The sequence below is a fragment of the Malus sylvestris genome, chromosome 10 (assembly GCF_916048215.2).
Source record: "Malus sylvestris chromosome 10, drMalSylv7.2, whole genome shotgun sequence".
NCBI classification, from domain to species: Eukaryota; Viridiplantae; Streptophyta; class Magnoliopsida; order Rosales; family Rosaceae; genus Malus; species Malus sylvestris.
Window position 1 is genome coordinate 25,340,942 of NC_062269.1, and position 139,371 is coordinate 25,480,312.

The 139,371-nt window shown below is 38.3% G+C and overlaps 17 protein-coding genes and 1 pseudogene across 32 annotated transcripts; 11 read left to right on the forward strand and 7 right to left on the reverse strand.

Annotated features, from left to right (window-relative positions):
* Positions 1-1,510: 1,510 nt before the first annotated feature.
* LOC126585439 (AT-hook motif nuclear-localized protein 25-like) lies at positions 1,511-2,732 on the forward strand. Its single transcript, XM_050249880.1, has one exon. It carries the CDS (start codon positions 1,901-1,903, stop codon positions 2,597-2,599), a length of 699 nt encoding a protein of 232 aa, XP_050105837.1. The 5' UTR covers positions 1,511-1,900; the 3' UTR covers positions 2,600-2,732.
* Positions 2,733-4,251: 1,519 nt separating this feature from the next.
* On the forward strand, positions 4,252-9,482 carry LOC126585441 (cellulose synthase-like protein D4). Its single transcript, XM_050249881.1, has 6 exons — positions 4,252-4,952; positions 5,238-5,624; positions 5,864-6,668; positions 7,085-7,492; positions 7,693-8,060; positions 8,194-9,482. The coding sequence occupies exons 1-6, from the start codon at positions 4,489-4,491 to the stop codon at positions 9,128-9,130; spliced, it is 3,369 nt and encodes a 1,122-aa protein (XP_050105838.1). The 5' UTR covers positions 4,252-4,488; the 3' UTR covers positions 9,131-9,482.
* A 94-nt stretch (positions 9,483-9,576) lies between these two features.
* On the reverse strand, positions 9,577-15,109 carry LOC126585442 (AT-rich interactive domain-containing protein 3-like). Of its 2 annotated transcripts, none has more exons than XM_050249883.1 (13): positions 14,946-15,109; positions 12,935-14,692; positions 12,809-12,848; positions 12,264-12,316; positions 11,967-12,012; positions 11,779-11,859; positions 11,567-11,692; positions 11,410-11,461; positions 11,251-11,326; positions 11,082-11,145; positions 10,938-10,988; positions 10,643-10,735; positions 9,577-10,026 (listed from the first exon to the last, which is right to left on the reverse strand). In XM_050249883.1, the coding sequence occupies exons 1-13, from the start codon at positions 15,071-15,073 to the stop codon at positions 9,922-9,924; spliced, it is 2,673 nt and encodes an 890-aa protein (XP_050105840.1). In that variant the 5' UTR covers positions 15,074-15,109; the 3' UTR covers positions 9,577-9,921. The 2 variants fall into 2 exon arrangements, with proteins under 2 accessions (XP_050105840.1, XP_050105839.1); XM_050249882.1 differs by having other exon boundaries at positions 11,251-11,335.
* Positions 15,110-24,208: 9,099 nt separating this feature from the next.
* LOC126585443 (protein FAR1-RELATED SEQUENCE 5-like) lies at positions 24,209-28,861 on the forward strand. 7 transcript variants are annotated; one of them, XR_007610504.1, is made up of 6 exons: positions 24,209-24,575; positions 24,765-27,048; positions 27,262-27,443; positions 27,906-27,989; positions 28,127-28,238; positions 28,415-28,861. XR_007610504.1 is itself a non-coding variant. In XM_050249884.1 (4 exons), the coding sequence occupies exons 2-3, from the start codon at positions 24,844-24,846 to the stop codon at positions 27,439-27,441; spliced, it is 2,385 nt and encodes a 794-aa protein (XP_050105841.1). In that variant the 5' UTR covers positions 24,209-24,575; positions 24,765-24,843; the 3' UTR covers positions 27,442-27,443; positions 27,906-28,398. The 7 variants fall into 7 exon arrangements, 1 of the variants encoding a protein (XP_050105841.1); XR_007610505.1 differs by having other exon boundaries at positions 28,139-28,238; XR_007610506.1 differs by having other exon boundaries at positions 28,146-28,238.
* Positions 28,862-29,618: 757 nt separating this feature from the next.
* On the forward strand, positions 29,619-32,891 carry LOC126585444 (protein FAR1-RELATED SEQUENCE 9-like). Its single transcript, XM_050249886.1, has 3 exons — positions 29,619-29,792; positions 30,544-32,051; positions 32,562-32,891. The coding sequence occupies exons 2-3, from the start codon at positions 30,561-30,563 to the stop codon at positions 32,727-32,729; spliced, it is 1,659 nt and encodes a 552-aa protein (XP_050105843.1). The 5' UTR covers positions 29,619-29,792; positions 30,544-30,560; the 3' UTR covers positions 32,730-32,891.
* Positions 32,892-33,792: 901 nt separating this feature from the next.
* LOC126585445 (UPF0481 protein At3g47200-like) lies at positions 33,793-35,392 on the forward strand. Its single transcript, XM_050249887.1, has one exon. It carries the CDS (start codon positions 33,796-33,798, stop codon positions 35,209-35,211), a length of 1,416 nt encoding a protein of 471 aa, XP_050105844.1. The 5' UTR covers positions 33,793-33,795; the 3' UTR covers positions 35,212-35,392.
* Positions 35,393-46,314: 10,922 nt separating this feature from the next.
* Positions 46,315-47,366, forward strand: LOC126585448 (uncharacterized). The gene has a single exon (XM_050249890.1). It carries the CDS (start codon positions 46,457-46,459, stop codon positions 47,180-47,182), a length of 726 nt encoding a protein of 241 aa, XP_050105847.1. The 5' UTR covers positions 46,315-46,456; the 3' UTR covers positions 47,183-47,366.
* On the forward strand, positions 47,210-49,246 carry LOC126584361 (probable L-type lectin-domain containing receptor kinase S.5). The gene is made up of 2 exons (XM_050248766.1): positions 47,210-47,335; positions 47,861-49,246. The coding sequence occupies exons 1-2, from the start codon at positions 47,210-47,212 to the stop codon at positions 48,584-48,586; spliced, it is 852 nt and encodes a 283-aa protein (XP_050104723.1). The 3' UTR covers positions 48,587-49,246.
* Positions 49,247-50,183: 937 nt separating this feature from the next.
* On the reverse strand, positions 50,184-52,079 carry LOC126585446 (transcription termination factor MTERF6, chloroplastic/mitochondrial). Its single transcript, XM_050249888.1, has 2 exons — positions 51,921-52,079; positions 50,184-51,372 (listed from the first exon to the last, which is right to left on the reverse strand). The coding sequence occupies exon 2, from the start codon at positions 51,363-51,365 to the stop codon at positions 50,376-50,378; it is 990 nt and encodes a 329-aa protein (XP_050105845.1). The 5' UTR covers positions 51,366-51,372; positions 51,921-52,079; the 3' UTR covers positions 50,184-50,375.
* A 56-nt stretch (positions 52,080-52,135) lies between these two features.
* Positions 52,136-53,412, forward strand: LOC126585447 (pentatricopeptide repeat-containing protein At4g38150-like). Its single transcript, XM_050249889.1, has one exon. The coding sequence runs from the start codon at positions 52,281-52,283 to the stop codon at positions 53,220-53,222; it is 942 nt and encodes a 313-aa protein (XP_050105846.1). The 5' UTR covers positions 52,136-52,280; the 3' UTR covers positions 53,223-53,412.
* A 5,617-nt stretch (positions 53,413-59,029) lies between these two features.
* LOC126585452 (RING-H2 finger protein ATL18-like) lies at positions 59,030-59,846 on the forward strand. The gene is made up of 2 exons (XM_050249900.1): positions 59,030-59,544; positions 59,765-59,846. The coding sequence occupies exons 1-2, from the start codon at positions 59,125-59,127 to the stop codon at positions 59,774-59,776; spliced, it is 432 nt and encodes a 143-aa protein (XP_050105857.1). The 5' UTR covers positions 59,030-59,124; the 3' UTR covers positions 59,777-59,846.
* Positions 59,847-61,775: 1,929 nt separating this feature from the next.
* On the forward strand, positions 61,776-63,597 carry LOC126585451 (AP-1 complex subunit sigma-1-like). The gene is made up of 7 exons (XM_050249899.1): positions 61,776-61,927; positions 62,314-62,400; positions 62,544-62,635; positions 62,743-62,851; positions 62,933-62,968; positions 63,202-63,288; positions 63,370-63,597. The coding sequence occupies exons 1-7, from the start codon at positions 61,925-61,927 to the stop codon at positions 63,439-63,441; spliced, it is 486 nt and encodes a 161-aa protein (XP_050105856.1). The 5' UTR covers positions 61,776-61,924; the 3' UTR covers positions 63,442-63,597.
* A 120-nt stretch (positions 63,598-63,717) lies between these two features.
* Positions 63,718-74,763, reverse strand: LOC126585449 (phototropin-2-like). 8 transcript variants are annotated; one of them, XM_050249893.1, is made up of 24 exons: positions 74,588-74,758; positions 73,717-74,288; positions 72,552-72,734; positions 72,305-72,396; positions 71,958-72,222; positions 71,552-71,768; positions 70,826-70,896; positions 70,471-70,550; positions 70,201-70,250; positions 69,994-70,098; positions 69,435-69,494; positions 69,067-69,156; positions 68,539-68,615; positions 68,262-68,346; positions 67,910-67,990; positions 67,110-67,213; positions 66,311-66,360; positions 65,545-65,651; positions 65,321-65,443; positions 64,905-64,956; positions 64,556-64,668; positions 64,260-64,400; positions 64,034-64,143; positions 63,718-63,966 (listed from the first exon to the last, which is right to left on the reverse strand). In XM_050249893.1, exons 1-23 carry the CDS (start codon positions 74,636-74,638, stop codon positions 64,114-64,116), a joined length of 2,799 nt encoding a protein of 932 aa, XP_050105850.1. In that variant the 5' UTR covers positions 74,639-74,758; the 3' UTR covers positions 63,718-63,966; positions 64,034-64,113. The 8 variants fall into 8 exon arrangements, with proteins under 8 accessions (XP_050105850.1, XP_050105849.1, XP_050105848.1 ...); XM_050249892.1 differs by having other exon boundaries at positions 63,718-63,961; positions 64,035-64,143; positions 71,934-72,222; XM_050249891.1 differs by having other exon boundaries at positions 71,934-72,222.
* An 11,134-nt stretch (positions 74,764-85,897) lies between these two features.
* LOC126584362 (uncharacterized) lies at positions 85,898-92,902 on the reverse strand (annotated as a pseudogene).
* A 5,687-nt stretch (positions 92,903-98,589) lies between these two features.
* On the reverse strand, positions 98,590-102,840 carry LOC126585453 (tetraketide alpha-pyrone reductase 1-like). Its single transcript, XM_050249901.1, has 7 exons — positions 102,674-102,840; positions 100,834-100,987; positions 100,430-100,602; positions 99,891-100,085; positions 99,414-99,576; positions 99,109-99,292; positions 98,590-98,882 (listed from the first exon to the last, which is right to left on the reverse strand). Exons 2-7 carry the CDS (start codon positions 100,958-100,960, stop codon positions 98,741-98,743), a joined length of 984 nt encoding a protein of 327 aa, XP_050105858.1. The 5' UTR covers positions 100,961-100,987; positions 102,674-102,840; the 3' UTR covers positions 98,590-98,740.
* A 3,831-nt stretch (positions 102,841-106,671) lies between these two features.
* Positions 106,672-108,631, reverse strand: LOC126585455 (tetraketide alpha-pyrone reductase 1-like). The gene is made up of 6 exons (XM_050249902.1): positions 108,489-108,631; positions 108,224-108,393; positions 107,817-108,011; positions 107,366-107,528; positions 107,089-107,281; positions 106,672-106,956 (listed from the first exon to the last, which is right to left on the reverse strand). The coding sequence occupies exons 1-6, from the start codon at positions 108,613-108,615 to the stop codon at positions 106,815-106,817; spliced, it is 990 nt and encodes a 329-aa protein (XP_050105859.1). The 5' UTR covers positions 108,616-108,631; the 3' UTR covers positions 106,672-106,814.
* Positions 108,632-119,220: 10,589 nt separating this feature from the next.
* LOC126585457 (histone deacetylase 19-like) lies at positions 119,221-123,171 on the forward strand. Its single transcript, XM_050249905.1, has 7 exons — positions 119,221-119,991; positions 120,201-120,641; positions 120,939-121,169; positions 121,810-121,880; positions 121,962-122,019; positions 122,682-122,753; positions 122,852-123,171. Exons 1-7 carry the CDS (start codon positions 119,464-119,466, stop codon positions 122,936-122,938), a joined length of 1,488 nt encoding a protein of 495 aa, XP_050105862.1. The 5' UTR covers positions 119,221-119,463; the 3' UTR covers positions 122,939-123,171.
* Positions 123,172-123,565: 394 nt separating this feature from the next.
* LOC126585456 (chloride channel protein CLC-e) lies at positions 123,566-128,142 on the reverse strand. Of its 2 annotated transcripts, none has more exons than XM_050249904.1 (7): positions 127,703-128,142; positions 126,753-127,209; positions 126,465-126,668; positions 125,637-126,103; positions 124,550-125,104; positions 124,225-124,433; positions 123,566-124,033 (listed from the first exon to the last, which is right to left on the reverse strand). In XM_050249904.1, the coding sequence occupies exons 1-7, from the start codon at positions 128,090-128,092 to the stop codon at positions 124,000-124,002; spliced, it is 2,316 nt and encodes a 771-aa protein (XP_050105861.1). In that variant the 5' UTR covers positions 128,093-128,142; the 3' UTR covers positions 123,566-123,999. The 2 variants fall into 2 exon arrangements, with proteins under 2 accessions (XP_050105861.1, XP_050105860.1); XM_050249903.1 differs by having other exon boundaries at positions 127,658-128,142.
* Positions 128,143-139,371: the final 11,229 nt, after the last annotated feature.

A 139,371-nucleotide genomic window follows, 5' to 3' on the forward strand; every position in this document is an offset into this window, starting at 1 on the left:
CTACATGCTTGACAATAATCAGCACATCACTTATGCAAATACATCTTAATCTTATAACCAATTTAAGCTTTCAAGGATCCAATTAAATATATACACCAACCAAAGTACAATATCATAGGCCATCATGAAGAATATCGAATTCAATGAGACAAACCGTTTTACTTTGGTAGATGACTCTATTGTGCTTGCTAAGTGGAGGGGACCTTCTTCAGTTTTCCAATTTAAGGTCAAAACAAATATAACATGCTCACAAGAATTTAAAAAACAACATCAGCGGCACGTGTGATTGGTAGACTTTCAACGTTTATCCAAATATCAATTACTGATTAAGCTGTTTGCTTTCAGTCTCTAAAATCAACTTTTCTTAATAGGTTTTAATCATATAACCAGCGGTTCTGATACCAATTGTTAGCCTTATAAGGTTATACAATTAAAACACAAACGAAGGAGTGACTGACCTGAATCCAATGGTAGTTATCGAAGATGCAGCAGCCATGCAAGCAAGACGTGATCGATAAAACTCCAATTTTTATGTTTGTCGTGACAAATAGAAAACACCAACTCTTCTGTAAACTCCTAGCTTTATGACAATACTCTATGGGAAGCCTTAGTTGTCGTGTCTAGGATTAGAAGGGACCGGTGTTTATATACTAGCCAAAAAGTCTTAGATTCCGTCCATAAAGGAAAACTAAAACTCTCCTTTCTTGGCTCTCAAGTAAAATATCATAATCATATATTATTAAGGATTCCATCAATCCTATTTCCAATATAAGACACCTTATATAGAATTAATATCTTTAAGAGATTAAATCACAATTAACATTATTCTCCAATATTACATTCCTATTACATGTAGTAGACCACTTAAGGTTGATTTATATTGGATAAATCCAACATGAATTCCAACTTTGGAGGATGAGTTCATTCCCCATTATGAATAATGCATTTTCACCATGCAAATTTCATGTTCAGAACTATTCAATTTCTTCACATGTGAAGATCATCCTTACAAAAAAATATTTCAATCGGAGGTCACTTAGTCTTTCAAATGTATAGAACAAATCGACGGTGCAGGTACTATATTATATATACATGGTGAACGGTCTATCTATTTGATGCGTTTAAATGTTCGTCTATTTATTTGATGTGGTTAAATAATTAAACGATCTCAAATTCGAATAATTTTTTGTTGAAGTGATCTTAAAAATAAAAACTAATAAATTAAACGATTTCAATCGTTAATTTTATTGAGTAAAAAATACGGTATTCGCAAATAAAAAAAATATGGTCATCCCATATAAGTGATGTGCAAGTATTAACCATCTTTTATTCAACTCATCTCTCTAGTTTTCATAGGGTGTTTCGAAGCAAGTTCGCCTATTGGAAAGGCGGCTTCTCAGTCAGACATTCAAACTCTTAGAAGTTGAGAAAAGAAAAAGCAAACATCATGACACCATATTATAATGGCATGTTGGTGTATCAACAATAATTTATAATATTAAAAAGTTCCCTGTATATGCTAGTTGCTCCATATGACCGCACTTTTCTACTCTTCATTTGGACGTATCTGGAAAAATTGCATCTCCCCTTTTGCATCTGTTCCTTCCTCTCTAGATATATGTTTGATGTTCTTGACCGGACATCTTTAATTTCCCTTCTTTATTTTCTTTCAAAAATCTAAGATGGTGATAAAAGTAAGGCAACTACTTTTGCAGTTTCATGATCTAGGGTTTGGCTTCAAAGGCTTTGATTTTTCGTTTTCGTGAGCCTAAAAGAATTCAGTGCTAGCTAGCTTGGTTTCTTAGCTTGCGTCACATTTTTGAAAGAAAAAAAAAATCAGTTTTTGAGTATTCATAGCTAGCTTCTTCTTCAGTGGATTAATTAGGTTTGGAAAAAATTAATGTCAGGCGTCGATGCTGATCCTGATGCACCCACCAACACAAGTCCAGGTGCGCCATCCTCCGCCGCTCGCCGGCCTCGAGGCCGTCCTCCCGGCGCAAAGAACAAGCCCAAGCCGCCCCTCATAATCGCACAAGACACCCCAAATGCGCTCACATCTCATGTTCTTGAAGTTTCCTCCGGTTCAGACGTTGTCGAATCGGTGATGACCTACGCCACCCGCCGTGGCCGAGGCGTTTGCGTGCTGAGTGGAAGCGGTGCAGTGACTAATGTCAACCTGCGCCAGCCAGCCGTAGCAGTACTACCTTTAGGAAGCAGTAGTACTGTGCTGACGATGCACGGTCGTTTTGAAATCCTGTCTCTCACCGGTACGTGCCTGCCTCCACCGGCCCCATCTGGAACCAGTGGCTTGGCGCTATATCTGGCTGGTGGACAAGGACAGGTTGTTGGAGGGAGTGTTGTGGGACCCTTGAGGGCTTCAGGGCCTGTGACGTTGATTGTGGTTTCTTTTGCCAATGCAGTGTATGATAGGTTGCCGCTGGAGGAGGAGGAGAAGGAGGCTCCACTACCGCCATTGCAAGCGACCGCTTCGCAATCTTCGGGAGTGACGGGCAGCGGTAGCGGTGGGGATGGGTACAATTTGGGGATGATGAGAACATTTCCTGGTGATGTATGTGGTTGGAATAGTGGGACTAGTTAGAACTTATGCTTCAGAAGGACTGGAATATGCATGGATTGTTCTTTAAAGAGTTCATCTAATCTGTAAGTCCGTGTTCAGACATTGTAAAATCCATCCAGCTGAAATTGTTTAATAAATTTTCGGATCTTCTTTATTTTCCTAATTGTGTGATCGATTTATGGAAGCTTTGTTACATAATGCATATATAATGTGTCAATTGAACTACTTTTTCTCTCTAAAATCTAAGTAAGAATAACAGTTCCATCTGATTAATTTTTAGAAAAAGTTGCAACATTGGTCCTTGAAGTTCAATCCTATTGACTCTCGATGCTATTGTTGTTCATGAACTTGTTAGAACATGGAACAAATGATTTCTCTAGGTTTTGTTAGAACTTCTGTCTCTTATATATTTGTCTTTAAACTTTTTTATTTTGTATGAAAATTTCTAAGGGTGTTATGTAAAAGGATTTTGCTCCAAAGTCTAAAAATAACTAATGGTTCAATTTCTTTAGTTTTTAACACTCATTGTTGTCGGTTTGATGTGCTTATTTAGTCATTTCCTCTTCTAAAAGTTTTGGATAATTTTGAAAGTATCTTGAATTAATGTCTCGGACAAGGTGGAACATTGAGACTTGAAATATTTCATGCATTGGTCTATTTTGTTTGACCTTTCAATCAACTAGCTAATTCAGTCAAGCTAGCTAGCTATAGAAGCAACTTAATTACTGAGTCTGAAACTATCAGGATAACAAATTACCGTTTTCAATATTATATATCAATGAAACAGATAGTGTAAGCGTCACAAATTAATCATGTGACTCTATATTATATTGTAAAATTAAAAAATCAGGTGGCACACTTGATAAATTTAGAACACTCCCACATTGGTTAGTGCCTCATATTATTTAAATCTCTCTTATAAAAAGGCAATAATTTATGCAAAATTCTTTTCTCTTTTTGTACATCCACGTTTATTTGTTTTTTTCTTTCATTCGATCAAAAGGTTAAAAATAAACACAAGTGTGCTTTTATCATAAAACTAATTAGCAACATACGGAGTAGCTGAACTACTTATAATTAAGCATATATAGAATCTCTTCTTTCTCCAATGTGAAATTCACTCTCAACATTCACATCATAAAATAAACCAGTTACTTAACAATTATATATTTTTACTGCTTCACACAAGATTCTCATTCTCTGGTTTTACCAATCAGCGAAGCACCTTTTGTTAGTTATTTGTACAATTTATTGTTGGCGAATTGGTGCAAGACACACATGCCTAAATCAAGCATTATTGTATGTATATATCAGTGTATAAATATTCATATATTAAGAGAATTTTCTTTGTTAATTAGAGGTCTGAAATGTTAATGGTAACTAAATAAACATATCACCAGTAACTTCTAACGTGTAGGTAGTTCTTACAATATGATAATGCGTGCTATACATACGAATACAAGTGAAATATTGGTAACACGACGTGATGACGTTCAAACTAAACATGAACGGAGGTTATATAACTATCATGTAAGACCTCAGCTGCTAGCTCCCTCCTTTTCCCTCCACAAACACACTCCTCAAAACTCGTAACGCAATTCTCTAAAAACGGCATATCAGCATAGACTCGGTCCCTCTCTCTCTCAAACCATCTGTTCCTCCTAAGTTGTTGGAGGAAAAAACAGCCCCCCTCCTCTTCTTCCTCTAGCAATAATAATGTCTCCTTCCATTTCTTTGGGCACACTTCTGCCTTTCCCAATTCAATGGAGCCACATTACATTACTATTTTCCTGAGAAACCATTTTGTTATTCTACATTGTATACAACGTTGATTGAAATCATACATAGGGATCGAAGAATTTGGTAATCGAAAAAGAAAAAGAAGTAGAGAGATTAGTATTAGATAGACAATGGCAGCGTCCCTGAATAGAGAGCCATCGAAAAAGGCGATAAAAAGCCCTGGAGGTTCTGGTAGCTCTCAAGGCAAAGCTAATTCGAGTGGCCAAACTGTGAAGTTTGCGCGAAGAACTTCAAGTGGACGGTACGTGAGTCTGTCTAGAGAAGACCTTGATATGTCCGGAGAATTATCCGGGGACTATATGGACTACACAGTACAGATTCCTCCCACCCCAGATAACCAGCCCATGGACTCATCCGGGGCTGTGAAGGCAGAGGAGCAATATGTTTCTAACTCTTTATTTACCGGAGGGTTCAATAGTACGACGCGTGCGCATCTCATGGATAAGGTGATTGATTCGGAGGTGACTCATCCTCAGATGGCTGGAGCCAAAGGCTCTGCATGTATGATGCCTGCTTGTGATGGTAAGGTGATGAAGGATGAGAGAGGAGTTGATATAACCCCCTGTGATTGCAGGTATGAGCTACGATACTCTAATTAATTACTAGTTTGATTACTAACCTAATAAGATCTTAAGTTCTTCGGGTACTAAAGCGAAGCTCAGAAATCCAAAACAAATCATTTCAACTAGTACTTTTGGATAGGATTTCCCCTATTATTACAATCAAGGGAGCAGAAAACGTGAGTGCAGAAATCAGTTCCCTTTTGGACGAGGGCTAGTTTTCTCATTGTGTAATTTTAACGAGTCTTAAACTTCTATGTTTTTTTTTTTTTTTATTGTGTTCGAATTTTGTTTTGTAGGTTCAAAATCTGTAGAGATTGCTATTTGGATGCACAGAAGAACACTGGCCTTTGTCCGGGTTGCAAGGAGCAATACAGAGTAGGAGACGAATTTGGTGATCCATCGGGTTACAACAATGGAACGCTGCAATTGCCTGGTGCCGACGGAAAAAGGGATAACATGTCTGCGATGAAGAGGAACCAAACCGGAGAACTTGATCACAATAGGTGGTTGTTTGAGAACAAGGGGACTTATGGTGATGGCAACGCTTTCGATCCCCAAGATGACGGGTATGGTGATGGCGGTGGTGATGGCTTCGGAGGGGGCTTGCTGGATGCGGATGACAAGCCTTGGAAACCCCTCGGCAAGATATTGCCAATTGCTACTGCCATTATCACCCCCTACAGGTCAGTATATAAATTCTCTCTCAGTACTTACTTTGTACATGCTGCATTTGTTCACGCAATCAAAAAGTGTTATGAATTAATCAAACTTTCGCAACAGAACAAACTTCGCGAAAGTAAAAAAAACATTAGAACATTGTTAGATGAAGTGATTATGTGTTCATATTGTATGATGATGCACTATAATTAAGATGACTTGACGAACAATTAATATATATTTTATGTTGATCTTCGTCTTGTAGGATACTGATCTTCGTTCGGTTAATCGTGCTAAGTTTGTTCCTGCATTGGAGAGTAGTCAATCCAAACAATGATGCAAGATGGCTGTGGCTCATGTCGATTATCTGCGAAATATGGTTCGCCTTCTCTTGGATTCTTGATCAGACTCCTAAATTTTTCCCCATTAATCGTCAGACCTATCTTGAAGTCCTCCACGACAAGTTTGACAGGCCATCACCATCCAATCCAACGGGCCGGTCTGACCTCCCTGGCACTGACTTCTTTGTATCTACTGCTGATCCTGACAAAGAGCCACCTCTCACCACTGCCAACACCATCCTTTCAATCCTAGCCATTGATTACCCAGTCGAAAAGCTAGCATGCTACGTCTCTGATGATGGAGGTGCCCTCCTCACCTTTGAGGCAATGGCGGAAGCTGCTAGTTTCGCAGACTTGTGGGTTCCCTTCTGCCGGAAACACAACATTGAGCCGAGGAATCCTGACAGTTACTTCGCGTTGAAAGTTGACCCGACAAAGAACAAGAGTAGGCTGGACTTTGTGAAGGATAGGAGGAAGATCAAGAGGGAGTTTGATGAGTTCAAGGTGAGGATCAACGGTCTTCCGGTTTCGATCAGGAGGCGGTCTGATGCTTTCCATGCCAGGGAGGAAATGCAGCAGTTGAAGCATATGAGGGAGAATGGAATTGACCCTTTGGAGCAAGTCAAAGTCCCCAAGGCTACCTGGATGGCTGATGGCACACATTGGCCTGGTGCTTGGTCTGTTCCTTCCAGCGACCATGCCAAAGGTGACCATTCAGGAATTCTTCAGGTAACATTAGCTCATCTCGTAGTTGAATAAAACCACGTTTACCAATTACCTCTTAAATTCTCTATCATATAGCGCACAAGCGCTAACCATTCAGTAAGTTTATACAACTCTAACCATTTGTTTGGGCGCACTCCTCTATTTGATCATGGCTTGAACAGTTCATTTTGTACTTCGTTCAAAAAAATTCAACCTAATCGAAAATTGTTTTCAATGAGAGTCAATTATTTGTTAGGATAATCTCATTGATGGCCTATGATCGGTTCAGCTCATGGGAATGTTGAGGAATGGACTCAAACGAATAGTTAGCATCATATTAACCTACTAACTTGTTAGCGCTTTAGTGTGTTGATAAGCGTGCGGCCAGTAAATATGGCAGAAACAATGTTACTTGAACCTTGATGCTGCATTGTGCATAGGTGATGCTGAAGCCTCCTAGTCCTGACCCCCTAATGGGAAGTGCCGATGATGACAAGCTCATAGATTTCACAGATGTGGATATACGCCTCCCAATGTTTGTCTACATGTCGCGAGAAAAGCGGCCTGGCTATGATCACAACAAGAAGGCCGGCGCCATGAATGCGCTGGTGAGAGCATCCGCCATCTTGTCAAACGGCCCTTTCATTCTCAACCTTGACTGTGATCACTACATCTACAACTGCAAAGCTGTCCGTGAAGGGATGTGCTTCATGATGGACAAAGGCGGTGAAAACATCTGCTACATTCAGTTTCCTCAGAGATTCGAAGGCATTGATCCCTCCGATCGCTATGCCAATCACAACACCGTGTTTTTCGATGGCAATATGCGTGCACTTGATGGTTTGCAGGTACCTTAATCTATTCGAAAAAATTTCCACGGTACGAACTCGTGTGACATACGAACATTTTTTAAAGGTTTGCTTCGCGGATATGGAAATTGTGAACAGTTAAAGATTTGCGCGTATGTCATACAAGTTCGTAACTTGGAGATTAAGTTACACGCATAATATATACATGCAACCAGTATGCATGAATCATGGGTTTGCAGGGTCCGATGTATGTGGGAACCGGGACCATGTTCCGGCGTTTTGCCTTGTACGGTTTTGATCCACCAAATCCTGACAAGTTGCCGGTGAAGAAGGATGATGACGCACAAGGAGAGCCTTTGACACAGTCGAATACGCAACCTTTGACAGCCAGTGACTTCGACCCAGATCTTGACACCAATCTACTTCCCAAGCGTTTTGGAAATTCAACAATGCTGGCGGAATCCATACCCGTCGCTGAGTACCAAGGTCGCCCTGTAGCTGATCATCCTTCAGTGAAATTCGGACGGCCTCCTGGCGCTCTCAGAGTTCCTCGTGATCCGCTCAATGCCACTACTGTTGCTGAAGCTGTCTCTGCCATTTCTTGCTGGTACGTGTATAAATATATAATTAGCTGACAACATGATGTGACAGTTGATGTATCAGTTCAAATATGATCGATCAAATAATTTAATCTAAGTACTAGCTCTGTACATTTTCATCAAATTAACATTGTGACACAGGTACGAGGACAAGACCGAATGGGGAGACCGTGTGGGGTGGATTTACGGGTCAGTGACAGAAGATGTGGTGACTGGGTACAGAATGCACAATCGCGGATGGCGCTCGGTGTACTGCGTTACCAAGCGTGACGCATTTCGCGGTTCAGCTCCCATTAATCTTACTGATCGACTCCACCAAGTGCTCCGTTGGGCAACTGGCTCAGTCGAGATTTTTTTCTCCCGGAACAACGCCTTCCTTGCCTCAATGCGCCTCAAGTTACTACAACGTCTTGCCTACATCAATGTCGGCATCTACCCTTTCACCTCAATCTTTCTCATCGTGTACTGCTTCCTCCCTGCGCTTTCGCTCTTCAGTGGACAGTTCATTGTGGCGAATCTCAACATCACATTTTTGGTCTACTTGCTAACCATTACTATATGCCTCATAGCTTTGGCTATCCTGGAGGTGAAGTGGTCGGGGATCGCGTTGGAAGAGTGGTGGCGAAATGAGCAGTTTTGGCTGATTTCCGGAACCAGCGCTCACTTGGCTGCTGTGGTGCAAGGCCTTCTAAAGGTGATTGCAGGGATTGAAATTTCCTTTACCTTGACGGCCAAGTCAGTTGGAGAGGACAATGAAGATATATATGCTGACCTCTACCTTGTGAAATGGACTTCCCTCATGATCCCTCCAATTGTGATTGCAATGGTGAACATAATCGCAATCGCAGTCGCATTTTCGAGGGAGGTTTATGCTCTGAATCCTCAGTGGGCGAGGTTTATTGGCGGTGCCTTCTTCAGCTTTTGGGTTTTGGCTCACTTGTATCCTTTTGCCAAGGGTTTGATGGGAAGAAGAAGGAAGACCCCTACCATTGTGTTTGTTTGGTCAGGTCTCATTGCAATTACACTTTCCTTGCTCTGGGTCGCCATTAACCCGCCCGCCGTTGTTGTCGTTGGTTAACCCCGCTACAGGAGGCGGGATCCAATTTCCGTGAGCGCTCGAACGACATAGCCCATGGTATTGGATTATAGAGTTTTAGGGTCAAACTAATAGAATTACAGGTACCTTTCGTCCTCCGCCGTTCGAGGGAGAAGGTTGTTTTGTTCTGTGATTGTACTGGATGGAGTTTGCATATCTTTCATTGAAGGAGTTATGCTGAAATCTGTAAACTGAACATATTTTTTCTCTGTAAACATTCGCTGTCTGATCAATCAATCTGCGTCGTTCTGGTGTACAAGGCATGTAATGTACGGACACGGGGGATATATGTAAGCGAAAGACGAGTATAATTTTCATGTCTATTCATACCTCACTCGTCGTTTGAATTATCATGCAACGAGTGAGATCATAGCATATCTCACGCTACGAGTGAGCTACGAGTGAGATATGCTAATAGAAATCAAACATCGTTTCATTCCTTTATGCATAAAATCAGAAGGTGATTCACTTGTAAGCTCTAGGTTTACAACAGAAATTGAAAAGTCTCGATCAAAACTTAATAACAGGAGACCCAAATCGTTTGCATTTGAAAAATAATGATCAAGAGTACCGCATATTTACACGAGTCTCGTCATTTTAACTAAAACTGCTGACAACAGTTCTTATTCGTTGGTCGATTGGATGCGTCCAACTGCATAGGCTTGAGCTCCAACTGTAAGTATGAACAAACCAATAATACTCAGTATTCTATCTTCTGATGACTAACCGAAGATCTCTGTACGTCGGGGACAGAAAGGAAATTCATCCCTGGTTTAAAAATCTGACTGTTCAAATGGAACGCGCACAAACAACTGGCCATTCAAGGTCACTACCGCAGATGTCTGATGTGGATCGATTCTCGAAGGTAGGCTGACAACCTACGAAGAAAACCACTTTAATTATCCTGCAGGTATACTTTGATAAAGTGCCACACTGCATAACAAAAGTTTGATTTGGACATGAAGGTGTGTGTGAATTTAACACTACCAGAAATCAACCTGATGCTTACGCTTAGGTATGGGACGCGGAGAACCTCTAGGGGGTTGCCTCCCAAGTCCCGAAACAAAATGAAAAATAACAGCACTTTTTAAGGATCTTTTTTCCCTCCCTATCTAATAACTATCGTCAATCATAACCCAAAACATATTGGAGCACTATCAAGTTATCAACTGAACAGAAACAAAATGATATAACTGCAAGGGTAAATTATGCAAGAGTTCAGATGGGTTATCCTATTCTATATGCCAATTCATCAATAATTAACATGAATTGTTAAGGTCCGTAAAATATGACCGTACAACTGGCTAAGTGGCTTAAACATACTGCAAAAACTGCAAAGAACCACACATGCAGGTAATATAGGGCGTCATATTGTAACTAGGTTTGGATTGGAGTGGACAAATCTTAAAATTCAACATATGTTGAATTTTATGATTTATCCACTCCAATCAACCCCTAGTTACCAAACGATCTCAAAGTGCAAGTTATGCCAACCTTCTTAAAGGGTGCGACACCCCAAGGATTATCCAGTTGTGCTGGTTGGCCGGATATAATCAAGCGTCCGGCTGGGTCAGATTGAACATGCACCTGAATGATGAATCACAATCATTGTTAACGACAAAAACACAGAGAGAATATAACAAGCAGAATCAGGATATAATTTCTTGGAAACAATAAAAGCAGCATGCCTATTTGAAACCCATGGACAAGAACTCCCGACCTTAACTACAAAAACAAAGATGACAAGCTTATAAACAACAATGATCACAAAACTAATTCATGAACTGACCTCCTCGCGCAGTAGCCCAGGAACTAAGGCATATACCTCAAAGCAGTCATTCTGTGTACAGTAAAGTTTCGGTTCTAATTAGAAATAATCCATATAATAAGTAGAAATATGTTTTATCCTAACAGTGAGATGAGAGGAACTTACAAATCTTTTCACATTAATCTTCACCCAATCTGCTGGAGGTCCAATATCAAATACCATTGTATCCCTTTTATAAACAAGGGGAAAACAAAAATGTTGAGCTGGAATAATAGTAAAGGCACTTTTTACTATTATGGGATGAAATCAATAGGGGACCGAGAGATATTAGTACCGTGGTTTTATAGCTTTCATGTCAGCAACTGGGACAGCAGAATCCATATGAGATGGCTTTTTCCGCTTTAGTAAACCTGAGTTAACTAACAATTTTTAAGATAGAGAAGATCACTATGGCAGCAAAAGTGTCAAAATTTAAACTCATCAGTCATCATACCAGAACTTTTAAGTTGCTTGTCACTTTTTGGCATGGTACTCAAGTGCTTATCCTAATACATGAACAAAAGAAATATCTCATAAGGGATGGAGCGAAAATGGCAAAAAGAAAAGGAGAAGAAAAACAAATAAATATAGAGCTTAAAAGTTCTCCAGACCTTATTAGTTGCATCTCCAACCTCACCATTATTACCATGATGGCGGTGAGAATGCCAACCCTGCATGGCACGAGCTGCAGCATCCCTCAGTGCCCTGCCTGATCCTAAAGTATGGCCACCATCAGCCTGTGTTCAAACCCAAGAGGATCATTTAACCAAGAAACAAAAGAACAAAAAAGAAAAAGAACCAAAATTTATTTAAGTCTAATTACCCGATTCTCAACTCTAGTAGGCTCTGCAGGAAGAGGAATTTCACCACCATGAAGTCTGTCCCTTTCAAATTCAAGTAATGCCTGTATAAAATGGTAATTAGGGGATCCAAAACCCAGAGGTAAACAGACCAAAAACAAAGACGACAATAATAAAATAAAAACTCAAAACATTATAAGTAGAGAATAACCTTCTCATAAAAATTTCGGAAAGTCCAAGAAACAGTAGTACACGTTCTGTGCACCATGAAAAAACCATCCATTAGAATGTAAGTTTATAAAAGAATGACAAACTCAAAACAAAGGGAAATTCTGTTTGGTGAGAGGGTGGAGGGGGTGATGTGTTTTGTAATTGTATACATAATAGTAACTTTCGGTATCTGCCACAAAATAAGTTGCCTTCCTCTTCTATTTTATTTTCTGGGCCTGGGATATCATTTAGATAGCTTAAAGAGAGGTATCAAGTAAAGAAAAACAATATTGCGTACTTTGGGGGATTGAATGATTCTCCGACCTGCCGCCACAATTTGCATGTAGTAACCTACATGTTCCCACGGAAACACTAAGCAGAGTAAACCAAATAGGGGAACCATGCAAGAAAAGTAATGTATATCATATCAAAGTTCAAATTATCAGGATGTAGTAGTAAAGTACAATCAGTCCACCATAAGATAATCATTATGCAAGTGCATCAGCCATCTTGCTTGCTTTCTTTTTCTTTCTTTTTCATAAGTTTTCATATTTGCATATAGAAACATATAATGCAGTTGTTCACTTTAGGTAACTAAGTGTATACAAATACAAGAGAGGTCCGGTGAAGTAGGTATGCCACCAAATTTATTAATATAGTACCCCCGGCATAGGAATTTGTGATAATCCATATATTTTTGGAAATGTGTCTTATGCTATTTGATTCAGGATTCTTTCTCAATTGGGCACATCACTACCTAATCTACAAATCCTTATCAAAAACCAAGGCCTGTAAAATAACAAATGATATTCAGGATTCAGAGATAAACAAACCCACACAAACCTTGTCATAGCCACCAAGTTTGATCACAGCTCTCCATAACCTGATTTTAAGAAGAAACAACAAAGTTAACATCGAGCCAAAACGTTTTCAAACTAATTACTCTATGCAAACTCAACAGAGATTTACTTGAGCAAATTTAATTCCTCTTTGTAAAACTTTGGGGCTTTGAATTCCAAATTCTTCTCTTTATATAAACTCTCAACCTCCTTCATGAATGACGTTTGCTCCTCCTCAGTCCCCGACTCACCACCCTCATCAGCACCTGGATCCAAGAGGAAGGTTTTCTTTGGTTCTAAGCTCTTCATCCCAACCTTACGTCCAACATAAAACTTGGGTTTCTGCAGTTGCTCGTTTATGTCGGTGTGAAAAGAAAACTTTGTTTTGGTGCTCACCCCACCATTCAGTACCTCTACTTTCTCACCATCATCATCAGATTCAGTCTCCATTTCGACTTCATCATCAAGATGCATATCAGGCTCCACCTTACTAACAACATTATCAGTTTCAGCACTGATATGGGGTTCATTGGAGGGGCTGGCCTTGATGTTCAACCCACCTATCAGTGTCTTCATAGCAACCCCACTATCATGAGGCATTGTATCAGTTTCCATCTTACAAACAGAATTATCAGCTTCGGCACTGATGTGCAGTTCACTGGAGGGGTTGGCCTTGCTGCTCACCTTATTTGTCAGTTTATCAGTTGCAAGCTCACCATCACAAGGCATATCATGCTTCACCTTACGAGCTGCATTATCAGCTTCAGCACTGATATTTGGTTCACCAGAGGGGTTGGCTTCAATGCTCACCCCATCCATCAGTTTCTCCGTTGTAGCCCCATTATCATGAGACATATCGAGCTCCACCATTCCAACGACATTTTCATATTCAACACTACTGTCTAGTTCACTGGAGGATTTCGCCTTGTTGTTCGCCCGATCTATTAGTATTTCCGTTGCAAGCTCACTATCATGAGGCATACCAGGCTCCACCTTACGAGCAGCATTATCATCTTCAGCACTAATATATGGTTCACCAGATGGGTAGACCTCGCTGGTCACCCCATCTTTCAGTTTCTCCGGTTCAACCTCACTATCACGAGTATCAAGCTCCACCTTACGAACAATAATACCAGTTTCAGCACTGCTATCTGGCTCATTGGAGGATTTGGCCTCGTTGGTCGCCCCATCTGTCAGTTTCTCCACTGCAACCTCACCATTATGAGGCATATCAAGCTCCATCTCACAAGCAACATCATCAGTTTTAGCACCAATATCTGGTTCATTGGAAGGGTTGGCCTCGCCGCTCACCCCATCCTTCAGTGCCTTTTCTTCTCCAACACCATCATCTTCCTTTTCAATCTCCATAGGGTCCACAGTGTGATGGGATCCACCATCACCAACAAGACTCTCAGCCTCGGCACGGGCACCCAATTCAATAGACGGGTCAACTTTGCTGCCCAAATCATCCTTCAGGGCCTTCCCTTTCTCACCACCACTCTCCTCACTTACAATCTTCACAGAAACCTCACTCCCACCATGCACACCAGAATCCACATAACTCACAACCTTATCAGTTTCAGTACCAGAACCCGGCTCACTGGACATCTCATCGGCAACATTAGCATCTTCAGGAATTTCGGGGACAGCGGAAACTGGATCAACTGCACCCCGGATTTCCTCACCAGGCAATTCAACTCCATTTTCGTCAAGGCTCTTCTGGGTCTCCATTTCTACACCATCTAATGTGTTGGTGTTTGGTTCTTCTCCCCCTTCAAGCTGTTCACGAACATGGGTATCTGCCACCCCTTTGAATTCCTCATCCTCCACAATTTTCCCCTCCTCTTTCTCTACATCCGCCATTTTTTCCCTCCGTCTTCCTTTCCTTCTTCAAACATTCAAATAAAAACACAAAACATAACAATAAAAATCCGAACTTTAACAAAATCCAACCTAATAAATACTCGGAAACAAAGGAAAGCACGGATTTTGAAGACATGAAAACAAACAGAAACTGGGAATGTTTTGAAAAACAACAAAAACGAGAAGCATATGCATATATTTAGTGGTTTAACCTCTGCTTGTATCAAAACAAGGAAGGAGAAAAACAACAACTTGAAACGACGTGGAGAGAGGCTTACCCAGCTACCGTTTTGGGGCACGGAGGAGATGGTGAAGTGGCGGTGGGTGAGGGAGTTGTGCTTTCTGCCTCTGCTGGTCTGCTATTGATCTGTTGCTTCCGCTGCTCTCTTTGCAATGGTTTTTCCATTTTTACGACTATTTTTAGTATCCTCTCTTCGAGATGAGTAATTCTTTGCCTACGATAAGCTTTCACTATTTCACTTCTCACTCGCTCTAAAATTAGAGATTGGCTAAAATATTTATTCCTATTTAATATAATTTATGTGAATATTTAAATTAACTATAAAAAATGGAATTTGTCAATTAGAAAAGGGTAACGATAATTTGAACTTTTATCAAAAATTAAATTATTAGTAATGTAATTTTACAAAAAAATATTTTTTTTTATTTTCCAAACTTCTCTCTTTTCCATATATCTTTTCTTTTTATAATTATAATTTTAACATCTTTGTATAATTATTATATCTCCTCTCTCCATAAGTATTATATCCCCGTACACATGGTGCATGGGTTTCAAATATATGAGTCAATTAAATAAAGGTAATTTGTTTTGAATAATGTAGTTATTTCAGCACGTGGAGCTTTACTTCAGTAGCAGAAAGTAATAATGTATATGCACTTTGATGTGGATTTGATCCTATCAAACTTTATCCCGTAATAACTAACAATTTAATCTATTATCGCTTGACAAAAGAAAATTAATGTATTACTTAATTTTTAGTCCTTGATATGGTGTGGGTGTATTACTTAATTTTAATCCTTGATATGGTGTGGGGTGGGTACTTTAGGTTAGGTGATTGTGTGTTGGTTGAATTTTTCTATGCATTTAAGAGTCTTTAAGTTTGATAAGATTTTTTATAATGAATTTTATGGTAGATTCTATTATGTGATTGGGATGTACAAATTTTTTATAAACTTGAGTGATGTGATGAGATATAGATAGAGACATACAAATATATATTCATAGGTTATGATTGTCCTCAAATTTTGCCAATTTCTAAAAATGGGGCAAAAGTGACGAGGACGTATTTGTATCTTTCTTATAACATGAGTCACGTGATGAGAGAGAGATAAAGATAGAAAATATACTCATAGATTGTGATTGTGCCTCAAATTTTGCCACCTTTAACAAGTGGGTAAAGTGATGGTGATGTATTTATATCTTTTTTATAGTGTGAATCACGTAATGAAAGAGATAGAGACAAGAGAATATATTCATAAGCCATGATTGCAACTTAAACTTTGCCACATTCGAAGAGTGGGCAAAAGTGATGAGGATGTATCCATATATTTCTTATAACGTGAGTTGCGTGATGAAAAAGACAGAAACAAGAGAATATATTTATAGGTCGTGATTAGAATGAAATAGATTGGGTTCGACATAATAGATCAAAACCTTAATCTATTGTTCTTGCCATTTGTTTTCTTTATAATCTGCCTAAATTCGGAGAAATTTTTAGTTGTGACGGGAATATGGATAGCACACCAAGTGTTTTTATGCAAGTGGTGGAAAATTTTAATTTTTAAGTTATTAACATTTTAACACACATAATCCACCATTTATATAAGGACACGTGGTGTACCATCTCATATGACGGTCACACTGAAACATCTCTCCTAAATTAGAATATGTCATATTACTTTTTTGACACATGTCGTTTTGTTTTCAGTTATCACAATTCAATACCAAGTTGTTTGTTTTTTATTCCTTTTATTTTTGAACCTTTTGTTTGTGAGTAAAATAAGAAATATAAAGGCCTGTTTGGTATTTTATTTGAAATTTTTTATCATTTTTCAAAACATTTTTTAAAAATATTTCTTAAAAACGATTTTCTTTAAAACTCAAAAACTTGATTGGTTGGCAATTTAAAATTTTTAAATCTCACGACTTAAACTAGACAAAGAGATCTAAAAAGCGGGGGTTGCAGGAGAGGGAGAAATAGAAGAGAGGATGAAAGAAATTAAGAGATGATTGAAGAAAAGATGAAGAAGAGTGAGAGAAAGAACTGAGAGAATTAAGAGACAAAGGAGACTAAAAAGGTTAAAAAAATAAAAATAAAAATAAAAGATGAGAGAGAAAGAAGAAAAGAGGGATAGATTTGGAGTGAGAGGGGATGCGGAAGAGAAAAGAAATGAATAAGTTTAAGTTTAAAAACTCTAAAAACTCATTTTTTATGTTTTTAGAGAATAAACTATATTTGAGTTAGTCTTGAGTTCAGTTTTTTAAAATAGTTCTACCAAACAAGTTTTTAAGGCGTAAAACTTGAAAATTGTTTTTGAGTTTAAAAAGTTGAATTCAAGTAGAGTATCAGCCTGTTTGGTATTGTACTTGAATCTAAATTTTTAAACTCAAAAACAATTTTCAAGTTTTAGGCCTTAAAAACTTGTTTGGTATGATTATTTTCAAAAACTGAACTCAAGACTAATTAAAAAATATAGTATATTCTCTAAAAGCACAAAAAGTAAGTTTTTAGAGTTTTTAAATTTAAACACACTCATTTCTTTTCTCTCCTTCCTCCCCTTTCACTCCAAATCTCTTTCTCTTTTCTTCTTTCTCTGTCACCCTTCTCTTTTTTTCTTTTACCTTTTTCGTCTCTCCTCTAATATGTTCTCTTCATTCTCTCGATTCTTTCTCTCACTCATCTTCCTCTTTATCTCCTCGGATCATCTCACTTTCTCTTTCCTCCAATAATTTCTTACTTTCTTTCCTCATCTCTCCTCTTTCTCTCCCGACCTCCTTTTTTTGGATCTCTTTGTCTAGTTTAAGTTATAAAATTTAAAATTTTTAAATCTCATACCAAAGAAGTTTTTGAGTCTTAAAGAAAATTGTTTACAAGAAAAAGTGTTAAAAAAATGTTTTGAGAAATTATAAAAAATTTCAAATAGAATACCAAACAAGCCCTTGTTTGGTATTCTACTTGAATTTAACATTTTAAACTCAAAATTAATTTTCAAGTTTTAGGCCTTAAAAACTTGTTTGATAGAACTATTTTCAAAAACTAAACTTAAGATTAACTCAAAAATACAATATATTCTCTACGAACATAAAAAGTGAGTTTTTAGAATTTTTAAACTTAAACTCACTATTTTCTTTTGTCTCTCCCCCCCCCCCACTCCAACTCTCTCTTTCTTTTCTTCTTCTCTCCTCTTTTTTTTTTTTTTTTTTACTTTTTTCATCTCTCCTCCAATCTGCTCTTTTCATTCTCTCGGTTCTTTCTCTCACTCCTCTTCCTCTCTATGTTGTCCGAACCTCTTTTTTTTTTTCTCTTTCCTTCAACCATCTCTTACTTTCTTTCCTCATCTCTCCTCCTTCTCCCTCTCCTACGAACCCTCTTTTTAGATCTCTTTGTTTGGTTTAAGTCAAAAGATTTAAAATTTTTAAATCGCAAACCAATCAAGTTTTTTAGTCTTAAAAAAAAAATTCAAGAAATGTTCTTAAGAAATGTTTTGAGAAATCATACAAATATTCAAATAGAATACCAAACAGGCCTATTTTGCGGAGTTTATTAGTGTGCAATTATGACGTAGTAAATTTTATTCTTCAAATTGTCACCTAAGTCAACAATCTTGTATTTAAAGAATTATGTTTACAGAAACTGTTGGAGATTACACAACAACTAAATTAATATCAGGACATTCCAGACAGTCACATCAATGTAAACCATCTATTAAGTGGCCTAAAATAGTAGTTTCCGTTTCCTATCCACTAATCAATTGTGTAACACTTTTGTTTTCAACTCTATGTAACGTACCCTATAATTCGCATGTGGGTATGTTTGGAACGGATTTTGCGAGGGCCACGATCATACATAGGGAAGAAACACATGAGATGTGTTTCAACATAAAATTACTTTGAAAAACACTTGAGGTGATTTTATATAGAAACGTTTTGCATCTGTTGCCAAAAATATAAGAGGTTCTTTGGTTTATAAACATGAAAATACAATTTTACAATTTTAACATACTTTTAAAGGAAATCGAACTTTTGGGCCAAATTTACTAATAATATTCACCACAAGGATTTAATTTCTAATTTTTTACCATAAAGTTATATTACAAGTACCTATGACCGCGAGAATGATTAATCCAATCTAGCCAATCATTTTTCATCCAACGCAAAGATAAAATAATACTATCCTCTAGCAACATGTGTACGCATGTGGTAATTTGAAATTTTTTAATTTGAAAATTAATTTTTATTTCAATTTTAGATCTAATTACATTTTAATAAAAAATTTAAATACAAAGGAAGAATAATTAACCACCCACAATGTGGGTTTGAAGATCCATTTTTGTCCTTATCTTGTTTTGGTAGTTGTTCGTGTTGGAGAACAATTTAGAAACAGAAATAACAGAAATACAGAACTTGAAATATTTATACTTTATTACTCAAAAATACTTGCAATACAGAATGATACACAATGACTACAGAAAATTAAATGTGAGAATACCAATAGTACTAACTTGCTTACAGAAGGTAGAGGCTAGCGTAAAAGCTATGTCCTTCGAACAGTAATTCCGTCCCACTCTTGTGCTTGTGGTTCTACAACGTCTGCTCGACCAGGATACAACTACCTAATCCTACAACCCGCACTGGATTATAGAATTCTAGCGAATTGCTTTGTGTGTTTACTCTCTCTCTGGAAATTTGTACGGAAGAAAAGGAAGAAGAAAATATGATGATTTGGATACCATGCATTGCATATATATAGGCTGTTTCACACCCTTTCAAATACCAGTTCAGTGTATTTGAAGGTTCACAACTCTTTCTAAAAGTTGTGTCTTTTAATCAAAACGTTTTTAATTAATAAAAAATTAATTAAAAACTTAATACGAAAATTAAAATTAATTAATCAGATTAATTTTAAATTCCAAGGCCCCAAGGCCCTTGTCTTGATTAATTAATATTAATTGTATTTAGGCTATATTATACAAGCCTAATCCACACAACCATAAGGCCCAAGCCTTCAATCCATTTCCAAATGGCCCATATTCTAATTACTAGACTAAAGCACTAAATCTATATAAAGGCCATTGTGAATCTTGTTTTCCCCAATGTGGGACAAGAGTCTCAAAACTTCCAACAGTTCGTTGTTCTTCTCTATCAAGAGAAGGTGTTTTAGAGATATGTTCACCATTTTGGTATGCTCCCCATATCAATATATATGTATATATATAGTGATAAGTCAAAAAGAGTGAACCTTTTTTTTATTTTTACAAACAATATTATCTACACTAAGGGGAGGAGTGGGCTTAGCCTCACAATGACTAGCAATATTGTGATTTAAATTCGCATTTGGTGAGAATCGAACCTAAGACCTCTCACTTACAAGTGGAATAACACTAGATCGTAGTATTAGATGGCAAAAAAGTGAAAGTTTTAATATCCTTGTAATGCCATCGCTTAGACCATCTCCAATCCTGACCTAAAACCTAAAAATATTTAGCCCGGAAAATTTAGGTTTTAGCTCAGAAACAGCTTTTCTACTCCAACCATTTTGGCCTAAAATTTTAGCCCCAGATTATCAAAAAATGAATTAAGGCTATTTTTTTTAAATTAACTTTAAAAAAAAAATACGTAGACTATCCTAAATTAATTTTATGAACATTTTAACCTAAAAATATTTAAATTCTGATAAATTTTGAAAAATCACTAAATCAATACATGAAAATCATGATAAACCACATAAACTTAAAAAAACAAAATTATTCTAGCCGTTGGAAAAAAATATTTAAATTCCAATAAATTTTAAGATTATTCTAGCCATTTGATTTAAATTTGGACCGTTAGATCTTTTTTTTTACCGTTAGATTTGATTATATTCGATCTAAGCCGTTGGATTCAATAAATATATAAATATAAAACAAAACAAAAATTGAATGTGGACCGTTGGATTAACCAACGGTCCAATTACCACCACCACCCGATGAAGAAAAGTAGCCGTTGGCTACAGGACAAGACCCACTTTTCACTCTCATCTGTGGGTCCCATCAGCTTTTGTGGGCTAAATTTGTGACCTATATTTGCCTTCATTTTAAGTTTTAGGTTTTAGGTTTGGTTTAGGTTTTGGGTTGGAGTGGATTTAGGGGGGGGGAAAAGGGGAAAATTTAGGTTATAAGCCACCATTGGAGATGGTCGGCAGAACAATGATCAACTATCGAAAGCAAAATAGAGATAAAATCATAAAATTACATGATTTAAATGAATTTCAAATCCATCTTGTAGGTTGCTAATTATTACTATTTTAAATTTTCTTTATTAAAAAATAGGGTTAGTCTCTGTTTACTACCCTGAAGTTTATTGGTTTTCAATATTTGATACATCAAGTTTTTTTCATCCCAGAGTGGTACATAAAGTCATAATTTTAGGACAGTTTCATACATCCGTTAAGGTTGTTGTTAAATCAGCCGTTAATTGGTGACGTGACGCCCACATCGACAATAATTGGGAGCCACATGTCAATATGGGGCCACGTGGATATTAAAAAAATAATAAAAAAATAATACAAACTTAAAAAAAATGGTGAATATCAGTTTACTACCCTTAAGTTTCGTAGTTTTCAACATTTAGTACATGAAGTTTTTTTTCGTCCTAGAGTCATACCTAAATTGTTAATTTTGGGACAGTCTCATACATCCATTAGTATGGCTGTTAATTCTTCCGTTAATTAATGACGTGGCGTCTATGTGGACAATGACTAAGCGCCACGTGTCATTAAAAAATATTAAAATAAATAATTAAATAAAAGTATAAAAAAAACCCAGAACCCTATCGTCTTCCTCACCCCGACCCCCATCCTTTCTCTCTCCCATCTATTCCCTACACATACCTAACCTCTGCACATCCATCCTTCCCCCTCATTCTTCGACTCCACCCACTCAACCCTCATCTTCTTTGACGGCCCCGTTTCTCTGTACGTAACCACCATCTTCCCTCACTCCCCATATTCCCCCACTGTTCATCACTCTCTCTCACTCTCCTTGCAGATTTGACGGTAAATCTTGAAAAATCGACCTTAACTTCTACACATCCATCCTAACCCCCACCCTCCTCTTCCTCCTCATTATCTTGCAGCCCAACCCAAACCCAGACTGAAACCCTCACCCTTCTCCTTCTTATCCTGCACCTCAGCAACAGCACCATCACCATTGGCTCAGAAGAGGTGCAGTCGATCCTCGTAATCGCAACGCGTGGTCGACAAATACCCGTCTTCAACCTCTCCCAAAATACCTGTCTTTTGGACCTACAACACCCTAGTGCAGTTGCATGACGGCCGGTCGTTTGACGAATCAAAGATGATAGATCTGAAACCCGAGGAACATATAACCAAAGATGCCAATACGGATAATGTCTCGAAACTGGATAAACTGGGTGAACCAGCCAGTGAGTAGATCAGGACGATAGTAAAGTCGAGTCATCCGACGAGTTTGTCAAGAAAAGTAGGTGAAGAACCGGTGGTGTGCAGAGCTCGGAGTGAGTGAGAGTGTGGTCAGTGTTGTTGGGCCATGGACTGAGGAATAAAGTACCAAGCGGCGGCTGATGGTGGTGTTGTTGCTAGGGTATAGGATAAGGAGGATGAGGGTAAGGGTTTCGATCTGGGTTTGGGTTAGGGTGCAAGATAAGGTGGAGGAAGATGATGGTGGGGGTTAGGAAAGGAATGATGGAGGATGTGGTGGTTATGGAGAAGGGGGGATAAAAATGGGGGAGAGAAAAAAGGGAGTCAAAAAAGGTGTTGCATAGGGAAGAAGGAAGAGAGGTGGAAGACGGGTGAATGGGCACAGGTGGGGATTTGGGAATTTTTTTTTCCTTTAAATATATATTTTTTAAATTTTAATTTCCACGTGTACCCCTTAATGACACGTGGTGCCCAGTCATTGTCCACATGAGCACCACGTCATTAGTTAACGGAAGACTTAACAGCCAGACTAACGGATGTATGAGAATGTTCCAAAATTAACACTTTATGTATAACTCTAGGACGAAAAAAACTTCATGTATTAAAAGTTGAAAACCACGAAACTTGAGGGTAGTAAACTGATATTTACCTTAAAAATAATAATAAAACAACCCATCATTCTTCTACCTCACACCCCCAACCACCCATCCCACCTAACCCTCCCTCCATTCTCTAGCCCACCCAACCCTTCGTCCATTCTCTCTCAACAGCTGAAGTCGATTCACCTTCTGCCGACCCCGACAACCTAATTAGCTCCCTCATATTTGAACTTTCTATATTTCTCTCTCCTCTATCTCAATTTTTCTCTCTATCTTCCAAGGCCGAATCGTGAATGTGTAGTGTGTTTCCAAATCTAGAGATGTCAAGTGTGTTGCTGGATTGGAGCTGACGCCCTAAACCCTTCCCTAGCCCTCCCTATTGCCACCTAATGCAGATAGTGGAGTGAGAACCCCCTTCATCGTGAAAGGCTATTGATTTGTCGAGGCGGAAACGACAACCGAAGACGCCGTCGGTGGTTCCTGAGGACTGCCATAACAATTGTGATTTGTCTTCATCAGTGGTAGCAGACGATGGGGATTTCGTCACGTCATCGTCGTTTCACAAAGCCTCGCTGCCATTCGATCTAAATTTCCCACCGTTGGATGTGTATGGAGAGTTGGGCAATGGGATGGACCTCGGCCTTGGCAGTAGAGAAAGAATGGATGGAGAGTTGGGTGGGCGCAGAGGAGAGAAATGAGGGAGTGTTGGGTGGGATTGGGGGGTGTGAGGTAGGAGAATGATGGGTTTTTTAATTTTTTAATTTTTTTAATATTCATGTGGGTCCGTATTGACATATGGCGCCTAATCATTATTCACGTGGGAGCCACGTCACCATTTAATGACTGATTTAACAGCAACCTTAACGGATGTATGAAACTGTCCCAAAATTATGACTTCAGGTACCACTCTGGGACGAAAAAAACTTGATGTACCAAATATTGAAAACCAAGAAACTTCAAGATAGTAAACTCAGATTAACCCTAAAAAATATGTAATTGAGATGTAAAATAGAAATAAAACGATTTTCAAAAGATGGTGTTATCCACATACACCCTCTCAATTTCTAGTCGTCAAATCAAATCAATTGAAGGCGGTTAACAAATAAAAATTAATAGAAGTGTATGGACGGTAAGAAAAGATGTGTGAATAACACTATTCTTTTTAAATTTAGAAAAAATTCCAACTGCACGTGTATATAGAAATTTCTAAAAATATTGTAATGATCATCAAATAATCTTAACGGTACATAAGCGTTCACGCAACTGACGGATGACCTAGTTGATCGAAACCCCAGGAACTGGGTAAGAATAGTATACGAACAGCCTACCCACCCATCTCAAGCTCCCGTCCCTCTTTCGCCTTCACCATCTCTCCCAATTTTTTAATCATTTTTTCCCAAATTTTCCTTCAATTCAATCGATTTGAATCCAAAACCCTAAACCCAATCCCCAATTCCACTCAAATTTGAACCGGATTCTAGGGTTTCTCTGCCATTCTGAAAACCCTAATTAAAACTTGCCATTTTTGTCTCTCACTCCATTGGCTAGAGCTAAAGGTTGAATATTGCTGAAGATCCACCAGAGCTCACTTTCTCAGCAGTACACGACTATGTGAAAGTCTCACTCTTTCAGGGTCAGTTTTTTTCTTCTTCTTTTTTTCCATAGATTTTTGCATTTTTGTTAGAATTTACTTTGAAATTTCATTTTTTTCCCGCTAAAATTGTAGAGGAACTGAGACTGATTTGAACCTATTTATGTATCAGTGATTCTATTTATGCGTATTTATATTTACGTACATAATACCCATTTTATAATTGCACAGAATAGAGCACTGTCAGTGTGAGGTTGGGGGCTTGAGATAATTCTATTGGAATTGATCTGAAACAGTTTGAAACTTTGACATGGATAACGAGGTGATTGAATTTGATATTGGGTTGGGAGGAGGGGGAGGCCGAGATGGGGACGATGATTTTGTAGACATTGAGCATCCTGTTGATGATGAGGAAATGGTTGATAGTCCTCTTATGGGAAGTGCCACTGGCAGTGGCAGTGGTATTGTTTTCGGTGGTGGTGAAATTTACTTGCCTGAGGGGGATCTCTTGGACCTTGAGCCATATGATGGCATGGAATTTGAGTCTGAAGAGGCTGCCAAGGCCTTTTACAATTCGTATGCGCGGCGTGTTGGGTTCAGTACTCGTGTCAGTTCCTCACGTCGTTCCAGGCGCGATGGAGCAATCATACAGAGGCAGTTTGTTTGTGCTAAAGAGGGTTTCCGGAATTTGAATGAGAAGCGCACCAAGGATAGGGAGATCAAGCGCCCTCGGACTATCACTAGAGTAGGGTGCAAAGCATCCTTTTCTGTGAAGATGCAAGATTCGGGAAGATGGGTGGTGTCTGGTTTTGTTAAGGAGCATAATCATGAGTTGGTTCCGCCTGATCAGGTGCATTGTCTTCGTTCTCACAGGCAAATATCCGGTCCTGCTAAGACTTTGATTGATACCTTGCAGGCTGCTGGAATGGGCCCCAGGAGGATTATGTCAGCGCTGATTAAGGAATATGGTGGGATAAGCAAAGTCGGATTTACAGAGGTAGACTGTAGGAATTACATGAGGAATAATCGCCAGAAGAGCTTAGATGGGGACATTCAGATGCTTTTGGATTACTTGAGACAAATGCAAGCTGATAACCAGAACTTTTTCTATGCCGTGCGGGGCGATGACGATAAGTCCATGGGAAATGTCATTTGGGCTGATCCAAAGGCAAGGATCAACTATAGTTACTTTGGTGATACTGTTACTTTTGACACTACCTACAGGTCTAACAGGTACCGCTTGCCCTTTGCACCTTTCACAGGGGTGAACCATCACGGACAGCCTGTTTTGTTTGGTTGTGCCTTTCTGATAAATGAATCTGAAGCATCATTCGTTTGGCTGTTCAAAACATGGCTTATGGCAATGTCAGGCTGCCCCCCAGTGTCAATTACCACTGATCATGATCCCGTGATACAGTCAGCCATCAAGCAGGTTTTCCCACAGACCCGGCACCGTTTCTGCAAATGGCACGTCTTTAAGAAATGCCAGGAGAAGCTATCCCATGTGTTTCTTAAACATCCAACTTTTGAAGCAGACTTTCACAAGTGTGTTAATTTGACTGAGTCCATAGAAGAATTTGAGTCTTACTGGTTGTCTCTTGTTGATAAATACAGTCTCAGAGATCATGAATGGATTCAAATGGTATACTCTGCTCGCAGGCAGTGGGTCCCTGTTTATCTGCGGGACACTTTTTTTGCAGAAATGTCCATTACCCAAAGAAGTGACAGTATGAACTCATATTTTGATGGATATGTGAATGCTTCAACAAATTTGAGCCAATTCTTTAAGCTTTATGAGAAAGCTCTAGAGAGTCGAAATGAGAAGGAAGTGAAAGCAGACTTTGAAACTATGAACACTGCCCCGGTTTTGAAAACCCCATCTCCAATGGAAAAGCAAGTATCTGAGCTTTACACAAAAAAGATATTTATGAGGTTTCAAGAGGAGCTAGTTGGAACACTAACTTTCACGGCATCTAAGGGTGATGATGATGGGGAGATCATCACATATCAAGTAGCAAAGTTTGGGGAAGACCATAAAGCATATTATGTTAAGCTTAATGTTTTGGAGATGATGGCAACTTGTAGTTGCCAGATGTTTGAGTTTTCAGGTCTTCTTTGCAGACATGTATTGGCAGTCTTTAGAGTGACCAATGTGCTGACGCTCCCATCCCATTACATATTGAAACGATGGACTAGAAATGCCAAGAGCAACGTCATGTTAGAAGAACGTTCTAGTGATGTATATACCAATTATCTAGAATCTCATACTGTGCGGTACAATACCCTACGTCATGAGGCTTTTAAATTTGTAGATGGAGCAAGGTCTTCAGAAACTTATGACATCGCAGTGGAAGCTTTGAAGGAAGCTGCAAAAAAAGTAGCTCATGCCATAAAGAATGAGGGGAAAGCCATGCTCAATGGGCATGTCAGGGGGAGTTTGGCTGGTGGAGCAAGTCGGGCAGCACGTTGTGCTAGTGGGGATCATGAAGGAAGCTCTGGACAACATTTGTCTGAGGTCAGAACCATTTCCCGATTTTCTTTATTTGATTACTTTTATTAAGGCCTTAGCCTTATATTTATACCTTTGATGGAGTGTTCTGCGTTGACAGAGTCTTTCTTTGCTGATGTTTGCCTCATAATTTGACTAATGGAATGCTATTTGGACTGTTTGCATATGTGATCTGTTCAAGCCTGCTGTAACTTTGTTCTAATGGATGTTATTGTGCAGGATGACATGGGCAAAAAAATCCGAGAACTTACGAACGAGCTGGAGTGCGCAAAGCGGAAATGTGAAGTTTACCGGGCTAACCTGCGTTCAGTTTTGAAAGATATAGAGGATCATAAGTTACAGTTGTCAATTAAAGTACAAAACATTAAAATTGGCATGAAAGACGGCCTAATCCTATAAAGGTGCAATATAGTCTCATGTACTTATCTTTTATTTTGATTGTTTTTTAGTCAGTGTACTTTCACAATGTGGATAAGGCTGTTCCTTCACTTATGGATGCTGTGGAATTGGAAGTCTGTGAAAGTTGTGCTATGTTTCCACAAATTTTGTAGATGCATATGCTATGAATTTATAGTTGTAGGATCCGAACTCTATGCAGGTAGTTGTCCTTGCGTCTGACATAAGATCAATTGGAAAATAAGCTCCACTTATGTGGGAAATTGGCAGGGTCCATATTGTAGATTATGGATCTTGGCTGTGGATTTGACTCATGACAGGCTTGATACCTCACATGTAAATCTTATATTGGCAGATTCATTAGACTTGTTTTCTTTTCATTATCAGTTAATAGTTATGTTATTTTAAACCGATTTATATTGTTTCTGACATTTTATGGGTTGTGATTCCTGTGATCTACAAGTCAGCAACGGTAACTTTGTAGGAGGAAAAAATCGTTGTATGAAGGGTTGCACAAGAAGACAGATATCAGAGCTGAAAGGTTCATCAGGGTATGGAAATGCTTTGGTAGCTTTTTTTTCATTGTGTGTGTGTGTATATATACTTTCTCATTTGTCTATTGGTTGTAGTCGAAGGTAATAATAACATGTTATTTTCTGTGCCGTCGAATAACACCTTCAATTTTAAGTTTTCATATAAGCTTGTAGGGAAATTCATCCTTGAGTTGACAAGTCATCTTCTACTCATCCTTGCAAATTGGCTGTGAACAGAATCCATTGACTGCAGTTTCTGTTAGAAAGGTTAATACATTTTCATTGGAGTATATCTGTACAAACAGTTTGTTTACTATTCGTGCTTGGATCTTTAGGCTTTTGCTGTCCCGTTTTGCTTCGGTAGTGATTTACATGTGTATACAGTTTCGTTCGTTGAGCTTATTTGGAGTTTGCTGATTATTTGGTATTGTGCCGATTGTCAGCTATCACCTTTCTTTCGCATTGAGAGCAGTACGGTGCAGTATGACACCGAAACTGAAAGCTTGAGTTCGGGTGGCTGGGAAAGTGAGGATGGAATGTTATGTTCTTCCATCCTAAAAACAACCAAGTGTTACTCCAACCGAGTTCGAGCATTGTTGGAGGAGCCTCGAGGGGGTTCGAACAATGTTCGATGGGAGAACTTTTGGTAAAGGCGTTATTTGGTCGGGCAAGTGGGGTAAGTTACTAAAAAGTTGTCACGTTGACACGAGTGATGTCGGATGAAGAAGGTTTGACACACCTAAAAGGTGACGAAGTTATTTTATGCATGATGACTCGAGAGACAAAATATTACAGGTTAATTCTTTAAACAAGAAAGAAAAGAAAAACACAAATTTCTATTGGGAATTCGGCATAACCTTCCCGGTTTTAATACAAATTACCTTACTTTACCCTGCAAGAAAATAACAAATCGTGGTCTAGTGTGTAACCCGAGCCCACCTATGGCTCCACCCGTGGTGGTACAGTTTAGGTCGTGCCGCGTGGACAAGTTCAGCCCCAAGATGGGGCAATGGATAGTTCTCGTCGGATCTTTTTTGTGAAAATTTTGTAAATCTTTAAATTACATTCGTTCATTGCACATTGGGCAGTTAGAAATTATTATAATTTTTTTTATTTAAAATTGAATATAAATAATACCTAACGATTGTTGTATGATGTACGATGAACGAATGTGATTGGAGGATTCCCGAGATTCTCACAAAGAGGATTGAGCAAGAATCCTCTCTCCAATGGATACTCATGAATACTCCACCATCATCACCACCACCACCATCACCACCTCAATTAACACAACTAACTACTATGGTTACTCATGGAGGCTAAATGAGCTTTATATTGAGAAAATGGGTAAAAGTCTTTAATATATATATATATATATATATAAAAAGATAGTCGGACTTATAATTTATTTTATAATAAAAAATAGTATTATTAGAACGTAATACTAAGTGATGTAATTATTAATATTGGCTATTCGATGCTTTGGACATTATATTTGGAAGAGGTCTTTACCCCGTTATTGATCGAAGTTATTTTTTATTTGATCGTACTGGAAATGACTGTATTAGAGACTCCTCTCTTTAATTAAAAAAAAAAAAAAATCCAATAAAAAAATTCCATGAAAAATAAAATTCCACTTAAAGATATCAGTATTCACTAAAAATGGAGCTTTATGCAGCGCGCCTAGGCGGGCCTCTCTATCACTCTCAACTCTCAACGCTTAAGAAACACAATCGCCAGAGGACGGCGGCGATCGGGACTTGCCTTTGATTTTGACGAAGACCCACTATTCCGTGCAGCAGAGCTCGATTGCCGTTTTGGGTGAGTCTCAATTCCCCAGTACATATAATTTTGCCTCAATTTGTTCATCGTCTTCCGGATTTCTCTTCAATTTATTTTGAGCCCAACTGATTCAAAATCCAAATTCATGTGTAAATTGATAAGTGTGGGTGTGGGCACCCAATTAGTTGCAGGCTTTCAGCTTCCTAAATGCTAAAGCATCCTTCTTTTTTACTACCCAATTGCCTATTTTCACCAAATTTACAGTTTCTTCTCTCTCTCTCTCTGTGAAGTAGTTTGTGGGTTGGTGTTAACTGGTAAAGATTTTACTTTTCCTGTTTTAGTAAACTGCAATGTTAATGGTGTTGGTTGAAGACAATTTCAAAGTTTTGGACTGTTTGGAGTGTGTTGAAGTTTTTCTGATTGAACAATTCCCTTCTTATAACCATGTGTTAAAGTTTCGAATAATTTTCAGGCCAATAAGGCCTTTTTACACGCAATATAAATAATAGCGGAATCATGGCATTGTTCTAGTAAATAAAGCTAAAGACTTTCATGTAAGAATTTATTAGGGATGGAACACTTTCACAATGTCGGGATGAGCCTGGTCATGATGATCGCATATACGATGCTTGGCATTTAATTTTAGCGAAAATGCACTGATGTTGTTTGATACCATGCTTTAGTTTCAGTTTGAGGTTTTGAACCTTGGCTTGTGTGAGTTACCTTCCATGTTTAACAATGGCCTTTGGTGGAACCATTTCTGACATTTTTTTCCCCTCATGGGGTACAGTTAATTTGAGAAGCTACATGAGTGGCATCAGACAGAGGACCCTTGGGGGTGGGGGTCAGCATGTTCTGGACTATCTAAAAAGAATGCAGGCAGACAATCCTGCTTTCTTTTTTGCAGTTCAGAGTGATAGTGATCACTCTAATGGTAATATATTTTGGGTGGACGCAACAGCCAGGATGAACTATACATATTTTGGTGATGCTGTTATATTTGACACTTCGTATAGGATAAACCGCTACAGGGTACCGTTTGCCTCATTCTCCGGATTTAATCATCATGGTCAGCCGGTGTTGTTTGGCTGTGCGTTAATTATTAATGAGTCTGAGTCCTCCTTCGTATGGCTATTTCAAACTTGGCTTCATGCAATGGCTGGACGCTTCCCTGTCTCTATCACTACTGATCCAGATAGGCACATGCAAGTTGCAGTTGCGCAAATTCTTCCTGAAACCCGCCATCGCTTCTGTAAGTGGGCCATATTTAAACAAACACAAGAGAAGTTGGATCAGCTGTATCATTCTCATCCTACTTTCGAAACTGAGTTTAAGAAGTGTGTCAATGAGAGTGAGACAATTGATGAGTTTGAGTCACGTTGGCAGTCATTGCTCGGAAGATACTACATCATGGATAATGAGTGGCTTCAATCCATGTACAATGCTAGGCAACAGTGGGTCCCGGTTTACATGAAGGACACCTTTTTTGGAGAGTTTGCTGTAAGTGAGGGAAGTGAAAGGTTAGCCTTGTTTTTTGATGGGTATGTGAATGCATCCACTACCATGCAGGTTTTGATTAAGCAGTACGAGAAAGCTTTAGTTAGTTGGCATGAAATGGAATTAAAAGCAGATTATGACACTACTAATACTATGCCAGTTCTCAAGACACCGTCTCCTATGGAAAAACAAGCTGCAAACCTCTATACAAGGAGAATATTTAAGAAGTTCCAGGAGGAGTTGGTTGAGACCATGGCAAATCCTGCAACCAAAATTGATGACTCAGGAACTGTTGCCACCTATCGAGTGGCCAAATTTGGAGAAGACCACAAAGCTCATGCTGTTAGTTTCAATTCCTTTGAGATGAAAGCTAGTTGTAGTTGTCAAATGTTTGAATATTCAGGGATAATCTGTAGGCACATACTGGCAGTTTTTAGAGCAAAGAATGTTCTCACACTTCCTCCTCAATATGTATTGAAACGATGGACAAGAAATGCCAAGAGTGGAGCTGGCGGAGCTATGCTGGATGAACGTGCTTCTGAATCGCCAAGCAATTCTCGAGAGTCTGTAACAGTTAGGTATAACAATCTACGTCAGGAAGCAATCAAATATGTAGAAGAGGGAGCAAGGTCTATCCACATATACAATGTAGCGATGAATGCTCTACAGGAAGCTGCTAAGAAAGTTGCTGCTACGAAGAATAAAGGTTCTGGAGCTACACAGGGTAGTTCCCTTGCCAATGGAGGTAGCCAAGAAATTCCTGCGACTGAAGCGAATGAAATGGCAGGGTATCAATCCACGGTGAGTTCTCCTACTTCACAACCTGATCTGTTCAATTTAATATTGATATTTATCGTTGTTGTTGGTGGTGGTGTTGTTCTGGTTATAATTCTTGTTGACGAGAATATCTTCCTTTCCTCTCACACACACTGGGGTCATTTGGGAAGTTTCTGAACATGGAATAGAATTATTGAGAAGTGCAATGTCTTGTGTTGCCTCTCATGAATCTGGAAATTGTGGATATATTCTCTGAATTATTTGCTTCTTCAGTAGCTTAGGCACATGTAGCTGTTGAACTGTACAAACCAAGAAATAATGCATCATTAGGTGTTCCCTGTTTACAAACTTACAAACACAGTAATTCATAAAGTCAATTTCACGACTGTAACCAGAGAGGACCAGATTTGAATTATGATATTTAGAATCCGTGCATGACATAATTTGCGGTTGTGTTTTCAGTATGATTGTGAAATACTACGCTGTTATTTCTGTTTACTTATTATTTTCATCCATACACATTATTTTCATCAGGATGAGAAGGAAAAGAAAATCCGCGAATTGTCTGCTGAGTTGGAGGACACCAACAAACGCTGTGAAGTTTATCGTGCAAATCTGCTTGCTGTTCTACGAGATATGGAAGAGCAGAAGTCGAAGCTTTCGGTGAAGGTTCAAAGTGCAAGGCTAAGTCTGAAGGAGTGAATGCTATCTTAGCCACGGTTTAACGTCCTCTAATGTCAATACTAGGAAGCTGTAACATTAGGTCTTCGCCGTCTTTAGCCATTTGTAACAGTTTATTACTTATTTGTGACAAATTCATGCTTTATTGTGATTTTGAATAATTAATAACCCGTTTCATAACCACTTGGCTTGTCATGCATGCAGTTCGAACACTGTCACTGTTATTTTTCGATTAATTCCCCCAATAAAATAGGAAATCCCTCTTAAATCTTCCACAATCTTACAGGGTTAAACAAACAAAGAAAAAGAAAAAAGAGAATATAGAATCAAATAATGTGGCTCTTTACCATAGTAGTGGAAAGATAATGAGTCATTGTATAACCGCATGGGTTCAAATTCTGTCGGTGGCTAATCTAACAAAATCTACCGTTTGACAAAAAAAAAGAAAAAAAAAAAAAGTGAAAGTTAAAACAAAAGGAATTTCCGTGCAGTGTTGCCTTTAGTTGGGAAGAGGCAAACCCTTGAGACGATTGCTTCTTCGTTTATCTTCAAGTCTGATAGAAATTTATTTGAAATTATGTCATGTTTACTGACCTGGAACGAGTATTAGATTGTACCGGTTCATGACTTTTTTCTCGTTTACTAACATATTTTTGAATAAAAAAATTGTGTGAGTCTTGTATTACAATCTGTAACTTAATACTTGAAAATCAAGAATTCGACTCATTAAGAAGATCAACTGATCACATATCCATTCCTTACAACTTTCTCGATTCACCACTTTTTTCTGGTACAAGTAACTGTCTTCTTTTAAAAAAACAGATGCAATCCAATACTTAGCAGCTTCAACTATACAAAGATGTCACAGTACCCATAAATTTGGAAATCACAGTGGTATGTCACCTGTGACAGAGGGCAGAGGCACAAAACCATCTCATCTGTACTTCGTTTTTTGCTTTGTCTTTATGAAAATATAAGGAAGCTTCCACATAAATCCATCCATGCTGCTGCTTTTACAACTTTTGAAATCCCTTATTTATCAAAGAGACAAGAGAGAATAACAAATCCAAAAATTTGTGAGCCTACAATGACCTCACCTTCAACATCGAGTTTCTCATCAGAAAACAATGGAGGAAGAGATGATCCGGATGTGGTCAGTCAAATTGCATTGCCAGACGATGTTAATATAACTCAGCTGATGTCGTCAATGGTGGAACGTCTTGAGTCAGTCGAGAAAACAGATTGGCTACTCAGCCCATCAGCTGGTAGGGAATCCTGCTGCATCTTCAAAGTACCTCAATTGTTGGTCGAAGTCAACAGCAAGCACTACCACCCGCATATAGTCTCCATCGGCCCATATCACCGCGGTTGCCAACATCTGGAGATGATGCAGCAACACAAATGGAGATATCTTCGCGACTTACTTGCTCGAACACCATCAACTGGCCCCAAACTCGCTGATTACTTGCAGGTTGTAGCTTTGGATGAGGAAAAGATACGAGGGTGCTATTCTGAGACCCTCAACTACTTGAGCAAAATCGAGCTCGTTGAGATGATGGTACTAGATGGTCTCTTCATTATCGAAGTCTTCTCCAGATTTGAATATTTTGAAGCAAACTTGGATGACACCATCTTTAGCTCGGAATGGATATTGCCTCAACTCAGGCTAGACTTTCTTCGGCTAGAAAACCAAATTCCTTTTTTCGTTCTTCAACAGTTATTTGATATGTCGGAACCTTCAAGAGAGGATACTTATCCGTGTCCGCCCCTTGGCAAGGCTGCTTTAAAATTCTTTAACTACGTAGTGCAACAAAGATCGGACAAGGTCTTGGAGCGATATTTCTATGTAGGCGGAGTACATCTACTCGATTTATTTCACTCGACTTTTGCCACCGGTATTCGTGATCCTCCTCGAGAAAATCCTTCTCAGTCAGTTGAATTGATCGGAACAGTGAAAAAGCTTCATCAAGCGGGAATTAAGTTGAAGAAAAGCAAGGCAACCAACTTCCTATATATCAGATTCTGCAATGGAGTGCTAGAAATTCCGCACGTAATAGTAGACGATTACAGTATCCACGTACTCCTGAATTTCGTTGCATTCGAACAATGTTATATCGATTGCGACAAGCACATAACCACTTATGCTGCATTCATGAACTGCCTCATCCGCAGGCCTGCGGATGCAACCTACCTCTCTGAGAAGAACATCATCGAGAATTATCTTGGATCCGACGAGGAGCTCACTCAATTCTTCAACAATATGAGCAAAGATGTTGGTTTCGGCGTCATTGGGAGTTACTTACAGCAGGTATTCAAGGATGTGAACGAGCACTGCGATAATGTTTGGAACGTGCGATGGGCAGGTTTTATGTTGAAGTATTTTAGAAGCCCTTGGTCTTTTATGTCTGCCTCAGCTGTTTTGATTGCCTTATTACTCACAGTAATCCAGACCGTTTTATCCATTTTTCAATTTAACGGTCCACAGGAGCGTCGCGGAGGGTAGCAGGTTTAGGGCGCGCCGATCATCTCTCAAGTGCTCTATGGGATTTCATTTCCTTACAATTCATTTGGTTTTGCATCATTTGATTTCTTTGTTGATTTGCCTTTTACTAATTTCTCATATGTTTGGCTGGTGTGTAGTATTTAGCTTTCATATATGAATCTAGAGTGTATTTTACCTTTAATCAGTGCTGCATGTTCTTTATATATATATATAACAAGAGGATCCTCATTTAAAAAAAAAAATAGGGTCACCCTCTTGACCGTTGGATTGACTTTAATGAAATTGTGTGGTTAAGAATAAATCACAAGCCACACAATTTCAATCACACAATTTCATTAAAGTCAAATCCAATGGTCAAGAGAATGTCCCTATTTTTTTTAGAAAAATGGGGATTCTTCTTATTAAAGGATTCCTATATATGTGTGTGTGTGTGTGTTTCTATCTAAACATGATCTTCTACCTTGTTTTTCTAAGGGTTTTATCACAAGTGGTCTTTAAAGTTGACCCATACTATCAAGATGGTCCATGGAATTGAAAATCAATAAATGTAATCCCAAAAAATAATATCGCAAAGCAATGTGGTAATTTCGTCATAATTCTATTATTTGCTGATGTGGCATATAAATAGGCCCCATAAGTGGTTTTTATCACAGATAGTTCATGAAATTGACCCACACTATTAAAATGATTCTTGAAATTGACCCACATCATCAAGATGGTTCCTGAAATTGGCCCACACCATCAAGATGATCATTGAAATTGAAAATTGATCAATGTAGTCCTAAAAATAGGTGTCTCAAATCAATGTGGTTTTCCTGCCACAATTTTGTCAAAATTATATTATGTGATGATGTGACACATGAATGAATCCTATAAGTCTAATTAAATTAAAAATAAATTAGAAATAATTTAATAATTAATTAAAAAAGTTGTCTACCTAGAAACCGAGTCTCGCAATCACCTCTGATCCCAACCCACACCCCTTTACCTCCATCTATGGTAGCATTCGCTGTCTTTTCTCTGGGCAACAAAAAAAAAAAAACAAATTTCTCCAGGCACCCATCTTTACATCCTCCATCGAACTAGGCCAGAATGGAGACCACCTTGTGATGGCTTGGATTGGCGACAACTTATGTGACATCACTGTTAATATTTGGCTATCAACATCTACACAACCTTAATCTTAGAGAGCATGTACACTAGTGATCTTAGTGACATGGAGAACGGTGAGTTCCGCCTTGAGATAATCCCATTGTGCAAAAAGGTGTTATGACAACATTTTTAATTAATTATTAAATTATTAAACTCACATCACCGTATAACAAAGTTTTTGACAGAATTGTGATGGAAGGACAATATTGATTGTGACATCTATTTTAAGGACTCAAGGACCATTTGTGATAAAGCTCGTAAATTTTGTGGGACTAATTTATGTGCCACATTTACATATAACATAATTTTTGACAGAATTGTGACGAAAATGACCAAATTGATTTGCGACACCTATTTTCAAGGACTACATTAATCGATTTTCAATTTTAGAGATCATCTTAATAGTGTGAATCAATTTCAGGCACCATTTGTAATATAAATATTTTTTTTTTAAATTATTTACCCTTTTTTGTTTTTTTTTCCCATCACATTCTACTACAAAAAGTATTTCGCTTTAATAAAAAAATATCTCACAAACAAATTATTTAAAAAACTGGACACAAAACACTCAGGGCTTGTTTGGTATCTTATTTGAAATTTTTTATCATTTCTCAAAACATTTCTTAAGAACTTTTCTCGAAAACAATTTTCTTTAAGACTCAAAAACTTGTTTGGTATGCGATTTAAAAATTTTAAATCTTACAACTCAAACTGAACAAAGAGATCCAAAAAGAGGGGGTCGAGGGCGAAAGAGGAGAGAGGAGAAAAGAGAGTAAGAGATGATTGGATGAAAGAGAAGAAGAGAGAGGAGCGGAAGAGATAGAGAGGAAGAGGAGTGAGAGAAATAACTGAGAGAATGAAGAGAGCGGATTGGAGGAAAGACGAAAAAGGTAAAAATAAGAGAAGGGGGAGAGAGAAAGAAGAAAATAGAGATAGATTTGGATTGAGAGGGGAGGAGGGAGAGAAAAAAAAAGTGAGTTTAAGTTTAAAAACTCTAAAAACTCACTTTTTGTGTGTTTTAGATAATAGACTATATTTTTTTAGTTAGTTTTGAGTTCAGTTTTTTAAAATAGTTCTACCAAACAAGTTTTTAAGGCCTAAAACTTGAAAATTGTTTTTGAGTTTAAAAAGTTGGATTCAAGTAAAGTACCAAACAGACCCTCAACTTTTTAATAATCTCACAAAACAAATTCTTCATAAAAAACCGTCCAATCAACTTTTTTTTTTTTAGTAAATACAATCATCAATTCTTGAAAAAAATATGTGCAAGAGAGAATTTCTGCATATAAAAAAAATGCTAAGGAGACTCTTAAAGTGAAACTCTTTATAGACTATCTGACACCTTACAATTTAACTTCAACTCCATGCCAATTATAAAACATGAAATGCATGAGTCAATGGAGAGTCTCAATTTTAACAGAGTTTTCTTTTCTTTACAATAAACCCAAAACCAAGCTCAGACACACAAGCCCACAAAATTATCTAAAAAGCAGAAAAACAATAAGTCTGTGTGAGTCTCTCCCAACGATGTTCTATCTCAAACTCCGAGACATGATACTATAACATCCCACATCGCTCAGGGGAATGGATCTTGTAAGCCTTAACTGTACATGTCCACCTCCAATTAGCACAAGGCATTTTGGGAGCGCACTGGCTTCAGGTTCCATCGGAACTCCAAAGTTAAGTGAGTTCCCCAGGATGGGTGACCCACTGGGAAGTTCTCGTGTGAGTTCCTAGAAACAAAACTGTGAATGTGTGGTTGGGGCCCAAAACAGATAATATCGTGCTACGGCGGAGTCGATCCCGAGATGTGATGGGGGCACAGGCCGGGATGTGACAATTTGGTATCAGAGCCAATCCCTGGCCGAAAGTGTGCCGACGAAGACGTCGGGCCCCTAAGGGGATGGATTGTAACATCCCACATCGCCTAGGGGAATGGATCATGTAATATGTATATTCCCATCTCTACCTAGCACGATGCCTTTTGGGAGCTCACTAGCTTCGGGTTCCATTGGAACTCTGAAGTTAAGCGAGTTCGCGCGAGAGCAATCCTATGATGGGTGACTCATTACGAAGTTCTCGTATGAGTTCCCAGAAACAAAACCGTGAGGGCGTGATCAGGGCCCAAAGTGGACAATATCGTGCTACGGCGGAGTCGAGCCCGGAATGTGGTGAGGGTCCGGGTCGGGATGTGACAGATACAATATTTACGTTTATTTAATCTTATGGCTGCATCAACTTTCAGGTTAGAATACCTACGTACACTGTAAAAGGATCAAGTCAATCGTAGTTCATCTTTAATACGAGAAATTCAACATACTTTACGTAAATGTTTGGATATCCATACTTAGTAGAAATGAATGTTTTACCTCACCATAAAATAAAGAAGAGGCGTAGCGCCTAGGCGTCTAGGTGAAGACCTAAGCAGATTATGTGGATTTAAGTAAATTTATTATATATCATATAAATTAATTAAATATATGATATTTTTAAGAAGAAGAACATATATGTAATGTGAGAGTTTTAAGTTAATACTTATGTGGGACAAAGTGGGTCTTAAAATAGAAAAAGAAAGAAGGATAATAGAATATGGTGAGGTCTTAAATATAGACCTGGCTTCTCTGCCCTCCCAGTTCCCATACACTTTCATCCCTTCCTATTTGTGAGGTCACGGTTAAGCCACGTCAATATTTTATATCACTATTGCTTTTTGTCTTATTATCCCTATAAAAAAATCAATATAAAATGTTGATGTGACTTAACCGTGACCGCACAAAATAGGAGGGGATGAGAGTGTATGGGAACTGGGAGGGCAGAGAAGTCGGGTCCCTTAAATATAGTGAGATACAAGGACTCTGCAAACAAAATGGTGGAGTAAGAACAAAAAATGAAATAATAAAAATGAAAGAGGTGAATGTTAGCAGGAAGTGGTGGAGTCAGCTCAGAACTTTAGAGAGAAAAAAGGATAAACAAATAAAAAAAATCAATAGAAACATAAACGACGCCGTATAGCATCATCTTTTTTGCATAGTTGTTGCTGCTCTGCAACTCTTTTTTTTTTCTTCAGATTTTATCCTCTTCATAAACCCGATTTTCTCCGTCTACTCAGCCTAATCCCGCCTAATAAGGGTGGCACTTCATAACTTAGGCGCCGGCCTAGGCTGATTTTTTGAACACTGAAATAAAGTGACGATGGACACAGATTTTGCCCACTAGGCTCTACCTACCTCTAGGGATGCTAACTTCAATATTTGAGAATTATTCGGGACATGTTGCCTATAAGTTAACCCTAAATCAAGTGGTTTTTGCTAAAGTCAACCACCTTAATTATTTTTGTTCCAGAAGATTTGCACATCGAATTTGCGATCTATAAGTTTCCAAAGTCAACAAATTACTTGTACAATAGCATATTATAATTTCATAATGATTCAACGGTCGGATCTTTGCCTACTACAAATTCAAGTGATGGTCAATTATGAAACTATGTTCAAACGATCAATTTTTGAGAAACAGAGAAATGATATGGAATCAACACATCAGAATGCCCCAACACATTGCAATACTTGTTGATTGGTCAACGCTGACTGAATTAAGTCAACGTGTTGACCCAACCTGACCTAACCTGCCAGAGACGCCCCGACTCCGCAAAAAACAGCGAGATTTTGACATCTTTGCAGGAAAGTTCAAAGACGAATACAAAGAATATTAAATCCTAGCTTTGTTCTCGCTTAAATCTCAACCAAATCATGCAATCTATATGTGAAAATTCATTTACTAGACAAGACGAATACTAAGACAATAGTTTTAGGTCTTACCTCAGTCAAATTTGATAGGAATCTCCCTGGGAAAAATGCCTCGCTACTGAGCTCCATGAAACGACATCCGTTGTTCGAATTTTAGGAAACAGAGACCACCATTGAACTCGTGGCGATGAGAGGAAAACGATGGTGATTTTAGAAACTAAATTCATCGATGATTTTGAAATGACCATTTTGTGTATGTAATCAGGAGGAGAAAACCGAGAGATAAAAGATGATTCCAAAATAGCAAGGGAGGAGAGAAAAAATCTCCCTTTAGTACCCACTGCCTCAAGCCAATAGACTTCTCTAGAAAACGGAGAAAATTTATGAAAATGCCATTGAATTCAAAGTCCCATAAAAACTTCATTTTAAGTTCAAATCTCGTCCTGCTTGCACCCACATGTTTGTAATGACGAGTACTATAATAATATACTATATAAATATATCACATGTGCCTCAACCACTAAGTCGACAACAGTCAACATATACTCATTAGGGGTATTGTGGTCATTTTCACATTAAGGATTAAAATAGTAAATTCAGGGACGGGTAGGTACAACTTCTGGTGTTGGATTGCTTCTCGTCCTGCCTTTGAGTCTTTTTGAGGTTGCTTAGGTACTTTTTTGGCTAACTTGGCTTTATCCCAGAATGAGTGTTTTCTACCAAATCCTAAAAGTTTGTTAGGGTCAAGTCTTTTCTCATGATCAATTCTCCGAACAAAGGGTGATCTGATGGGAGTCTCTTTCTGAATGTTACATTGGTAATTAAGTTGTCACATCCAATAATCTTAGCTTTCTCCGCCTTGAACCTCTTCACGTGCTTGTGAAACATCTGGTGGTCAGACTTCTTCCTGATTGAGCGGCAGGATGAATATTCCTTAGTGAAAACCAAGGAAAGTTTGTTAAAGCTCCAGATGGACAGTGACGAAAAAGTGTGAAACCAATCTTGCACATCGCCCTACAAAGTAGTGGAAATTTTTTTGCACATGAAGGCATCGTTGTTCCTATAAAAGATCATTGTGTTGCTAGTGCTTTAGGTGCCTATCCAGATCTTCATATCCCTTAAAAAGGGTGAAATATGGCACGTTAAACTTCCGATGTGGCATGACTACTCGATCTCATCTGTGATGATAACCTGTTCATGTTGGCTATGTCTCTCCATTTTTTTGGGTTGTAGAGAAAAGATCCCTTCCACCTTTGCTGCCTATATATGAATTCTTGAAGGTCGCTTTGATTCAATTTTTTGTAGTCGGGTCAGGAGAAATTCAAACTAGATTATGATGCGATTGATTGATAAATGGAAACATTGTGGCAAATGATGGTATAACAATGAACATTGGGATGATACTAGGAAATATGGTCTAAAGAATCTCAATAGTAGTTCCATGAACAATCTTTTACGAGATTGGATAAATTTTATATTGAAAATGCCATAAAGTGCGAACCAAGATCCGTGATATGAAAACCAAAGTCAGAATTGGGGTGTAGTTCATCATCTAAAAAGGAGTATATGTGAAGATTTGGATCGAAGATCTTTGCTTGGGCCGTCTCATGAAGATCAACAGGAATGCTCGTTGGAGTGTAGTTGCAACCATGAGTGTACACTGGCTCGTAGACTAAGTTGGGTGCATGGTCCTCTGCATGCTAAGGTAGGAAAAGAAGTTTTTTTTTTAAGGCCTAGACAAGAGTTGACTCAGCAAGGTTGTTTGTTGCGCGAGGGCGTTCGTCAAATCTACGACCTACCATGATAGGTATTGATCGTCATTTGGGATGTAAGAGCTTAGTTGATAGGCATTTACATGAGAGGTGGAATTGTAGTTTATACTAGGTGCAAAATTTTGGGCCCCAATAGGTAAACGTGCAGGCTGCAGAAAAGAGGCGAAAATACCTCCGGTTTAGTCGTCGGTTGGGCCAATCTGATGTGAGCTAGAGCTGGTTTGATGACTAATGACCGGTTTGGGTAAACCGGTCTGGGTAGATGAGACCGCATGGGGCGTAAGGGTCGTGAAACGGTTTGGTAACTAGGGACTGGGCTCGGGTCGTGGAGCTGAGTTGGGTTGGCTTGCCTGGCCTTGGGCTAGAAAACGTTGGGCTTGTGCGTGGGATGCCTGCTACGCTACTTGGGTCTAGGCCTCCTAGGCTGCTTGGCTGATAGCAGCTGCAGTGGGCTGGGCCTTTTGCCCTGGCTTGCTGTTCCTTATCCTTGCAAGGACTAGTAGGCAACACCTTGGGTTGTTGCCTAGTGGTGGTGCTTTGCAACGGTATGGCTTATCTTGCCTTCGCATTGAGCAATGAAAAGTGGCTTCGTGGCGCCAAATCATGGTGATCGAGGAACTTTTCTAAGAAAAATTCAATGACACTACATGTGAGAAATTCAACGTAACAGAAAATTTCAAAAATGAATGCGAAAGCCTTTTTCGAGAATATTAAATTAGCTTTCAATGAAAGCACCAATTTGTGGTAGCAAATTTTTTGATGTCTTCAGTCTGGACGAAATTATACCTCCAAAACAAATAAACACCTTTGAACAAGGCCAAAGCCTCATGGGCCCACGAAGTACGTGGGGTTTGGCTAATGGATTTTCGATGCTTAAGTCAGTTTCTCTGAAAAGAGTGAGTGTTTAAAGCTTAATTGCGTAGCAAAAGCTTATCATTAATTGGTGCAGATGGGGTATTTATAAGGAGGTGGCCAGCCATTGGGTTAAGGTTTTGCCTTACACATGGCGACTTCTTAAAAGGCCAAGGTGTTTTATCCTTAGGATAGCTGAGGAAAAAAAATAATCCCAAAGATATTAATTATGAGATAATATCTTGAGATGACGATGGAAGTATCCTTGATTGATTGTAATAAGGATTCTTATTTGTCTGAGTTGATCTTCAACCAGGAATGTATTAGAGTTAAGATTTAGTAATTGATCATATCTTTTATGCCTTTGTCTTTTCCTCTTTGCCACGAGGAGAGGAGCTTGGTGATGTCGTAGTCAGCTGCTCAACCTTCTAAGGATAATGGACTATGCGTGGGAATATTTGTGGGTCTGCCCATTTAATGAGTGCATTCTTGTCTTCTTAAAAAAAAAGTCCACATGTCGCCTTCTATATTTTTGGGATTATTTTTTGCTCCCTAGCTTGTGTTTTTAGTATGACCATGGTACTACACCATTATTTCTGTTTACTTATGATTTTCATCTATACTCATTAAAAGAAAATCCGCAAACTATCTGCTGGAGAACACCAACCAACAGTGTGAAGTTTATCGAGCAAATATGCTTGCTGTTCTATGAGATATGAAAGAGCAAAAGTTGAAGCTTTTAGTGAAGGTTCAAAGTGCAAGGCTAAATCTGAAGAGTGAATGCTATCTTAGCCACGAGTTAGCGTTCTCTCATGTATTGGCTGGGAAGCTATAACATTAGGTCTTAGCCGTCTTTAGTCATTTGTGATAGTTTTATTAGTTACTTATTTATGACAAATTCATGCTTTATTGTGATTTTGAATAATTATTAATCCCCATTTCAGAACCATTTGACTTCTCATGCATGCAGTTTGAAGTCCTTTTTTCTTTTGGGAAATTGTCAAAAATGATCCATTTTATTAATCTTAAGACTGAAATAGGACAAACCGGCCATCTACAAGTCATGCACACCATGCACAATAGCGAAATGACGAAAATACCCACATATAAAATGTAAAAACTCACAGGTGATGACATCATTTTTCTGATTTCGAAGATTGAGCAATGAACTTTGAGTTTTTGGCTTAGCTCAGATATACGAGCATATCATGTGTATGACGTGTGCATGTTGTGTGCATGTAGTGTGCAAGTCACTGGAAAGAGATGATTTTTAATGGCTTTTCCAGAATCTAGGTTTAGGTCAAAGATTTGTAAACTACATATCTTTAAGGGATTTCCAGAATCTAGGCCCCCACATATCGCCCATTGTTGTTAATTGCACGATACATGTCCACAACAAAACCGATACACGTCCCAAATATTGCATCAAGAACCCTAATTTCTCACAGTAGAAACAAAAATCCCAAATTAAAAAATTGAAAGCTCTGATCTTTGTTGCGACACTCAAATTCTAGAAAATGACCCATTACATCAATAGGACAAGGGCTAAGAAAAAATAATATGAGAGAGAGAGAGGGCACCATTGAAGATGGCAAAGAAGAGGAGGCTGGGGAACAATTGAAGAGCGTTTGAGTTCTAGTCAAACATTGAAGCTCGACTAGAAACTACTTGGATTGTTGCCGGACAATTAAAGAGAGTTCTAGTTAAACAATTGAAGAGCGTTTCAAGTAAACTACTTGGACTAGAACTCAAACTTCTAACGCCATGGTGTCAAACCAAGAAACCGACAACCCATTTCCCTTAAGATTTTGCACCCATTGGGATCAGATTTTGTCAGTCCTGTTTCTCTCTCTCCTCTCTATTTCTCTCTCTACAAAACAAGAAACAAGGACTGGAATTTATGGGTAACCCATTTATATGGGAGTGTAATTTGGCAATTGTAGGTTTTAAGAAAATTATGTTTATGTCATATTGTTGTGTATGGCGTGTGCATCCTTTGTCCATATTTGAAAAATCCTATTTCAATCATGAGATTGAGAAAATAGGTCATTTTTGACAATTTCATTTTCTTTTTTACACTGTCACTGTTTTTTCGATTAATTAATTTAATTCCCCCAAGTAAATAGAAAATCCCTCTTAAATCTTCCACAATCGACAGGGTTTTACAAAATAAAGAAAAAGAAAAATGAAAAATGAGAATATGGAATCAAATAATGAAAGTGAAAGGTAAAACAAGAAGAATTTCCGTGCAGCACTGCCTTTAGTTGGAAAGTGGCAACCCTTGACACGATTACTTCCTAGTTAATCTTCAAGCCTGAGAAATTTATTTGAAATTATGGCATGTATACTAACCTGTAATGAATTATTAGATGGTTTCGATTTATAACTATCTTTTCGTTTGTTAACATATTTTCGAATTAAAAAATTATGTGAGTCTCATATTACAATTCGTAATTTAATGATTGAAAATCAAGAATTTGAATAAGAAGATTAACTGATACATATCCATTCCTTACCTTTTCCCGATTCACAACTTTTCCTGTTACAAGTAACAAGGAACAGTCTTCTAGTCAAAAACTTCGATTTGAAGAGGAAGCGTGGAATAATACTTTACAAAAAACAGATGCAATCCAACACTTGGCAGCTTCAACTATTCAAAGATCTCACAATAACTATAAATTTGGAAATCCGTGATCATGCCACCTGGCAGAAAACCATCACACGTGCTTTTTTTAGCTTTGTCTTTATAAAAAAATAAAGAAGCTTCCAAATAAATCCATGCTGCTGCTTTCACAAGCTTTGAATTCCTTTATTTATCAAAGAGATACAGAGAGAATAATAATCCAAACATTAATTTCCACCTGTTGGGGGAGTTGAGATGAATTTTAGTCTCTGACGAAAAAAGAGCATTCCTTCCTTGATACTCTAGAATTATACCTCAAGTGAAAAACCATTTACAAGTTTTTGATTCTTCATTAAACACCATTTTAAATCTTAAACTCACCAAATTGTTTGTTAACAAAAATAATAGCACATCATCGTTTGATAGGTGTGCATGAACTTTTCTTTTTATTGTTTTAATGAATGAGCTGCTTTCGCATATGTACCAAATTGTAGTTTGTGAATAAAGAATGACTCATTGCGAAAAAGGAGCCGAACAATGTTCTTATAATATCCTTCTATGGTAGGAATGCTAATCCTAATCACATAAGTGGGTATGTGTAGAGATACAAGTGAATCCGCCTATAGAATAATCATTGTTTGACATGTGTGCATAAACCCTGGTTCTTGTCATTTTAAGTTAACAAGTTACTTTTGGACACGTGTTAGACTGTGATTTGCAAATAAGGAGGAATGATTCTTTACATGGGAGGAGCCGAAGAGTGTTCTTCTAGTAATATTTTTAGGGTTTTAAGTCAATAACCTCCAATACTAGGAATGCTAAGCTTAATCCCATATGTCAGGCAATAGCCAAAAAACAGCATCCATCCACAGAATCAGATTCCAAAGGGAATGCTTTCTTTGATTCCTCTCCTTAAGTTCCAACTCTCCTCACCTAATTATTTGATCAAGGTGACCAATTTGTTATTCTCCACTTCTGAAATTTAAGCAAAGAATCTTTACCTTAGCCACGGGTCTGTTGAAACTCACTTTTTAATCTCCATATAAGCATCCCTAACTCAGAAACTTGAGATTTACCCAAGAAAACTTTGAGGGAAAAAAACCATGAAGATTGACAAGGAAATCTCTCATCCCATCCACCTAAAACACAGGCTCAAGATCGAATACACCGAGGTCCCGTTCTACTGCGACGGGTGCAAAGAAGCCGGAATTGGCCTCAAATACAAGTGCCAGCAATGTGAGTTTGATTTGCACAAGGCATGTGCTGTGGCTCCTCCAACCATCACCCACCCCTTCTACGACAAATGTCAGTTTCAGTTTCTTTACAGCCCGCCGGGCGCTGTGAGGAGAGTGTGTGATGCGTGTAGGAAGGATGTTGTAGGGTTTGTGTACCACTGCAGGAAGTGCGGTTTTGATCTGCACCCCTGTTGTGCCAACCTACCACAAGTCCTGGATGACGGAGAGCGCAACTTTTACTTGTACCTCAAGTTATCGAGCGCTTGTCATCGGTGTGGAGGCAAGGGGCGTGGTTGGTGTTATAGGTCGGAATGCAAGACGTATAATCTTCATGTGTCATGTGTGAAGGAGTTGCTTGTGGAGAGCTGGCAAGCCATGTATCTGAATGTGGACAAGAACAAGGTTAGGGAAATGCAGACTAGGATCCCGAGCCTTAAGGGGACGCTGAAAAACCACCATGGCGGAGGGAGAGGCGAGAAGGTCAGAAAGTGTTGCGAGATAGCTGGTGGCGCTGTTCGCATCATTGTCTCTGCCATACTAGGAGATCCTACCGCTCTGATAGGGGCCGCTGTTGGCGGTTTCATATCCAAGTAGAGAGTGCAGAAAATTGAAAACAACGACATGTTTGGTATTTCTGTTTCTTCATGTTATTGTGTTGTATTTGTTACTTTGTTTCATGTGAATTCCAAGTACTGTGTGAATGATTGGGACTACGTGTCCTCCAAATCTGCATACTTCGTTATATTTGTGAAAAAAATATGGATTGTGTCTTTTTTTTGTACAAGCAATATTTTACGCTAAATTTATTTGAATTAAGAGAGATATTTAAACTTAGGTGTAAAAAAGCACACGGCTTTAACTAACTTGACTAATTCCAGGTTTGTGGATTGTCTTTTCTTAATCCAATATATTAATTTTCGGAACTAAAAAAAGGAGGTTGAAAGGAAAAGATGATTTCACTCTATTACCAATGGTGCATCTTTTCCTTTATAGATAACAGAAAAAGAACTCCTACGTTCAAGTGATAATAGGGGAGCATAAATCAAACACAGAGCCTCGAATGGAGGAATTGATATTCTTAATCACTTAATTACAAGTCTAATCTTGCTTGCTTAACATTGTGAAATATAGAAGAACTGGCTTGTTCGTTCCGCAATGAATGCCAAATTTCCCTTAATTCGGAATTTTAAACCTCCTAGTGAAATTCCTTGAGGCCTTCTGCAATGACCAAACTACCTTCTACTTTACACCACATTCTTCCATTGATGGTAGGGCGCTTCAGTTAACCCCAGACACCGACAACGATACCAAAACAAGTCTGTCGGATCATGTACCATAGAACTTACCGAATACAGACTATGGCTTTCTGACATCTACAACGATGATGATGTTGTTGCCTCCTTCAACTCAACTTTCCTCATCATCATCTACTGCGACAAAGAGTGGGACGCTCGTGAGGGGTTAGCTTTTCTTATAGGTTTGGATATTCATGTACGTGGACAAAGTCAGGGGCAGTGGCTAGGCCTCGCGAATTCCAGCACCGATTGTCAAGCCACAGGCCACTTTGTTGCTGTTGAATTTGACACGGAGAAGCAAGATTTCGATCCTGTTGACAACCACATTGGACTCAACATCAATTCTGTACGATCAAACAAGACTGTTTCTCTCAAGCCTTTAGGCATTGAGATATCACCGGAGATACCCACCAACTACAGCGTGCGGGTAGAATACAACGGTAGGTCCAAAGTCCTCGAAGTGTACATGGCTATACACTCTCAAACTAACCAGCCAAAGAAGCCTGAGACACCACTTTTGAAGGAGACAATAAACTTGAGGCAGTACCTGAAAAAGGCGTCCTGCTTCGGATTTGCTGGTTCCACAGGCAGCTCAGCACTTCAGCTGAACTGCGTTTTGAAATGGGACCTGAAGGTGGAGGAAATGCACCCTAAAAAAGATTTGACCTGGTTGAAGATGCTGTCGGGGTTGGTGTCCCAATAATGGTTTTGCTACTATTCTCTGCAGTTTGGGTGGGATTTGGGTATGCGAACAAAAGGAAAAGAACCAGGAACGAGGAGTCCAATGTGCTCGGGACACTGAAGAAGTTGCCAGGGATGCCTAGGGAGTTCAAGTAAAAGGAGCTCAACGAGGCTACCAATAACTTCCATGAGAGCATGAGACTGGGGCAAGGCGGATGTTTACAGAGGATCTCTGCATGATAAAGATCATGCAAATACCAACACCTCTGCAGAAACTACTGTCAAGAAATTTTCTCGGGACAACATCAAAGGCAAAGACGATTTCATGGCTGAGCTCACAATAATTCACCACCTTCACCACAAACAGCTTGTCCGATTAGTAGGTACGTAATTTTGAAGTTTTAATTGCCTTTCCTAAATTTTTTGTTGTAAATGCAGCTCAATCAATAGGTACACAAAGTTTATGAAGAGAATACACTGAATTGGAAACACCGAAGCAAGATCCTAGCTGGTGTGTGTCAGCATTGCATTACCTGTAAAATGAGTACGATCAAAAAGTAGTGCACTGCGACCTTAAAGCCAGCAGCATCTTGCTTGACAAAGACTTCAATGCTCGCCTGGGAGTTTGGCCTTGCCCAAGCCTTGGATCAAGAGAGGAACTCATGTGCTGAACTAAACTAGCTGGTCCCGGGCACCATGGGCTTATGTTGCTCCAGAGTGCTTTCACACAGGGAAGGTACTCCAGTCTGAAGTGTTCGGTTTTGGGGCAGTGGTGCTTGAAATTGTGTGTAGTAGAAGTCCTGGAATCAAGATTGTTCATGAACACCAGCAGTATTCATTGGTCGATTGGGTGTGGATGTTGCATTCAGAAGGGCGTGTCAAAGAAGCCGTAGATAAGAGGCTAAAAAATGATTGTGTTTGATGAAGCAACTAGCTTCTACTTCTCGGGTTGACATGTTCACCTCTGATTGCTAGTGAGAGGCCTCAAATACAGGCGGGTTTGCCAGATCATATCTGGAACAGGAACCATGCCGGCCCCTAGTGTACCTCCATTCAAGCCCGCTTTCACGTGGCCTTCCATGGCTACTGCTACAGCAGCACTGAGATCGAGATTACACTTTCTAACATCATTCTTTCTAGCATTACCGTGCCTTCCTAAGTTACAGTAGAACATTGAATATAATAGCATTGCAGTGGCTTCAGCTCTTCCCCTGACTAGTTATTAAGCTCCTAGGAAGGCGGGGTTAACCAGCCATAGCGAGTTTTCTTACTGTATATAGTCTCCTCTTGCTTTAAGATTGGAGGTTTTTTACATAAGTCCGTTGTTTAGAATACGCTAATTGTGCTAAGAATTTTTTTAAAGATTCTACCTGAAATCAGTAAAATTACAGCATTAATTGTTCGTTCAGAACCTAAACTCTCTCAATTAATTTCATCAATTGTGTTATACCCCTGAGATTAGGTAATTTTCAGCCAAGGCTGCATAAATAGTTGTTAATTGAGGAGCACCGGTTTCATTAGTCGTGCAGAAATCAAACTATGGCCTAATATTTCATCTTTCAGTTCCTAAACGAAGAAATGAAACAATATTCTAACTTCTAACTTCTAACAGATAGCACTTGATAGAAGAAAGACATATATATTGAAATGTATTTAAGACCAAGTCATTCTATGACCACCAGATTCTTGAACCATATACAAGTTCAATTCACCTGATATATTGAAATTGCAATGCCAAACTAAGCTACAATACAAGAATAACGATTATCGAAGGATAGAAAAATGAAACTCTAGTACCTTGAGCCTATTCTTCAAACCAAACCAAACTTCGTTATGAACTTCTTTTGATTACAGTCCAGCATTTCACTCAAGCTACAATCAGTTGTCGTCTGTTTCAAAAGTTTGTGTCGCCGCTCCACTCTTTTCTTCAGACCATGGCGGAAGAAGTCAGGATAATCAGCGACTTCATCAATTCGTCTCCCCATAACCTCTACCAAGTACCTGATTCTCGGTTCTAAAGAGTTGTGGATGCTCTTGATCAGAATGGGTGGATAACCAGACACCAAAGCCGCTATCTGTCCATCTTCAAATCCACTTCTCTTTAGAAATTCGAAATTGGGTCTCAGAATCTTGTCCACATCTCTACACAACACTTCCGGAAAGTTCATTACCACTGTCTGAAGACCCTGCTCTGTGAGACCTACTGATTTCAAAAACTCTGCCGTAGGGCGCAGTCTTTTGTCAACGCTATAACCCATGATAAACGGGTTCTTTACCAGTACTTTTCCAATCATTCCTTCTCTGGATAGGCCAAGATTAGCAAGAAAGTTCACGATTTCAGAAAGCTTTGCTTCAATGCTGTAGCTGATGAGCCTTGGATTGAGCAAAATCATTTTGCCAAGTTGCTTTTGAGGAATTCCCAGAGCCTCAAAGAATCCCAAAAGGGGACAGAGCTTCTCTTCCACGCTATGGGACAGAATGTGAGGGAATTTGGCAATGGCAGACGCAACTTCACGGGGCTTAGTACCAAGCGTGGTGAGGCACTCAACTGTAGGGATGAGCTTCTCGTGGAGAGCCAAAGTAAGTATCTTGGGGCACTTTGAGACAACAAAAGGTAGCTTCCTCTCCTGAATGCCAATACTCTTCAAATAAGCCCAATTCTCGGAGGCTCTTTCTGCTTGCGCGTTCTCAAGACGCTTGCACTTTTTGAGCATATCCTGAATGCTCTTATCATCAAAACCTTTATCCCTGAAGAACCACATGATACTAGAACCACCATTTTGGGTGGTGCTGGTTTCCATTATCCCCCTGAAAGTGAACGTGTGAAAACATCAAGCCCAAGCTACATTTACAGGTTCATATAAACCCAGAAACCTACTGGTGTAACAAGTAAACATCGACATTCAATAGTGGGTCCGGCTACAGTACTAACACTAACACGAACACCTGAAAATACCATCGTCGTGGCCCGCTGTAGCACCTCTTCAAGTTCAATAGTATACTACACCATCTGATTGGTCTAATACACCGTCTGATGGGTTGTTTTATAGGTGTTTGTAATAATACGTGTTTATAACGTAAATAAACCGCATTCAGCAGATGGCCATGATGAAAATTAACAAAATCAGTAAATGGGCAGTCATAAAATAAAAATTAACAACCTAAACACTGCCATAGAATAGTACTATCAGATTATAAATGCGCAGTTAGGCCAGTTGGCCAGGACAGTGTACCCGCCCTCTCGCACTCGAGTTCAAATCCCCCTCCACCATAGAATTGCTTATTTCTATTCTGAATTAGGCAAATATATACATACATGTATATATAAACATACACACAGAGTGAGAGTCACATACCTATGATTCAATCTGTTGCAGCAAAAGAGAACGGCAAAAAAGGGAGAGACTTTGCGGTTGTTCCGGCAGCCGCCGAAAATTCGTAGGCGGTGGCAGTGAGGAATCAACAAAGGAGAAAGCCAATGCCTTATCTGTTGGTTTTACCTCCCTCTCCATTTCAGCAGGAGTTAAGTCCGAATTCCGTATTTGCCCTCCTTGTCTTCTCAAATGACCAATGTATCCTTTGCCGAATATGCCACAATCAGAGTCCTCTTTCTCCTCACTCGGTTCGAATTGAAACCCCAAAACCCTAAGCTCTCCCTTAAACCCTAATCAGAAACTCAAAGCTCGTAACTTTATCGATCAGAATCTCTCGGGGCGATGCCATCGTTTCAGGGTCAGGTTTCCAAGCACATCTTGTCCACTATTTCTAACCCTCTTCGCCAATCAACGAGCTTGTCGACGAAGCTACGTCGTTTTAGCACCACCGCCGATCGTGGCGGTGAAATGGAAGCACCACCGGAGCAACAGCCGCCGGAGCCCATACCCAATAGGCCCTTGAGAGGCCAAAGACCATCAAATCCTCAAACTTCCAATCTTCAGTTTCTCAACAAAAACTCGCCCATTTCAGAGAAAAGAAGAGAGAGGCCTTCTTCTCCACCATTGCAGGACAGCAGCTTTCTCGAAAAGCTGAAGATGGGTCTCGACAAGTCGAAGAGGGAGGAGCCTCAGGAAGTTCCCGAGCCGCCACAGCCGCCCGAAGAAGCGGACCAGATATTCAAGAAGATGAAGGAGACGGGTCTCATTCCCAATGCCGTGGCAATGCTTGACGGGCTCTGCAAAGACGGGCTGGTCCAGGAGGCTATGAAGCTTTTCGGGTCGATGCGTGAAAAGGGCACGATTCCTGAGGTTGTTATATACACTGCGGTGGTTGATGGGTTTTGCAAAGCACAGAAACTTGAAGATGCTAAGAGAATTTTCAGGAAGATGCAGAGCAATGGGATTGTTCCCAATGCTTTTAGTTACACTGTGTTGATACAGGGGTTGTATCGGGCTAATATGTTGGAGGATGCTGTTGAATTTTGTAGCGAAATGTTGGAAGCCGGTCACTCGCCCAATGTAACTACTTTTGTGGGGCTGATTGATATGGTTTGTAAGGAGAAGGATATGGAAGAAGCTGAGAGTGTTATTGGGAAGTTGAAGCAGAAGGGGTATTTGGTTAATGAGAAGGCTGTTAAAGAGTTTTTGGACAAAAAGGCACCATTTTCGCCGAGGGTTTGGGAAGCTATCTTTGGGAAGAATAAATCGCAGAGAGTGTTTTGAGTTCTCTTGGTTATCAGAAGTATAAGAAATTGTAAGTTTTGCTGTTCTGCTGTTGATCATTTTAGATTGAGTTTCATTGGCCTTGTTAAAAGCGTGTTGCCCCACTGTATGAGTGGCGGCATGGGAAGAACATAAATGTCACCCTTGGAAATTCACTCTATTAATAATGGTCACGATTCCTTGTGCTTTATATGGTTTTCCAGGATCTTTCAGCCTAAGCTTTTTTTATCATATTTTCTTACAGTTCACATTTGTCAATGTAAATATCATGGCACTTCTGATTACTAAAACACTACTCTTTTAGCGGAGACTAGGATTTATGACCTGGATCAAGTTTTCTTAGTTCAATTAGATTGCGCCGTTTATAACCTAGATCAAGTTTGCTTAGTTCGATTGCCTGATTTATGCTCTTGATCAAGTTTGCTAAGAACTTCACATAATAGCTACTTCCTGTCGTGGTTTTTTTTATTGATACTTAACAAGCTAAAGTTGTTTAAGAATGTATTGTAATAGCTAATGTTGTGTTTGCCTTTACTCTGTTGTGTTGCTGAGTCAATCATTCCGACAAAATCGAAAATGCTCATTGGCACATTCAAGAAAACATAGTTTAAAAGGCTAAGGAGGGGAGATGCTGGTGCTAGTTTTGTGTTCACAGATTGTGATGGAGGTAGTACATGTGAGTAGTATCAGTGAAGGAAAGAGGGTCTTGAGGAGAAGACAGATTGTGACAGTAGTAGTAAGTCTATTAGTGGCTTGAGGGGTCAACTTGACTTTATATTAATCATAAAACGGCAGTAGATGTAATTTGGTGGTTTTAGAATTAGTAGGAATTATTCTGAATTAGTTAGTATTAATAGCAGCAGCAGCAAAAATAGTAGTTCCTCAGTTCTAGGTTAAAGTTAGGACTTAGGTAAATTGATGGCTTCAAAAGATTTGTTTCACTTTGTATTAATCCATAATCCATGGAGGTAGTGAAGCTAAGGATGTGACTAAGGTTGTGATGGTGTAATTAGTACTACTCCTAGTTGACCTATCTTTATGAATGGCTGTGATCTCCATATTATGAAGAGGTGAACATAAAACTGACCTGTTGAATTTGCTACGTTATTATTGAAGCATTGTGAAGACAGACACAGTTCTGCATAGGTGCCTAGACGATTAGATGAAAACATCGATGGAGATAGTTCCCCTATGTAAAGGCTACAGAGCTTTTGACAGGTGATCCTTATAAATTGGTCTAGTTTTCTAGTTTGTGATAGAGTTGCTACGGTACAGGGTGGTAGATTTCTTTTAAATTTGTGGAAGCTCGATCATATAGATAGAGATACAAAGTTCTAATGATTCTCATTTACTTGTGGTTTTTCAATACATTGTTTTTCCTAGTTATCTGAGTGCAAGATTTTACCTTTGCGGCCAGTTAAAACTTATGTCAGGAAGCCCGGTACTTAACCATGAATTGTGCAAGTTCTGGATAATTCCTGCTCTTGGTTGCAGGTGCAAACCCTTCAGCAGGTTGTCTGTTTTTAAGGAAATGTATCTTGCTGTACATCAAACTGAGTGATTGAAAATCCAAGGAATATAGTTTGTTTGTGCTTTCAATAAGTTGATTTTTGTACATGTATGGAGCTAATCAATATTCTTAAGGAAATTTCGTAACGGGGATGTCAGTGTGGCCTATACCTAATTAATTATGTACTATCATGTGCAAAAGTTAACATGACATACCCCATTGTGGATAAGGTTATCCTGCGGGAAAGTAAGCGTAACAGTGTGTATGTGACTTTCACTGACATACCCCATTGTGGATAAGTTTCTCTCTTTTTTTTTTTTGTGGTACTTGAAAATGCTCCCAAGCTTGTATAATATTCATTGTTCACACTGTGTTGCCATAATTATACTCTTTGGGCGGCATTAAATTTTGTTGCCAACCCAAACCTTTGTGGAGGGAGGGAGTGGTAGTGTGTGTGCCAATTGGACAGCCCTCAAAACAAGCAACCGCGTATGGCAAAAAGCCCCGGGGGGTTGATGTCTTCTCTCTTGGTCGGTTATTGTTTATTCCAAGTGAGAGCAAATTGTGAAGAAAGAACATCACCGACTGAGAAAGAACGTCAACCCCCCTCGGCTCTGTAAAATTTTGACATTCTCCATGCTCCGTAAGATCATCGTGATTTGGTCAGCTTTTATTTATGTATTTCTTTCTTTCTTTCTTTCCAATGTTGTATTTTAAGGTAGTGGTGGTATGTGGTCATACGTACCTAAGGATAAAGACTAGGGGGAACTGTCCCATTAAGGGTAGGGATACATGTAGCATGTCTCATATAACCCCATATTAACCAATGAGCTTTTCGTTGGAAAAATCCATAATCTTAGTCCTTAGAGTTAGGGTACCAACTTGTATCTCAACTTTTGAAATTTCAACTGATGTGGTAGCACTCCATCTCATATCAACAAGTTTCATGCGCGAGTTTGTAGTTTCTCGTGCAAGAGCTTGTTTGGATTGGGTTGGTAGAACTAGAAGCCCATGTACTCAATATGATGTCGATGCACCCTCGATTGGATTATGAATGAAATTTCAATTTAATAGAACAAAAATTGAAGCAGTATCATTTCATTTTGTTTAATTCGATTCCACAGTAAATCTCATTTATTGAAATCAAGTCAGCAACTTGACATATTATATTCAACACCGGTTGTTATTTAGAAGTCGGAATAATAGTTAGCGCATGTAGCATAAATCATGCGCAGATAATCATTGACTAACCTTAATTAAACATGGAAACAAGTTGATTACGGAGCTGATTACGGAGTCATTTGAGCTTTGGTTTTGTGTGTATTAAGGTACTGTTTTAAATAATATGAGTTTATTATGCTAATGTTAGGTCTTTAAACAGATGGCTAGCCTCCACTTTGAATACCAGATATGGGAAAACCAGAAGAGATCTAGCTATTCAGATCTTTCTTGGACTTTGAGCATCATCAGATTCCTTTAGTGGACCAAAATACTAAAAACAATTAATTAGGGTTTAATCAGACAGACTTATCGAATATTTTACTATATTCACACAGTGGATTTATCTAATGTGAGAGTTGGCTTAATCAGACAGACTTATCGAAATTTCCCTCATATCTCTTTATAAGTTATATAGAGTAATGTTTTCTTTGGAACCATATTTTGTCAGGCTCGAAACATAGGCCGCATTTTTAGACAACAACCAATTTGATTAATGAATTAAATTTATAGTCAGATAAGAGAACATACGTCAATTATATCATCCCCAACTTATGTTCTATGTGATGATATTTCAGTTATGCTGAAATTTGCAAATGTTTATTTGGTTGTTGCTAATAAAAATTGCAAGTAATATTTTTTTACCAACTTATACTTTTGTGCTATACAAATTTGAAACCCTAAACTTTAAACATTTGAACGCTAAAAAATAAAATTTTGAACAAAAAAAAAGTATCAACATAAAACAATGCTTCATATATTGGAATTTATGCGTAATTTGTTTGGGTAATTGGATGATCAATCTAAGCTCGTCTATTAGAGCATCATCAATGGTATAAGCAATTTTAACAAACCATATTATTTACGCTAAAAGAAAGAGGGGGGGGAGTGAGATAAGCCTCATAATGTGATTCAAATTCGCATTTGGAGAGTCGAACTTAAAACATTTCACTTACAAGCAAATAAAGTAATCAAAAGTGTTCTATAATGGTTGACGTGGTATGTTACCTACTCAATTGCCTCATCAAAAAAATTTGTCACACTAAGAGCATCTCTAATAAAGATGTCAAATATGAATTGTCAAAATTTTATTTGGAAGGCTGATGTGGCAATTTGAAATTGATGTCAAAACTTCTTTCATTTCAAAGAGTGTGTTAAATTATTATTTTATTATATATTGGTCCCTACTACTACAGTTTTTAAGAAATAAGTAATTTAAAATAGTTAAAAGTTGTAGCGGATTGGTGAATTATGAACCGCTCACATTAAATAATAAAATTGACTCCATTGCTTAAAAAAGACTACTACAAAGCATGAATCAAATGATTTAGCTGTCACAACAATTATGGCATCTTTTTTGGAGAAAATTTTGAGGTAGTTTAGTCGTAGTTGGCTTATTAGGCAAACCAAGTAGGCAACATTATATTTTATTATTTTCTTTTCATCTATAACATCTACTTTTACAGTTTCACCTTTTAATTTTGTCATTTTCCTACACATATAGAATATTTTACTACAAACAGAGATGTGGGGTTATATTTGCCTAACCATGGTAGGCAACGTTGCCTACTTAGGAGGAATAGGTAAAATTTGTAATCTCAATTGTCTATGCCATTGGAATTAGTTTTTCTCTACATAGCTTATCAAAATGAGTTTGTCTACTCAATTGCCTCCATCATATGCTCTTAATAAGTCTATGAAGTGGTAAAGTAGCTAAATAATTAGTGATCAACTCCAAATGATAAACTACTCTGATTAAAGTCATTTTATTTAATAAAATAGAAAGAATAAAAAAAAACATATAAACCTGCGTTTGCATCCTTAATTGAACATTAATTATCGCTAAATTACAAGGAAGCCGTTATTCACGCTTTAAACAAGATTCCACCCATAAATCAAATCAAAACAAAACTATTACTTATTGTTTCATTCAATGTTTACGTGTATACTAATTACTATTATAATTAAAATCAGATACGAGTTGTACTTGTTTAAGTAGCAAAATTTTAAATTTATATTTAAAAGCAAAATTTATAATTAAAATCAGATACAAGTTGTACTTGTTTAAGTAATAAAATTTTAAATTTATATTAAAAAAAACAATATTTATAATTTGAACAAACACCATGAGGTTCGACCAAAAAAAATCAAAAACTACGAAGATGGGGGTCGGCGCGGGCCTGCTCCTCCGCGGAAGAGAGGCTACGAAGATGGGGGTCGGTACGTGCTTGCTCTTCTGCGGAAGATAAGTGTTAAGGTGAAGAAATTTTGCATTGTGATGAGAATACAGATGATACTTCATGTGTTTCTATAAAAGTTGTGAAAATTTTTATTTTTTAAGTTATTAACTTTTTAACACATACCATTTGTATAGTAACACGTGATTACCATCCCGTGTACTGGTCACACTGAAATATCTCTCGTTAAGGAGATTCTCTCAAAATGGGACTCTTCATGAACTTTCTGACACTTCATATTTTTAGCATAATATTTTAGAATGTTGATATGGAAAGAGTCTCCTCAATATTTCTCTAATTTAAAATACAAATTCAGATAAATTAAGCAGGGAGTTATTGACTTGACCTGCAATATATATATATATATATATATATATATATATATATATATATATATATAAAGGGATGTGATATCCACACACCCCATTTTACTTCTCACACACCTTTTAAATTTTTTGCCGTCGGATCGGATGAATTGAAGAAGATCCATAAATTATCAAAGGGTGTGAGAAGTAAAATGAGGTATGTGGATAACACATCCCTATATAAAACACTTATATCCAAATAAAATAACACAATTAAAAAAGTCATAACTAAGGAAATATAACACTCACATGCGTTTAATATTCTAATAAACTGGGTATTGGGTTTTTACTTATATGTCTTGAATTCGAAACTTCTCTTAAAATATAGCAATAGTCGAACCTTTCGCCGTTTGATGATAATAAAATAAAAATTCATAATACTAATAAAAAGCACTCAAAAGCTTTGTTCCTATATAATGAGTTCCATATGGTTCTTTACATCTCACTTTAAAATTTCATTAGCCTCGCACACAAACAACACAAAATATCAAATTCTGAGACTTGGGTTTTTAGAAATTTCTTGAAGATCCTTCTTTTTTTTTCTTCGATTCAAGCTCTGGAAATCTTCGAAAATGATATGTCTAATGGCTTCTCAGTCCATGGGCATGGCAACAATTTTTTTCTACACATGTTTTTGGATCCCATTTCACCAAATGAAGAAATTTTTGGCCAGATTATTTTCTGGTGTGATTTTTTTCACTAATTTCCAGCAGCAGGAAGAGGAGGACTGTATGAGTCTTTCAGTGGCCAGGTTCCAGGACTTGCAAGCTCATGGTACCAAAAGGTGTGCACAAGTTTTGGAGGAGACATGTTCAGTTTGCTTGGTGGATTTTGGGGAGGAGGATTTGGTGAGCCAATTGGGAAAATGTGGGCATGTTTTCCACGTGGATTGCATTGAGAGGTGGATTGAGAGCAGCCATTTTCGCTGCCCAATTTGCAGGTCACTGTTCTTCAATGTCAAAACATGCCATGCAAAACTGGATGAGGATGATGTTAGTATCTCTTCCTCATACATTAATGGTGGCTTTTCTTGGCATTATTAGTTATTTAATTTTGATTAGTTGAGTAATTAGCAGTTATTTGTTTGTTGAGAGAGGACATGTATGTAAAGGGAGGAATATTTTTCAGAAATAGGTTTTTGGATTTTTTCGGTTTAGGGTTTCTCATGTACTTGGCTGTTAATTATATGAATACATTTCTACTTTCATGCAGAGATACATATAGATTCTTGTCATTTATAAGACAATTGCAGGAGGGTTGATGCCATAGTGGAAATCAAGCGCTCTTATGGTCCTCATCATCCGGGTTCAAGGCTTTCCCGCCCCCTTTTCCCATTAATTAAGCGAAAGCACTTTATGTTTTTGTAATATCAGAGGAAAAAACCCTAAATCCATCATAATTTTAACTCATCGATCCATCATCCTAACCACTTGAACTAACTACATGATCTTTTTAAAGTAACGTAGAGAAGGATTAGAATATTCACTCCTAGGCATTGGTCGAGTGAGAACCATTGCACTTGGAAAACTCCTCGTCCATACGTCCACATTCTCTACCACTCAGATTAACTCCAAGGACTAGTTTATTTTAATTGAATCTAAACTACATAAAAGATAGATTCGAACTTGGAGTATACTGCTCAACCAACTTGACTACATACAAGTCTACAACGAATTCCAAGGACTTAAATCAAAAGAATTTTGTGCAGCTTTCTGGTGTATGTTTGAATATCAATTGATATAGTTTTAGTTGCTTGTTTTATTATATTTTTCAATATTGGCAATTAAAATTAGTTTGACAAATGAGTAGGGCATCTAAAGTATTATGTTTTAATTGTTGATGATGATGATGGGGTTAGGTCAACGAGAACACGAGACACATGCTCTTAATTTGTTTAATTAAGTGTTAAAAATGTAAGAACCATTCCGCAAGACAATTAGTCCATGGAAATTATTGGATTAGTAAAACCTATAAAACTATTATTCTTTCCCCATTATTTGTTGAGTTTTGTGCATCAACATGTATGAAGAACGTGACAGATGAAATAATAATGTTAGGGTGAATATTTCTATGATTAGATGGAGATGAAAATTTACCAACATTTTTAGGGATAAATTGCTAAAAGTGGCTGGGTTCTAACAAAAAGTTCCAAAAATAAAAAAAAGGTAACTAACAACATTTTACGGTTTTTATCAACTTTACTTGTCGCTTACGTAGTGAAAACATTTATCTCACGCTAGAGTTTGGAGGAAACAGAGAGAGATGGTGGAGATTAGTTGCAGTGAGTCTGAGTTGCGACGATGGGGAGAGTGGTTGAGGTGGTAAGGGAGACGGAGAAGGAGTGGCATTGGGTAGAGGCACTAAGCAGCAGTTGGTGGTGTTGGGTTAATGCGAAGAGTAATTTTGAATAGAAATAAGTGAAGGTATAAATAGAAGGAAAAATCATTTCAAATTACCATTACGTAATCGAAATTCAATTCTACATTTTGATTCTGATTACCTTTATGTAAACGTTCCTTAATTTTTTGGTCCAATCATCTAGCCATTGATATATTGTTAGTTGACATAATTAAATTATATAATTCAAAGACATAGGATATTTTGTGTACTTTAGTGGAACTTTGACCCAAATAAGAGCTTGATTTTATAATACTTAGAGCATAGTGAATGCGTTAGGGAAGGGCTGAAAGCCCAAATCCAGCCACTCAAAACAATAAAATACCGGAATTGGATTTACTTTGGACCTTAGTATATGGGGATTAGGGTTTAAAAAATATGGACCATACAAATTGATTCTGACGGTTTCTCATTATGCTAACCAACCTCACATAAACTAGGAACTCTGATCTCTTTTCCACCCAAATCAAAGGTCCAAATATTTTGATCCCTAGGTTCCGGATACTAAGGTCCGGTGTGGATCCAATTCCTAATATACATAGGTTAAGATTTTAAACGTTAAGTGAGTCCCACGCTACCCCAACTTAAAAAGTTACTCAATTGAAAAACGTTTTTATCCAACTGGGACCAATCACAAATAAACAGTAAAATGCTTAACAACAATAATCAAATGGATAAATGGCTTCCTTCGTAGAAAAAATTTACAATTTGATTGCATATAGGCTTTTTGGAAGGAAACTAGAAAGGGAAGTTGGTTTTCAGCCCAACATGGACTTGCCTCGCATTTTCCTGAGCCCATTGGGAGATGGGCATACCGCTCTCATGACGGTCCTTCCCAAAATATAGGAAAGTTCAATCAAATTTTGCACGTCCAGGTTAATTCGCGGCAGAGATTAGAAGCTCAGAGCTGGGTTTCGGTGAAAGCTTCGAGCTTTGAAGAAGAGCAAGCAATCGATCGCCACAGAGAGCGCAGCCATGGTAATTCTAACCGATCTCTCAAATCTCATAATTTACTGATTAGTTGTTTTCGCTTTTCTCGTCCTCGAATTTCAATTTCTTAGATTGGGTTGTGCGAACCTGGAATTTTTAGATCTGGGTCGAATTAGTAATCGATCTTTACTTATCTGGGTTTTTGGTCGTGATTCGATTTGTTATTTTTTGAACAAAATCTGGGTTTTTGTCGTTGTAGAAATTTATAATATTATCCGTCTTTGCCATGGCATTACTCAAAAGTATGCAATTTTTCTTGGAAATTGTGTTCAAGTAAGAAATTGGTTATTTGACAGCATTGCTGGGGTTGAATTGATTAAATTATATTTGGGTTTTTAGTTTGGTTGCTGATCTGACAATGGATTGTGATGTAGATTCGTTTTGTGCTTCTTATAAGCAGACAAGGAAAAGTGAGGTTGACAAAATGGTATTCTCCTTACACTCAAAAGGAAAGAAATAAGGTACTGTCGATAAATCTCATCTAGTTTTCTCGGGTTTGTTTAATCGTCACTTGAATATATAACTCCAAGAAGACTAATGAGAATGGCCTTTGATTCTCCATTGTTAATCACCGTGTGTGTGTGTGTTCTTGCGTGTTGCGAAGGTTCTTCGTGAGCTTAGTGGAGTGATTCTTGCACGAGGTCCCAAGCTCTGTAATTTTGTGGATTGGAGAGGATACAAAGTTGTTTATAAAAGGTGATGCAAAGAAATATGGTTATGTTTTCCTCTTCTAGGGACAGAATTATTAGTGAGTGGCCTGTCTTGGAATTCCGTTACTGAATTTCTGTGAATCTGTTGTGCAGATATGCTAGTCTGTATTTCTGCATGTGTATTGATCAAGAAGATAACGAATTAGAGGTCCTTGAAATGATTCATCATTTTGTTGAGATTCTCGACCGATACTTTGGCAGCGTGAGTGATGGCATTATATTCTTCATTTCATTTTGATAAAGGATGTTGATGTACAGTGTACTAATACGTTTATACCCACAGGTCTGTGAATTGGATTTGATCTTTAACTTCCACAAGGTATGTATGTTATGCTTGATTAAGAGTCGATTTTTTAGACTTTTGAAATTGCATTACAAAGAAGATGGTTTTTACTGTTTTTGCCCATATGTTGCTATATTGTTAATAACCAATGCAATAATTTGCCGCGATCCTCTCGTGAGAATTCTCTGATGTATATTTCGATAACTTGATATGACATTTATAAGGGAGTAAATATCTGGCTTGATTGTTTGCTATACTCAACATGTTAGGCCTACTATATACTGGATGAAATTTTGATCGCTGGTGAACTTCAAGAATCGAGCAAGAAAACAGTTGCGCGGTTGATAGCTGCGCAGGTACAGATTATTCTTAGATAAGTTCAATTCGTCATCAAATATTTCTACTCTTGCTAATTGCATTTTATTTCTCGGTTCTAGGATTCATTGGTGGAGACTGCAAAAGAGCAGGCTAGTTCGATAAGCAATATAATCGCGCAGGCAACCAAGTAGCGAAGAACAAGCATATGGTCACTAGTTGTATCAATACACATTGAAGTGTCTGTATTAAAATTGTTACTATTCTTTTGAAATTTTTATTGTCACCGATGTGCGTTGTTGGATACGCTGTTTAAGGATTGTACAATGAAATGTTTCCAATTTGTCGTTGATTATATATCTTGTGTGGATGGTTTATTCTTAATTGGCAAAGCTACTGGCTGTATAGTGTAGTATGAAGGCCAACGTTTCACATGTTTCCTTGAATTGAAAGCTTATATGTTAATGAAGTTTCGGAGTTAGGGCATGCATTCATATTAACGTTAATTTCAATCAAGTTTAACATTTATTCGCGGTTAAATATGCTCGCTCGTTGTACAACCTCTTCTCTGTTGGTTCCTTGTACAACCTCTACTGCACCCAACCCAGACACCAAAATTGCGCCCCTTCCCCAGGCGCTTCTTTGCGCCTCAAAGATTCGAATTTCACGCTCCGAAGGCGAGGTTCGCTGTACAGGAAGACTGAGCCGAAAGACCTTGTCAAAAATTATACTAAATCAGAATCAAGCGGGCAAAATTGTAATCTATGCAAAAGAAATTAAACTGAACCTTTAGAAAATTATCCAAATCCACTGCATTTACAAGGACTCCATCTTCCCGCGTTATATACTTGGCCTTTGGATCTTTTTCAATGGGTTGAAGAGAATGTCGGAGGGCTCTGCATACAGAAAACACAGAATTTCAAGACGTAATTAGAATTTGAATCCTGGGTGGGCTCTCTAGATCACTATTGGTATTTAAAAACCAGTATTTCTATGATGGATGTCTGCCTACCATGCAACGAATCAAAGGCCAATTAAATCCACGGAAGAAAGGATGTTGCTTGATTTCATTTGCACCAGTATTGGATCCTAAACGTGTGTCCGGGTCTCTTTGCAACAATGCATTGATCAACTGCCGTGCTGCAAGGCTTACCTGGAACATCAAGTAATGTTAGTGGGTGCATAATTAGCTCGAAGCTTCCAATAATGACAATACAAACGCAATAGTAAAACTTCATCCATCTTTAGATCAAACGATCACAAGGTCCGAAATGACAGAATTAATGCACAGTTCAATCTTAGATTTACCGGAATACTGCCTGGAAACGTGAGATCTTTGTGCAGGATGTTGGTGAATGTCCTCTGCCTATTTTTGCCCCTGAAAGGTGTACGGCCATACAGCATCTCATACAACAAAATACCTGAATTCCGAACACAAACAAAAGCATTAGTGATAAAATGTACAACAGCTCTACCAAGAAAGTAGAAGCTACGAAGTAGGGGGGAAAAACAACTCCATGATAACATGATTGCAAAGTTTTATTATACGCACACTATTGAATACCAAAGTAATTTTCAAGGCAGTGGAAGCAGTGGTACTTGAAAAATTGATTCCTTCACGAGCATAAGTAATAATTTCGTGAAATTTAATTCTTACCAAGAGCCCACCAATCAATAGCACTGCTGTGGCCTGCACCAGTAACAATTTCCTGAAACCAAGCACCTATAAGAGCTTCGAATATATAGGCAGACGAAACACTGACCAGATTTGTAGTTATACAATTATTCCAAAACATGACATACAAAATGTCAGAGCAGTTAGCATGGTATGAAGCACATGCATACATTTTATTGTTGACGAAAAGCTCGTGTTGTGTGTGTGTGTGCGTGCATGTCTCATAGGGGACTTTGATCCTGAGTTCCATGCAGTGACTAGGCATGAAAATCTTTTCTGAGGTGTTAACCAATCATTGTAGAACCGTACAAAAACAAAGCATGCTCTTCTGTCTAATCCGCTAATCAAAATATTGAAAGTAAGATGACCTAAAACCATAATGGAAGGGGATCATGTACAGGAGCAATGTAATCTTCAGTTCCGACAAATGAATTTGATTGTGAGACTGGTTCTGCAATAAATGTTGGTGGTGGTTGACTGCTCGACCGTCTTCTATTGTTAAGCGATTGATGCTTTATAATCTGTGCAATGCAAAAAATTATATATACGTATTAACAAATAAGAAGAGTAAGTCTGTAAAGAGAGAAGCAACATGACTTTATAAGAGGATTGTGATTTGTACCAGGGGTTTACACGATGTCATAAATGATAAATCAAAATCTGTTAAAACAATATGCCCATCCTTCTGGAGTAAAATATTTTCAGGCTTAAGGTCGCGATATACTATTCCTGTAAGAAGCCACAGATATAGTCAGCTAAGAAGCAAAATAACCGAGATGTGCTTCATCATAAATGACACAGATTCGTTATAATCGGTCAAACGTGGATTGGATTCCCGTGCTTCATGTGCTAATCCTTATACTCAGGGAATAACTCACCTTACATCTGATTATAGTTTACATCAACAACAACAACAACAACAACCAAGCCTTATCCCACTAAGTGGAGTTGGCTGTATGAATCCTAAAACGCTCTGTTAGCTCCAAGTACTCCATATCTTTTCTTATAGTCTCGTTCAAAATCTTCCTAGGTCTTCATCTACCCCTTTTGCCTTGACCCTCCGTCTTCTAGTCGCATCTTCTACCCGAAGCATCTGTAGGTCTTTGGTTCACCAGTCCAAACCATCTTAACCGAATTTCTCCCATCTTATCTTCAAATGTGGCCAGTCCTACTTTACCTTGGACATCCTCGTTCTTAATCTTATCTGATTATTGTTTATGTGTCAGGAAAATTAAATAAACAGTAAATGTTAACCCCAGGATTTGGTAAGAACACCCATAACTTCATGAGGTTTTCTTCCATTTTTGATGCAGTAGAAAACAATTCGAAAAAAACATTGAATAGTCAAGTGGAGCACAGAAACTGTCCATATCATTAAATCAAAATACCTAGACAGTGAAGATATTCCAAGGCGATAACCACCTCTGCCGCATAAAACCTGGCAGATAGTGAAAGTTAAAACACTAATCTTAAGAGAGCTACTTTATAGTTAGTTAAACATTGATTGTACAAAGTCTGCAATCAATCTAACAGTAAAAAGTCTGCAATTCATATGTATCAAACATCAATTTCTGCTTCACATGACCAAAGGTCCACCATCCACAACATTGAATAAAAGTGTTATCTAGCAGTTGTGGACACAGTTATGCCCAAAGGTAGCCCCTGTCTCCACCATATTTTGAAATCTACCTTAACAGGATTGGGGGTTTCATCACATTTCAGCCAAAGCAGGGTTTTAGCCTGCTGAAAATTTTGTTCCATGACTGGCACCAGTTCGTAAGAGGAAATTGAATTTATAATAAATCTTTTGTTACATCAACCAAAGAGTACAATGCATCTCCTAGAAAACATGGATCATACTCTTCTGCTGCCTCACTTTAGATCCTTAGTTACATCACAAACAAATCCAAAAGTTGTCGTAATTGGATTTATTTAATCACTAGCAAAAAAGAAAGCATGCATGACCGCATTTGGATTCATGATACGAGGCTCATGTTGAAAGTCAATTAACACAAAGTAAAGCACTCATATCCCTGGAAACTACTTAACTGTAGTTGAATCCCACATAAGCAAGAGTTTAAAGTAGCAATAGACAGATTAATGCTTTCCAGTCATTAATTCCAAGCAATAGTAAGTGGTAGCTCTAAGATGGCACCTAGAGATGTTAGAGTACAATTATAGAAGTACCTCGCAGATTCCTCCTTAAATAATTTCATTGGCTGCTGGTCAAGCAAAGCAAATAACTCTCCTCCACTGAAAAAGTCTGATATCAAACAAACGTGTGTGGAGGTCTGAGGAGATGAGAAAAAAACATTAGCATACTTGAACTTATACCATAACAGTAAATTAAAAAATTTGAACTGCATAAATAAAACTTGTTGACACTTAACCAACATATTACAACTCCCTTAGAACCCTTTTTTGCTTTCTTTTACGTAGGAACTATAGAACCAACACCAACAAAGTCAAATGTCAAATGCAGTCCATAAAATATTGTAGAGTTTGAGACAAAGAGTCCGGATATCTATTTTGACTCGTCATGCATGCCAAGCATATTAGTTTGACAGATAATGGCTTCTTAGCTTGTATAACACACCAGTATGAGAATAGTCGAGAAATCAGGTTGTAAGTGTAATAATCCCCTTGAAGAAACACTGAAATGTTAAAGTCCAATGAACTGTATAAGTATGCCCTCCAACTAAGAGAAATCCAATTTCCTCTTTTGTTTATTTGAATTAGAAGAATTCAAATAAGCGAAAGAATAATTCCTTTGTAAAACAAGTACAGTCATTAGAAGGTAGTGCTTATCTGTCCTCCAATGTTGTTGCCAAATAGGTTTAGCCTTTTTGACTTAGGATAGTCAATAACAAGATATATGTGATTTAGATAGAATAGAGGATTGAAATGGCCCCCAATCAGATTTCTATGCCTATTAGTGCACATGCATAAGCATCCCATGCATCCAAAACATCCATACACAAAATTACCTCAAATGAAGTGTAAAGTGTGGGGAGAAAAGGATGGTCGAGTAGTGAAATTATCTCCCTCTCAATGCATGCTCGGTGAACCTGAAAACCAATAATAGCAATATGTGACCACAGTGATATACAAAGAAATTACACCACATTCCACTTTTGCACAAACGAAAAAGGGCATCCATGTGTGTATGTGAGCAAATACCACACATTTACAATCAAGAGCTATGGATATGCAGACATGTAAAGGTGTACAAATGACACACAATCATGCACAAAATTGCAAAGGGCCTTTTCTGGACACTGCGGGGATATATTCTTATTCATTGCTGAAGAACGCAGGGGTTCTCGTATGTGCTCATACCTTGTTGCGGTTCAACATTCTTGACTTCTCCATTGCCTTCATAGCATACAGTTCACCTGTACCTTGTAGTTCCACCAAATGTACACTGCAAATTTACCATAGTAATGTAACTGAAAATTAGAGATCCAGATAAACGAATATTTTTTGTATGCATTGTATAAAGGATTTGCCTAATAAGCTAAATATAAATACAAGTTGAGATGGAGAAATGACAAAAACAACTGTAGCTGAACCCACTCAATTACATATATCAACAAAGGTGAACAATTTGCAGTACCTTCCAGTATTACCACATCCCAATGGTTTTACAGGCTTAAAATGACGTAGACCAATTTTTTCACCACGAGCAGTAATCTATAGAAAACAGATAAGATTATAAAAAAATACATTAGTGACAGACACAGCTTAAGCAAAAACTTGTGAAGCTCATAAACACCATATCTTGATTCTGAACATGATGAAGAAGTAACTGTAACTTGTATGGGCCTAGACTACAGAAACTAAAATACATGTCAACACCACCATATAAAAATAAGACAGCTAAAACATATGCAACAGCATACTGATCTAAGTAATGGCAATGTTAGGCAAAATACTCCCAAGTTATAAACAATACACAATTAAAATAAATCACTTGACAATTAATTTTAAGATTGCCTGTACGTCTATCTACCTCAGCTATACAAGAGTAAGGAAGTTATAAAGATGAATCCGGATAACCAGTTTATAGTAAACTAATAAAATTCTTAACCTAATATACATGAAGTTTAACAGAAAAGAGATTGTTTGAAAAATGGATAGGTACCTCCCGTATTGCTGTCCAAGAAGGACTCTCCCTTTTGTGAGGCCTTGGCCAGACAGGTTGAGAATGAATTGCCCATAAATCTTCTGGTCTCTAAATAATGATATAATATAAAATCTGCATCAGCTATATCTCCAAATTATAGCCGTAAATATATTAGATCCCATCATTACGTAAAAGATTTAGCAACCAAAAATGAATGAAGTGTAAAATTATTAAAATCACAGATTTTTTAAAATATTTTTCAATACCGATTTTTAACCCAATCTGAAAAATCTCAATCAAATATATTTAAATGTATATTTAATTTAAAAAACTAAAAACAATCAACTCATTGGACAGTCTAACTCAGAGCAAAAAGAGTACCTTACCAAGTTGGCATCAGGAAGTTCTCGGACAGCCTCATCAACATTGTGTGCGGTAGCTTTGACCTGATAATATAGAGAAAAACACTTAAACATCAGCAGTATCACATGAGAAAGGTATTAAATATATATCAATAAAACCAGGGATAGAGTGTGCCACACATGGACTGAAAATCTGCTGATGTGAGATCATAGGACAACAGAAGATCCGGCAGTTTTCAGAGTATGAATTTATTGCTTATCTTGTCCATGATATCAAATGCCCAAAAAAGTAGGTTGATTTTCTTTCTAAATGCAATGTATGTTGAAAACATATAAGTTTGTTACCTAGCTATCTACTTCTCCTTTTTTTTCTCCCTCAATTAATTGGGACATATGCTGAATGATCTGACTATTCAAATATTAACTCAATTCTAGCCAACTTCCAAAATAACTGGTATTGCTTTGAAACGATATTCTGACTATTTAGAACTGTCACATTAGGAAGGCAACAGCATCATGACTACAACAGCACCTAAATATTTAAGTTCTATAGACAGTATCCAAATAATAGGAAAATAATTACCAATTTAGCACTTTCTATTTCTGTGCTCTCTGATAGGCGATTTCCCATAGGTTCCACATGACCACTCTCATCCAGTTGGACACCAATGAAATATTGAAGTTCACCCTATAAAAAATAAAATGGACTCAATATAAACGCCACAATGAAGTATGCAGCAGAATTTGATAAGAAATAAGTTTGAACCTACAATAAGAATCACACAGTTACCTGCTGGTCACGCATGGGCTGCAAATGAAATAAATTCAAAAACCTTTTTCCTGCAATTCGAGAAATGTTAACCATTAGTGAAAGGAAAAATGTAAAACATAACCTCCAAACCAAATCGAGCAAGTTAAACAGAAAAAGAATTTATACACTGCATGGAACTTAGCAATTAAATGTCGTTTATTTTATTGTCTTACACCCGGCATGAACCAATAATTCAAGTAATTGCCATTATAGCATATTTACAGCATCAGAAATTTCAAGGCTTTTTACCACTCTTGGTATAGTTGATCAACTGGACAGTAACTTCCCTTTGTTCTCTTGCTTGTTCTGTTTCAGGTCTCTGGAGAAAACTATGAAACAGATAAAGCAGATTAAATTCCTATTGCCATCTCTGATAAAGTTTCTCATACAAATGAAGAATATACTAGATAAGGGGGATTAGATAGCAACAATGACAAATAAGTCTTAATTCTAATTTCATAAATTCATATCGGGAAACTGGACTCAGTTACCTAAATGATAATTATAAACGGATAACAGGAATACAATCTAAAATGCTTAAGCTATACAGCAGGAAGTAATTGACCTTGTTAAGAAAACTACATAATTAGAGTGCATTTCCTACCAACATTTTCTTCCCAAAATTTCTTCACGGGTATATTCTGTCAGTTCTAAGAAGCTATCAGATGCAAATATCTGCACAGAAAAGAATCAAAAGACTATTAAACTCTTTTGCAAATTATAAAATGCACCACGCTTAAACCATACATTTTAATTCGAGTAATCTTTCAGAGGAAATCATGATGCTTCTAAGTGCATAATAAAGGCAAATGTGAAGTGAATCTTCCTTGGGATAAGTAAGGGAATATTAGTATTAATGACAAATTGACAATGAGCAACCTTGCCAAGCATTACCAGTAAAGGAAAGCAAGCAAGTAAACTAAAGTAACTCTACTATCACCTATCATATGCAGTGATCAGTAGTCTGCAGCTAGATGTCTTAGAAAAGATGTACACCTAAAATGCTATCGTAATGTTCTTGAAATTGAGTTTGGCTTGCAAGATGCATTAGAAGTTGGATATAGAAGCTACAAGAAATTGTAGATCAATTCCAAAAGGTTGGCACTAGAAAACAACAAATCAACACCTGACTCACTCTATTGAGTTAAAATCATGAGTAAAGGCTCTAAGTGGTTACATGAGGTTATATAATGTGAGATCCACGGCATAGTGCATCCATGTGGTAGTGCAGTATCAACTTAGAGAGTTGGAAAATGAAAACCGGAATATATTTGAATGAGAGTGAGACTGGAAGAAAGTTGCATATTTAAAATAAAATAATTATTCTTACAATGGGGCAATCAGGAATTCTAGGATCACTAATCACAAAGTTCTTTTCAATGCGTTCCAATGTGGTTGCCAAGTCAAATCCTTGGCATATATCCCTTTCTCTTTCAGCACGGTCCCAATTGTTAGAGGGCTCTATATCTATGGTCATCAAAACCTCCGGTTCAATAATAGGTTCTTTTTCATGCCTGCTTGCAGAGCTTAGAGACCTTGTTATAAATCTGCAGGAGAACATCAAACACCTGATCAAAATGGTGGTCTAACTAACTTCAAATGCGACTTTTAAATATAAAATACAAGGGAATATAGCATTAAAACACTGTGGTGAAACAATTACAATTTGGATTTGAAAATAGAATGTACTCACGAAAATAGTTTGTACTCACCCCATGGAGGAAGCACGTCCTGACCTTCGAGATATTTTTCCCGCATCAATAGGAGAGCTCATGCTGTGAAACTTATTGCCTTTCACATCCGATTGAGGAGGTTGTGTACCAGGCGTAATCATATTTGCAGTTGCAGCGGATTTAGGCAGTACATAATCAAGGTTGAGGCTGTCCTGCTCCTCATGAATGCTGACAGTGTCATGACTCGCAACCCGGATGTGAGAACGTGGATGTTTAACTGTTTGGACAACTTCAATGATGGAGCCTAACGCGCTTTCCTTATGACGAGCTTATCCATGAACAACACAATTCCATCGGAAATGAAGTAAGACAACCATACAAAACCCTGAAAATTGATCAATTTAGCTTACCATCAGAGCGGATTAGTGACTTGGGCAATCCATTCGCCCTCAGTGCCTTGTCATTCACCCCTTCTGTGTACTTGTTGACCTCAACCTGCATTCTGCAAAATCAAGAAGTAAACATTTTTCTCAAAATTATTCCAAGAAAAATATTGCAATAAAATCTCAAACAATATCAATCAAAACTAAATGAAAACATTCTATATAGCATTCAAATTACAAAAGTTTCATAAAATTTAGAATTTTGGGGACTGACCCAATAAATTTGATGGTGTTTCCTTGCTCATCTTTGATTGGGGCAATGGTGAGAAGATTCCAGAAGGGAGTTCCATCTTTCTTGTAGTTGAAGAGCCTACCGCAGTAACTTTTCCCGGTCTTCACTGCGTCTCGGATTTTCGACACTTCATCCCGATCCGTTTCCGGTCCCTGAAGAAATCGGCTGCACCCAAAATATCACAATTTTAGGGCACCAAATTGCTTTCTTTCTTTTCGATCTCTCTTCGTCTCCGTGGCGGTGGAGCCACACGTTCTGGTTAATTGAAACTCAGACAGAAAATTGGACCTAAATTCAACGAACCCTTAAAATTGCTACAAAGGGGACTGAACTGAAGGAGGGGAGTGAAGCTGCGCGGTAATTATTTCTTAATTTCAAATTACTATATATTTATAGCAGCTGTTTGGTTTAGCTTAAAACGTCGGGGTGCAAGACATAAAACGTCAGTAACGAAAAAAAGTCTCATTTGAGTAGTTAGTAGTTATAGGGTAGCGCAGTTCAATATGTTATGTTATCAAATTACCGTATGTTAAAATGAAAACAATTTGTCTCCGAAATGGTCCAAATTGATACTCGAACAATTATATCAGACTATGCTACCAGAGGCGGATGGAAATAGGGACTAAGATGGTCCCATGATCACTCGTGTCCGGAAAATATACATGTGAGGGTTTTTCGATGACCCTTCGAATGATTGGTACCAGTCTTTTTATGCTTACTAAATGTTTGATGTAATATCTCAATAAGCTGCATCGACAACACTCGACAAATTCTCTCTATATCACTGATCAAATTGTTTTGGCATATGTCATATCTCTTAACATGTACACAACAAGCCCACCAAATGAATAAACTGATTTTTTTTTTTTTTTGCAGGCTTTGCACTCTATTTCTATCTAAACCACTTGTATTTAACACTAGGACCCCCCAAAGTTCAAATTCTGGATCCTCCATTGTATGCTATGATATGATTATTAACTTGATTGTATATTAAAATTGAAATAGGTATGAAAAATAATTTAAATCGAAAATCTACGACATAACATGTTAGACTGTATAACCGGCTAATTATCCAATACATCTAAGCAAACCTAAAAATTAGTCTAATGTCAGAAATGGTCCAATGTGCTAAAAATTAGTAACTTACCAGTTCCTGCCAATGACCTCCTTTGAAGAATACCCGGTCATCCCAAAGAAGCCACTACTAGCATACACAATTGGGCAATCAGGCTTAGTGGCATCAGAAACAACAAAAGTCTGCTGAAGTGTAGACAGAGCTGCTATCAACTCATTAGAAACCCTTGGAATATTTCCCATTTCACCCCCGTGATTTGAGTCCTCAGAATTCCTTGCAGATGACTCAAATCTCTCTGAAGAGTTTTTTCTTCCAGATATGCCCTTAAAGCTTCGTTCCCCAATATCTGATGACTTCACCACAACCCCCCACTCAGCTGTGATAATCTGGTTGTTGCCGGAATTGGAAGCATGCCCCTCATTTGAATCAGTGGCAAAAGTGCTTTTCGGATCGGCTGAAGCTTGAGCAGTTTCGAATGCCATCCACTTGGTGATGGAATTCCTTTTGGCAGCAGGAGCGGAAGTTTTTGTTGAAGAACTGCTTCCTGGTCCAATTTCCACAGTATCAGCAGCTTGCTTGTTGCTAGGGTTTGCTCCAACATCTTTCAGGTTGAAGACCTCCATTGAAAACAGAAAATCCACCACCTGCCATTCACAAATCACTTAACTAAAAAAAATTATAAACAAATAGAATGTTAAATATACATATATTTCTCAAGCTAAAAACTTAATCAACAAGCTCGTTTCCCACAGACAGCGTCAAACTATTCAAACTATAGCAAATACTCCGGAGTTGAATTTCATCAAGAATTTGCTATTTTTCAAGTGGAGAGTGAAATGGAAAACATCACTCAATTACCATAGCTCAGACTAACACGATGTGCTACCTAGAGAATTAGCAGGCAAATAAATTATCTAAAAAAAGAAACTTTGCATGGAAGGACCTGCTGAAAATTCGAGTTTGATATCCCAGATAGAATGTTTTCACTGAGCATTGACAACAATGAAGGCAGCCATGCTCAGTTCCCACACAAACCGACAAAAATGGCAGATTTCATGAGAACCACCAGTCCTGATGAATTATATAATCTGTTCCTCTCCTCAGGTTATTGCTCAATAAATATGCCCCCTCCCCCTCCCCCTCCCCCTCCCCCTCCCCCAAATTTGCCAAACCACATCAAACATGCATACAGTGAGATCTTGGAAAGCACCTTTTCATCACTACTTTTGTTACTTACTTTGTAACACTCACATTATCACGTGATATTATTAATTTACTCCTGTTATCATATGTGTATTTATTTATAGAAATAATTTGTATGCATCTTTTTTCTCCTATTGCACATACACATTTATTTTTATTCCTTAATTCCATTTTTCAAAGTCTAAAAATAAACATGGGTGGGCATGAAAAGAAATAGAGTGTACGGAAACATGTTATTTTGTTACTTGAGAGATGAGTGATTTCTCGACTCATTTTCATCTTTTGCACTCCCTCATTTTTTTTTCTAGACATGAGATTAAATAATTCAAAGAACAATCAATGAACAGAATTGCGGAGGGGAGTGCAAAAGTGAAAACAGAAGTTTGGAAATCACTCCCTATTTATTGGAACCGGATCCCCTCCGGATTCCAATAATCTGAGCCTAAGGATGAAATGATTCGAACTGTTGAAATTTGATCAAACGGTTAAACAAGAATCCTCTTTAAAAGTTATAATAATTGTAGTCATTTGATTAAATTTCAACGGTCCGGATCAAATAATCCTTGGGCTCAGATTATTAGGATCCAGAGGATCCGGTAATACTGTACACTATTCATGACATCAAATTTGTCCAAAAAAAAAAATTCATTTAATTGATAATACTTTGTCACGTCATGTGTACGAATGTGTGGAGACCATATGTTTTTTCCCATTTATCCGATCCTTTTTTCTACATGTAAATTAATTTGTCACAGCCTTCCTAGGAATCTGCGGGGGCCTCAATGATAAGTGCAGATGGGAACAGACTATAGGCTACAAGAGAGGCGAAAGAGATATAGGGACAGAAAAGATCAATACTTGAGTATATTTAGATTTCGACATCAGTTCTTAAATTTGTTTGTAGTCTTGCTTGCTTGCTCGCTCATGTACAAAATGCTTCCTACGCCAACTAGCCAAGGACCACTCTGTAAAATTACGGGCTTGTAAGAGTATTTCTAAAGGAGGAATAAAAAATTCACGTGAAAAAAAAAAACAATATTTTCAAGCAAAATATCAATTCTTATGTAACATGATGTGGAAAAAAAACAATGTTTTCAAGCGAAATGTCAATTCTTATGTGACATGATGTGGATTGACATCAAAAGTGGTTGCTCTCAAATTATTTTTATTTTTTATTTTTTTTTGGAACGTGTTGCTCTCAAATTTGACATCAACTTTAAATAGAGATGTCAACAGTTCAATTTGGGGATGGAAATGTTATATACATCCCCATAACCACAAAAATTAACCATATCCATAACCACCAATTAACCATCGGGTATTATCCATAACCATACCCACCGGGTAACGGATTTCTCATCGATTAATGGTTATACCCATCGCTGTCAATACAAAAAATATATTCATTCAATTGACGCATGATAATTTAGTAAAGATTAATTTCGTCATTAAATATTTGATGTATAAAATGATTTAATGAATGGATCTTGTAGAGCATAAAAATTAAAGCTAAACATTGATAATGTTGGTTGATCTTTGATATCTCCTATAAGTACTATTGGTTTGGATTCTCATATATTTTGATTCATATCAAAACATTTTAACTTGCCCACAAAATGCAACTCACACAGTGCAACTTTTGTATTCTCAAGGTAATGGATTCGGTGAATAATATATATATATATATATGTTATAATACAATTATATTCTAGATAATTATATATAAATACTATTATATTATATATAATTCGGTCCGGATTCGGGGACGGATATGGATTGGGGATCTCTATATGCATATCCAAAACCATAACCCAATATTATTCACGGTTTTTTCCCATATCCAAAATATACCCAAATTTTCATACCCAAATCCAATCCATTCGGGCGACTATCCACAGTTATCGATTTTAATGGTTAGAATTGTCATCCCTAACTTCAAATCTATTTTTAGTGATTAATAACGTTTTTCATCATTTTTTTAATTATTTTTTGATCTAAAGATACTTATAACAATTATGAAAAGTAATTAATGCAATAAATAATAGTTTTTTTTTTTGCCAACAAATAAATAATAGTTTAACTTTAACATATTAAGTGGAAAAAAAAAATTAATAAAAAATAAATAAAGTGCCATATAAGCTTTCAAATTTAAATTTTATGTTTAAAAATTAAAATCTCCTTAGCGGTGCTCTTCCACGCACCCATAGAAATACTTTTTCAAGTCCGCATGAATTGCATTAGGAGAAAGGGAATGATTTATACACTGTTTTTTTCTTTTGCACTTATTTTTTTGCTTTTGTGCCTTTATTCTTTTTTATTTTATTTTATTAAATCTAATTGTTAGAAAAGAAAATGAGTGTAGGGAAAAAGAAACCGAGGATATTTGTTTTTCATAAGAAAATAACTTTTTTGCACATGGGGGCAGATCTATTCATGAACTCCGGTGGTTCCGGAACCATCCGGAAGTCTGAAGAAGCGCATGTCAGGACCTCTGAGGACCACCGAACGATTTGGGCGGGTGGTGGAAAAGAGAAGACCACCATGATTGTGTAGATGCTATACAACATAAGTTTTGAACAAAAAAGACATATCTAATTTCAGACGAGGATGAATAAGGAGAAGACCATCATGGCTCTGCTATTTTTGGATCTTGGTTCCAACGAAGAAGAAAGAGAAAATTTATTTCTCTCTCCAATTCCGACATGACCAACTCCTTTTTTTTTTAATTCTTGTCCAATCAGGTTGTGCCACCTAGCATTTTACTTAATAAAGAGATAATGTATTACTCAACTAATATTTATTACACCATAAGTTTGACACTATTATTTCTTTTAAAATTCACTATAAATTCATAGACCTTTAAACAATATTTCATAAAGTACTAGGAAATCCTAATTAACATAGTAAACTCAAACTCTACATACAAGTTATTTTTTTAAGTATAAATAGGTAGTTATTTATATAATACAATAAATTTACTAAAATCCGTCTAATCCTCTTAGGCCCTATCTAGGCACATAGGCACTATGCCCAACTTGCCGTCTGAATAGCACCTAGCGTACCTTAATTAGGACCACCTGATGCTAAAATCCTAAATTCGCCATTGTTTGTACATACATATCTCACTCTTCACATGACTTATATCTCACATTAAGAGTGATATAAAATGAGGAATTAAAACAGTATTAGGAAAAAAATTGGATATAATAAAGGATAATATTCCTCTTTTCTCTTTCTCATAACGTGATCAGATTACATAATAGAAAAGATAAGGAAAACATTAAAACCGATTACATGAAAGAATGTCTCTCGTTTCATGTATTTTTCTATCATAGCAATGCTTGCCCACAAACCCAGCTTGTAATAACTTGTCCCTAATTTGATGGCTTTTATAATTTTAAAGGTGTGATTTTACCAAAATGTCCACAGGGCAAAAATGTTGACTTTTGTTCACCATCATGTCGTGTCCCATAAGACTCATTTCCTTAGCATATCCTTGTAGTACTCGTTGCTACGAACGCGTGGGCGCAAGCGGAATTGAATTTGGAGCTAGAATGAAGATTTTACGAATTTTAGAACGTTAAGGGTGTTTCAGTAATTTTATGTTTTGCAAGATATTTTTCTGCTTTGTCTTTAATGGTCTTGTATTGTGAGCCACTAGGGCCCACAATTTTCCCCTTGTTTTTTACCTTCCCCTGGATTCCCTCTCTTCACTCTCTCCTTTTCGTGACTCTCTTTCCTTTAGCTCTCTCTAGAACTCTCTATCCTTCTCCGGGAGCACATCCAACACACAACAACAACGATAACACCTCCACCATCACCGACAAGCACTCCGACGAGCACCACCACCCTCAAAACCTCACAAACCCAAACCAGGCCGAGGTCCCTCATTTCTTCTCTATCTCGCTGCACAGTGATACCACTGTTCCAAGATTCCTCCAACGAATTCTCGCCGTTCCTGACAAAGGTAACGTTCGAAAACCCTTTAGAACCTAGTAGATCATGTTTTGGTGTACATTTGGAGTAGCTTTGAGAAGTTTGGTGGCTTTTGGACGCAGAGACCCTCGAAGAAAAAGCATTCTCCAGTTTTTCGGCTAGACAACCCACTTTGCATGTGGGTTTCAGCCAATTCTGGCCATACTCGATCTCTTTTGGTACAAATCTCTTCCCCTCGTGTCAAGCTTCATTTTGGCTTTTGAATCTTCGAAAATGGTTAAGAATCGAGTTCGAACAAAGCTCTGGAAGTCGAGCCCAGAAACAGGCCAATTTCAAGCCTCGCAAGGAATGCAAGTAGGCTTGTACTCACGAACGCATGAGGTTGCGTGTGGTGCTACAGTGCTCGGTGCGTGGAGCATACACACCTCCTAAAAGGTACTGTGCTCCGCCGCCGTGACCATAACGACGCTGGTGATTTTTCCAGCTAACTTTTCGGCAACTTAACTAGGTGCGTGGTGGCTCGTGGCCTCCCGGGCCGCCGTCCCGTGGTGGCGCATGGGGGAACCCAAGGTCCCTCATTAGGTTTTTTGACGTCCTGAATCCGAATACGCCGTCCGTTTTCTCAAATTTAATCTTTTAGTTGAGTTTTACTAATGGGTCCCAATATTATGCTTAGGTATGATTACTATCGCGAACTTCGACTTCCTAGTTCGAGCGGCTGCAACGTCGCAAGTATCTGTAAGTGGATCTTTTCTTTTATATAGAATATATATTCGTTTAGTTTATATATATATATATATATATATATTTCTAATAATGAATTTCTACGCAATGCCATAATTAAATTAACGTTTATAAGAAATGTCGTATTGTTCGGAATTATGAAATAATCCTAAAATTGGTATAAGTGGAATAACCTGCCTTTTAAAATTTGTATACGTGCTTGTCTGACTAGTCAACCACACTCATCAACTGTGCTCAGATATGTTAGTTTATTCACAACGGAAAAAGTCAAATTAAAGTTCAGTTTACTAAAAAGTTCCTAGTTAACTAAGGTCCAACTTAGTGCACATTTTAATACTTATAAGTTTAGTTGTAAGGACTTATGTATTTGTGGATAATAAATTGCACAGATGTTTTTGGTCGAAAAAACCCACCTCCGGGTTAAAAAACCGTGGACTCTCCACTGTGTCCAATCCACTAATGAAATCAAGATTCTTCCAAAGTAACCACACAATCTCAATTCCAAGATCCTAATCAACAAAGCAGCTTGTACCTTTATGCAATCTTGCATTTCACAAGATGGACTCCTTCGGTCCTCACGTAGTGGCACTGAAATCCAATCAACTTATGCAAATGATATTATGATGAAGTTTATGCAAATCTGGATTCGTCATCTAGTTAGTTTCACCAGTTAAACACTTGAAAGATGAAACTGATGCGAATAAAAAATGAGGTCAGTTCAAAGATTTGAACTTATAAAACTTAACCTGAAACAAATATCAAAATCACAAAGTCAATGCTACCCTAATATGCAATGATCTGGTTATTTAGTGCATGAGTGTGATTTTGTGGCTAGGGTTTTCAAGTGAGAACCAAATGGCAGCTCCAAGATAAAATCAACCTTTTTCATAAAATAAACTCTCCTAACCACTTTGAAATGAAATCCTAGATGATGCTTTTATAGTGGGCTTGTTTCAAACAAAGAGAAGGGGATGGAAATGCCACGTGCCATGTGCAAAAGCAATCTGAAAAGATCTAGGGTTGAAAAACGCTCTCGCGGAAAAGGCTGTCAAAAAGCCTATGTGGGTTGTCTTAAAATGTGTGCCCATCCGCGTGAAAGCAGCGAAAAGTTTTGACTAGACAGAACCATTAGACAGAAAGAATTGGAAATAATGGCATGAAATGCATATGTATGAACAAACCTTTGATGAGAGAAATTGAGCTATTGAGATGAATATTTCCAACAGCATGATCCTAGAGAAGCAATTAAACCCTAAAATTAACTGGAGCATGTGTGCTACACATGTGTTAGTACTCGCCCGGGCCAGGGCCAGTCTTCACGTGTATGTTCATATCGCACCGTACGCTCACTTTGGATCCATTGTAGGTGCTAGTCATGTCCTAGATTGCTATAGGCAATTAGGATTCGTATGCGATGCGCATAGGGCCAGTCTTTACATGATTGTAGTACTAGAGCATAAATCATTATTACACTCAGTCTTATTCATGCCAGAATATCTCTGCATGAACTTGTGTGTCAGCATATGTCGATGAGCATTCGATATGATGTGTTTATTTACTGTACTATACTTATGCTTTGACATCACGTGTGAAATGAGTTCATTTCTGCTCACATGCGCACTCTTGCATTTAGTCACTTTAGATTTAAATTTACTCATATTTCCACATCACTACACTTTATGGCTTCTTCACCTTCCTGGTGTCGGCCAACACAGATCGATTCGGAGTCCAGGTGAACATCCCGGGTCGAGGTGTGTCACGGCTCAATGTGACTTGGAACTAATAAGTCTGTAAACGCGGAAATTCCTGCGATGAACGAGACAAGAACACGTGTACAAAATAATATTTGTATTGATGATTTAGGGGTTACAATCTCTTCTACAAATTTAGCCTCTGATTCTATCTTTGTAATGGGTGGATTTGATGTTGTTGGTCCAAAGGGCCGTCGAGGCTTGATCTTGGGATAAACAGTTGTGCGGATTTGTTGACGTCGTTGATCCAAAGGGCCGTCGGGGCTTGATCTAGGGATGAACGAATGATGAATGATGAACATTTTCTTCAAGGGCCGTCGGGGCTTGATCTTGAATTAGTGGAAGTTCTTCAAGGGCCGTTGGGGCTTGATTTTGAATGAGGATTTGATGAAGAACGAAGAGAGCTTTCTTGATCCTTCGGGATTTGCTTGGGAGCTTTGGAGTTTCAAAGCTTCAAGGTTGTGGTGTGAGGTGAATTGGTTATGAATTGGTGTCTCAAAATGAATGCCTTGCCCTCCTATTTATAGAATTCCAAAACTTGATTTTTTGGATTTAAATAATCAGATGAAATAAATCATTTCTGCCAAGCGTTGACACGTGTCATGTTTGATAACTTTTCTGATGATTCTTGATTTTTTGTTGAGTCACATGCTATGTGTAAAATTTATGTGACACATGAACATTGAAATTTTAATTATTGATCAACATTTATTTCACCGAAATTTCGATGTCTACAAATGCCTCCACTTCAAGGCGCGTCGTATACATATGCTTGTCACGTGTAGAAGATGCGTTTTGAAGTCCCTTACTGCAGATGTCGATCCAATGGCCGTTGAGGCTTGATCTTGAACTGGGTTGGTAATTTCTTCAAGGACCGTCGGGGCTTGATCTTGAATTTGGCTGGAAGATTTTCTAATTTCCTCCAATTGTTGATTTTCCACAGGCTTAATCTTGAACTGAGCTGGAGGGTTTTCTGGTTTCCTCCAAAGGACTTTCCACAGACTTAATCTTGAACTGGATTTGATTCAAAGATGGTGGACACTTGATCTTGAATCGGACTTGTGATTTCTTTAAGGGCCGTTGAGGCTTGATTTCGAACTTAAACATAACCATGAGCAGTTTCAGGACATGCATGCTTTGAAAGATCAAGGAAGTTCGCAGCATTTTCATATGAACCCTGAGCAGTTTGGTTGACGGTATGATCTTCAAGGGTAATCGAGACTTTGCTCTTTGACTTAGACTCATCCGTCTGGATTATGCAGTTTTACCGAAAAGGGTGTCCCGTCATAATGATTTGTTCCAGCTCATCGTGCTGCATTCTTCTCTGCTTGTTTCTTTCGCCTAGCCGAAGTGGTGCGCAACCTTTTGCCTTTAAATGGTCATTCAGAACATCACTCTTCAGCCACTCATCCACGCTTGGTAGCTTCAGTGTAAAAAGCCAACACCATATCAACTGTTTTGAAATATTTGCTGAGGAAATTCGAGACCCGTCAACAGTTGAAGATGAGCACTTGAGAGCAACGCTAGGTAAGCAACCAGGCAAAGGTTCCGAGCAATCAGTTCCTGATCGAAAATTTGATTTTGGGTTCCAACTGATTGCTTTCTTTCTCCTTGTTCTACAGGCAAGAGCAAGAGAAAAGGGAAATGATAAGGGGAAAGCATGATATGAGATACCTTTGCTTTCGACCCTGATGATATGAGATACTTTTGCTTTTGAAGAAGCAGCGGACGAACCAGCACGTATTTTGTTGCGCTTGTCTCCACATGCTTCGATGTATCATCTTCACTTGCATCATCTATTTTCCAGGCAGATGTGGTATCTTTTCTAGAAGCATAAGATGTTAAGACGATGGGTACTTCGAGAGCAGTGCTAGATGAGTAATCATGGAAGGGGTTCCAGGCAGTCGGTTCCTTACCAGGAGCTCGAGTGGAGGTTCCGACATATTGCTTTCTTTATCCTTGTCTTTGCAGTGAAGATGGAGGACAAAGAAAAGGATAGAGAGAAAGCATGCTATGAGATACTCATGCTCTCAACCCTAGTGATATGAGATACCTTTGCTCCGGTGTGACTTGGTTGAAGAGGCGTTTCCAGGGAGGAAGAAAACTGAGTATGTTGAGAGGTTTTAGTTGGAGATGTATTCTTGGCAAGGAAGAAGAGTCGGGTGTTTGTATTTTCAGGGAGGAAGAAAACTGAGTTTTGGTTGCAGATGCATTCGGCAAGGAAGAAGGGTCAGGCGTTTTGGATGTGTGCCTTGCTATAGAGGATGGAGGTCGAATTATATGGTGAGTTTTCAATAGCAAGTGGCAGGGTGGATGTGGCCTTGTCACCCACGCTTGTCGGCCAAAAGTGTGGTAGTGGGAATAATGGATTTCACACGTTTTCAACTTTGTCAGTGATCTCTGACAAAGTTGCACGTGATAGCCGAAAGCTGAGATTGCGTCTAATAAATGTTGGCAGATTTTACGTAGGAAAATCCGGGTTTTGAAATTCGAAGAGCGGTGTCTCTTCGATTTTTGAACAAGTGGTTGTGTTGCCTTTCCTTTTAAAGATGTGTCAATCGTTTTCAACCCGCACATTTTGAAGATTGCCCACCCTTAAAAATTGTCTTTGCTGTATTTTCTGATATTTTACTATATCCAACCTTTTTCTTTCAACATTTTGTTTTTTTGAAAATGGTTAACCCGTCTAACATTTGCTTAGATTTGAGTCTTAGCAGTGACGCAGGTGCACCGCGTCAGGGTAATACATGGCGCCCGTCCTTCTTATCTTTTAATGGCTCTCTTACAGTTGAAGACTCTGTGATGAGGGATGCAGCAATGGCTATGGTTGTAGCTAGGAATCTCATCACTCCTAGAGATAATAGGATACTTTCACGACGGTCCGATGAGTTAGCTGTTCAAGAGTCCCAAGCTCTCAGTGTCCAGTGTGCGAACTCTATTTCCAACATGGGCCAACGCTTACTTGTTCGAACTCGCCAAGTTGAATCATTGACAGCCGAGGTGGCAGCTCTTAATCAAGAGATTAGACAGCTCAAGCGCGAGAATAGAGAGTTGCATGTGCTTGCAAATAGTTATTCGTTGGGCATGAAGAAGAAGCTTGATCAGCTGCTGGACTCCGAAGGTTGGATTCAAAGTGACCATCGGAAGTTTGTGGATGTATTCCAGAGGCACTTTTTGCCTTCGTCATCTGGAGTTCGACCAAGTATTGAAGCTCCAAACAATCTATCTTCAGTGCCTCCCTCTTCTAGGGTTCCGCCGAGTACTGAAGCTTCACATAAGTGACATTTGTGAAGGCTCCTTTTTTTTTTTTTACGCACTTGTAAATTCTTAGAGATATCAATGGACATGCTTTATTTTATTCAGTATATTATGCTAAAACATATTTCTGACTAAGATGTATTACTTCCCTTTTTTTTTTCTTTTTTTTTTAGATGGTGCCTGATACACCCATTTCCTTTTAGATGGTGACTAATGCACTATTTTTTCACCCTTTTTTTTTAGACGGAAATTCGTCGTCCTCCCCCTACTTTATTCCTTTCAATCATTCTGTCTCCACCACCATTTTGCCTTTTTTTTTTCTTTCTTGACTTGCTAACAGTAGCTTGCACTTTCTTTTTGTGTGTGTACATAATCATATTTTCCCAGTGCACCATCCCATCACCTCTCATTTTGGTTTTCTTTCCCAGGCATGGGTGGTCGTTTGCATAGTCACTGTTATTCGCACAGTCACGGACCTGCATTTGAATAGTCACCGCATTTCATTTGCTTCTCCGGAGACCATTATTTGCACAGTCACTACACTGATTTTTATTTTTATTTTTTATGATTTATATATATATATATATATATATGTGTGTGTGTGTGCGCGCGCTGCATCGGATGAAAGGCGGCCACCTGCAGCGAGAAAGGAGAAGCTGGAGGTACTGAGGCGGTGCAAAGCGTCGAGCTTCACGATCGGCTAGTCATTTGACAGCGGTCGTTGGAGTTCTTCTTCGATTCAAATGCAGCAGCAGAGGTAATAAGACGGATGAGGTCTTTGGGTGTGAGTTGACAAACTTTGGTTTTGTTAATCACATTCACATGCAGCAACAAAGGCAAGCAGATGTGAGTTGACAAACTTTGTTTTTCGTTAATCACATTCACAAGCAGCAGCAACCATGGCAGAGGTGCAGAAGCAGCTGGAACTTGAGGCAGAATCTAAGGCATCAAGCTTCACGACCGGCTAGTCGTTTGACAGCAGTCACTGAAATTCTTCTCGCCCCTAGAGATAGCAGGATGCACAGGAGCTGGAGGAAGATATGCAGTAGGCTGAGCTGGAGCGAAGCATCCTCGCTGGGTAGAAGGAGTGGGAGAGCTAAATGGTGATGAAGAGTCCTGCTTGTGACTAGCTGTTGTGACAATGGCTACTCTTTTGCTCACTGTTGTGGATGAATGAGGGCTTCGCATGCTGCAAGGGAAGAGTCTTGGTGCTGGAGCTTGACGTCCTGGAGAAGCGTGGTTGATTCGAGCATCAAGCCCAACTCGGAAACTGACGGCGGGGAGCAAAAACGAAGGTGAAGCAGCAGCCTGTTCATCCTTGACCATGGGAGATCAAACTTTGAGCCACCTTAAACCATCCCTTACTGACAGCATAATGAAGGGCAGGTCAACCGCCGTCCATCTTCATCCGTGCTGTTTATCACACTTGTTAATTCATCAGCATCAAACATCAGCTTCACTACCTCAGAGCGACCTGAAGAGACAGCGACGCGAAGGAGTGAGAGATGAGGTGGAAGAGTAGAGATAGCTGACTGATCCTCAGAGAGCATGTGCTTCTTCCTGCACACCTCGCCATCTTCCACTGATTTTCTGCTTCTTTTGTTGTTGACGTTTAGATTCATTACTTCTCTTCTTATCAGCTTTGGATCGCTCTAATTGATAAACCCTTTTCTGTAGTGGATCAAGGGGGTAGTCAGCCTCAAGCTTAAACTCTTGAACGCACCTTGTTACGGCTTTCAGTACAGCAAGCTCTTTTGCATTAACATCATCCTATGCACCAGTACCATCTCCTATGTTGTCCCCTTGTGAATTTCTCCTCAAGTCTTTCAAGTACGTCTTTAGAAGTGGCACAAGGGGATAACTTTCAGTAAGCTGGAAGACATGAATAAAGCGTACAACATCAATTTACTTCCCACCGCTAACCATTGATTCAACAAGACCTGGCATTTTGTGTGTTAAACCAAGAGAACGGTAGAGCTCAGGTGTCTGCCTGCGGTGAGCAACTGCAAGAACAAACTTGCAGAGTTCGTCTTTATCAAACTCAGAAGCAATCCTAAAAGTAGCGAGGAGCTGCAAGAATGCCTCTGCTTCCAATGAAATTCCATTGGCAGTATCAGTGCCGGCACTAGCCAACTTAGGCTTCCACTCATCAGCAATTGCTTTGGCTTGCTGCTTTTGTTATCCCCATCATCCACAGGTTTTGAAGTTGTTGGCTGGTGAATGACTTGTGCCTCAAAAATAGCAGCAACAGCTGCATTTTTTAACTCCTGCACTCGATCCAAAGGTCTTGCTCTTTAACAATAACAGCTGCCTCTCTCTCCGCAAGTGAAACACAGGTTTCAGCTTCCTGCTCCACAAATTTCTTCTCCTTGGCTTCAAACTCTTCAAAATTCTTCCTCAGTGTTGTCTCAAGGTTGCGGAAATGCTCTTCAATTTCTTCCCACTGAACCCGGTCTTCAGAAGTATCATTGTGTGCATTTAGTTCCAGTAATGCGTCATCAAGCTAATCGATTAAAGAGCTTGGTGCATCGCTTTCCAGAACTTGTTTCACATCAAACATGCAAATCTACACCTGAGAATGATTCACACAGAGCGCCTAAACAGGTCTGAGATGGAGAGGAAGTGATCTCACAGGTCGCGACTCTTGGAATTGCAGGTGGAATTTGATCGAACACTTGGCGTGCATAGTCGAGGCTGGAGAAGGAGGTCCGCTTGCTCCGAGTGTGCGCACTATGTCTAGTAGGTGGGGTTCTGGTGGAGTGAGGACGAAGAAGACTGGCGCCGCCGTCGTAACTGCTTCGATTCCGACATCTGATCTTGGAGCCCTTGGTGGCAGAGACAGGTTTAAGGTGGAGAGAAGGCAGAGAGGATCCTCGTTCAATTTTGATAATGGTCTGGACTGGTGTGAAAGTCTTTGTAGTGGTTGGCCTTGTCGTCGAGCTTGCAGAGGGAGAAGACGGAGGTTGTGTTACCGTTGACTGTGCACTGCCCGCTGCTACTTGCTATGCTTGCTGCCATGGCTGTGTTCTGCGAGGCTTAGGCTGAAGCAAATCAGCGGAGGAGAAGAGCAACTTCGAAGGGGACGAGTTGCCGCCGTTCGTAGTAGTGGACATCGAAGGCGTTTGCAGAGGAGAAAGAAGGTTGCTGCAGGGCGTTGAGCTGCTGCGGCTGTTGTTCTCACGGCGTTGAAGAAGGATCTCGGAGAAGGTGAGAGGATGAGCACAGGAAGAAGACGGATGTGGTGCAGGATCTGTTAGATGGTGGTGTGATGGGAGATCCGACTGGACCTAGCAGAAAGATTGAAGCCTGTGTCTTTGGAGGGACATGGCCTAGCGTGGGCTGTGGCCTGGATTTGGAGGGAGAAGACCCAATTGTTGTTTTTGACGATGTTGATATCGACAAGGCTGCTGAGTAGGCTACCGTCGGTATTTTTTGGACCAGGACGACTTCTTTTGATGGGCTTGCCACAGATTGGGCCTGGTGTTGCTTTGGGGTCCATATATATATATATATATATATATATATATATATATATATATATGTTTCTCTTTCTCTTTTTCTTTTTCTTTTTTTTAAATACATAATAACATATGTATTCTTTTTTTTTTTCAAAGAAACTATAATTTAATTTTGTACAAAGGAAATTGCAAATAAATTTGTAATAAAATTGACCTTCATCAATGATACTTTAATAAAGCCTTTTTTTTTTTTGAATGTGACTGAACGCGAAATTGAATGTTCGAGCTGCCTACGTACCCTTCCAAAGAAGAGATCAAGTCAAAACGTAGTTCAAATGAGTGATGGTTTAATAGTGATTTTGATGATGATTTTGCCGTACACAGTTTATGCTCTTGCGGGCCAGGAGCGTTGGTTCGTGCGAACAAGGAGCATTGGTGCCATGTACAATTTAGGCTCATGCAGGTGAGGAGCTGTGGTGTTGGTTTGTCAAGCGATCCGGGAGAGTCGTTCCTCGCAATCTTCATAGCAAGGAGCCTTGACTGAGTAGTTGAATAAGTCTTTTGGGAAGAGGTCACGCATCGCGATGGGGATGGATGATCTTCGTGTCAAAGTTTCATTATCTCCAACACTTTCACATTATTCTAGAGGTTGACAGAAGCTGCTTTGCCCCCTTTCCCATTGGTGAACTTGTGGAATAGATGGTTGCTGCCTGGAGAGGCGTTCCTCGCAATTTTTATAGCAAAGAGCCTTGACCGAGTAGCTGAATAATTTTTTGAGGAAGAAGAGATCGCGCATGGTCGATCTTTGTGTCGAAATTTCCTCATCTTCAACACTTTCACATTACTTTGGAGGTTGGCGAAATCTGCTTTGCCCCCTTTCCGATTGGTGCACTTGTGGAGAAGACATATGCTTCTTGTGTAGTTTCTTCGGAGTGACATGAGTCAATCTTTCAACTTCACTCGGCTTGACTGGCATGGTTTTGGAGCATGCCCCCAGCGATTGAGGTGAAGATTTTGAGTTGACAGAGCCGGAAGTGACGTCTTCTTCTGGGATTTCGTCTTCTTTGTCTTCTTATGCCTCCTCTTCAATGACGTCCTCTTGGGTTTGTTGGCATAAAGATTGGTCGGTGTAGATGATGGTGCGCCTCCTTACCTTTAGTGGTCATTTTGTGTTAACCTCCAAAGTTGCTTGGCGCTTCATCCTTGAAGGAATTGAGCTTCGAATATCGCCTTTTTCTGCTAGCCTGTCGAGCTTTTCTTCCTTTGACGTTGTCTCTCTATTTCTAGAAAACTTCCTGTTGTCTTCAAGTCTTTCCAAAGTCGACCGACGAGAAGGAGAGCTGGCCGTGTGGCTTTGCTTCTTAGGTTTTGACAACCTTTCAAAAACAGAGCTTTGGGATGTTGGCCTATTAAGCCTCTTAAAGACGGAGGTTCGGTTTTGACCACCAATGCGATCAAGTGCTGACGTTCTGGGTCTTGAACGATTCATCCTATCGAAGACTGACATCCGAGAGGCGGACTTAGGCTCATCTTGATCTTGTTTAATGCTCACGCTGATGTGTTGAGTGCTAGCATTTTTTGCTTTGCTTGAAATCTTCACGGGTGTATTTGGTGTGAAGCCAAGTCCAGCTTTGTCGTTGTTAACTCCGTAACCATGCTTCTTCAACTTCTTTTGAGTCTCGGTGAGGTCACGTTCTTTATTGTTGACGGTGTTTGAAACCTTTTTTCCAAGATTCGAGGAAGAAGCGAAGTCGTACCCAGCTTTCGACATGAGTTTGTAGGCGTTTGGATCAAAACCTTCTTCGGTCCTCTTAGTTGGGAGAAAGCTTGGTTCCACCCCCTTTGGTAGAGTTTTTATGAAGTCTTGTGGTAGTCTTGCAACCTTAGCGTCGCCTAGCTGTGTCAGAGGCAAAACTGCATTCGTCTTGAGCAACTTTACATTATCCATATGTCGTTGTGCGTCGGCTTTGCTTGCTCCAATTTCGAACGGAGATTGACCATTCTTTCTTCTAGACATCGGAATGTATTGGAAGACGGGTGTGTTTGGTCCATTTGAGGGTGTCCTACTCCCTTTGGTTGTTGCAGGTTTAGTAAGCTCATTATCGTTCTTGCTTGAAGACGGCATGGCTTCTCCTTCTTGCTTCTTGGGCATGGCTTGCCACTCCTTCTTTTTAGGTGTTGTTTTGCCCATGGATTTGATCTCTTTTGGAAGAGCTTCGGGCACCATGTCTTCATCCATGTAGAACTTGGCGTCTGCAAAATGTGATTCAGCTTCGCTGAATGGTTTGGTGTCGCCATAGATCACCTTCATTCCTTCTCGGTAGAATTTTAAGCATTGGTGGAGGGTGGATGGTACTACTCCATTTTCGTGGATCCAAGGCCTTCCTAGGAGCAAGCTGTAGGAGGTTCTTGCATCAATCACGTGGAATATTGTGCTTGATTTGAGTTCACCAATGGTCATTTCCACTCGGATCATGCTCATCGCCCTTTGTCCTCCTTGGTTAAAACCCTGGATTAGCAGACGGCTTAGAGACAGTTCATCCACCTTGATGCCGATTGTGGTCATTGTTGACTTTGGCATGATGTTTATGGCCGATCCACCATCCACAAGCATGCAGTTGACTTTGTGCTCCCTTACGTACCCAGAGATGAAGAGATGACGGTTGTGAGGCTTTGATCCCAGCAGTAAGTCTTCGTCAGTGAAGTTGATTGCGTCCTGGACTTTCCAAGACCGCTGCTAGTGCTCTTCGCATCTTCTTTGGCAATCGTAGCGCTTCCTCTATGCTAAAGTGTGTTAGTAGACCTTCTTCGAGCGTGAGAGTTTTTTCTCCCTTAGTGGTGATAGTTTTGCCTTTTGAAGGTTCTTCCATTTCTACTTCGACCATGTGGCATGCAGCGATAGTGCACTGTTGGAAGAAGTCATTCGGGAAGTACTAGTGCAAGGAGATAGGAATGCGTGACTCTTGCTCCATAGGTTCCCCAGTATACGTTGGCTTATCAACTTTTACGTTTCTTTTGGGCTTCCTATTGTTGCAGCGACGGTGCTTTCTCACTTGTTCCACCTTTTGTCTTGTGGCTTGTGGTTTTGGTTTCCTTGTTTTTTGTAGGTCACCAATGTCCATCATTCTTCATCATCGGTATGTGCATCTTGTTCGTTTGCCCCGGCGATGGTTGCTCAGAAGGTATCGTGCAACTTGTGCATTGATAGGAATGGTCAAGTGTTGTTTGGAGAGGCACGGGATCGAAAGATCCAAATGCAATTGTAGTAGTATGTGTTACGGCCGTGTCTTTGAGGTCAAGCTCGATTCGCCCTTGTTGTGCTAGCTTCATGATGAGCTCTTTGAGGACGAAACACTTACCCACAAGATGGTTCACGATTTGATGGTACTTGCAGTATTTATGATCGTTTATGCGATTCATTTCTTCAGGCCGCTTGCATTCGGGTAGCTCGATTACCTTATTTTCCAGCAAGTCGTCTAACATTGCATCCATGTCTGAGTCAGGAAAAAGGTACGCCTTCTGCTCCAATTCCCTCATGGTGCTTTTGTACCTTTCTTGGGTGCGAGGAGGCTCACTTCTCTTTATCTCCTTTGCTTTGGTTTTGGTGGAGATCTTGATAGGGGCGAAGGTGGTCTTGACGAGCACAGTGATGACGGTGAACGCTTCTTTGGGGGGTTTCTTCCCAGTCTTGTCTACATTTGGGGAGAACACCTTATCTTTTTTTAAGTCGGTGATTGGCTCTTTCTTCCCGTGATGGGCAATACTTAGCTCCATGTCGTGGGCACGGGTGGCTAACTCTTCAAATATCCGTGGTTTGATGCCTTGAATGATATAGTGTAACCCCCATTGCATGCCTTGGACGCACATCTCGATTGAAGAGATCTCCGAGAGCCTGTCCTTGCAGTCGAGGCTTAGATTGCGCCATCGGTTGATGTAGTCCATGACTGGCTCATCCCTCCATTGCTTCGTGCTCGTCAGCTCTAGCATGCTCACAGTGCGGCGGGTGCTGTAGAAGCGGTTGAGGAATTCCTTTTCCAATTGCTCCCAACTGTTGATAGACTCAGGCTCTAGGTCCATGTACCACTCAAAGGCATTTCCTTTCAGCGAGCGTACAAACTGCTTAGCGAGGTAATCTCCTTCTGTCCCCGCGTTGTTGCAAGTCTCAATGAAATGGGCGACGTGTTGCTTCGGGTTTCCCTTTCCATCGAACTGCATGAACTTTGGTGGCTGATAACCCCTCGGCATCTTCAAAGCGTCAATTTTCTTGGAGTAGGGTTTTGAGTATAGTACGGAGTCATGTGAACTTCTTTCGTATTATGCCTTGATGGTGCTGGCGATCATCTCCTGCAACTGCTGGATAGAGAGAGATCCCATGAGTGCCGCTGATTGGTCTAGCTTTAGTTTCTCTTCGAATTTCTCCACAAGAGGCTCTTCATCCTCGTCGTTTCCCTTCTTGACTAGATTATCCCCTTGCTCGACTTTCACGTCGGGCTTTACATCTAGTTAGTTGACGAGTGCGGCGATTTGCTGGTCTTTTTCTTCCACAATCCGTGTTTGCCTTGCGATCGCTTCATTCATATGAGCCAACTGCTTATCGATTGAAGTCGCTCCAGTAGTCATGACTTGCATGGCTGAGTTGCCACTTGAGTCGGCATCGGAAAACATGGAACCAGAGTACTTCTTTGGGCTTTCCTTCCTTGGCGCCCTTAGCGAGGCCAGGATGATCACAGGTTCGTGCCTCAGGTGCTCTTGTTCCTTCGGCGGAGTTGATGCAGGGGTGGAAGAGGCGGCAAAAAGAGCTCTTGCCTTGCTTCGAGTTGTGATGCCCGAAGTGACACCGCCTGCGGTGATGACGCTCTTGTTCCTTGCATTGGCAGCGAGAACAACTTGAGCCTTCTTTGATGCCATTTGTGCTTTTTGCGGATTCAAAGATAGAGATGAGAGTTAGAGATTATCCCACCGGGCGTGCCAAATTTATAAACACGAAAATTCCTGAGATGAACGAGACAAGAACACGTGTACAAAATAATATTTGTATTGATGATTTAGGGGTTACAATCTCTTCTACAAATTTAGCCTTTGATTCTATCTTTGTAATGGGTGGATTTGATGTTGTTGGTCCAAAGGGCCATCGGGGCTTGATCTTGGGATAAACAGTTGTGCGGATTTGTTGACGTCGTTGATCCAAAGGGCCGTCGGGGCTTGATCTAGGGATGAACGAATGATGAATGATGAACACTTTCTTCAAGGGCCGTCGGGGCTTGATCTTGAATTAGTGGAAGTTCTTCAAGGGCCGTTAGGGCTTGATTTTGAATGAGGATTTGACGAAGAACGAAGAGAGCTTTCTTGATCCTTCGGGATTTGCTTGGGAGCTTTGGAGTTTCAAAGCTTCAAAGTTGTGGTGTAAGGTGAATTGGTTATGAATTGGTGTCTCAAAATGAATGTCTTGGCCTCCTATTTATAGAATTCCAAAACTTTATTTTTTGGATTTAAATAATCAGATGAAATAAATCATTTCTGCCCAGTGTTGACACGTGTCATGTTTGATAACTTTTCTGATGATTCTCGATTTTTTGTTGAGTCACATGCTATGTGTAAAATTTATGTGACACATGAACGTTGAAATTTTAATTATTGATCAATATTTATTTCACCGAAATTTCGATGTCTACAAAGTCATTGCAACTATATTAATTAGTTTAATTACAAAATTCCATCCAAGTTGTTATTGCTACTCTAGCACATACTACTTTTTTTATCATCAAGACCTCAGTCATTGGTGCTGTCTAGACTTATTGTTTGTCTAAGGGATTGACTAATGGCTAGGGATAGGAATTATGTACATTGAGTTCACATATAATCCAAGTCTCAAAACTCTACATCTAAGTTTAAATCTTCATCCGTAATTTAGATTAATTTAGTATACTCCCTCATATGCGTTCTAAACATGAGTGCATATTTACTTTTTAATGTGAACTTCTCATGTTCCCCGTGATTCTAATACTACTTCTGAGTTCATGTTTTTGGCATTGTCAATATCTCGTTTGTGTGAAATCTATAAGTCTAGGGACCTCGTATTGTGACTAATGCAGAAAAACCAAGGGAGTCTTGAGGAGACGGGGGATGATAACTTGGGATTCATTCAACCAGGGGCAACGAAGCTCGCTCACGTCGCTAATCGTGGATTCGCTCACACGACCAAACCAAATGCTTGATTTTAGAAGGAGAAATCACTCTCTTCAAATGCACAAGTCAAATACAATTTTAATTCATTACAGTCTCCTTTCTCAAGGGTTTAATACATATATTTATAAGGAATACAACACAATGAAACTCTAGTCCGAATTTGACTTTTGTTCTACCCAAAAATATTTAAAATGTTCTTATATGACTACTTAATTATTTGTGTTGCTCTAAAACTCAATTAAATATATTTGATGATTTCAATACGCATGAGACTCTTGGTAGATTCCAATACATGCATGAGAGCTTTGGTTACTGCATCATTCTCCTCTTCTAGTCGAGTTTAAATATTTGTTGACTCCATTATAATCTTGAAACTGGTTTTTACCTTTCCATGCGAATAAGTACTTGGAATATTTTCTTATTCTTGAAGTGTTGTAATCCAACTAATATCAATCTTCATTTGATTGACTAAATCAAGTAAAACTTGAGAAGCCTTCCAATTAAAAATATCAAAACCAATAAAATCAACGTATTCATAAGTAGCATCTTCCTTCATATCAACAATATCTTGGAATTTGATATCTCCCACTTCAGCAACGTCACCAACTTCCTTCAAAGATTCGAGAGATGAAAACCCTTCTTCTCTCCCACTGAAACTTTTGTTATTACTCAAGTTAAAACCATCACAAATTTCACAATTACTCAAGCAACGATCAAATAAGGGAGGCATACTCAAATGAATTAAAGATGAAGCCTCAATATTTTCACACCCATAATTTGAACTAAGATAATCCAAACTAACCATATCTTGTGCCACTTCATTGTAAAATGCTGAACAAAAATCTCCTTCTTCAATTGACTCAAACCACAAAGCGTAAAAAGGTCAACACATTGCAAACAAATGCCTCCCTCCCCTTCGAAAACCACAACGCCTCGTCGTCGATTTTCGATGCGAGAAATTTGATTGGTGAGATGTCGATGCATCCTCTTAATCTCTTCCATGTCGTCATCAACAAACTTGTTATAAACTGGTGGAGAATTCCAATCAACCAATTTAATCTCTTCAACCATTTGATGTTCAATCAAATGAAAAATATCAGCCATGATCTTCTAATGCAGCAGAAAACCTGCTCTGATGCCACTTAATGCAAGAAAAACCAAGGGAGTCTCGGGGAGACAGGGGATGATAACTTGGGATTCGCTCAACCAGGGGCAACGGAGCTTGCTCACGTTACTAATCGTGGATTCGCTCACATGACCAAGCCAAATGCTTGATTTTAGAAGGAGAAATCACTCTCTTCAAATGCACAATGCAAATACAATTTTAATTCATTACAGTCTCCTTTCTCAAAGGTTTAATACATATATTTATAAGGAATACAACACAATGAAACTCTAGTCCGAATTGGACTTTTGCTCTACCCAAAAATATTTAAAATGTCCTTATATGACTACTTAATTATTTGTGTTGCTCTAAAACTCAATTAAATATATTTGATGTTTCCAATACGCATGAGACTCTTGGTAGATTCTAACACATGCATGAGAGCTTTGGTTACTACATCAGTGACTATTGATGAATGCAGGATTCAGAAAAAGGTCTAACTTGATTTTTATCGTGATTGTAACTACTTTTATGTTGCATTACAAATTTAAATATGTTACAACACACGTGTTTTATTTATAAATAGTATACCTTAAAATGTAAACTTACTATCTACATATTTTAATAAATAGATTAGTAAAATCTGAACCACATTAAGTTATTTATTTATTTATTTTTCATAACTTCCAATACTACTGCATCCTTCCACTGCTACTTTTTGTGCTGGCTATGTTGCTGCCGTACCATTGAGTTGACCACGTTTCATGAAATTTTTTAGCCTAAAATAAAATAAAGGATATATCATCAATAGAAAATAGGGAATTTTAATGAAATATTTTTGGTGTTGTTCACTTTTAACGATAATGACATTTTTACTCTAAAAAGTTACTCATGGTACTATTTATCTACAACATTTTTTTGTATTTTTGATTAAAATTCGAAGTTTTCAAATCATTTTCATTAGTTTTTCTTATAAAATATACACGTTAAATCAATACTTAATTAATAATTTAATAATTAATAACCATTTCCAAAATTTAATTTAAATAATTAACCTTCCTCGCAATACTCCTTCATAAATACGACGAGTTTTCCATCAAATCTACCTCGTTCCAATTCTGCGAAGATAGAGACAACAATGTAGCAAAATTCCCGTACATAGTGTCGTGTTTCCATGCAGTGCATATCCTGCCACGATGGTCCAGGTCACGTGGACACGTGTCATAACGTCGGTCTGGAGCTACCCAGGTTTTTGTGGTGGCTGTAAGAGCAACCCAAATGAGAGCTTTATCCTCAATAAGGCTGGGGGCGTTTGTTTGCCCTCACTAAGTGGGACTGGACTGGACTGGACTAGCTGTTAGTCTAATACTGTGTTTGTTTCATGCTGGGACTAACATTAATGAGACTAAAGGGGACTAGCATGGACAAAACCCTTCACTAAGAGGTCTTAGCGAGACCCCCCAATAACCATGGGACTAGCTAAGACTATCCTCTCTCGTCCTCGTCATGCTCAACAACCACTCCCGATAGACTCCTCGTCATCTCCGGTCACCGAGATTATAATAAAATATTAATAATTTATATATTAAATAATATAATATTAGAATTTGTTATTATCCGCTTCTTAGTCCAACACTGCACCAAACGCTTCACTAAGTTAGTCCAGCTTAATCTAGTCTAAGCCAGTCCAGCTTAGTCCTTGAAGCTAGTCCAGTCCGAGATAGTCTGGCGCAACAAACGCCCCCTTATAGCTTTAGCGAGAAATTTCATCCTTAATGAGTCAGAAAATGGGGCTAACAATTCATTTCTTGGGTAACATAAAATCAGGCTACATCGAGCCCCAAAAAACAGTGGGTCCCACAAAAAAAAGTAGCAACCCATGTGAGCAAAATTCTATCACTCTCCCTCCACTTGCGAATATACTTATATTCTCATTTTATTATTTTTTAATTATTTTTTCTTACTTTTCTTGCAATTTGGCTAATTAATGATTGTTAGAATTACAATTTCAAATTGATTTAACGTTCATGGGCATTGATGAGTGAAATTTTCAAATAATTTTTTTTCAAAATTGTATGATGCTAATTTACCAATTGGTGCTAGGTAAATTGTTGTGTTATACGTGAAAATCAAACTATTTCAGAGAGCGAAGTGGGGGTTTATTTCTTACAATGAATGAGATTGAGATAAGGGAATCTAATCCAACGAATAATTCATAAGTGATGAAATCTAACTTTGTCACAATTTGAACTTTTTAGGTTGAAGGATTCATAAAAAAAATTTAAGATAACACGTCCAAAAATCAACTTAAGAAAAGCTAACACAAAAAAAAAAATCATTGTTTTATGACAACCAAAAGCGTTTGTGATTATGTTTGGTAAAATAAATTTAGTGGTGTGTGTTGTTCGTAAAACAATTTCTGAAGAAGTACTTTCAAATGCTTATCCATATACACACTTTATAAATTGAAGTACTTTCACAAAAATCGTCTTAAATATAGCCTAAATAATTCATTTAAACCAAGTTTGCACCAAGAAATAAAACTGAAACCAATTCAATTTTACAACATTTCCTCTTATTAGTTAATTATCGGTTCATGATTAGTAAATATGGAGAGAGAGACTCATTTCTCATGTCAAATATTCAAGCATGTAATGTTGCCGAGTCTTAATTGTCAATTAGATAATCATGTTCAGAATTTTGGCTTAAATATATATATATATATATATATAGAGAGAGAGAGAGAGAGGTGTCAAACGAATTAAGGTATGACTACGCCTGATTAGCTTAAAATTGGACCTAGCTCATAAGTTGAAAAGGGCTGGGTCGAGGTTATGCCCAACAAGGTCAACCCAACCTATTTACTAAGTGGGCCGACTGAAGCAGGACTCAAACACGCATAGGCTGACTTTAAACCGGTTGTTCTGTTTGACAACTCTATACACACCAGACAGAGAGTGATCCGAATTTCCAGTCTCAATATAAATTTTATGGAAGTTTTAACAAAATACTCTCTCGGGACTGTTCACTTTTAACAAAAAATCACATTTATACATTTTCCTGGTACTATTCACTATACCTTTAAAAAAGACTTTTCCTTAAAAGGGAAGTTTTTTTGGACTTTTCGTTAATTTTCCTAAATTTTATGTCACCAATTACCTTGTGTGTGTACAAAATGTTCTCTTGTGATACTGTTAATCTGAACCACTAAGCAAGTCGGTAGTGACTCTGAACAACTAATTGCTAAATGTTCAATTCAGATTCACAATCTGATAATATAAGAATTTGTTCGGTAACATAAGCATTTGTTTGCAATCATGTTTATTTATAATTATATACGAAATCACTGCATAAAGATCATATGAAAAGTAAATTCTGCTTGCTTCATACTATCCTGACTACTTCCTCGATCAACACTTACTAAAAGGCAAGATAAATCACAGAGCATAAATTAACTAGAGTGCAGAAAGATGGCCTTGCTCCACCAAAGAGTCAATGCAATCATCAAACATCTCCTGGATACTCTTGAACTTGAATCCTAGACTCTGCAACTTTGACGTGTCGAACTCATAATATGGTCTGCTTACTTGCTTCAACCTGAAAATTCCCATGTTAATTAAACTTCAAAACAACAGAGTATATATAAATTTCTTCTTGTTCAAGTTCATCTTCAAATGTTTCTACTTTATTACCATGTGGTAGATCAAATGTAGCTAGCTTATCAATTTCCGATTGCTGAACTTATCAAAATCAAACACCGATGACATACGAATCACACATTGATGACATAATCTTTTCAGCAATTGGGATTTGATCGATTTACCTTGTGGCAATAGGTAAGGAAGGATATCGCATGGATAATAAGGAAGCCAACTCATCGTTGTCCAAAACTGTTGAGCTACAAAGATATCGACCATGAGCACTTTCATGCTCATAAACTAAGATGTGACAGAGTGCAACATCATCAATGTGAACATATCCCATTCTTCCATACCATACGGTATCCCCTGCTTAATTGCTCAGGAAAAAAATAACCGTTTAAATTAAACCAAGATCAAAAAGTGAAAATCATGCGTAATCTACAGTGTATCGGTTTGATCTACATAAACCAGGCAGCAGCAGTAGTACCTTTAAGCAGGCTGAGTACCCGTGATGCAGTCAAGCATAGATCAGGTGACAAACTAGGTCCAATCACCCACGCAGGTAGAACAGTTACTAAATTGATCCCATTTTCTTTGCAAAAATCCCCCGCTGCCTTCTCGGCTAGAACTTTAGATAAAGGGTACCAGAGCTTTTGTAACAGGTACACACACGGCCAGATCAATAAAGCGAATCATGAAAGCATACATAATTTGTCAGTTAATCAGTTACTTGGTTACACACACACACACACACGTATATATATACAACATATAATGTACATGGCAAAAGAAAATATTGAGATTAAGAGATGTACTCGCAGAGATCAACATAAATCTGCAATGCTTTTGAATCTTATTAGAGAGCTATATATAAAAAGAGCAGAATTCAAAATTATTCTTAATTGTACCAGAAAAAAAATATTAACTACTGAAGATTTTATGTGAATTAGGTGATGAAAGCAACCTGAAGTCTCTGGCAGTGTTCCACAGAGCTCCAAGATGATTCATCCAGTTTTACACAGGATGCTAAATCTTCATCGGGTCTATTCCTTAGAGCTGTAGAAGATGAAGTGAGAACCACTCGCCTCAGAGATGGATTTTTCTTACACGAACGCAACACGTTCAAGGTACCCTCAATCGCTGGCTCCAAGACTTCTCTCTATATATGCACGACACAGAATAACAACATTCCTCAATTTGTGTGAAGGCTTAATAATTTGGGGGCCAGAAATTTGACATGTTATGCTATTAGACTATCAATCTGAACTATCAAGAGGGTGAACATTTGTTCAATGTACAATCCAGAGGGTGAACTTTTGTTCAATGTACAACCCAGACTATCAATCTGAACTATCGAGAGGGTGAACTTTTGTTCAATGTACAATCCAGATTGAAGATTTTGCAACCTCAAAAGGCCAAGTGTTCAGGAATCAGGATAAAAAAAAAATAAAAAAAAATCCCTAATTTTAAGGCATATATAGTCTCAGATAAGATGCAACATGCCTTTGGATCAGATGAAGGTTTCTTCAATACAGGGGAAGCAGAATGGAAGACACCATGGCATCCCAAGATTGCATCATCAAAGCTGCATTCTTTCATTAAATCAGCCTCCACCAATCTGAGTCTTTCTTTAGCTCCTTCCAGCTTCCATAAATGTGCCAACTTTTTCTGGTTTCCTTTGAATGCATTGCACAAACCAGAATATCATAATCTTATAAATATTCTGTGTGCAGATGTCTGTTATTTGTTAAAGGAAGAATTTTGGATCAATGACACAATAATAAGCTTTTTTATTAACAGGCATATTATCTACCATTGTCATCTACATATACCATTGATACAAAATCTGTCATTTAATAAAGAAATGCATTGCAGGCTTTGATCATGCAGATTGACGAGGGGATTACCTAGATCTCTGACGGTTCCAATTACATGATAGCCCGATAAGAGAAGCCGCTTTATAAGGCAAGATGCCAGATAGCCAGAAGCCCCCGTAACACAAACTTTGCCTTTGGATTCAAGTTTTTCATCCATCCCCTTCAAATCAGCAGCACTTTTCTACTGCAAGCCAAAATATATATTAATAACAAATGCAGATGGAAACAGGTTAGAAGAGATCGAATAGTTTATTGGGGCCATAAAACACCAACATGAGGTATTATTCATGAAGGTGAATTTCACCATCACTCGTTAAATTTTCTTTGTAATCTACTGGGTGAAATGTGTGTGTGTGTGTGTGGGGGGGGGGGGGGGGGGGGGAGCACATTGCTCTATCCTACTTGGCTACACCCAAATCTGTTGCTTTATAGTCTAATTGGTGTATTCAAATGTGTGCATTATAATTTATAGACTTTCAAACCGAACCGTCCAAACAAAATCCAAGCACTGAAATCACACGGCTGCAACCCATCAAATCTCTCCCTCTTCCTTTCACCCGACTGCCCTAATCCAACAAGAAAAAAAGAAAGTGATTTCCGCACACATTTTCCCTCCCCATCCGCACCAATGTATGTTCAAATCTTTGGAGTGAATAAATTAAAGGAGAACTAAGAATGAAATAAACAAGATTGTGCGGATATTCAATTTCTGCTCTTTTTTACATTCACTCACCAGCCAAATGCAAAGATTAGTAAATTACTTGTTTATGCTGACCTTATCTTTTTGCATTGGTTATGGAGGATTTAACGGGGCATATTCAAGATGATATTTTTTGGTGTATACTTTTTGCAGACGACGTTGATAGATGAAATACTGGAGGGAGTAAATACGAGGCTAAACTTTTGGCGGGAAGTGTTGGAACTAGAGGTCTTCGCCAAAGTAGGTCAAAGACAGAGAATATGGAGTACAAGTTTAGTGGAAATGGAGGTCCAAATGAAATAGGGGTGATGATTGGAGATCAGGAAGTATCAAAGAGTGAATGCTTTCGTTATTTTGCATCTATCTTGCAAAAGAACAGAAAATTGAATGAAAATCTCAACCATGAAGTGGAAGACTGCATAGGATGTGTCGTGTAACCGTCGTATGCCACTAAAGTTCAACAGAAAATTTAATAGGACGACAATAAGACCAGCAATGTTTTATAGCAAAAAATGTCGGGCAGTCAAACATCAACACGTGCAAAAAAATGAGTGTAGCGAGATGATAATGCTTTGTTAGATGTGTGGACACACGAAAAAGGATATGATTAAAAACGAGGAAATCCAAGGTAAAGTAGGAGCAGCTGCAATCAAAGATAAGATGTGACAAAATCGATTAAGGTGGTTTGGACATGTGAATCGAAGATCCACAGATACTTCAGTTAGAATATGTAAGACAGGGACTCAGGACAAAAAGAGTAAAGGAAGATCTAAAAAAACTTGGAAATAAACTTTTAACAAAAGACATAAAACACTTGAAGCTAACTGAAGATCTGACGCAAAACCTGGCATTTTAAGATTCATATGCTATTCTTATTTAGTAATCTATTAATAATCAAAACCCATCTCCTATTTCTCTTACAAAACTGGAGAACCAAAGAGTGGAAGAAAATATGTTTAATGGGTCAGATTGTTTATGTTTGCTAGTTTTTCTCCTATTTCTCATGAAAATTGGAGAACCAAAGAGCGGAAGTAAATATGTTAAATGGATCAGATTTTGTTTATGTTTGTAAGTTTTCAGATTGGATTAAGTTGGATTTCTTCCGAGAGAGAAAAGGTAGGGAGGAAATAAGATACCGAAGGGAAGAGACGAGAGAGAGGAAAACCAGACCTGGTTTGACCGTTTGAGGGCTCCAGCCGGCAGGAAAATGATGAGACCCAGTTGCGGAGAACCCAAGTGAAACATGTCAAGTTCAGAAGAGCAGCATACATTCTCATCTGGCAAAACCTGACGCCATCCAATCTGTTGGATTAGGATAATGCTTGGCATGGCCAGAATAGAATAAATATCTGTAAAGGGTGCTAAAAGAGAGGCTCTCATTTTTTCGTCTTCTTGTCGTCCAAAAATTATTTTAAAAAAATTGATTCCATTCAGAGCCAGCTTAGTTACACTATTTCGAACAAATCGACAATTATGATAATAAGTAATATGCATTTATCAAGACCACAACCACTCGATGGTAAGCAATCCCCTTCCCATCGTCAGCTAACTCTGTCTCTAATTTTATCAAGACTATGAGGATGAGTGAGATCCTTAGTCGACTTCATAGTTGCTCCATGCAATTAAAACGCAAGTAGAGGATTAATTGAAGAAGTGGGGTATCGAAACGACGTCAATTAGATGACCTGAGTACAGCCGAAACTATATATCAATGGGTATGAGAGAAAGAGAGAGAAAAAGAGTAAGGTTTCTTAAGGTAATTGAAATTGGTCTATGGTGTTTGATGAAGAGTTGGAATGGACACGAAGAAACTGACATCAAAGACGAGGAAAACGATGATTTCAACTTGGTTGGTGCCGTTGCGATGGCTTCAACTTGCTGGGCCCATGTTTTCATTCATTCTATTTTTCAGTTTTTTAATTGAAAATTAAAGTTTACATTGTTCTAATTTTTTGAATGAATCTAAAAAGTAAGAAAAATTAACACAAAAACAAAAACAAAAACAAAAGAATAAAAGAATAAAAGGTTAAAGATTGTCTTATTAGTTATTCTGCAAAAGGTTAGAGATGTCACTAAAACTATCGTTAAAAAATGGATAGAGAAATAGTATTGATGGGTACGAGAGAATTTTATAGATCACATGACATGTTAATCATTCACCCAAAACATCAAAATTCTACCATGCAACTGTTTTATTAGTTTGCTAGCAATTCAGTTTGATATCCATCTAGAAAGCTTGGAAGATAATTGTACATGCTACTTCTCACTTTCTTATTTGTCAAATGCTCCTTCGTGAAATCATAAGAGCAATTCCACCCATGGAGCCCTTCCCCCTGGCAATCCATTATTCAATCCACCCTATTAAACAGTAACTGCCTTAAATGAATAGTAACTACCATTAATGAACAGTAATTGCCATTTACATCTCCACCCTTGGAACCCTCCCCCCTGGCAATAAGCAATTAAAATAATAGTTTTTTTTTGTTTGTTTAAATAATAAATAACTCTCTCTCTCTCTCTCTCTCTCTCTGACACAAAAAACATAAAATATTGCAAAGCCCTCGGGCCACAGGCCCGTCGACTCCCCACCCCCCTTCGCTCGGGCTCCCACCCTCACTCGGGCCCTTCCCCGCTGAAGCTGCTCCCACCGGCCCTCAGGCCCTTTCTCCTCCCCTGTCGCCCGAGCAACCAGCATCCGCTGGAGTTGCTCTAAAGGAGGGCAGAGAATCTTCGCTGTTTGGGGCTTTAACTTGTACCCCATTATAGCTTGGACGGTGTTCTCGGCCTCTCCATATGCTTTTTGCACGTTTCTCACACAGGGCGCTAATTGCCGATGTGAAAAAATTCGGATCCAATTCTTCACCAATAAGTAATCTCATAAATACATTGAGAAGTTTTAGACACCATCTTTAATTGCGAGTGTGACAAAAATACTTGAAAAAAAATACTCTAACACTCATATTAAGGAGTACTTAATATGATTGTAGGAGAACTTTAGAATAATTTCATATCTACCTTCTTGTAGGTACGTTAGTTGCCATTTATATGTATAGGCTTTGAAGTATTGGGCTGCAAGTTTCACTTCCCTTCATTTTTCTCCCTAACTCATTGGATATTCCACAAGGGCATGTTAGTGGGATAATGCAACATCTCTTCAGCATGATTATAGGGATGAGGATCCTCTCGGGATCCTCACATCTAAGCCGTTCATCGTACGTCGTGTTGCCAGTTTTCTTTAGATACTATGGCCCTGTTTGGCACACCGTATAAGACACCGGATAGTACTAATAATACGATGTACGGTGTTTGGTGGTCGTTTGGATTAAATAAGCACCGGATTAAATAATCCGGGCCCACCATTTTAATACACTCTGCACCCGCTTAGCTATCCTCTCCAATAGGTTGGTATAATTAGTCGGGTTCGCGCCCAGTATGCTCTTCTCTCCGACCCTCTCTGCTCCTGCCCAACGCGAACTCCACCAAGGTATTGCTGCTCTGTCTCTCCGTCCTTCCCAACTGCCAGCAGAGGCTCCGGCGACGGGGGAGCCCAAGAAGGAAGAAAAGGTAGCTAGGCAGACGAAACCCAGGTTTTCAATTATGGTGTTTCTGGGTTTTCAATTATGGGTTTTCAATTTTTTGCTTCTGGGTTTTCATCTTCTCCATCTTTTTGCTTTTGGGTTTTCATCTTCTCCATTTTTTGCTTCTGGGTTTTCATCTTCGCGATGGATTGACGAAACTCGAATGGGAGAAGCAAAGTGCTTCAAATGACAGAGAGGTGGAGATTTGAGAGGCTTCGGTGTTGATGGTCTTTGTAGAGTGCCTTTCATTTTGCTTCGGGAATGGGAGAAGCAAAGTGCTTCTCTTCTGCAAAGTGAAGAAACAACCGTACAAAAAGAAAAATAAACCTAAGTATCAATTTTTATCTTAAAATATTAATATTTTGAATTCCACTTATCCGGTATAATACCAAACATAGTATAAATAATACGGTTATTAATCCGATACTGCACCAAACGCCCGACTAATTTAGTCAGTACTATCCGGTGGTTATTTATCCTATCCGACAGAAATAGTCAGTACAGTCCGAGCTGCCAAACGAGGCCTATTTGTATTTAATTTTAAATAAAAAAATTCAAATGATTTCTAACCGCACGATGTACGATGAATGATTAGGATGTGAGAATCCTTAGGATCCTCACAATTTAGATCCTTATGGGATCCAAATCCTGATTATAGCTCCACATCCTGATTTTTGAGAGTAGTGAATTGACTTCTTGAGGGGAAAAACTATGCCCCCACAGGCCTAAGTAGAATCAAGTCAAACTAACCCAAGTAAATCCCTATAATTAATCTAAATCAAATCAAAGTATATATGATACTTATACTATAATTTAGTGGTATTCCTCTTTACTTGTAGAGAGGTCTAGGTTCGATTATCACCAAAAGTGAATTTGAACCATATTATTGCTAACCCATTGTGAGCCTACTCCCTCACCCTAATATCGTTTGTTCAAAAAAAAAAAAAAAAAAAAAACTACTCTTTTGTTAACTTATTTTCGACATTTTAATCACGGAAAAAATTTCAAAAAAAGTTGTTTTAAAGGATGTCTCCATTCCACTACTTGAGTTGTAACGTTTAATTTAAAATATAAAATAGTTGTTGCTAATATGTTGATGTATACAAAGTTAAAAAACTTTGGTCAAAAATTAAAAACTAATAAGGTTTCAATCAATGTACACTAGTAATTAGGAGCCCCATCAAAATCCTTCTGGACTGCTTTGCTATCAAATACATCAAACTTCATAGATTGACTCTTGATACTCCAAATACATTCACTTATCTAGTAGAATTCATATATTTATTTAGTGTTCATGCATTCTTTGAGCAATGAATATGGATTCTGTATTTTTCTCTAATTTTTTTGGCCAAAATTTGAGATATCCAACACCCCCAAAAAAAAAGGCTAATCCTCAGAGAGACCCAAAAAAGCTAAAAATATTTCAACCCACCTATGGGCATAGTTAAATGTTTATAAATAGATGAAGCACTTACAATTTATAATTTAAGCAATTGAGATCACGTACTTACTTACGGAGACTTTTGAGTTTGAATTTCTTTTTTCTGAATATCACTTGTCCAACCAAAAAAAAAAAAAAAGAGGAAACAATTTTTGTCAAACATTTTACATATTATATTGTGAATCCAAAGTCCAAACCATTGATTAAGTAGTAGTACAGGCTAAAGTAAAGTTATTAGTTACTTTATTCAGCCACTGCCAGTATGGCAAGAAAATCACAGAGCATAAATTAACTAGAGTGCAGGAAGATGGCCTTGTTCCACCAAAGAAGCAATGCAATCATCAAACATCTCTTGGATACTCTTAAACTTGAACCCTAGACTCTCCATCTTTGAGGTGTTCATCTCATAATGTGGCCTCCCTAGTTGCTCAAACCTGAAAATTCCCACGTCAATATTCGATTAATCATCTGATATAATTGATACGCTTAGTGTGACACGCGTTTTTTCTTTTTTAGAGATTAGGATTCAGAATGCTTAATTAATTGTAGCTGGTAAAAAATAAAACCTTGCGGGGATAGGTAAGGATGGATATCTTGCAGATAATAAGGAAGCCAACTCGTTGTTGTCCAAAACTGTTGAGCTGCAAAGATATCGACCATGAGCACTTTCATGCTCATATACTAAGATGTGACAGAGTGCAACATCATCAATGTGAACATATCCCATCCTTCCATGCCATTTGAATTTCTCTGTTTCTCCTACAAATAACCATTTAACGCGCTTATGATCAAGATTAAACGAAGCGTTTATGATGCAGGGACATAAATCAGCAGTAGTAGTACCTTTAAGCAGGCCAAGAACATCTGATGCAGTAGAACACAAATCAGGGGGCAAACTAGGCCCGATCACGAAAGAGGGTAGGATGGTTACCAAATCAATCCCATTTTCTTTGCAGAAATCCCATGCTGCTTTCTCAGCTAAAATTTTCGACAAGGGGTACCATATCTTTTGTAATTGGTAGATACATAATTTGTCAGTTCACCGTTCGGATGTACCATACGTAATGTACATGGAAAAAGAAATTATTGAGCTTAAGATATGTAATAGCATAGATCAATATAAATCTGCATTGCATTGTTTTGCAGCTAGCTATTAGTGTATATAACAATGGAAACCTTCAAAGTTATGTTGAATTCGCTGAAAAAATCATCGAATATTGGACTGCATACTGGCAGTGCTAAGGAAAAATCCTTAACAAGAACAGAAAGAGAGGGTTTTGTTAATTAGTGCTACCTGAAGCGTCTCACAGAGTTCGACAGAGCTCCAAGACGACTCATCAAGCGGTACATTGGAGGAGAAATCCCCATCTGGTCTCACCCTTACAGCTGAAGAAGATGAGGTGAGGACCACGCGCCTTAGAGACGGATTCTTCTTACACGAACGTAACACGTTCAGGGTGCCCTCAACAGCCGGTTCCAGGATTTCTGTCTGGATGACAAAAGATACTCACAAACTCAAGTTATGTACAAGACCACTAATTTTAAGCGAAATGTTCTCTTGTCCCGCATGCTATGTGTTAAACTATCAATCTCGGCTATCAGTACGGCGAAATTCTTTTTAAGCGTATAATCTGTATTGATAGTGTAACAACATAACATAAGTCATATATTTAACGAGAAAAAGTTAGACGAGCAACATGCCTTGGGATCAGATGAAGGTTTCAAAACAGGGGAAGCAGAGTGGAAAACACCATGGCACCCCAAGATTGCATCATCAAAGCTGCCTTCTTCCATCAAATCTGCCTTCACCAATCTGAGTCTTTCCTTAGCTCCTTCTAGCCTCCACAAATGCGCCAATTTCTTCTCGTTTCCTTTGAACTCATGCAGAAAACTACATAAGTTTTATGTCGAAAAAATGAATCCAATGCTACTTCAAGCAGATTGACTTGGGGGTTACGGTACCTACCTGGATCTCTTACAGTCCCTGTTACATGATAACCGGACAAGAGAAGCCGCTTAATGAGCCAGGATGCCAGAAAACCAGAAGCCCCGGTGACACAAACTTTACTTTTGGATTCGAGTTTTCGATCCATCTCATTCAAATTAGCAGTGCTTTAGTCCAACGGCATATTCCAAGCCACTAGGTTTTATAAGGAATGTATAGATATAAACAATACAGAAGTGCATGCTGCGTGCATTGAGGTTTCTCATTAAGAACTGTTTAGGTAAGCCATCCTATGCTTGTGGTTTATTACTATATAGATAATCTTGATCTTTATGAAGTTTATTAAGTCAAGGACATGAGGGAAATGATTTTTAGCTTGAGCTAAGGTTAGAAGTAGGCAAGTCATGCAAAAGTGATGAAGTCCGATGCCATTTTAGCAGCACAAGCTCCATATCAAATATTTGGACTCGATTTCTTGATCCCTCTTATAAACGATACTAATAAGCTTTGTTGGACGATATTGTAAGTCCAAATTTTTATAAACGATAGTTGTTGACATTATTACATGTAGATACGGCATTAAATTTCTTAAAAAAAAAAAAACACACACTGTTAAAAAAAAATAACTAATACAATTACCACTAGATTTAGGGCCAGTTTAGGATTGTTGTACTTTAAGAATAATCAGCTGTAACATAAAGCAGTTGAGTGTTTAATAAATTGCATTTTTAAAAGTGTTGTGAGTTTGAAAAACAATGTAAAAGAAGTATCTAGAAGGATAAATAATGTCATAGTTTAAAATTAATGAGCGTATTACAGGAATTAAAAATATTCTGAAGGCTTAACTCAGCTTTTTATTAAAGCAACTTTTAAAAGCAATATATAGGCTGCTTTTAAAAACTGCTGTCTGGAAACCATTGCTTTTAAAATAAGCAGTACATTTTGTTTTTACCAATCACTATTTTATTGCTTAACTTTAAAGTGAAAGAGTTTTTTGTTAAAAAAAGCAATACTAAACTAGGAATTACTCTTTCTTATTTTTCATTTTCTAATCAATTAAGGCGGAAAATTTGAACTTAAGTTCTTTTCAAATATTGGGAAGACACAACTACTAAACTTATTATAAGAAATGTGAATTGGAATCATTACGAATCTTGATGTCCCTGCTTTACTAGAACATGAGTGTCAGAGTATTAGATAAAATATTTCCAATTTCTCACTTCCATGTGTTTACTATGACAAATGGTATTAAAAAAAAAGTATGAATCACTTCAAAACCTGTAATTGAATACTTAAAAATCAAGATGAGATTAATTAAAAGTAACAATTGAGTAAATTTATATTCATTTTTGATAAACAAGATTAACGAGGAGTTCTGTTTCTGGGTGCCAAGCGCCGTGGGTGCATTCGTGCCTTGCTACTTCTTATGACGTCGGCCTGGTTCTTTTGGCTGAAGGTTGAGTGCGTGGAAGTAAGATTAATCCTGATGATTGGGGATGGGTAATCATCTAGCTGATCTATTTGGGGGAGGGATAATTAGGGCTAAGATAATTTTGCTTTTGTTTGTGTCAGACTGGTTTGCTAAGTGGTGGTTTGATTACCTAGCTAATTGCTCTTTACTTGTTAGTTTTTTGGTTGTTTATGGTGTGAGTTTTTCTTTAATTAGTCTAATTTATTGGTTGTCTCTATGGTCTCTATGGTTTCATTTTCGAGGCCCTGGCGTTCTCTCTTCTGTTTGTTGGGACTTTTGGCTCATCCAGGTCTTGTTGTTTGGGTGTAGATCCCATCTTTACTGGTGTTTCGTGGGGTTTTGGGATACTTTTGCTTTTCTTGGGGACTGCTATCTTTGGGAACGTTTGATCTTCCCCTACTTGGTTTGCTTTATTGTGATTGGTTTTAGACTGTTCAGTCTGGTTGCGTTTTATTGGGGCTTTCTGCATGCGGACTTTGATCCCAACAATTGGTGGCTTGGGATAATCATGATCTTTGTCTTACGCTTCTTGAGCTCCCCTGATGACAGTAGGTTCATCGTGTTAGTTTATTTTGACGGTTGGTTTCCTCTTAATTGGCTCCCTATAAATCGTCACTTGGGTTTTCTGCTCAACCCACCAACCTAATACTCTCAAGCCTTTCCTTTCGTTTCTCTCTCAAGATGACCAACCCTCAGCTTGCTGCCTCCTCCTCGTCCTCTGCCCATAGACCTCGTATCTGCTCAGAGGGCTACATCCCCATATGGGAGAACCCTTTTCCCGTTCTCGAGCCCGGTCAAGACCTGGTGATCGTTGAGAAAGAGATGAGCACATTCACTATGGAAAGAGGTGTAACTAGGGTCACTACCCACCTTGCTTCCTCTACCAATGTTGACCATATGCTCTCTAGGGTTCTTAAGGGGAAGATGTTTGGCCAACCCCTTGATGCTCGTTTGATTAAATGGAAGCTAGGTCTCCTGTGGAAAAACGAGGTGAAAAGTACCTTTTATCTGGACCATTTTGGAAGGAAATGGTTTGCTCTTGAGTTCACGGATGAAGACGACTTGAAGTATGTCCTAAACAATAGGCTATGGTATGTCTGGGGCCAAATTTTCCATCTGGAACGATGGAAACAAAACTTCAAGGATACTGATATTATTACTAAGCTGGTGGTGTGGGCGAGATTGCCACATGTCCCCGGTGCAATACAAAGAAGAACAAATTATCAGGGACATCACTCAACCAATCGGGAAAGTGATTAGGGTTGATGAAGTAACTTTGGGTCTGAACGGGCTGTTCGTGAAAGTTTTGCTGGAGGTGGACCTACATTTCCCTCTGAAGTGTGTTTTAATTATAAACCACGATGAGGATTCACCTATTATGATCAGCTATGAGAAATTATACGAGGTTTGCTTCTATTGCGGATGAAGGCGTCTTGAAAGACATAGCTGTGCGGAATTTGAACCAACTGTTTACCCAGAAGATGTAGTTATTGATGAAGATATAAAAGCTTGTCTTCAGGATAATGTGATGCTATGTTTTCCTAAGGCTGCTAATGTCGATGAGGATTATATGGAGTGTGAGGAATCGAGCCAGCGAATGGAGGTTGGCGGACCGGATGAAGAGGGTTGGACTACGGTCATTCCCAAATGGAAGAGGAGATGTGAGAAAAGAATTTCTGGTGAAAGCTCAAAAGAGGGTAGGTCCTATAAGGAGGTGGCTTCTAGCCTTAAGCTGAAACGGACTCCGAAGGCGGACTTAGTGCATGACTGGAGGAGGGCTGGGAAGGCTAAGGAGCATGATAGGCAAGTAAATGCAGATTGTCTAGATTACCGAGGCATTGCTAGTGATGACTTCCTTTTTTATGTTAAGTTCATCAATGAGTGGTTCTTACCTGACTACCTAGTTTTCGATAATCTTGTTGATATAACTTTTCAATGTGAGTCTTATAATTCTAGTGGACTTAGACTAGGAAAATTGAATTTTTTTTATGCCATGTCTATGCTGGAACAAAATCAGGATGCTATAATGCCATCTGTGCAAGACAATGAGTCTGGAGCTAGAGAGCACACTGGGGACTTTGTTGCTGCTTTGGATGCAACTGAGATGACTTCTACAACTACTAGACCTACGGTGGGAATGCTAAGTCCTAGGAAGCGTATTCGAGAGCAAAATGTCGATGAGGCGGGTCCATCTACTTATCTTGACGAGTTAGATTAATGAAGGGTATGGTGTGGAACTATAAGGGTATGGGAAGACTAGAGTTCATATCTAATTTCAATTGTCTTTGTAGTTTGTCTAAGTTAGATTTCTTTTGCTTTGTTGAAACCAAGTCTGCTATGGAGAAAGCCCCTACTAGTTATTTTGTGAGACATTTTGATCAATTTTTTGTATGTAACCCTGTGGGAAGTTCGGGGAAGTATTTCTATGTTGGAACTCTAGCATGTTAGATGTTAATGTTATCTCTACTTCTTCGCTTTTTATTTATGCTTCTATTAGGGATGTGGTGCTGAATGTTGAATTTTTTTACTACTTTTGTTTACGTTTACTCTAAAAAAACCCTTCAAGAGAGTATGTGGTAGGAGTTACTTACCCTCAACCCTGGTCATAAGCCTTGGATGATGGTAGGGGATTTTAACTGTATCATAAACACTCAGGAAAAGTGGTGGGGGGGGGGGCAATTGAAATAACAATTGTTATATGACAAATTTTGTGAATTTTTTTAACAAAATTGGTCTTATTTCTTTACATGCACCTAGGGTTCCTTTTACTTGGACTAACAACCATAAAGATGAAACTCTCATTTTTGAGAGACTTGATAGAGTAGCAAACTCCTACTGGCTTGAAGCCTATCCTAACTATTTCCTTCATAACTATCATATTTTGGGTTCTGACCATAGTCCTGTTTTCTTGGATACGGTCGGACCTCGTGTTAGTCAAAGAATGGAGACTTGGAGGTACGATGAGAGATTGTCCCCAATGGACTATTTTAAGGGTTGTTTAAGTTTTCTTTCCTTGTGAGAAATTGGAATCATGTGGTGTTTGGGTCAGTTAAAGAAAGAAAACAGAAGCTCCTAAATGATCTTAGCAAAATCCAACAGGAAATTATGTCATTGAATAGCAATGCTAATGTTTATAATACTCTACAGGATAAAATTCAACTAGAAGTGCAAATAAATGATCAACTCTCTCGGGTTCTCAAGGAGGAAGAAGTAATGTGGGCTCAAAAAGCTGAAGCCAACTGGCTTAAAAATGGTGACAAAAATACAAGGTTCTTTCAATTGAGTGCAATGATAAGGAAAAAATGGAATGAAATCAACAAAATTCGAGATGGCAATAGATTTTGGTGGTCTAAAGGAGAGGGGATGGAGCAGGTTTTTGTTAATGAATTTAAAATGAGATTTGCACGAGGGCAAAATCCCTCCCTTGACCAGATTAAGTTGGTTACCTGCATCATTGAACCCTGTATAACAAGTGAACAAAATTGTAAACTAACTGCTATTCCCACGGATATTGAGATCTGGAATACTGTTAAAAGTATTGGAGCTCTTAAAGCCCCAGGTCCTGATGGGATCCATGCTAGATTTTATTAGGAGTGTTGGAGTATGGTTGGACCTTCTATGTGCAACACGGTCAAGGATTGTTTTGTGAATTGTACTAACCTCCATTTGATTAACCATACGAATATTGCTTTAATCCCGAAAGTGGAGTTCCAATGAGATCGTAAATAATTATTGTCCGATAAGTCTTTGCAATGTGAGCTATAAAATTATAACTAAGGTTTTACGTGCCAGGCTAAAATCCATTATTCCTATTTGCATATCCCCTAACCAGGGAGCGTTTACGCCGGGAAGATCTATTCAAGATAATATTTTAATTGCTCATGAACTATTCACAAGTTTTAACAGGAAGAAGGGAAGAATGGGGGGATCTTGCCATTAAGCTTGACTTGGAAAAGGCTTATGATTTACTTAACTGGGTTTACATCAAGTGTGTTTTGGAAAGTTTTGGATTTTGTCAAAGGTGGGTTAACCTAGTGATGAAGTGTATTTCCTCGGCTTCTTTTTCTATCAATATTAATGGTGAACCTCATGGATATTTTAATGCAAGCAGAGGTATAAGACAAGGTGACCATTTTTCTCCGTATATTTTCATCATTTGTATGGAACCTTTAATCAGATAATTAAATGCCTTAGCAACTGTTCCTAAAACTCATATTGGTTTACTCACCAACCCATTTGGCTATAAAGTTTCAAATCTTATTTTTACGGATGATTGTCTCATTTTTATTAAAGCTACTACTAAGGGTGCTAGAAATGCTATGGATGTTCTAAGTAAGTTTGTCACAGCCCGTCCCGGATATGTACGTTAATTATTTATCGGAGGTGTGAAAAGTCGAAATTACCCCTGGATGTTGAGTTGTATTATTGGTTTAATTGTGTTTTTGGACTAATATTCTTAAATCCTAATTGTTTGGAACCAATTAGGATTAGAGTTTGGTGCATTGTGGGTTGTTGACTATTTTGGACCACACATCACTCCTCCATTATCTTTCTCACTCCCGTGCACACTCTCTCTCGGTTTCACTCTCTTTCTCCTTCGAACTCGTACGAACAATCACCCAAAACCCTTGAAACTTCATGGATCGTGGTCAAAGTTGGCACCATTGTGTTCGTGAAGCTCAGACGAATCGATTGGTACCCATTTCAGGTATGGATACCTTCGAAAACCCTAGTTTTTCATAACCCCTGATTTGTGCACTGTTCATGCACACGTAAATATGGAGGTTTTTGGGAATTTGAAGCTTGTAGGAAGCTTAGTGAGGTCCTAAGGAAGCTCGGAATGCTTCGGTTAAAGGTTTTGGACGTCGGGATCGTGTGGATGAAGTTTGGCCGGTTTTTCTTGGAATTCTCTGGTGAGATCCCGTGACTTTTAGAACTTTAAATTAGTATGATTGTGTTCTACAAGTTAAGAGCTTCATTTTGGTATAAATTGCGTGAAAAATGGTGCAAAAATGAGCGAGAAATAGGCAGTTGCAGGTCTGCCCAGAATTCGGCGCCAGTGACACTATTCCGGCGTCTGGAGATTAAAGATGATGCATGTGAGGCCGTGCCCTCCCCTGCGCATGGGGGTGCGTGAGCCACAGAAAATTTTATCTAAAATATCACGATGTTCATGAGGTTGTGTAGGTCACGTTGGTATATTCAAATACCAAAATTGAGCTTTGTATGAGAAGTTATTAGCTAGTTTTATCTATGTGCTTTAAAATAACGTTTTTATAGTTAATTCGCATATAGGTGAGACTTATCCGGAGGAAGAACGTATCCACGGGCGACTCGGGGGTTACGACCTGTCGACATACCAGTGAGTGGGCTTTTGTTTTCAGTATATATTTATATACTTGATATATTTCCCAGAAATGCATTTTTTAAGGAAAGTATGCTTTGAAATAATATGTCAAATGCTTTTATATTATGAATATGCATTTCATGGTTGCATATATATATATATATATAAATGTGGTTTGTGGACGCACAAGTAAGTTCAGGTAAGTTATGTTTTGTTATGTGAATCACCGATGATGTGATATGTGATTGAATAATGTTGAGCTCATAAAACTGCACCTAGGGTGATTATGATTTAGCCAGAGATATAAAGTACAGGCTTGTTTATTTACGTCACCTCCCGCACTATATGCTCATATTGGATTCAACTTAAGTGTACAGTCTTGTCGTACAGACCTTATTTGTCGTACAGACCTTATTTATGGTTCCGACTCGTAGGTGACTAGCGATTTATCGCCCGACTATTATGAGAGAGTAAAATTGAGCATAATTATATTACACCCAATCTTGTCGTACAAACCCCTTTTTAGTGGTTCCGATTTATGTGCAGTATATTGCCGTATAGGTCATTGTAGTGACTCCTGCTAGATTGACTTTTGAGCTATGAATTCAGCCGTATAGATTACCATAGGGGTTCCGGCTAACATATCATAATTCTATGAATTTATTCTTACCTGAATTGCTTACTCTATTATATCTTGGCATGACATGCATATGAATATGATTATGTGAAACATGAATTGAATTGATATGATTTCATATATATATATATATATATTATGTATATGCTTATATCTTGATTCTGGGAAAAATTATACATGTTTTACAGCGAGGGGTTAGTATATTGATAAACGAAATGGTTTTGTAAAACATTTATTTTTGCCCACTCACATTTTCTGTTTTGCACCCCTCCAGGTTTTAAGTAAGCTTGCTGTTGGTGGCTCGAGGACGTCGGCTGTTCTGACTTATATAAATAATAATAGGACATTCCTGGTACTGTATAACTTGTACTTGTCCTACTGGACTGTACCTAGACTTTTATGCTCTGCTTAGGAGTGTTTACTGTTGTAACTAACTCCTATCACTTACTGTTTAGTAATGCACTCTAGTAATTCGGTTTTTAATTATTTGTATAATTCTTATCTTTATTACTTCTGCACTGTGCACATGGCTACGTCACTCTCACGTGACGGCCATCATGCCTTGATCTCGGTCGGGGTGTGTCAAAGTTTGCCACTGCTTATGGGTAGCAAATTAATTTTAATAAATCTTCTCTTTATTTTTATTCAAATACTAATAGCCAAACTAGAAATGAGATTGTAAATATTCTTCACATGCAGCATAAATCTACCATTGGAAAATACCTTGGAATTCATAACATTGTTTTTTAGAAGGATCCTTTGAATAGAAGTGAGCTGTTTAGAAGAGTGAAGCAGAAATTAGCGGGTTGGAAGGCTAATTCTCTATCTAAGGCGGGTAGGCTCACTCTTGTTCGAGTGAACCTTTCAGGTATGCCTAATCATATAATGTCTTGTTTCAAGTGCCCTAAGAAGTTAACTAATCAACTAAATAAAGACTCCAGACATTTTTTCTGGGGTAATACCCATAAGTACAATCCAGTAAGTTGGAAGGAAGTCTGTAGACCTAAACAAGCTGGTGGCTTAGGTATTAGAAACATTGATCACTTCAATAGGGCTTGCCTGGCAAAGTTGCGATGGAAAGTTTTATTTGATAAGGATAACTGGTGGGCAAATATAGTTAGAAGGAAATACCTTAGGAATGAGAACTTTGCCACCACACAAATGCTAATTAATATGATCTGGAAGCAGACTCTGCCTCCTAAGGTTAAATTATTTGCCTGGACTCTTGTCAAAGGAAGGTTACAAACCAGTAAACGTCTCAACAAGTTTTTACCCAATGTAACTAATCAATGCCCGATGTGCCATAATCATGAGGAGACCATGACCATCTTTTTCTTCACTGCCAGTACGATGTGCAAGTCTGGACCTGTTCGAATGAACCTTATTTTTGCAATATTGCAAATAATCCTAAGGTAAATGAGTGGCTAAGTACCTTGCCACATGATGGGAAAATTGAAGTTAGCTGTTTAAGTAAAGCTTTGTCCATTTGTTGACAAATTTGGAATGATAGAAATGCAAGTATAATAAAAAATGAGAATCATATATCATACCGGTCTGTTATTCGCGCCCTGACAACGGCTAAAGAGTACTTTAAAGAGAATACTAGTAATGAAAAGAACCTTGAGGCTAGTTGTCAAGATAATTTGATTAAGTGACAGCCCCCTCCACCTAATTATGTTAAAATAAACTTTGATGGATCTGTTTCTCACTCTTTGGCTGCTGGAAGGCTCGTGGTTAGGAATTGGGATAGTAAACCTATCCTTGCTAGTGCGATGAAATTCGGCTCTGTGAGCATCAATGTTGTCGAGGCTTTGGTTCTCTGTGAAAAGCACTGATCTGGGCAAAAAGAAGGAATTAGAAACATGTCTTGGTGGAAGGCGACTCAAAGCTTGTCTTGGATGCTATTTGTGGAGCTTGTCATGTGCCTTGGAACCTAAAACCTATTATTGAGGACATCAGGTGGTGTGCTAACAGCTTTCAGGACATTAGATGGAGCCACATTTTCAGGGAGGCAAACTTCGTAGCGGATGCTTTAGCGTTTATTGGTCTTAATAGTTCGTATCTTTGTATTTGGGATGCTTGTCTCCTTGTGGATGCTCACCTGGCTTTTCAATTTAACTGTATTAGTACTGGCTGTATAAGAGGTTTTTCGCTATAATATTTTCTTTTTCTATCAAAAAATAAAAAATTCATTTTTGACTTTCTCGACTGGTGACCGTGACTTCCCACATATCATGGACACTAAAAAAAAATAAGGAAAACTAATGAAAAGGGCTAGAAAATTTTGAGTTTTAATGATAAGGACAAAATAAAGGGTGAAGTGAATAGTATCAGGATTGACTTTTTAGTATAAAAATGTGGTTTTTCGTTAAAGTGAACAGTACTAGGTGCTTTTCGTTAAAGTTCCCAAAAAAATATAATCACTACTTTCAACTAAATTAAGCCTAAGCAAGTGGCTCTTTACTACAATGGTGGAAAGGAGTTGAGTCTTTGCATAATGATATGAGTTCAAACTTCATTGGTGGCTAATCTAACGTCTAATCTAATAAAAAACTATTTTTCTGACCAAAAAAAAAAAAATTAAATTAAGCCTAAAGTAAGTACCACTTCCTATTCAGATTTAGTTTGTAACAACATTCTATTTCGACATACTGCATCTCGAATTCATACATTTCCTCTCCACTTATTGTTTACGCTAAAATAGTTTTTTTTTTTAATAGTTAATTTATGTGGAGCCATATGATTGAATTAGCGGGGCCATATCACTACATTAACAAAAAAAATTGATGAAATTTTCACGGAATAAATAAAAGAAAAACTAATGAAAATGGTAGGAAAACTTTGAGTTTTAACGATAATGACAAAATAAAGGGTAAAATAAATAGTACCATGTTTGACTTTTTAGTGTAAAAATATGGTTTTTCTTTAAAGTGACAAGTACCGTGGACTTTTCGTTAAAACTTTCATAAATAAATTGATGTGTGGTAGTGAATGACCAAATTTATCAATTTTTGAAACTCAGGGATCAAAATGAGGAGTTTGATCAATGTCAGTAACCATTTGCAATAAAAACCGTTCTTTTGTGTAATCCACGTGCCACCATTTTATTGGATTTGTGAGTCTCACGTACAAACTAACAGAATAATTGATGAAATTGAAATGGAATGACCAAATTGATGTGCGATAGTAAATGTCAAGGACGATATTAATTAATTTTGAAAATGAAAGATTAAAATAATGATTTTTGTCAATCTCAGACTTAAAAACCCAATAAAGGAAGAGGGAACAAATAAAACAACAAAAAAAAGCGACTTCTTGTTCTTTCTTCTCACTCACTCTCTCACTCCTTCCAATTCAAATTAAATCCAAAGCCATTTTCTTTCCCCATTAAATAAATCAGATATAAATAAAGCAGTTTCCTTACATTGATTTGATGCCCTACCCGCCGATTTAAACCCCCAATAACCCCAAACCCAATAAACCAATCTGAAAATTATAAAAAGTTCCAATTTTTGGCTGAAAAATCTGGTTTCCGCCGACGATGGACACCGGCGGCAACTCTCTAGCGTCGGGTCCCGACGGCGTGAAGAGGAAGGTGAGCTATTTCTACGACCCAGAAGTGGGAAATTACTATTATGGGCAGGGCCACCCGATGAAGCCCCACCGGATTCGGATGACCCACGCCCTCCTCGCCCACTACGGCCTCCTCCAGAACATGCAGGTCCTCAAACCCTACCCGGCCCGCGACCGCGACCTCTGCCGCTTCCACGCCGACGATTACGTGGCGTTCCTCCGGAACATCACCCCGGAAACCCAGCAGGACCAGCTGCGGCAGCTCAAGCGGTTCAATGTCGGCGAGGACTGCCCTGTCTTTGATGGGTTGTACTCGTTTTGCCAGACCTACGCCGGCGGGTCGGTCGGCGGCGCTGTGAAGCTCAACCATGGGATTTGCGACATTTCGATCAATTGGGCTGGCGGTTTGCACCACGCTAAAAAGTGTGAGGCTTCTGGGTTTTGCTATGTGAATGACATTGTTCTTGCAATTTTGGAGCTTCTTAAGCAGCACGAGGTTAGTTAATCTGATTGCGTAGTGTTAGAGTTTTGCGCTTTTTGATGTTTGGATTGTTGGGTTTGTTTTGTTTTGTATGATCTCTGAATTCGGTTGTCGAAAATGTGAATTGCATGGTTAAAGTTTCAAACTCTTTGATGTTGGTTTAGTTTTGTATTGTGTAATCTCTGAAATGGGTTACTGAAATTGTTAATGTTTTGCCTGAACAGCGCGTTTTGTATGTGGATATTGATATTCACCATGGAGACGGTGTTGAGGAGGCGTTTTACACGACAGACAGGGTCATGACCGTTTCGTTTCATAAGTTTGGGGATTATTTCCCTGGCACAGGGGACATTCGCGATATTGGGTACGGAAAAGGGAAGTATTACTCCCTTAATGTCCCGTTGGATGACGGGATTGATGATGAGAGCTACCATTACTTGTTCAAGCCCATCATTGGGAAGGTGATGGAAATTTTTAAGCCTGGGGCTGTGGTTCTCCAGTGTGGTGCTGATTCCTTATCTGGAGACAGGCTTGGCTGCTTCAATCTTTCCATCAAAGGTCATGCTGAGTGTGTTAGATATATGAGATCCTTCAACGTCCCGCTCTTGCTTCTAGGTGGCGGTGGCTATACCATTCGCAATGTTGCTCGTTGCTGGTGCTACGAGGTACACTTCTCGTATTCTATTTTACCTTTTAACGTTTTCAAATTATTTCACCCATGATCTGATTGTGCTAACATATCACATGGTTTTTATCACGAGTTATAATCTCTTGCCAGATAGCATGTTCATGTTTTGTGATTGCATAATATGAGTATATTGCCTGGCAAACGACTACCCCTTAACACATTGCTGTAAATGTGACGTGTAGTTCCACATCATCTGTATTTGGTGCATCTAATTTTTGTTTAGTCTTGAGTCTTATGGAATTCTTTTGATTTTGATATGTTGTCTGTAATGCAGACAGGAGTAGCACTTGGAGCAGAAATTGAGGACAAAATGCCACAGCACGAGTATTATGAGTATTTTGGTCCAGATTACACTCTTCATGTTGCCCCGAGTAACATGGAAAATAAGAACTCTCATGTGTTACTAGAAGAAATACGGTCAAAGCTTCTTGAAAACCTCTCCACGCTTCAGCATGCACCCAGTGTCCAATTTCAGGACAGACCTCCTGATACTGAGCTTCCGGAGGTATGTTTCTGCAACTAATCATTTTCTCAGAACTAATTCATTTTTCCATCTTCTATTTTCATCAAAACATAATAACCATCTGATTGAAATGTTTTCTTATGCATTGATTTGTTAGACTTATCAAAGCAATTTACTGTTCATTGTTCGGATATGACATTATACAGCTAAAGTGCATGAGGTTGTCTTCTGTCTATTGTCTAAATTAGTAACTTGTAATAGATAACTTGTTGTTCTCAAGATTTCTTGTAGCATAACGAGCTACCTGGTACCCGCATTTACTCCACATTTTTCCTGAGCAGAAAACCCCAAATTTCTGTCTTTTCCTTCCATCTATTTGCTATCAAGCTTACATTTTGACATTCCTATGTTTTCCGATTCCTTCCTATAGTATGATAACTGTGGAATACTTGATGGAAGTCTCGGTAGACTTTTTAACAAGTATAGTGATGATCCAAAAGGAAAAGTTGTGTATGTAAACAGCGGCAAAGCTCCATTCTTACTTTTTTTAATCTATGTATAAAGAATGTAGCTTGCCTGTTCAGATCAATCTAATCTCAGTTGTTATGTACTCAATATTTAACGTTGTTTTTATTGGCTTGTATTCAATGGTTTAATATTTATTCCTTTGAACTTCTTTCAGGAGAATGAAGAACAGGATGACCCAGATGAGAGGTGGGATCCAGATTCTGATATGGAGGTTGATGATGAACGGTACTTCAATTTATTCTCATAATTTGCTCTCATTATCTAGCACTTTCGTCTTTGCAATATACTGATTTATGTTTTATACAGTAAGCCTTTACCAAGCAGAGTAAAGAAAGAGATCATTGAACCTGAGGTTAAAGATCCGGTATGTCACACATTATCTCTTGAACTCAAAACTTTTTTTGGGTGTGTAGTCATTTAAACTATAATTCACTGTATTTGGCTACCAATTCATTTGTCTATTCTTAAGCACTGCTACATTTTTTGATAAAGGACAGAAATATATTGACGAAAGGCTAAAAGATGAAAGTTACAAGAAAAAACAAATTCTTCTATCCACAAGTTAAACAGTCCTCTGTAGTTTACTATTTCATTAGTTTAGATGACGCAATGAACCAATTTAATATACACCATTCTTGACGGTTCTAACGGTAAACTTACCAAAACCTGGATTTAACTAGAACCGATTTCAAGCCATTCAAATCGTAAATAAAGGGGACTCTTGTCTCTTCATAGTGTTTCTTTGCTTCTCACTGTTATCCTGTTTGTTATATAATGTTACATGAAGCCTACATTGGTGATTAGTAATGTTCCCTTTCTTTCTTATAAGAATATAATGTTTCCCGCCCTGGTAGCTGCTGCTGTTTATGATTATATGTTTAAGATGTGCTCATTTCCTTTGCGGTGCTGCATTTTAAAATTTGCATTAACATGTGGCCTATTTTCCTCTTGGATGACAACCTATTTGTTATGTTATTTACCTCAACAATATCTGATTCTTGTTGTTGTGGCACGCTGGAGATCCAGAAAGGGACCTCGGAGAATGCTAGAAGCTCAGGCTATGATCCAGCGGTAGATGAGATTACGACAGGAACAAAGGTGAAGTTAACACATAAGCCCATCAATAAAATCAGGATTCGCTTTGACATAAAAACGCTCTCCCACTAACAGTTCTCTGTCGACTTTGATATTTGCAGGCTTTGGATATGGGCTCTGGATCTGCGGATGAACCAGCTGTGAAGGTTGAACAAGAGACTACGAATAAACCTGCAGACCAGATATAAACGTTATCACGAGCAAATTTATTTGGGGTGACTTTATCACCAAGTCATTCTAACTTGGAACCATCGCTCGACAAAGAAAAACTTTCAACTGTCCAACGATTTGTGAAGTTGGTAATTTATTTGAGCTGTTGCATTTCATGTATCTTAGCATTTCCTGTATCGTAGTATTTCTTGTATTTTGTAAGAATTCAACGCTTGTTTAAACTTATATGGATAAGTATCCAAATTTGGCAGATGCGTCGATTTGTAATTATACTGTCGTACCTTAAAACTGTATATTTTTGTCGGAACCCTAAAACCGTGTTTATTTCAGGAATCATAATTCCAATCGGTAGTCCTGTCCCTGCTTTTGGTGTTCTAAAAATCCATTTCCCCCCTTTCATTTGGGAAGAACATGGGACTAGAAATTTAGGATGTCTTGTGATGCTTATAACTTTGCCATTCCAACCTCCTCACTCAATCTTGAAACATAGGAGCAAGTAGTTACTAGACTCAAACACGCGTTATCGGGAGTTATTGGGCGTTATCCGGAGTTATTGGGCGTTATCCAGAATGATTGGGCATACGTGATCAACGCTTCCGAAAATGTTGGAGGTGAGAAATTAGGATAATAATCTGCTTGAATCCTTTAAGCAAAAGAATTTTCATTTTTCACGAGTAAAACTGTAAAAGGAGTGATATAACAAATGATATTAGCTGTACGATATTGCAGTAAAACCAGTAACTCTATATTACAAGGCAAAATGGTAAAAGGAAAATCCCAATTTTGACGGTTTCTCTTTCAACTTTGTATATGTTCCTATGTCCATCAGTTGTTTATAGATTTGGTAGTTGTTCGGGCAGGACAACCTAGCTGATCCCAGATTTCATCAATCAGAGCGTCGACTGGAAGGCTTTGCTGAGTGTGGCACTGGGCGGTCCAAGGCAGCAACCATGTGGATGCCGGAATTGTATGTGTCCGGGATAGGTTGAGAGTCCTCAGACAGTATTACCAAAAACTTTAAGATAAATCTGATGTCAGGTATTCTGTTTTATCAACAAATCAGTGCATCCGGTATTGGTCACTTGCAAAGGGATTCTCTGGTTGCTAAAGCTCTGCACAAACCAAAGGAAAGAAAGGTTAGAAATTGTAAAATCCCCAGTGCACGGATTGCAATGCAAAATGTTGAATGGAATTTGTCACCAAAATTTTCATTGAAAAGTATACTCCTGCTATATAACTTGTCGATAAAGCTGACATAAAGAAACGAGAGACAGGCTATGAGGGGAAAGAAAAGGTCTGATACCTGCAAGTGAGAGTAATACATTCTCTGTCTAGAAGGCCAACTAATTGCCCTCTGTGATCTTGAACATGCTGTGTAACAACTGGAATTTGATTCATTCCATACTTCTTCATAATGTTCTGAGCTGAAAGTAGAGTCATAGCAGGCGTAGCCGTCCATGGTACTCGGCATACTTCCCCGTCTGAAGAACACATTTCAGATACTATAAGCTCCTGCAGCATGTACAACCAGTTATTCAAGCTCAACAGGTCACAAATTTTAGTAGATGGGGAAAAATTAGAACCGGTAAAGCAAGAAAATAATCCAGCAGCAAAGGCCTAGCTGTTACCTTGGGTCTTTGTCGTCTTGATTTTGCATATTTATTGCTGAACTCTTGAATGTCTCTAAGTGTCAGTAAACCAATTAGAATATGATCGTCATCGACAATCATGGCATAGGGCTGCTTTTCTGCAAGCATGAGAGTCACTGCTTCTGTAAGCAACGTGTCCATTAAAACGGTCACATATCTTGTCCTCATGGCCTCGGATACAGATATCCTCTTCTCTAGGTTCTCAGTATTAATATCAGAACCATCTATACAGAGTGAACTCTCTAATTCACAAAGGTCGCTTGCCTTAGATGTGAAAGCATTACTAGAAGAAAGCCCACTTGCACTAGGGGAAGGTACTTCAGGTTGTTGATTGCCACTAGACTTTCCCTGTTTTAGTTTCTTAGTCTTCAAGATATCTTTTCTCCTTGTCTGTCCAGATGTAATCCACGAAGATAACCCTACAGCTCCAAGTAGCGGTAGTACAATACGATAATCTTGTGTCAATTCAAAAAGCAGCAGAACTGACGTCAGAGGTACCTGACAGACTCCTGCCAGAGTAGCAGCCATTCCAACCTGTAAATGGAACCTTTCCAACCGTCAACTACATCCAGATTTTGGGAATCCTTTTGATTTTAGCAGAGAGATACTAGAAAGAAAAATAATATATTCACCGAAAAAAGTTTTAAGACTTTTCAAGTTACCATGGAGACTGGTATTATGTACATTCCATGTCAATTATCAAAAGACCATTCTACACCTTAGAACCAGTACAAATGCAGGAAACACATTGTACTTCTGAAAAGAAAGGTATCTGCCCCTGAAGATAATGGTTATAGGTTTCTAGATAATTACACAAGGCGGCCTCGTAATTCAAATGTGATTTTTGTTCTCAGAAATTATCAAAATAGATTTCGATCGGAATAGAGAGCCATTCTGTTTTATAAACATTAATAATTAACTAATGAAACAACTAACTTCTGAGTCTGACAATAACCTAAAGTCTAAACAGAATGCATATATGAAAACATACGAGTTGAGCATTGCTAGACATTTCAGTTTTGAAGGTAAACTATCTACTAGATATGAAAATAGCATAGAACTGTACCAGGCCATATGCTTGGGGTGATGCTACTTCCAAGACGGAAAGATGAAGTATAGGACTGGACTGAGCAACTGCAGAACTGATGAATTTCCCGTATGCCATTCCTGTTGCTGCACCAATAAAAAGTGATGGAGCATAGAAGCCTCCAACTAATCCAGAGGCTCGAGACAATGAGGTTGCACCTATCTTGACCACTACCAGCTGAAGTAACAGATCAGCTGAGAGGCATTTCTCAAGTGGTCGAGACTCCAGCAAAATGTCAACATTCTCGAAACCCCGATAAAGAATTTCAGGATATGCCAATGCCATAAGCCCGACTGCTAACCCACCCATGATAGGGAACAAAAATTTTGGTAGGCCCATGGTCTTGTGAAGATTGTCAACAAATACCAACATGTACGATGTGCACTTTGATAAGGTTAACGAAACCAAGCCACATAGGACACCCAGCAATAGATATAGCGGAAGTTCTGAAAATGATTTGAATACGTCTTATTATTAAAACTGCAGCTTTAAACAATAACTTGAACATCTACCTCTAGATATACTAAAGGTATGCCTGAAAAATTCATCCCAATAGAGTGAATAAACTAGTGTTGTAACACAATCATTTATGAAATTACCCATTTGGAATATGCAATGGAAATCAACTACCCAAATAATGGGAAAATTCAGAAACCGTATTCCGTAAAGGCAAAGCACATTACCAGGAACAAGTAAATACTCATAGATTATGTACTGATGCCATAGTCAATTGTAGAAATTAATTAAATAAATTTCACTCGGCACATAAGTTTTTATATGTATCAATTTGAAGAATTAATAGTGTACCAGTAGGTGAGCGGAAGTCATAGTATGGGACCTTAAATGCTGGTTCAGAACCTAGACCAACTTCTGAAACTACAGAAGCTATCACAGCACTAAGTATGACCATAGAAGTGGTATTCACAAGCGAAATAGATGAGGAATCAGGTGGTGATGGCCATAAGACTGACTCTACAGCAAAGAAACAACCCGAAACAGCAGCATTAAACCCTGTCAAAACAGAACAACAATTACAATGAGGGCAAACATGAATTGATAATGGCAGAACAGATAAATACATAACTGAAGACCAACCAGAAGCAATTCCAGCTGCTGATCCAGCAGCTACAAGAGAGAGCCTTCTTTGCGAACTTTTATCAAACACAGCACCAACACCCTTGGCTATAGAAGTTCCAATCTCAACGCTAGGACCTTCGGGACCTAACGAATTCCCAGTCCCAAGTGTCACACAAGCAGCAATTGCCTTGAGAAAAGGACGCGATGCAGCCTTGAGACCATCAAAAACCGAAACAGGCATTCCCATTTTCACTAATAAATTCTCCCCTTTTTCTCCACCTTGCTCATTGCCATTGTTATCTTGTGAACCATCCTCGAGAGCATCTCGAAGAAAGTTTAATATGGCAACGATCAAACCCCCAGAAGCCGGAACCAGAATCACCTGCTTCCACGTATCTCCCACGTACTCCTCTCTCAGCCATGAAGCTCCCCGTTGAGGCATCCCACCCCAGAACACATCACGGATCTCATTTACCTTCCCATTCATATCAAAATCTCAGAAAATGCTCAAAACTTTACCCGTAAGGCAAGCAAGAAAAAAGTAAAGCAAAAATGTGTAAAAGTGACGGAAGTTGAGGTTCCACCCCAAATTGGCAATGGGGTATTTCCCGACTCCTTATAAGTCTATGCAAGGTTCCTTAACTTTCCGGCGTGGGACAGTTTTTCATATCCTCACTGCCCCCCTCAAGTGTTGCAACACTCAAGACAAACAGGTGGACAACACTTTCTGACAATTCTTTTAACATTTTCGCAATGAGTTAACAAAAACATGTAACTGAAGAGCCCTAGCAGACAAGCAAGCTAATGTATCTCATAAACATTACAATTCGTGTAAAATCTCAGATAAATCTCAAAACTTTACAAACAAGCAAGCAAGAACAGCAAAAATGGAAAATTGGGTAATGGGTAAAAATCAAACATACAGAGTAATTGAAGAGAACGACGCCGATTCCGGTGAGCAGACCCACCAAGCTCGACGAAAGCACTATCGTCCAGTTCCCGCGGCCACGGCCTTGTGCTCTGCTTTCATCTTCATCTTCCTCTTCTTCTTCTTGTTCTTCTGCGTTGTCATTGTCATCGTTTTGTTGCTGGGTTTGTTGGGTTTGAGGGAGGGAGAGAGGAGGTCTGGGAGTGAGAGCTCTGCCGTTTTTTATGGGTTTACTAGTTCTTGTGTTTGACGTGTACCCAGCACTGGCATTTTTGGTGTCGATTGTTCTGGTTTGGGTGTTCGATGTGGGAGAGAATAGGAGGACGGTTTTTCTCGGCGGCGGTGAAGACGGAGGAGGAGAGACCAGGGGACATAAATGGCGGCGAGAGTGGGCGTTGGGGAAGCGCCATATGCAATCCAGGCCTCTCATTAGCTGCTACACCAGTTGAGCGAAGTGTTCATTCCTATTTCCAATCACAACCAACAAATGGATAATTGTCTGATAAAATAATTAATAATTAATATTTATATTTATATAAAATAAAATCTGTTATTTACCCTAATTTCCTTTTCTTTTCAAATTAACCAAATCAAGGTAGAGTTATTTTTATAGTAATTTATTAAATATGATTCATATATGAAACTGAGTATGTCATTGATAAAATAAATATTTGTTTCTACGAATTAAGAACGGACGTCTTGTTGGAAGTTAGCCTCTAGTCCAACGGCTAATAAGTCTACATAGTTAATAAAGATTGTCTGGAGTGTAAGTAATTTTAGGGTTTAATTCATAGATATAGTTTGGACCCAAAGTAAAGTTCATAATCCGATATTGTTTAAGGAAAAAGAGTTGTTGATTCTATCCTATTTAGAATGAAATTTGGTTGATTCTATCCTAATGACATCATTATGGAAAGGTTCACTAGATTTAAGTCAGTGTAAATACTAGCTATAGGTCCTTGCACATACCACAAATACAAAACTCAGAGAATTCCCCATTGATTCACATTATACAAGTGGTGAGTGTGCAGAAGATATTGGCTTTGAGTTCTAGGTGTTGTCTGTTGTTACTGTGCTTTCGAAGATGTCTTCTCAAGGTTAGTTTCATGTTAGTGTTTTAATTTGTATATCTATTAGGTTTAACACGTCTTGCAAAGAAATTTTTTGTTACCAAATGTAATTGAAAGGTTAGTGGAACTTGAGTGATAAATACAACTTGGTGTATTGATGTACACAAGATAGCCACACAAGAACATAGGAAGCCTTTAGCATTAACTTTTACCTCAGTCTTGATCTTAACCAAAAAAAAAAAAAAAAAAAAAAATCCTTTTACCTCAGTCACTGTACAGATGCTCAATTGCTCACTCCTACAACCACCATTGCCATAGTTATCTTGGCTTCCCTTGGAAACTCTTTTCCATGAAAAATCCATTCCATCACACATACCATAGGAATCATGCTCAACTTTAATATCTATGTTGTAATACCAAATTCCCAATTAGAATCTCGGCTTAAATGTCCAAATGGTCCATGTGTTTTAACCTATCGACTAATTTAGTCCCTATGTTTTTAATTTGGCCAATTTGGTCCCTGTGATTACATCTGTTAGCCAATTCAAGACAATATGTTAAAAGACAGTTAAAATTGACATGTCCTAAATCACATAGTACTCAAGTGAATCAAACGAAACATCAATTTCTAAAGACAAGCATCGTATTTGTTTAGTGGGTGTTCATAGAATTACGTTTTTTTCCTCACACGTGCTTGACACATGTCAATTTTACTGGTCCTTTAATGGAATGTCTTGAATTGGCTAACAAATATAAACACAGAGACCAATTTGGCCAAATTGAAAACACATGGACTAAATTGATGACCATTTTGACATTTAAGTCTAGAATCTAAGTTATTCACGCATTAATAACTTACAGTTTATGCTTATGTTGGCAATTATCCTTAACATTCGCAAATAAGAAGGTGCAACTATTCATACCAAAAACTAGTTAGGTGCATATGAATGGACATGCACCTGATGAATTCGAAGAAGTTCATCCCGGTGGTCATTGAGACATTGACTAAAACTGAGAACAAAAGAAGCACCCATAACGAAATTGCACACTTTGATGCAAAGTAACCGGCGGCAGTTGGCGCCAAGCCAACATATGTAGTTACATACAAGGAACAAAATGCCGATAATATCGGCGATATATCACCGATATTATCGGTTTTTCGCCGAACCAATATTTTACTTGGTATCCAAATGGTTTTCGTCAAAATATCGCGATATTATCGATAATATCGCGATATTGTCGATATTATCGCAAAATTTCGGAACTGGGCAAATCGGAGACGAACGCCGGAGCTTCTATAGCTCCGGCCGACTGTAAAACAGCCCCCTAGACTCCGATCTAGGTATGAAAATGAAATAGAAGACGAGAGGAACGTTTTTATAACGTCCGTTTGCCGTGAAACGGTCGGAGGTGTTCGGAAAGTTCGTCGACACCCACGGCCTCGCCGGAGATGGGTGTGCCTATTCCCGAGCCGATTTCATCCCAAAAACCTTGCAAAAACACGAGATAGAACTTCAATTTCACATCTAAGCTTCGATCTAGAACAGAAAAAGAAAAACCCGAAGCTTACCTAACCGGAGAAATTGAAGAAACTCGCCGGAGTAGGTGTGATGGTGTGCGTGTGGGTCTCGGTGCAGAGAGAAAGGAGAGGTGTATGTGGGTCTCGGTGCAGAGAGAAAGGAGAGGGAGGAGCAGAAGGCCGTGGTGTGTGTGTGGGAGAAGGGAGAAGAGATATCGAGAGATCTCTGTGTGTGTATGTGGGAGTGGAGAATGGAGAGAATAGAGAAGGATCGAGAGAGATAGACAGAGGTGTGTCTGCGTGTGTGATGTTTGTGTGCGTGCGTTGTGTGCGTGTGTGGTTGCGTGCATTGTGTGTGTGTGGGGTTCCTCTTGTCAGGACTCAGGAATCAATCAGGATTTTCTGACAACTTTTACAATTATTTTGACAATTTCAGACCACTTTTACAATTATAACTTGTACAATTTCAGACCATGGATGGTGGTTTCATTCAAAATCGTGTGCCACTGTGAATCTGTGATATTCTTTCAAGAGGTGGAGTATCAGAGCCATTCAGAGTATTTTCGTTTCTTCTTCTTCCCTTACCCCTTTCAAAGCCATTCCAGAGCTTGAACACAAAAGGTTCCATATTTAAAGTAAGTTTACAAACTTATATTTATATTATTGTAATTTATACAACAACAAAAAAATTTGTGTGGACTCGTATGTTAATTTTTTTGAAGTAATTAATACTTGCATGTTAGTTTTTGTAAGTAATTAAGTAATGTTAACAATTGCATGTTAATTTTTTTAAGTAATTAAAACTTGCATGTTAGTTTTCGTAAGTAATTAAGTAATGTTAACAATTACATGTTAATTTTTTTAAGTAATTAAGTAATGTTGTATAATTATTCCCTAGGATAATTTTAATATGTTTAATGTTATTTATTATTTTATTAATATTATGTTTTATTATCAAATTGGATTATTATTCATTAATATTAGGTTTTTTTAATTATCAAATTAGATTATTATTCATTAAATTGGATTATTATCAAATTGGATTATTCATTAAATTGGATTATTATTAAATTGGATTATTATCAAATTGGATTATTATTCATCACTATGTTTTATATTAGGATTATTTTTTTATCAAATTGGATTATTATTCATTAATATTAGGTTTTATTATTCCATATTATTTTTATAATTACTTAAATTTTTACAATCATTTTCTTTCCTTCGTATTTAATTATTCTGTAGAATAACTTTATTATTTAGGTTTTCTTATATAACCGTCATCACTACTATATTTTTTGGCAAAAAAATAATTGTCTAATTTTCATGAAAAATAAATATACGTATGTTTAAGATGTCCAGTGGAGTTACTAAACGTGATTCAGCTTGGGAACATGGAGACCAAATAGACGGAAACAAACATGGCACAATTTGTAAATATTGTGGTCGGGTAATGAAGAGTGGCGGAGTGACACGACTTAAGTACCATCTTAGTGGATTAGATCCAGCAAAAAATGTCCAACGATGCGATAATGTCCCCCCAGAAGTGAAGGCATTCATCAGCACATTATTAAAAAATAAAACACAGCAGAAGGAAAAGATAACACATGGAATGGAAAATATTCGAGCTGGGCTACGAGGAGAAGTCTATGGCCAAGCGGTTGACAGTGATGATGATGACGATGAGGACGAATGTGATGATGACATGGGACCTGAAGAACGACGCAGTTTGAAACACGCATTATGTGCCTCCAAACAGTCAGCATGGGAAAGAGAACACCTTCATAAAATTTCTAATAGAGCACAAAGTTCCGGTACAAGTGGTGGTGCACAAATGAGACGGGGAGGCAGTCTTAGAGAATCACAACCAACACCACCAATAGCCCTAAGTTTATATAAGTCATCCAAAGCACGTCAAAAGAGTGTTTGGAGTTATTTCACTGGAGGTAATGTGAAGGAGGGAATGAGGCGTCTAATTAGCAAGTTCTTTATCTATGAAAATGTCCCTGCTGAGAAAGCATCATCACATCATTTCAAAAATATGGTAGTGGGATGTCAATAGGCCGGTGTTGGAGTACAACCTCCCACTCCCTATGAGATAAGAAACAAATATTTGGATATGGAGTATAAAGACATTGGCGAGTATGTTAACAAGTTGAGGTCAAAGTGGGAAACTAATAGTTGCACAATCATGTGTGACGGATGGACTGGCCCGACCAGATTGTCTATCATAAACTTCATGGTATACTCCAAGGGAAAGACAATTTTTTTGAAGTCTATTGATACTTCAGACCAAATAAAGAACTACAAGTATATTTACAAATTATTGAGGGATGTAATCATGGAGGTGGGAGAGCATAATGTTGTCCAAGTCGTGACCGACAACGGTTCTGCATTTGTCAAAGCTGGAAAAAAGTTAATGAAGCATCATAATGTGTTTTAGACATCATGTGCAGCACATTGTATTGATCTCATGTTTGAGGCAATGGGGAAGAGAGAGAATGTTGCTTTGCTACTGTGGTAAAAAGAGCTAGAACGATCATAAATTATATTTACAATCACGGTTGGTTGTTGGCAAAGATGCATGAATTTTGCAAAGGAGAAATTATTCGTCCAGCTACCACTCGATTCGCCACCAACTATATTGCATTAGACAGCCTACTTAAGAAGAAAGCAGGGTTGAAGCAACTATTCACTAGTGACGATTGGGCCAACCACAATTTCAGCCGCTCAAATGTAGGTCGTATGGTGGAAAGTATAGTGCTTGATCATGCTTTTTGGACTCAATCAGAACATGTGTGCCAAGTGTTTGAACCTCTTTACAAAGTTTTACGGATCGTTGACACAGAAGTGTATCCTACTATGGGGGCAATATATGAGTTGATGCGTGTAGTGAAGGATGAATTGGAAAGAAAACATGGTGCAAGGTGGGTCATAAAGATAATTGAAGACCGATGATATAAAACATTATACCACGATTTGCATGCAGCAGGTATAAATTATGTCATAATTTGCAATTCATTTCTTTAGTTGCATAAGTATTATTTCTCTTATTAGAGTATGTGTTTCTTTGAACAGCATATTATTTGAATAATCGATACCAATACAGATCCGGTGTTGGAGATGATGGTACCCTTATACGTGTTGTACATAATGTATACTCTAAATTAGACCCTGCATCATTAGCAGTTGGCCAATTTGGAAATGAGGCACACAATTACTTAAATTATAATAGTTACTTTGTTGGATTAAATAACACGATTTATTGAATTCAGCTAACATGGTTTAAAGATGCAAGAAGAACTTTTGGAGAACCAACATCAGTTGCTGCTCAAACAAAAATGTCTCCTAGTGAGTGTAAACATATTTCACGATAAGTTTATAGTAGAATTTGTTGGAGTTATTAGGCTTATCAACATTGTTTTTCATTGTAGCTGAATGGTGGATCATGCATGGGACTGATGCACCAAATGTGAGAAAGTTAGCAATCAAAGTATTATCACAAACAGCTTCCTCATCTGCTTGTGAAAGAAATTGGAGCACATTTGCACTTATACACACAAAGCAAAGAAATAGGTTGGCTCATAGTAGGTTGGAAAAATTAGTTTATTGCTAATACAACATGAAGCTTCAAATTCGAGATAAGGAAGCAGAAATAGATCATGTCGACTATGGTGGCCCACTAGATGTGTTTGATATTGTTGCTGAAGATGATGATACAGAGGGTAACCAACTTTATCAATGGATTAGACCTCTTCATTTAGATGATGATGAAGGCAACCCAGCTACCAGAGTTGCTGAAGAAGCACGTAATGAAGGGATAAATGTAGAAAGAGTATTAACGGATGAGGTGGGATCTAGCAGCGCTGACTCTTTGGAAGAACTTTTGCGCCCAAGATCAAGAAACAATGGAATTCCACCTTTTTCCAATCCTACACAACCACAACATCGTGTTGATACTAATGATAGCTCTAGTACAAGATCAGAAGGAGACTCACCTACCACCGGAGGTGGGAATGATGAAGGATATAGTGGAGCTGGAGGTAGTGGTGGTGGATATGGAAACTATGTTGAACCACCTCCCGGATTTATGGGCCCCTTCACTGGTGATGCAAACTTCATGCATGCAACACAGGATGAGGACCATGGCAGTAGGCGGGCAGGACCAGGAATTGGTGCCATAGGGAAGGACTATACTCGTAGAAAAAGAGGCAAGGGGATTTTGTCAAGTCAAGAAGATGACTCGTTATCTATAACTTCGGACTCTGTTGGATTGGGAAGTAGTAACTATGGTTATACTCATAACCAACCATTTCCCTACCCTTCATATCCCATTCCTGTTGGGATGGAATCGAGTGACTCATGGAAACAATCCGAGACTCAATCTTCAAATGATTTTGCTTATGGACAAGGTCAACCAATCTCGGATCCATATGGGTGGCATGTTAACAATTACATGCAAAACTATTTTGGGGATTTATCATTTGATAACTACTCTTCACAATACACTCACTCTACACATAGAGATGATGAAGATAGTGAAAAATTTGAACCTCATAGGAACTCTATGTGGTACTAAGTCACTCATGTATCTTACCATGCAATGTATAAAGTGTAAAATATTGTACTAATTCATTATATATAAATGATTATGGTGTGTTTAAACTTCTTTCATTAATTACTACATATTTTCTACACTCACAATGTTTGCCAGCTCGCTATATAATCAACTTGATAATGTTAAATCCATCATGCAATGCATTTCCTTCCAATTTTTTGTGATAAACTAATAGATAATTGACTAAATAAACATCCTGCAAAGTTTCAATAAAAATTTCCAAGTTTTTCTTACAATTTCCGTGGTTTTTATATTATTTTTATCGATATCGATATTATCCCGATATTTCCATCGATATTTCCGTGTTTTCGGACTACCGATATTTATGATATTATCAATATTTAATACCTTGGTTACATAATACAGGAAACTAGACAAAGTTGTAGTTGCAAATTGGGAATGTATTATATTATATGTTGATATTTACTCATTACATTAATGATTATGACCCTTTTTTTGGTTTTGATCCAAAACTTAGTTCTACTTCAGAGATCGCTAATGTATTATTTAATAAATTTTATAGATCTTTCCATGCACATTATGTAGTGCACAAGTTTTACAAGATTAATTAAATATCGAAAATTATGGCGATCACAAAAGGGATCAATCAAAATGCTTTTATTGTACCAAAAAAGAAAGCTATTATTCAATCAACTAATGAAGTTATTTAGAGGGTTTGTAATCATATTTAAGAACACTAATCACTGCTCAATCGACCAAACGCGAACATAACGTGGTGGGGACATGAGCTAAAAACATCTCCAAGAGATGTGTTTTGAGGTGGAAAAAAAAGGGATTTTGGGTTTGAGGAGAGATTTTTCAATGTGACCGTCATACGAGATGGTACACCACGTGTCTTTATATAAATTATGGGTTATGTGTGTTAAAAGGTTAATAACTTAAAAATTAAAATTTTCCATTACATGCATAAAAATATATGATGTACCATCCGTGTTCATGTCACAATTAAAAATTTCTCGGGTTTGAGAGTTGGAATTTAATCTGCTGTACATGAAGACCAGGCAAAGGTGGGCCTCGCGCATCAGATGCAGCAACGTGGAGAGACTGTCAATAGGCAAGCGCACAATAAGCAACCCTTCTACGGTTCCAATTGGTGCATTGTTGGCATCCAGTGACTGGAGCCTGTTTCTCGGTTATGATCCAGTGTGTGGCGCCCAACTACACTCCACTCCAATAGGTTTTTATTGTGCGGCCCAAATATTTTGACCATTGCAATCCAATGATTAGTTTTGAATTCTTTTTAAACGAATATTTTTTTAAAATCCAACTGTTCAAATCTAATTTAATTAATTTTAATGGTAAAAAAAAGATCTAACATCTTAAATTTAAATTCAACAATTAAGCAAACATGGTGTTTTCTTCAACATCATGAGTCACTGGCGTTTAGAGTGTTTAAAGCCCGTTATTTTAAATCGCCCAAATGGTCATTAAGATTTGTATAACTTATCACTTTGGTCATTGAGATTCTAAATCTATAAAAGTGGTCCCTGAGATTGTCCACCATCCATCATTTTGGTTATTCTGTTAAAAACTTCGTTAAGTATCCCAGAGCTCTTGGCCGAACGTTTGGGCAATTTTCAAAGCTTCGTAACTCAATTGTTTCTTAACCAAATTTGACCCATAATATATCAAAATGAAGATAGGAAAGTGTAGAATAAGATTATACTTATTTCGAAGCCCAATGGTTGTAGGAGATGGCCCAAAAAATAGCCTCAAAGTTGACTGGTCTGAGTGAAAACTTGAAAACTCGCTGGAAACTGGGTAAACTTTAAACATTCATAACTTCTTCAATACTTAATGAAATCAAGTGATTCAAAAACAAAAATCATACTTCTCGACGAGATGAAGATGATGGTTCCTTTTTTGAAGGCTAACTCACAGTGGTTTGGCCGGAAAACGGCTCAAAAGTGGATAACTCAACACCAAGACAGCCACTTTTGAGCCATTTTTCGGCCAAACCATGGCTAGTTAGCCATAAAAAAAAAGGTACCATTCTCTTTATCTTATCGAGAAGTATGATTTTTGTTTTTGAATCACTTGATTTCGTTGAGTATTGAAGAAGTTATGAACGTTTAAAGTTTACCCAGTTTCCGACGAGTTTTCAAGTTTTCACTCGGACCAGTCAACTTTGAGGCTATTTTCCGGCAATCTCCGGCAACCATTGGGCTCAAAATAGGTATAATCTTATTCTACACTTTCCTATCTTCATTTGGATATATTATGGGTCAAATTTGATTAAGAAACGATTGAGTTACGAAGCTTTGAAAATTGCCCAAACTTCCGGCCAAGAGTTCCGAGACACTTAACGGAGTTTTTAACGGAATGACCAAAATGATGGATAGTGGACAATCTCAGGGACCAAAGTGATGAGTTATGCAAATCTCAGGGACCATTTTGGTGATTTACCCTTTTTCAAATGTTGATTTTCTTAGTGCACACGTAAAGGCTAATAGCTCATATGTATGGAGGAGTATTGCAGAGGCTAGATCAATGATTCTTAAAGGATGTCGTTGGCAAGTGAGGGATGAGTCATCTATCAAGATTTGGAGAGACAATTGGCTTCCTAGGGACACTTTTTTTTCGTGTGTGAAGCCCTCTGGCTGTTGATTGGAATATGGAATCCACGGTGGACAATCTGTTTGTTACAGGTTTTCCCAAATGGCATGTGGCTTTGGTAAGGGAGTTGTTTTCTCAAGAGGAAGCAGAACTCATTCTGAGCATTCCGTTGAGCTTTCAGTCAACCCTGGATCGTAGAATCTGGCACTTTGAACGGAATGAGAAGTTTACAGTACAGAGTGTGTATTATGTGGCTAAGGCTATTGTGTCTTCCACATGAGCGGGTGCTAGGGGGTCTAATTTGATGACTGATGATGGACGAAGTAAGTTGTTAAGGAAAATTTGGAATGCTTGTGTGCCTGGGAAAGTTAGGATTTGTGCCTGGCGAGCATGTATGAATGCTTTGCCTATGCAGTCTAGTTTTCTTAGGCGTAGGCTGGTTATGGAGAATGTGTGCAGTATTTGTGGAAGCTATGGCTAGTCAACTGAGCATGTATTTAGGGATTGTAGCTTAGCTAAGACTGTTTGGTTTGGAGGTATAGGGATTAGGGTCGAGAAGGACGACCAATCTCAATTTATTTCTTGGTTAGCTAGCGTTGCGCTGCAGTCCCCTTCGGTGGCATTCGATCTTTGTTTGATGCTGTTATGAAGGTTATGGAAGAATAGGAACGATGTGGTTTGGAATGGAAAGCAAATAAGGGCATAGGACCTGGTGCTCGAATCTGATGGCTGGTTGCGAGAATATTAGTAGTGGTATAAACGGAGTCCATCAATGTCACGTCCCGATCCCGACATACGTCCAGGATCGACAAGTGATTTCACCAAATACTCGTATATCTCACATACACCATCTTCGGAATATGGCAAATCACAACTCAAGAATCAAATGGCAAAGTAATTTTTCGTTTACTTTATGGCTGCATCTAACCTCCTCGTTAGATTGCCTACGTACCCTCAATAGGGATCAAGCCATTCGTAGTTCACTTATCACAAAATCAGACGTTTATTCCACTAAGTTCAAGCAGAAAAACATTGCATTCCTTAATCATTTATTATAACTTGACAACATGTAATTCCTGGACTCAGGCTACATAACCAACCCCCACGAAAACATGATTTCTCTCCCATCCAACATATAAATCATTATGTCTCATCATGATATCGCAATTCACAACATACATCAAATTTAAGAACCAACGAAACACAAAACCATTATCTACTTGCATTAATTAATTATTTGATCAAAGCATATTTTCTAACTCAATTAACAAGATTCTCGAAACCATTGACACAATCATATTCACTAGTCATAAAGTTCAACGAGTCTAATCATAATTACCATAACCATAACCAACATCATTCCATAATCACATCAATCAATAATGCCAACCATCACATCATCAATAACACATACAACATGTCGAAATGCGGGGCTAGAGCAACACAGCTCGGCTGAAGACTACATTTCTGGAAAAGGGGATTTTGGACCACCCAACGGAACCAAGGCACCAAAAGGGATTATGGACCATCACTCAACGGAATCCAAATCAAGATACGATTCCGGACCATCACTCAACGTAATCGCGGAGTAGAAGGGATTCCGGACCACCACTCAACGGAATCCAACAACATCGGGTTCCGAACTACTCAACGGAACCAAAATATCAAACGGTTTTTCATAATTTACCCAGACCTCTCGCATGTGAAATAAGTGCCTGAAATGGTGCATCGGGCAAACAACAACCCGGATAAGCTGCGAAGCTCGTGTGAGCGACAATAATACAAAGTATGTGACAATAATGATAAAACCATCCATCAATCACAATTTATAAACTTTGAATATAAATAATTCATAAGAAAATAGTATCAAACCTTTGCAACTCCGAAGGAGTCACACGGACATCTAACGGCTTTTCTAAATCAAA

What these genes read in the sequence shown, in the direction of transcription:
- LOC126585439 (XM_050249880.1), top strand. Translation starts at nt 1,901, where the DNA reads ATGTCAGGCGTCGATGCTGATCCTGATGCACCCACCAACACAAGTCCA.
- LOC126585441 (XM_050249881.1), top strand. Translation starts at nt 4,489, where the DNA reads ATGGCAGCGTCCCTGAATAGAGAGCCATCGAAAAAGGCGATAAAAAGC. An exon ending in ATAACCCCCTGTGATTGCAG is followed by an intron (nt 4,953 to 5,237) that starts GTATGAGCTACG and finishes TTTGTTTTGTAG; the next exon opens with GTTCAAAATCTGTAGAGATT. An exon ending in GTCTCTGCCATTTCTTGCTG is followed by an intron (nt 8,061 to 8,193) that starts GTACGTGTATAA and finishes ATTGTGACACAG; the next exon opens with GTACGAGGACAAGACCGAAT.
- LOC126585442 (XM_050249882.1), bottom strand. Translation starts at nt 15,073, where the DNA reads ATGGAAAAACCATTGCAAAGAGAGCAGCGGAAGCAACAGATCAATAGC. An exon ending in AACTTGGTGGCTATGACAAG is followed by an intron (nt 12,317 to 12,808) that starts GTTTGTGTGGGT and finishes GGGAACATGTAG; the next exon opens with GTTACTACATGCAAATTGTG. An exon ending in TCCGAAATTTTTATGAGAAG is followed by an intron (nt 11,860 to 11,966) that starts GTTATTCTCTAC and finishes CATTTTATACAG; the next exon opens with GCATTACTTGAATTTGAAAG.
- LOC126585443 (XM_050249884.1), top strand. Translation starts at nt 24,844, where the DNA reads ATGGATAACGAGGTGATTGAATTTGATATTGGGTTGGGAGGAGGGGGA. An exon ending in CTGGACAACATTTGTCTGAG is followed by an intron (nt 27,049 to 27,261) that starts GTCAGAACCATT and finishes GTTATTGTGCAG; the next exon opens with GATGACATGGGCAAAAAAAT.
- LOC126585444 (XM_050249886.1), top strand. Translation starts at nt 30,561, where the DNA reads ATGAGTGGCATCAGACAGAGGACCCTTGGGGGTGGGGGTCAGCATGTT. An exon ending in TGGCAGGGTATCAATCCACG is followed by an intron (nt 32,052 to 32,561) that starts GTGAGTTCTCCT and finishes TATTTTCATCAG; the next exon opens with GATGAGAAGGAAAAGAAAAT.
- LOC126585445 (XM_050249887.1), top strand. Translation starts at nt 33,796, where the DNA reads ATGACCTCACCTTCAACATCGAGTTTCTCATCAGAAAACAATGGAGGA.
- LOC126585448 (XM_050249890.1), top strand. Translation starts at nt 46,457, where the DNA reads ATGAAGATTGACAAGGAAATCTCTCATCCCATCCACCTAAAACACAGG.
- LOC126584361 (XM_050248766.1), top strand. Translation starts at nt 47,210, where the DNA reads ATGTTTGGTATTTCTGTTTCTTCATGTTATTGTGTTGTATTTGTTACT. An exon ending in CTGCATACTTCGTTATATTT is followed by an intron (nt 47,336 to 47,860) that starts GTGAAAAAAATA and finishes CATTGATGGTAG; the next exon opens with GGCGCTTCAGTTAACCCCAG.
- LOC126585446 (XM_050249888.1), bottom strand. Translation starts at nt 51,365, where the DNA reads ATGGAAACCAGCACCACCCAAAATGGTGGTTCTAGTATCATGTGGTTC.
- LOC126585447 (XM_050249889.1), top strand. Translation starts at nt 52,281, where the DNA reads ATGCCATCGTTTCAGGGTCAGGTTTCCAAGCACATCTTGTCCACTATT.
- LOC126585452 (XM_050249900.1), top strand. Translation starts at nt 59,125, where the DNA reads ATGATATGTCTAATGGCTTCTCAGTCCATGGGCATGGCAACAATTTTT.
- LOC126585451 (XM_050249899.1), top strand. An exon ending in TCGACCGATACTTTGGCAGC is followed by an intron (nt 62,852 to 62,932) that starts GTGAGTGATGGC and finishes TTATACCCACAG; the next exon opens with GTCTGTGAATTGGATTTGAT. An exon ending in TGATCTTTAACTTCCACAAG is followed by an intron (nt 62,969 to 63,201) that starts GTATGTATGTTA and finishes TCAACATGTTAG; the next exon opens with GCCTACTATATACTGGATGA.
- LOC126585449 (XM_050249892.1), bottom strand. Translation starts at nt 74,638, where the DNA reads ATGCTCAGTGAAAACATTCTATCTGGGATATCAAACTCGAATTTTCAG. An exon ending in GGAATATCTTCACTGTCTAG is followed by an intron (nt 65,652 to 66,310) that starts GTATTTTGATTT and finishes GGCTTCTTACAG; the next exon opens with GAATAGTATATCGCGACCTT. An exon ending in CGTTTCCAGGCAGTATTCCG is followed by an intron (nt 64,401 to 64,555) that starts GTAAATCTAAGA and finishes TTGATGTTCCAG; the next exon opens with GTAAGCCTTGCAGCACGGCA.
- LOC126585453 (XM_050249901.1), bottom strand. Translation starts at nt 100,960, where the DNA reads ATGGATGAAAAACTTGAATCCAAAGGCAAAGTTTGTGTTACGGGGGCT. An exon ending in TGGAACCGTCAGAGATCTAG is followed by an intron (nt 100,603 to 100,833) that starts GTAATCCCCTCG and finishes ATGCATTCAAAG; the next exon opens with GAAACCAGAAAAAGTTGGCA. An exon ending in GGTACTCAGCCTGCTTAAAG is followed by an intron (nt 99,293 to 99,413) that starts GTACTACTGCTG and finishes GCAATTAAGCAG; the next exon opens with GGGATACCGTATGGTATGGA.
- LOC126585455 (XM_050249902.1), bottom strand. Translation starts at nt 108,615, where the DNA reads ATGGATCGAAAACTCGAATCCAAAAGTAAAGTTTGTGTCACCGGGGCT. An exon ending in AACTCTGTGAGACGCTTCAG is followed by an intron (nt 107,529 to 107,816) that starts GTAGCACTAATT and finishes CAATTACAAAAG; the next exon opens with ATATGGTACCCCTTGTCGAA. An exon ending in TCCTTACCTATCCCCGCAAG is followed by an intron (nt 106,957 to 107,088) that starts GTTTTATTTTTT and finishes GGGAATTTTCAG; the next exon opens with GTTTGAGCAACTAGGGAGGC.
- LOC126585457 (XM_050249905.1), top strand. Translation starts at nt 119,464, where the DNA reads ATGGACACCGGCGGCAACTCTCTAGCGTCGGGTCCCGACGGCGTGAAG. An exon ending in AGCTTCTTAAGCAGCACGAG is followed by an intron (nt 119,992 to 120,200) that starts GTTAGTTAATCT and finishes TTGCCTGAACAG; the next exon opens with CGCGTTTTGTATGTGGATAT. An exon ending in AGATTACGACAGGAACAAAG is followed by an intron (nt 122,754 to 122,851) that starts GTGAAGTTAACA and finishes TGATATTTGCAG; the next exon opens with GCTTTGGATATGGGCTCTGG.
- LOC126585456 (XM_050249903.1), bottom strand. Translation starts at nt 128,092, where the DNA reads ATGAGAGGCCTGGATTGCATATGGCGCTTCCCCAACGCCCACTCTCGC. An exon ending in AGCAGCTGGAATTGCTTCTG is followed by an intron (nt 126,669 to 126,752) that starts GTTGGTCTTCAG and finishes CTGTTTTGACAG; the next exon opens with GGTTTAATGCTGCTGTTTCG. An exon ending in TGTATTACTCTCACTTGCAG is followed by an intron (nt 124,034 to 124,224) that starts GTATCAGACCTT and finishes TGGTTTGTGCAG; the next exon opens with AGCTTTAGCAACCAGAGAAT.